At 40.8% G+C, this 123,706-nt stretch overlaps 20 protein-coding genes across 23 annotated transcripts; 9 read left to right on the top strand and 11 right to left on the bottom strand.

Annotated features, from left to right (window-relative positions):
- Positions 1-5,702: 5,702 nt before the first annotated feature.
- On the bottom strand, positions 5,703-6,036 carry LOC108110632. Its single transcript, XM_017219731.2, is given in 2 exon segments — positions 5,703-5,887; positions 5,890-6,036. Coding segments are annotated over 2 exon segments (258 nt in total). The 5' UTR covers positions 5,963-6,036.
- Positions 6,037-15,782: 9,746 nt separating this feature from the next.
- LOC108110644 (kunitz-type serine protease inhibitor homolog beta-bungarotoxin BF B2 chain) lies at positions 15,783-16,080 on the top strand. The gene is made up of 2 exons (XM_017219745.1): positions 15,783-15,849; positions 15,911-16,080. The coding sequence occupies exons 1-2, from the start codon at positions 15,783-15,785 to the stop codon at positions 16,078-16,080; spliced, it is 237 nt and encodes a 78-aa protein (XP_017075234.1).
- Positions 16,081-16,254: 174 nt separating this feature from the next.
- Positions 16,255-16,622, top strand: LOC108110640. Its single transcript, XM_017219739.2, has 2 exons — positions 16,255-16,342; positions 16,403-16,622. Exons 1-2 carry the CDS (start codon positions 16,276-16,278, stop codon positions 16,570-16,572), a joined length of 237 nt encoding a protein of 78 aa, XP_017075228.1. The 5' UTR covers positions 16,255-16,275; the 3' UTR covers positions 16,573-16,622.
- A 10,117-nt stretch (positions 16,623-26,739) lies between these two features.
- Positions 26,740-28,391, bottom strand: LOC108110724 (serine/threonine-protein phosphatase 2A activator). 2 transcript variants are annotated; one of them, XM_017219909.2, is made up of 4 exons: positions 28,203-28,391; positions 27,524-28,147; positions 27,261-27,469; positions 26,740-27,190 (listed from the first exon to the last, which is right to left on the bottom strand). In XM_017219909.2, the coding sequence occupies exons 1-4, from the start codon at positions 28,228-28,230 to the stop codon at positions 26,831-26,833; spliced, it is 1,221 nt and encodes a 406-aa protein (XP_017075398.2). In that variant the 5' UTR covers positions 28,231-28,391; the 3' UTR covers positions 26,740-26,830. The 2 variants fall into 2 exon arrangements, with proteins under 2 accessions (XP_017075398.2, XP_017075397.2); XM_017219908.2 differs by having other exon boundaries at positions 26,740-27,202; positions 28,203-28,381.
- Positions 28,392-28,608: 217 nt separating this feature from the next.
- LOC108110726 (putative oligosaccharyltransferase complex subunit CG9662) lies at positions 28,609-29,580 on the top strand. Its single transcript, XM_017219912.2, has 2 exons — positions 28,609-28,842; positions 28,904-29,580. The coding sequence occupies exons 1-2, from the start codon at positions 28,704-28,706 to the stop codon at positions 29,212-29,214; spliced, it is 450 nt and encodes a 149-aa protein (XP_017075401.1). The 5' UTR covers positions 28,609-28,703; the 3' UTR covers positions 29,215-29,580.
- Positions 29,581-29,668: 88 nt separating this feature from the next.
- LOC108110722 lies at positions 29,669-31,908 on the top strand. 2 transcript variants are annotated; one of them, XM_017219907.2, is made up of 5 exons: positions 29,669-30,365; positions 30,421-31,328; positions 31,387-31,468; positions 31,533-31,649; positions 31,782-31,908. In XM_017219907.2, exons 1-5 carry the CDS (start codon positions 30,042-30,044, stop codon positions 31,791-31,793), a joined length of 1,443 nt encoding a protein of 480 aa, XP_017075396.2. In that variant the 5' UTR covers positions 29,669-30,041; the 3' UTR covers positions 31,794-31,908. The 2 variants fall into 2 exon arrangements, with proteins under 2 accessions (XP_017075396.2, XP_017075395.2); XM_017219906.2 differs by having other exon boundaries at positions 31,533-31,679.
- Positions 31,909-31,982: 74 nt separating this feature from the next.
- LOC108110721 (protein Aster-B) lies at positions 31,983-47,532 on the top strand. Its single transcript, XM_041818135.1, is given in 12 exon segments — positions 31,983-32,823; positions 37,848-38,138; positions 38,322-38,805; positions 40,444-40,693; positions 41,069-42,039; positions 42,041-42,183; positions 42,242-42,494; positions 42,570-42,700; positions 42,843-43,039; positions 44,756-45,203; positions 45,265-46,118; positions 46,288-47,532. Coding segments are annotated over 11 exon segments (3,654 nt in total). The 5' UTR covers positions 31,983-32,548; the 3' UTR covers positions 45,476-46,118; positions 46,288-47,532.
- LOC121529972 (uncharacterized histidine-rich protein DDB_G0274557-like) lies at positions 43,146-43,931 on the top strand. Its single transcript, XM_041818136.1, has one exon. It carries the CDS (start codon positions 43,312-43,314, stop codon positions 43,630-43,632), a length of 321 nt encoding a protein of 106 aa, XP_041674070.1. The 5' UTR covers positions 43,146-43,311; the 3' UTR covers positions 43,633-43,931.
- A 53-nt stretch (positions 47,533-47,585) lies between the features above and the next one.
- Positions 47,586-48,466, bottom strand: LOC108110725. Its single transcript, XM_017219910.2, has 2 exons — positions 47,776-48,466; positions 47,586-47,715 (listed from the first exon to the last, which is right to left on the bottom strand). The coding sequence occupies exon 1, from the start codon at positions 48,406-48,408 to the stop codon at positions 47,785-47,787; it is 624 nt and encodes a 207-aa protein (XP_017075399.2). The 5' UTR covers positions 48,409-48,466; the 3' UTR covers positions 47,586-47,715; positions 47,776-47,784.
- Positions 48,467-51,047: 2,581 nt separating this feature from the next.
- On the top strand, positions 51,048-71,800 carry LOC108110818 (ABC transporter G family member 21). 2 transcript variants are annotated; one of them, XM_017220050.2, is made up of 9 exons: positions 51,048-51,394; positions 52,289-53,482; positions 68,249-68,455; positions 68,833-69,244; positions 69,301-69,556; positions 69,616-70,254; positions 70,317-70,473; positions 70,536-70,802; positions 70,861-71,800. In XM_017220050.2, the coding sequence occupies exons 2-9, from the start codon at positions 52,605-52,607 to the stop codon at positions 71,054-71,056; spliced, it is 3,012 nt and encodes a 1,003-aa protein (XP_017075539.1). In that variant the 5' UTR covers positions 51,048-51,394; positions 52,289-52,604; the 3' UTR covers positions 71,057-71,800. The 2 variants fall into 2 exon arrangements, with proteins under 2 accessions (XP_017075539.1, XP_017075540.1); XM_017220051.2 differs by lacking the exon at positions 51,048-51,394 and having other exon boundaries at positions 52,414-52,536; positions 52,620-53,482.
- Positions 71,801-71,911: 111 nt separating this feature from the next.
- Positions 71,912-73,798, bottom strand: LOC121529961 (facilitated trehalose transporter Tret1). Its single transcript, XM_041818112.1, is given in 7 exon segments — positions 71,912-72,156; positions 72,218-72,561; positions 72,564-72,629; positions 72,685-73,031; positions 73,214-73,344; positions 73,400-73,629; positions 73,684-73,798. Coding segments are annotated over 7 exon segments (1,398 nt in total). The 5' UTR covers positions 73,763-73,798; the 3' UTR covers positions 71,912-71,955.
- On the bottom strand, positions 73,791-75,757 carry LOC108110439 (facilitated trehalose transporter Tret1). Its single transcript, XM_041818111.1, has 6 exons — positions 75,600-75,757; positions 75,311-75,540; positions 75,114-75,244; positions 74,714-75,045; positions 74,243-74,655; positions 73,791-74,188 (listed from the first exon to the last, which is right to left on the bottom strand). Exons 1-6 carry the CDS (start codon positions 75,727-75,729, stop codon positions 73,988-73,990), a joined length of 1,437 nt encoding a protein of 478 aa, XP_041674045.1. The 5' UTR covers positions 75,730-75,757; the 3' UTR covers positions 73,791-73,987.
- A 792-nt stretch (positions 75,758-76,549) lies between these two features.
- LOC108110819 (facilitated trehalose transporter Tret1-like) lies at positions 76,550-78,286 on the bottom strand. The gene is made up of 6 exons (XM_017220054.2): positions 78,193-78,286; positions 77,905-78,134; positions 77,716-77,846; positions 77,321-77,658; positions 76,852-77,264; positions 76,550-76,798 (listed from the first exon to the last, which is right to left on the bottom strand). Exons 1-6 carry the CDS (start codon positions 78,260-78,262, stop codon positions 76,598-76,600), a joined length of 1,383 nt encoding a protein of 460 aa, XP_017075543.2. The 5' UTR covers positions 78,263-78,286; the 3' UTR covers positions 76,550-76,597.
- Positions 78,287-78,888: 602 nt separating this feature from the next.
- Positions 78,889-80,652, bottom strand: LOC108110530 (facilitated trehalose transporter Tret1-like). The gene is made up of 6 exons (XM_017219612.2): positions 80,568-80,652; positions 80,278-80,507; positions 80,095-80,225; positions 79,724-80,043; positions 79,255-79,667; positions 78,889-79,201 (listed from the first exon to the last, which is right to left on the bottom strand). Exons 1-6 carry the CDS (start codon positions 80,635-80,637, stop codon positions 79,001-79,003), a joined length of 1,365 nt encoding a protein of 454 aa, XP_017075101.1. The 5' UTR covers positions 80,638-80,652; the 3' UTR covers positions 78,889-79,000.
- Positions 80,653-81,376: 724 nt separating this feature from the next.
- On the bottom strand, positions 81,377-83,814 carry LOC108110490 (facilitated trehalose transporter Tret1). The gene is given in 7 exon segments (XM_017219568.2): positions 81,377-81,575; positions 81,631-81,732; positions 81,734-82,113; positions 82,517-82,878; positions 82,935-83,065; positions 83,124-83,356; positions 83,631-83,814. Coding segments are annotated over 7 exon segments (1,404 nt in total). The 5' UTR covers positions 83,680-83,814; the 3' UTR covers positions 81,377-81,428.
- Positions 83,815-85,108: 1,294 nt separating this feature from the next.
- On the bottom strand, positions 85,109-87,773 carry LOC108110486 (facilitated trehalose transporter Tret1). Its single transcript, XM_017219563.2, has 6 exons — positions 87,540-87,773; positions 87,162-87,394; positions 86,272-86,946; positions 85,802-86,005; positions 85,498-85,563; positions 85,109-85,438 (listed from the first exon to the last, which is right to left on the bottom strand). The coding sequence occupies exons 1-6, from the start codon at positions 87,595-87,597 to the stop codon at positions 85,217-85,219; spliced, it is 1,458 nt and encodes a 485-aa protein (XP_017075052.1). The 5' UTR covers positions 87,598-87,773; the 3' UTR covers positions 85,109-85,216.
- A 791-nt stretch (positions 87,774-88,564) lies between these two features.
- On the top strand, positions 88,565-90,908 carry LOC108111036 (fidgetin-like protein 1). Its single transcript, XM_017220363.2, has 7 exons — positions 88,565-88,778; positions 88,839-89,277; positions 89,388-89,530; positions 89,599-89,690; positions 89,762-90,051; positions 90,104-90,523; positions 90,717-90,908. The coding sequence occupies exons 1-7, from the start codon at positions 88,651-88,653 to the stop codon at positions 90,834-90,836; spliced, it is 1,632 nt and encodes a 543-aa protein (XP_017075852.2). The 5' UTR covers positions 88,565-88,650; the 3' UTR covers positions 90,837-90,908.
- Positions 90,909-91,028: 120 nt separating this feature from the next.
- On the bottom strand, positions 91,029-104,782 carry LOC108111035 (macrophage colony-stimulating factor 1 receptor 1). The gene is given in 14 exon segments (XM_041818109.1): positions 91,029-91,677; positions 91,762-91,867; positions 91,925-92,051; positions 92,111-92,560; positions 92,617-92,782; positions 92,848-92,887; positions 92,954-93,108; positions 93,173-93,213; positions 93,278-93,510; positions 93,862-94,045; positions 94,162-94,404; positions 94,462-94,564; positions 94,737-95,007; positions 104,043-104,782. Coding segments are annotated over 13 exon segments (2,442 nt in total). The 5' UTR covers positions 94,971-95,007; positions 104,043-104,782; the 3' UTR covers positions 91,029-91,317.
- Positions 96,997-99,425, bottom strand: LOC108111037 (facilitated trehalose transporter Tret1). Its single transcript, XM_017220366.2, is given in 6 exon segments — positions 96,997-97,648; positions 97,705-97,933; positions 97,936-98,059; positions 98,377-98,507; positions 98,574-98,806; positions 99,107-99,425. Coding segments are annotated over 6 exon segments (1,410 nt in total). The 5' UTR covers positions 99,180-99,425; the 3' UTR covers positions 96,997-97,028.
- A 2,536-nt stretch (positions 104,783-107,318) lies between the features above and the next one.
- Positions 107,319-118,271, top strand: LOC108111077 (ABC transporter G family member 41). Its single transcript, XM_017220408.2, has 13 exons — positions 107,319-107,969; positions 111,760-111,877; positions 111,944-112,279; positions 112,338-112,576; positions 112,640-112,786; positions 112,851-113,360; positions 113,417-114,016; positions 115,931-116,174; positions 116,247-116,436; positions 116,491-116,875; positions 116,932-117,048; positions 117,206-117,333; positions 117,396-118,271. Exons 1-13 carry the CDS (start codon positions 107,462-107,464, stop codon positions 118,173-118,175), a joined length of 4,302 nt encoding a protein of 1,433 aa, XP_017075897.2. The 5' UTR covers positions 107,319-107,461; the 3' UTR covers positions 118,176-118,271.
- The last annotated feature ends 5,435 nt before the right edge of the window (positions 118,272-123,706 follow it).

Below are 123,706 nucleotides of genomic sequence, written 5' to 3'. Positions count from 1 at the left end.
AGTCAGTTTTTTGATGTACTTTTTACTTCCTACTGAGTTCATGCATTAATCATTTTCGGGTCTTATGCTGTTTACCTCCTGCACGTGGTCCGGCCTAAGTAATGAGGCTGTCGCTTCCAGATTGTCGCCGGCAACATAATTAAGAACACTTTAGTGAGTGGAGTGCATAAAGACTACAAGTGTTATTGTCGTTACTGGGAAGCGGCAGCAGCATAAAAGTTTAAAAACAGTTTAAGTTTTTCAAGTTAAAGCTGTTACTCTGCCTAGTTAGGACTTAACACAGAAGAAATATAGCACATGACATAGCTGGTTATACCTTTTCCTATTTCCTTATCAATCAATTACTGCCTTTAGTCATCGCCCCAAACTTCCCTTTATTCTCGAACTTAAACAGGACTTTTCCTAATCTCGCCTTTTCATCCTGGGAACAAATGCAAATGACTTATTTATTATTGTTGGCTGTTGTCGGCGCGACTGATTATTCAATGTTCGCACCAAATTTGCACACATAAGCGGATTACCAAGTCAGCTTTCTTGACATCGGGACATTGTAAGAATTTCCGTAAGAAAAATGAGCCCGATATACGAACACGAAATGCTCTCTAGAAAGGTTGAGGCATATGAAGTATGAGCCCTCTTAAAGCCAGACAGTCATTTAATTTAATTAAAAAATCTATGATCTTGTTTTTGGTCTTCTTGGCTGTATTATATTCATTATTTACATCCAGTTTATACAACTTTTTTCATCTTTTAAATCGAAAAAGGAAAACAAGATATAAATCAGCTTAAAATTAAAATTCGCACAAAAAGTTGGCAAACTGACGCGACAAAATTTGTTTCTCGCTCTGGCCCAGCTTCCCTCTCACTTGTTTTGTCTGTAAGTATGTGTGTATGTGTGCGTAATCGATATCTAAATCCGCTTAGCTTAATTTGGTTCTTTTATTTGCTTATTGTGGGCGGCCAATAAGAAGTCAAATTACAATAAGATGGTTTTACTCTTCTCTTCATGATTGATTGAACTTTTATTTGGCTGATGAAAATGTTATTGCCAAAAAAGAAAAACAGTTCTTACATTTGTTCGAGTACTTAATTTCTAAGTACATCATTTACTTTTCACTCTGCCCTGTTCAACATCAGCGAATCCCCAAGGACAGGAACTCATCAGCCGAAAAATCGCACCCCTCTTAACCGAATTGATTAACATTTAATGACCGTTAAATGAGTGCGTAGGCTGCAAAAATATTATTTTTCAAATAATTAAGTTAAGTGAGAGGCTGGCACATATGTTTACGGAAGATAATTGGAAGTGAACTTATGAAGGGACATTATTTATTGGTGTCCCAAGACTAAAAGACACTGATCAAGGCCATGGCTTAACAGAAATATGAAATATTTACTCCGACGAAGACAGCCTTGCTGGCTTATTAGGAAACCAATTTTCCGATCGCTCGTACTTATGATTTGGTTCCGAGAGCTGCATTAATTTACGGTCAGTGTTATAGGCTAAGTTTGGGTGGCTTTCAGTCATTCTTGGCCATGATTAACAATCTCTTACATAAGCTGCTTAATTATGTGCGTATGTGGCATCAATGCCCTGCGATACAAGCTGCCATTCAATCGATTTCCATTTCGCATTCGCAATCTCCGCAAAGTTAACTACTCGGATAGCGCCCGAAAGCAGGCAATGTTTTGCTCATTCGCCACGCTTGATGGCCGCCCAAGTAAAGTTGTTTTGACAGGCAACAAATAGCAAAGGACAACAAACAAACCCAAAGCCAAAACTACAGGCAAGTCAACGGCATTGTCCCGAGATGCGAGGGGAAACTTTACTTTCGCCTGGCTTTCCACCTTTGTTCCAGCTTTTGTTTTATCTCCCGACTTAATTGGAAAGCATGAAGACGCAAACACAGCGCGACGTGTTGGCATTAACACACGCACGAGCAGGAATAACAAGCCACTACCAAAAATGTTTGTCCTTGGTCCGGACCACAGCTGCCACAGCACTCTGCCACGACCACCCGCTACCCACCGTCCAAAGAACACCACCCACTTAACGCCACACCAAGGCCAACGGCGTGTATACATAATTTGCGAATGTTGCTTCAAGTGGCTCGACAGCTATTTATAGTTGGAGCTGGGCAAATTTATAGTGGCATTTAATATTTTATTTTATATCCCCATACTCCATCTTCTGCCGACAGTCGAGTGCCGACTGCCATATGCATAAATAATGACGACAATAAAACGAATTCCCGATTTGGGGTCATGACTGGAGCAACAATTGGCTTAAGGTAAACGAATAAAATTATGGCACTTGCGATGTCCAATTACTATAGAAAATGCTTCTTCTACTTTAATTCATAGAAAATAAGCTCACTTTTAATTTAATTTATCCATAAAGTCAGTTAATCAAGATGATTTGAAACCGGTAATGGTTTTCCCTTAACAATAAGGATTGAAAATATAATAGCTTGGCTACTTTTAGCATTAATACCTGAAATAGCTTAATTACAAACCAATTTATTGATTGAAAAGCTCTTCGAGAAGCATAAACCATAAGCCTTGGACCAATAAATCCCCCTTGGCCACGCTTCCGCAGTCAAACGATGCAAAATTTGCTCAACTAATTAGCTACTTGGAGAGCAAACACTCGGGCAAACCCTTCAGTTCAGCAGCACAAGCAGAATCGAAGTGCATGATTGTATGCAAATAAATCGTTAGCCGCAATTGCCAGTAAATACCGGAGTCGAGTTCAGGGATCAACAATGAAAAGGCGGCAACGGAACGACACCTGATGCCAATTACAAGACTAATTAATGGAAACGAAAGGGGCGAGAACGACAAACACGCTCCGAAGCCATCAATCCAGTCCAATCAAAGTGGAAACTCAACGGCTCCGATCCACCAGTCAAATCAATGTCCAGCCCAGACGCATCCCAAAGTTATGGCTTGCATAAAAGTCAGCGTCAATGATAAATGAAGCCCGGCCAGCATTTGCATCGCTTTGCATATATAATGGCCAAGACGCCATTGGGGCCAAGTGGATATGGCCGAGTGCTCCGAAGGAAGCAAATAGAAGGAGCTTCTTTTGGCTTTTCGGAGCTGCTGAGATTCTGAGATTCCAAAGAAGAGAGAAAGAAAATACGTATTCCATTTGCGAAGCGACGGGTATAAGCCACCGAGCGAAAGGATAACAATGTCGGTGACACATGAGCTACGAAACTGGAAAGGAAATTTAAGGAAACTGACTATGGCGGCATATTAAAGGGAAATAAAACTACTGAATGAAGGAAGAATGTTTTTGGGCACTGCAACGTACAGCTCTTTGATTTATGTAAACTTTTAACAGGCCATGTGTTATTATTAACATAATATTCCTAATTCCAGGAAGTAATTTATAAGACTGCCGAAAAGTATGCAATACAAGAAGTAGGTTTCAAAGATATTTTGTGCCCTATTTCCCGCCTCTTCGCAATATTACAGAATATATGACACTCCAAAAAAGATAAGAATATATTTATTGAAATCAATCCACATACCCAGAACTTGCCAGTACTAACTGAACTTCAGTAAACAACTGAAGCCCCAGTTTCTGAATATCCTTTATCCTGTTATATCTTGTTGAGTTCGTATTTAAATTCCCCGTCGAACTGTGTACCACACTTAAAAAGTCCATTTTTTCAGATATTTCGAAAAAATTTATGATGTTACCCCTTTCTAAACATGCGAAAATCGCTCTGTCCCGATTTGAGTCTCAAAATATCAGTATTTTCCTCATTACAAAGCCAAAGATGATCGTATCATGGAATGTTATATCTTGTTGAGTTCGTATTTAAATTCCCCGTCGAACTGTGTACCACACTTAAAAAGTCAATTTTTTCAGATTTTTCGAAAAATTTTATGATTTTACCCCTTTCCAAAAATGCGAAAATCGCTCTGTCCCGATTTGAGTCTCAAAATATCAGTATTTTCCTCATTACAAAGCCAAAGATGATCGTATCATGGAATGTTATATCTTGTTGAGTTCGTATTTAAATTCCCCGTCGAACTGTGTACCACACTTAAAAAGTCCATTTTTTCAGATTTTTCGTAAAATTTTATGATGTTACCCCTTTCCAAAAATGCGAAAATCGCTCTGTCCCGATTTGAGTCTCAAAATATCAGTATTTTCCTCATTACAAAGCCAAAGATGATCGTATCATGGAATGTTATATCTTGTTGAGTTCGTATTTAAATTCCCCGTCGAACTGTGTACCACACTTAAAAAGTCAATATTTTCAGATTTTTCGTAAAATTTTATGATGTTACCCCTTTCTAAACATGCGAAAATCGGTCTGTCCCGATTTGAGTCTCAAAATATCAGTATTTTCCTCATTACAAAGCCAAAGATGATCGTATCATGGAATGTTATATCTTGTTGAGTTCGTATTTAAATTCCCCGTCAAACTGTGTACCACACTTAAAAAGTCCATTTTTTCAGATTTTTCGAAAAATTTTATGACATGCGAAAATCGCTCTGTCCCGATTTGAGTCTCAAAATATCAGTATTTTCCTCATTACAAAGCCAAAGATGATCGTATCATGGAATGTTATATCTTGTTGAGTTCGTATTTAAATTCCCCGTCGAACTGTGTACCACACTTAAAAAGTCCATTTTTTCATATTTTTCGTAAAATTTTATGATGTTACCCCTTTCTAAACATGCGAAAATCGCTCTGTCCCGATTTGAGTCTCAAAATATCAGTATTTTCCTCATTACAAAGCCAAATATGATCGTATCATGGAATGTTATATCTTGTTGAGTTCGTATTTAAATTACCCGTCGAACTGTGTACCACACTTAAAAAGTCAATTTATATTGATATATTTATATTTATATTTATTGAAATCAATACTGGCAAGTTCTGGGAATATGGAACTTGCCAGTACTAACTGAACTTCAGTAAACAACTGAAGCCCCAGTTTCTGAATATCCTTTTCCCGCTTTTGCATTTTCCAACGGAAATTGGCAAAGAAAAATGTTTATGACTGAGTAGCCGCAAGCAAATAGCTGAACAAATGCAAAAGAAAAATGCAAATGGGAAATCGAAAAATAAGAAAAATGCGCTACACATGCAATAACTGGTAGGACACGTTGTTCTGCCTGAATTTTCCTTGTCAAAATGGAAAAGGAGTTGGGAAAAACGGGTCTAATTCAGTAATTTCCTATTGTCTAACAATTTGCGTTCTCCTTGGCTTGGCAAATGATTTAATGAAATCAATTACAAGCTCTCCTCCCCTTTCAGGCGCCTTGGAAAGTGGGTGGCAAATGAAATTAGTGAGCTCCATAGAGCCAAAGGACTCGGAAAAGCGGGCAGAGCGGCAAAATAAAGATGAAGAAAGAAAATTCTTTTGGAGAGAAAACGTTAACTTGTACAAATTGTTTGTAGTCTGCTGCTCTGCCATATTTTTCTATATACGTATTTTATTGCCTTTTATTGAGTTTTTATTGCCGCATCTTCATGTTCTTGCCATTTTCTTATGGGGAAAATTCAATTTGAAAATATTTGCGGTTGACTTTGATTTGATATGGTCCATAGATGGATTCATGTTTGTATGTATGAGCCGAGTGTAATTGAATTTTATTAAGCCAAGTCTTGGATCTCATAATTAAATTTAATATATTTTAAAGAGAATGTTAAATATTTTTATAAAAACATTTATTAATTTTTCTTAGTTTTTTTAGAATCTTTCTTCTCGGACTTATCCTTCTTTTCCTTCTTGGGGGCTTCCTTGCACGGAGGAACACATTTGCTCTCCTTGGCTTCTTTTTTGGTCACCTTGCCGCACTCTTCGTTGACAGGTCGAGGCTCCTGATACCCTGTATCTGGCGAGCAAGTTGGGCATCGCATTCGGGCTTAAGATCCGTACAGCAACTCGGAGGCGTGGGTCCAATGTAAAACGGATTGAAGCGACACACCATAGCGAAGGTAGGAAAAGGAACTTCCTTGATTTGGAACTTAAAATTTAGATGATCAGATTTATAATTTATAAAAAGTTTCAATAAAAAGTGACATTTTTGTGACAAAAGAAGCTTAGGTAAGGCAGATCTTAAATCTACTTTAATGTCTCCTACAAAACAGCCACAAAAATGAGACAAAATAATTGCAAATGAAGTTAGCATAAAACTAATACAAATTTGCAAATGTAAATTGACACCTTTAATTAAGATAATCATTTTGGTATTTGCAGACCAGCATGGATGTGCTTTGCACAGGTGTCGCAGCCAAACTAAAATTAAACAATTCCTAGGGCAATTGTAATTATTTACGAGACTGAAACACCAAATTAGCATTAAATCGAGAGCGGTCGAGACCGAACAAACAAGCCGAGCTTGCTGGCAAATATTTGCTGGCGTGTGCCAGCCCATAAAGCTGCAGGCATAGAGAGCTTAAAGCTGATTATATGAGTTTGCACAACAAATGCGGAAAGTATACAACGGAATCCAAAGACAGCGAGGGAAAACCGCTGAAAAATAAACATTTAATGGCGGGGCAGACATAAAAAAAGCCTGGCTAAAATGACGGGCGGGAAAGTGTACCAAAACAAGGAGAAGGCAATAAAGCAAAACACATAAGCCGCAACGCCACAAAAAGGACATGGAGACTGGGGGTGATGGTAGGGGGCGGGTGGCAAGGAGATAAAGGACACGCTCACATGCTTTGAAAGTTTTCAATTTTTACGACTTCATTAGAAACGCTTGATGAGCAATAATGATAAGGGCGAGCAGCAAGCAGCAAGCAGCAGAAGTAAGAAGCGGAAGCGGAAGTCGGAGAAGGGTGCCAGGGAAGCGGAAACGCAAAGGCTGTCCGCAGATGTTGCTGGAAATTACTCAACACCACTACAACTACTACTGCAGTAGATGCCACAAGAATCCGGCAAATTTCACACAAGACGGTGAAAAAAAAGCTGCTTAAAAGTGCTGATATTTTAGATACTCTTCTACGCGGCTTAATGATTTTTTAATATTTTTTAAATTCTGAAAGTATTTTATATTGCAAACTGACACACATTCTTTATGACCTACCCTACCTATCCGCTTTTCCTTCACATCCCCTAGAAAAACTACATACTCCTTCAGTAGAGTACAATAAGTTTTCGAAAGTATGAAAAGGAGAGCAACCGAAAACCCTGGAGGAAGGCGAGCTCAAGGATGTGAAGCAGCTGGAAAATTACCCCACTCGCACTCCCATGGAGAGCGACGCATTTATGAATGAGTGTCGCCCAAGAGGCCAAATGTGTGGGGCCGAAATGTGTTGACTGTAATGAAAGTTTAAATTGTTTTTCCCACTGAATGCCTAAGCAAATGTGACGGGGCAGAAAAAAGTTGTGGCTTTCGTAAGGTCATGCTCCTCCTCTCCGGTATTTAGCAAATAAATTGCATTTTCATTCATATAATACCATGGACTACAGGACTCCAGCAATAAAGTTTATCATAACATTTAGGGCTTTCTTTTCCTATATGGCTGCTTTTTGTGTCTGTGAATGGAATTCGTAAACAGGAGATAAGTTATGGTTATGCTTATGGGACGATAATATGAGGGGCGATTTGTTCTGTGGAGTGGGAGAAGGATATTTTTAAAAAATATAACAAATGGATTGAGGATCTACTATTCATTCTTTCCTGCAAACATGACCAATTACACTTTACATTGTCTCAATGCCGAATATTGTGCCCCAAATCTATGAAATCCCTTGGCCCATTCCCGTCAGAAGCACTCTCTCTTAATTACAAGTTTATTCAATTTAAAATCAATACCAATCGAGAGCGTTTTAATCACATAATTACAGGGGATCCCCCAGGAGCTGGTTGAATGCCACGATCGATGGCAATCTTCTCACTTTGCCGTATAAATATGAATGGAAATGAGTTCGTTTCGAGTGGCCAGCCAGGATACATGTGTAATTACGCACACGCACGCTCACCAGTACGAATATGCAAGACACACACACACACACGCACATACATGCAGCATTTCGGAAGGACACGAGCTTTGTCCTGGTCACGTTGGCTCATTTTCGCTTAATGTTTTATGCACAACTAAATACAAATGCGCTTTAATGAGCAAAACTCGAACCGGCCATGCGGTTAATTTATTATGCACAACTCGGCTTCACAGGGGGCGTGGCAGTGGGCTAGAGGTGGGGAGAGTGGGGTGGCAGGGATAACTAATAATATGGCATTGTCGTGGCATTAAATTGCCAATGTATATGGGCTGAGAGGGGGGCTGGACTGCAGATAAACCGCAGCAAGTCAACTTGAATGCATGTAACAATTACTCTATGCCGTTCTCGCTCGCACACACACTACGTGTCTCTTGCACACACACACTCGCACAGTGCAGAGCCATAAAATGCAGGCAGCAAAAAAGCGTAAAAAGTGATATTTTGCAGCGGCAACAACGTGGCATACTTTTCGGGGCATGTGGCATAGGGACTTAACCGCAAAACAAGGCCAAGCCGGAACTTATGAAACTGCGGGCATTCGAGTGCGATTTGGGGAACTAGTTCAATTGCTGATGAGCAATTCAAACTCAGGCAGCATCACCGAATTTCCAACGGGAATTCAAGTGGCGGGAAAAGGAATTAATTCTTGTGAAGCGTTTGCCAATTTTGGTAAATCTGCAAACAAACTGGCACTTTAATGTGACCCAAATCATTAAATAACATATTTAAATTAAAGTTAAATTCTAGTTTTTGGTAAATAATAAAGGTATTTAGACTCTTTTAGGTGTTTATGGGAATATTAAAGGCTTAATTTGCCACTTTTTATGCAACGAAATTCAAAATTACCCAACTTTCCAGGGAAAACCTGATGCAGAACAGGGGGAAACCTCAAGGGCTTGACCACTGCCACTCCCACTCCCACAAGGTATTTGGCTGTCCGAACATTTATCATGAGGGACATAGCGGCTTTTTGATTAACACCTTCTGGGAAGGCTTGGCCAGACCGAAATAAAATTGCGCAGAATAATTTAAAACTAAAGCCCTAGTCAGACCAAATAGTTGCTGGCCCTGTTTCACCGCTGTTGTTTGCGCATTTCATTTCGGTGTCATTTTGCATGCCTCGTTGAATGTAGTCCTGGTACGATTTCCCCGACTGCCTGATGTGTGCGAGTTTTGCGTGTAAGCGCTGACTAAGCTCATGCAAGTTGGCTTTCTCTTCGGAGTATAAGTGGGCCATTTGAGGACTTAAAGAGGAAGTATGGCAGCCATGTTCAGCTGCAACATCTAGTGTGGCAAGCGTGTTAAACGTAAAAGGGTTATAAAAGTGCAGGAGGAGATGAACAGCTAGATGTCCACGCAATGAGCTGTTTAATGCCAATCAAGCAGCTGATTAAACCGACTCTGCTGTTCGTTATAAAAGAGAATATGGGCAGTAAGTATTTCCCATGTAAACAGCGTTATAAAGATCTGAACATGTAACTAGCATATAAGCTTCTAGTTTTATAAATTATTTTTAAAGGGCTTACCATAAAATTACCTTAAATTTAGCCCCATTCAAACATATTTCGTAATCTTAACTTGTCTTTGGGAAATCATGAAAGCCAACCTTCTATTTAAAATTCCGCAAGCTCAACAGATTGTTATCGCTTGGCTTAAATTCATTATGAAATCGCATGCCGTCAGGACAACGCCATGAAAATGTCCCCCTCGCCCTGGAACCCACACACCACACTCGTGTCATCACCTCATTAATGACTAACCGAAATCCAGGAGTTCAGAGCTGATAAGGGCGAGCGTGGAAAGTCAGGATCCTCGCAGAAAGCCACGTGGAACTTAATCCCTTATCTCCAGTTGGCTAACAGAGTGGAAACAAAGGCCGTCATGACGACGGGCCAAATCCTTTCAACTATTCGATGAAAGGCGAATGGAAAACCACACCCAAAAACCAGCATTCAGCACTCACCGCCCCCTCTACCTCATTACCATCTTCAGACCGCAACTTTAATGGCAAACACTTTATGGCTCATTATTTCCAATGCAAGTCGCTGCTCATTTGCAGGTCGTGTAACTTTTCATTAAACAAAAAATGAATTCAGAATGAATATTTAAACCTGTGCATAATGCACATGGACAGCCATTAACGCTAATGACGTCATGAAACTGAATGCACACCGCCGGGCAGCAGGTTCACCGCCGCCCACTAATGGCCAAAAAGGGGGTGTGGCCACAGAATGAGGTACAAACATAATGTCGGGGGCCTCCACTTACTTGCCCTCGACCCTCGCCAGGATGAACATGAGCACATTTGTGCGGAATTTACCCCACCTCCTCCTTCTCCGACGACCAACAGATATTGGAAAGTTTCTAACAAAGCCCATCCATTACAATAAACGCTACTTTAGCTGGCTCAGTAAGTGGGGTTGATTGGGATTTCGAAGTGGTGTAAGCCTAAAAGGGAAAGTGTATTTATAGGTGCCTCTTCCTGGTCAGATACTACTTTGTTGTACGGAAAACAGATCAGAAATAATATTAGTAATCAGAGTATCAACTGATATTGACCAATCTCAGAAAGAAATTTCCCTATTTTAAAGGGTATCTTTCAGCCTAACTCGTCCCAAACTTAACCTTCTTATCCTGCCAAGAGTGTGCGTGATTGTTTCCATTTCTTTTCTGGTTAGCTGTCAAGCCAACATTATCTGATTCCCAGCAATTTGCCAGTTTTTGACCAGGGCAGCATATGATTTTAATGACCCAGGCCACATGCTCTCGACGGCAGCTCCCAATTGAAACATCCTCAAAGGGCTGGCAGCCAAGAAATGGGAAAAATGGAAAACAAAACAGGGAAACAACTTTGCAACATGAATTGGTAAAGGGATTCCATTTTGTTGTGCCATTATTGGGTCACAACTAAAGCCAGTTCCGAGCGAGGAAATTTTTTTTCCCGTTTTCTGGTCCACGTACGCTGCTCTCAGACAAAGCGACTGACGGGAAAATAAGGGCGAAAAGCGGAGAGTCAGATTTTGACCTCGCTTGGCACGATTTCCATGCCACATACTGTTAGTGTGCCAAATGGTTATATTTTATTTACAGCTCGAACTTTTTTCTGAGACACAGTCCAAGCATTCCACCAGCCTCGTGTTTTTTTATTTTTGGCAAATAGTTTTACGAGCCAGGAATACAGAATTGAATCAATTATTTGGAAGGGATTCTGGATATGATATATGGGAAAGTCCATGTCAAAATTGTAAGACAATCTTTTGGGTAAACTTACAGAATTACAGCATTTAATAGAGGCCTTTCTTAGCTCCTCCCTGCACTTAGCTCAAGAAATTAAATTGGCCTGCGAAAGTATCCAAATAAAATTGAGTTGTGCTGCCGAGGTCAGAGGCTATAATTCCTTAGTATACCCCTCCGCGAACCCATTTTCTTGGCCACTTTTTGGGGCAATTCTCGCCTTTGCGCCCCCCTCGAAACTGCAATTACCAGTTAAACCAACTAAGGCACACCGACAAGCCGAGAAGGAAGTTACTCCAGCATCCTGCTGCTTTGGCACGGCCCAAGTCCTTTTCGCCGGGCTACTTACAAAGTTTGCCCCGAGTTTGTGTGCAGTTTGTGTGAATATTTTTGTGGTACTATTTCGGATAATACCTCGTTGACTGCACATTGCGTATTTCAATTTTCGCTCGCTTAATTGTATTCCCCAGCCTTCCAGATAAGTTTACAAAATGCGAGAAGAGAGAAAAACACTTTTGAGTAATATTTTACAAGGCCAAACTGAAAACAAGTCAGCTAAATACCCATGTGATCTCAGCCAGAACTCATAAAACCCTTTGTTTCTATTCTAGGAATCTCTTTCCCTCACAACTTTGTTTACTTTTGTTTCGACAACAATCATAGGATGCTCCATTATAGCCCTTCACCACACCGATGGGCTTATCCTTTCGATGATTTTCCATTTAATTCATAAATATTTGATAGCACCGACAATCGAGTCCCTGCATCATTCATTACCCATCAAAGCGAATTGGCGTTGAAATGGCAGACAGAATGGAAGCCAGAGCTCCCCAATGAACGGAAGCCAAAAACAATTGGCAACATCATCATCGTCATAGTCGTCCTCCTGGCATGCAAGCAAAATAAATTTTAAATTATAATCAATAATGTATGTTGGACTTTCGGTAGCAGAAATCACAAGTGAAAAAATCCCAAAGTCTATCGAATGCTGCATTGCTGTGGATGAACTCAAATGCCACTGATGAATTGGACCATTTTCATGTGGATTAATTTATAGTATGCATATGGGTCAGGCATTCTCTGCTGCGTAGACATCTGCAGTGGGAATTTTTGTGGCTGAGTTTGTGGTAGGCAATCGGACATAAATCAAATTATTGGAAGCACATGTTTTCGCAAATGAAATATGTTCTTTTTCCATCACAAATAAGGCAAATTCCTTAAAATTTAGCATTTTTGTGTAGTCAAATGCTGCATCTTTAAGCTGCAAGTATTTTCAGGCTGCAGCACGGGGAACCGGACCCGTGTGGACCAGGCGACGACGTGTTGGTCCTTAAATCGAGCCACTCGGAAGTTATGGGACAAAAACACAATGCAGAAATGCGCAAAAATAAAAAGGAAAACCCACAACAGAAAATGGGCCCAGCACAGTTGCCTTGTTTCATTTTTACACTTTTCCTGCACTCTGTGGATTTTTTTTTTAATTAAACCAAGCGACAATTTGACATCAATATCGAAATTAAGATCTTGCAGAGTCCATACAACACTTCGCCGGAGCGAAAAGAATTAAAAAAAAGCGAAATACGGGCTCAAAAATGAAAGGGAAGTTATCAGTGCGCCACCTCCACTCTCTTGATGGGTGTGAGAGAGGGACAACAACTTCCGTCAGATGCTGAAAAACCGGATATCCGTTACAGCAAGTTTTTGTTTTACTCGCTTCGAACTTCAGTTAAGGGGCATACAGGGATTTTAGGGTATATAAGACTATTTCTAATTTCTAGTGATCTAACTTTTAATTAAATAAGGAAAAGGATTAATGATAATTCCTCAGTCCTTAGCACTTATTAAAAATTATAAGAAATCCTTTTCAATGATTTTTTGAGTAATTTCCTCTTTCCAAAAACACCAAACTCCCAAAGCTAGCCTAAGCCTAATCTTAAATGTTGTTTCAAATTGGAAAAAAGATAGAAAATCTTATCAAATATTCCCCTCAATTCCAGCAGAACATGACAATACCTACATTTCGGCACAGCATCCTCGTATTTTCACAGCGTTTCAGTTTTGTTTTGTCGTTTTCAATTTGCCTTCGTCCTTGGCCCTTCGTTCGCTTATTGCTTCTGTTTATGTGTAAATCGTGGAAAGGGGCGGAATGTGTGTGTGTGGGTGGGCGTTGCCGTGCCGTGCCGGATATTGATGTGTTATATGCGATGTTGTGACTGCAATATATTTGCCAAATGACTGTTGATGCCTCGTCCTCAGCCGAACAGCACCCCTCTCTGCCGGAACAACGAGGAGATAAAGGGCCGCACACGGGGCTGCGGATGCAGGAGCAATAAAATGTTCGGTTCGCAGGACTCGAGATGGGGAAATAATTGCGGCCCCTGAAAGTGTTGCCATAAAAATGCAAATGCCAAATGCCGCAAAGTTGCGAATGAGCGAGCGGGTCCTGGGAGCGGGTCCTGTGAAATGGGTTTGGGAAACAAATAATAATGAAACCCCTGACAGGGGCAACATAAATCCGTTCTGGCAAACATATAACAAATGACAAAATGAAGAGTTGAGGGGGTAATAAATCGAACAACGGGATAACACACTTTCCCAACCCATTTCCCTGTCGGGACTTTAAAGCATTCACGAGTGGAAATGCGAGGCTGGCAATTATTTCTGACGTTATTATTATTTATCACTTCGAGGCTATCAAATCGCCATAAAAATCACCCAGAGAAATACAATTTTAATCTATGATTCAGTGGGAGGTCAGTTGGCAGCAGCTTGTCGGGCCAATCGACAATAAAAATCAAAAATATTCCGATTTAACTTTACGAGACTGTAATAACTCTAACTATATCTATGGAATTAAACATTACAAAGCCGATTAAAAAATAACAAATGGTATTTAAACTTGTCAATAAACACAAATCCCTTTAGTCAGGTCTTTATTCAAAGTGGTCATAACTCTAAGCAAGGTTTGAAATATTGTGGAATAATAATTATTATTAACCAACACAACCCACTCATAAGTTCTTTTCTAGCTCAGCAACTTTGATAAGCCTGTGTATCTTCATCATCATAATCAACTGCTTTTCCATCTTTTCATTTAAAGTTGGACTGAGTTTGTTTATGTAAAGTTTCTAATTAAGTTAGGTTACCAGAAACAGAGAGGATATGTTCTTTTCTATGACTACAAGTTTTCACAGTGCACATCGAGGCAAAGTTTTCTGTTATCAGTTTAACAAAATATCTTAAAATGAGAATGATATTCCCTAAAAATGAAACTTATTTAGATATTTCGTTAAACAATTCCTAGTATTACTTAATCCAATGCACTTCTAAGCTTGCCATTTAAATAACTTTCAGTTTTAGTGTAGCCATTGGAATAGTTTTTCCAAATCTGGGCCAGATGCTATAGAAATTGGCGAGGGGCGGCGTATGGATTGCAGTTTTGCAGCCTTCAGCTGCGTTTTGTTACATAATAGCTAAAACTTTGCCAAAGGGAAGTTTTTGTATCTCAGCTGCGTTCGTGTATCTGTATCTGTACATATTGCATTTGTATCTGGTTCTCAGTGCAATCAGTGAGCGTGTGTTTGTGTTTTCTCTCATCTAATTGCAGTTGGAAATTGTTAGGAGGCTTTTGAAGTTTTTAATTGAATTTCGCTTATGGCCCGGACTTGGCCTTAATAGAAAACATTCATGGCAACGCAGCGTTTGGCATTCTAAGCCTTCTTTTTGGCAGTGCAGTGTAGCCAGTGCAAATGTGCCGAAAGCGAAATAATACGACTTTTCGCTCTTTGTGTGTATCAAATAACAATTACTGGGGCGAAAGGCAAAAAACGTAGGTATAAAAAGCAAATAGGAATGTATTTTCTTCTCGAATTTTCCCCCTTTAGCATATTTATATTTGCTTTATGCTGTTTGCCTTCTTCGTCTTGAGCTGGGTTGTCCTCGAGGAGAGCTTACCGAGGAAATATGAGAAAATTTGCACAAAGCTTTTCGCAATAATGCCCCGGGACTCGAAAAAGACAATCACCTGGTTGTCGAGGGTTGAATGGGGTAGCAGGTGGGCAGGCTGTAGGGGGGTTAAGTGTTGTTATCATCTGCTTATTGAAATTGCGTATCAAATGCTCGCTTTCAATCGAAAAGTCAGGGGAAATCCACATGGAATTGTTTTCGATCCCCATCAAAAAGAAGTAAACAGAAAAGGAAATTGGCAACATAAAAAATATATTTAATATACAAGGAATATTAGTAGATCTTGAAAAGTGTACTGAAAGGGTATAAAGGGGGTGTGTACAGGGGAATGTAATATTAAATTATTTTATATATAAAAAACAATTAAAATTGCCAGAGATGGAGTTTAAACAAGTGTTTTGTTTCTGTTGCAAGATGAATTGGCAGGAAAACAATGGGCCGTTGAACTCCATGAATAGCGGGTATAATTAGCAGACTTTTGCTAGTAATGGCCACAAAGCAATTCTTCAGTGGAAGATACCTAAAAAATACTCACATTTAGTCTTCTTCTGTCAGTCAAAAGAAAAGGTTTAACTCCTGCCCCAAGAACACCAAAAATGAGACTCTTTTCCATTCTTTGCTTAATATTTTTCCTATTCAGTTGCGTTTTGTCCCTAAAACACCGTAAGCATAGTCGAAGTATAATATTTAGCAAGTATTAATACTTCTTTTTCATTTCATTTAGCAAGCTGCGGTGTTAAGTATCGAGGCGTCGGCCTGTGCAAAATGTTGATTACAAAAATCGTTTACATACCCAGTGAAAACGTCTGCAAGACAGTGCACATTAGTGGATGTTCAGCCGAAGGGACCTTCTTTAAGAGTATAAAAGCCTGCGAAGCAAAGTGCAAGGAGTAATGTTATATAACTTACTTAAAAACTTACTTACAATAAAAAGGTTCTATGAAAAGGTGATTCTGTCTTTTAATAAGCATGAAAATTCCTAATTTAAAGTATATTTGTAACGGATATCAATATTAATAATGAAAAAGAGTTTCTTAAGTGGTTTTGTTTTTAGTCGTTGCCTGAAAGTCAAAAATAAAAGGTCTTAAAATGCAACTATTTTCCATTGTCTGCCTAATGTTTTCCCTATGTGGGTTGGTAATGGCCTTAAAGGACCGTGAGTATAACCAGAGGAAATTTTTTTTATTTATTAAACTTTATTTTTCATTTAATTTAGCAAGCTGCGGTGTTAAGTATCGAGGCGTCGGCCTGTGCAAAATGTGGATAACAAAAATCGTTTACACGCCCAGTAAAAACTTCTGCAGGACAGAGGGCGTTGCTGGATGTTACGCCGAAGGGACCTTCTTCGATAGTATTGAAGCCTGCGAAGCTAAGTGCAAGGAGTAAAGCTGAAAGATTTAAACAAAAGGGTTAATAAAGAAGCCTTATTACGTCTCTATCTACGTCTTTTAATGCTTCGAAAAATTTAATTAGCCGTGGCTAATATTATATATTAACAAACGAAAACTAATTTGGTATTCCAGCTTTTAAGTCGTTCCCTGCCAGTCAAGCTGAAAAGATCTTAGGATGCGTCTAACCTCAATGGCCTTCTTACTTTGTTCCTTACTTGGGTCTGTTTGGGCTGTGAAAGATCGTAAGTAACTTTAACTTTATTAGTGGGACACTTTAAACCAATGAATGTATTTTGAAATGTTAGCCATTTGCGATAACGTGTTATATGCCGTCGGGGTATGTAACTCCATAGTAAAGAAAATTGGATACAGACCTTGGAGCAACGAGTGTTCAGTAAGGACCTTCATTGCATGTGATACCGATGGAGCTGCCTTCGATAGCATTCAGGAGTGCGAAAATAAATGCAAGGAATGATATTACGAGGCAAAAATGGGGTCGATTATGATAACTTTCTTAAAAATAAATAACTAAAAAAGTGTTTTAATTAAAGGGACAAACTTCAGCAAGTTCAAATTATGTGATGCCCTTTTCAAAGATTTAATTTCAATGCATTATATGTTAGGGCATGGTGGATCTTTAAGAGTGAAGAAAGTAAAAGAATTTCATTGGTTGCTTAAGGGTCTGTAATTATTTTCAAATCCTTGTTTTCAGTTTAGAATCCAAAGCGATTTGTTGTTTTTATTTCCCATTTTAGCAATAGAGGAAAACAGATTTAAAGAGTTGTCCAAAACTTTTCCTATTTGCCAGAAAGTCGTTAAGACATCAGCAGCTTCGCTCCAGTTGACTCCTTTCCACCACCTAGCACCCCCCAAACACCCTTTGGCCATTTTTGTATTCATATTTCTTATTTTTTTAGAAAACTTATGGCCAGGGCAAAACTAAAGCCATGAAAGCATAATGACAACCCCGACGACAAGTGCGCGTAATGGCTGGGTAAGAACAAAGTTAAAGAGTGCAAGAAATGAAGGAAGGACGAAGGACGAAGGGCGAAACAGGAGGAACAAAACTGGCTAGACAATTAGCAATGGGGCGCAAATGTGCATTTTTAGGATTCCACGTCACATTTTCTGCTTCGCAATACAGAGTAAAAAAGGGTTAAAAAGGGATAAATATAATTAATCAAATTATAAACCAAAATGTATAATTGAGAAGGAATATAAAAAGGAATGAAAACTTGTTTTTCAAAATTTTTTATTTGATATTTTTATATACAATTTTTAATAAAATGAAATTCATTCCAGTGTATTCTGATGCCTCCATCGCGACAACATTAATTAGATTAAAATGCCTACAAATCATTTTGGAACGGCTCCCGAGTGGCAGCCTCCGGATTTCGGAGCCAGTAAGCTGGGTAAGCTCACACATTATTCACACGCTCCGGAGCGCCCAATTTCCCGCCGTTTCGCAAAATGCAAATTGCGCAGAAACAGAAAAACACGGAAAAATACAGAATAAAAATCGGTGCTAGCCCCCAGCAATTTAAAGCAGTGCCGAGAGTAGGGATAACGCAATCGAAATCACTCCAAAAATAGCAGAGAAAGGCGGCGGGGGTCCGTCCCGAAACAATTACAAAACTATAAGCCTCCAAAGGATTCGCGCCGCAAATAAACAAAAAATGCAAATCGCCCAAGAGTTGATGTGATTGTGGCCGGGGGAATCCCCCAGAGATGCCCTCACAAATTGTACGCTATCAGCTTTGGGATCGACTTCGGTGTTGCCCTGCAATAAGCGCCTCTTAATTGGGTTCTCACACCCAGGCAACGATATGGCTTGATGTTACATGGAGTGATTTTCGACTGGATTGAGCAAGTGGAGGAAAGTCTCTGGCCAGCATAATTAAAGAGTACCATGAGTAATGGCCCCTGGCGAAGATGTGAGCCCACAAAGCTCATGTTAATTACAAATAAAGTCCTTATGTCGGCCTGGAACAATGAGTGGATTTACTGGGGCTCAACTAAGACGTGTGGCAAATCCCTAAAACTGGAATTACTTTAATTTGTACTTTACAGAATTTTTAGTTAGATTAAGTCTGCAGAAGTAAGTTCTCTGAGAATTTTCTAGATTTTTAATTTTATGAAATTTTTTTATTTTATGATATACCTAAAAGTAGGCAACAATATCTTTCACGTTAATACAGGGCCTCTTTTCTGACCCACTTCTGTGCTTATTGCTTTTAAACTGACTTTAAATTTCGATCGATCAAGAGAATACGACGAGTGAAAAAAAAGTGACAAAGACATTTTATTTTCCCTACGTTTCCACAGCTCACAATTAAACCGAACAATTACTCACAGCGTGCTGGATAGCAGAGCACTTTCAGTAACTGACAGAGTGAAAGGAGTAGTCCCTCCCTGCGAGTAGTCTCCCTCTGCTTAACACATTCAATAAATAAAAAGGGGAATTTCACTTTCAGCTCAACACTTTACCCAGAAACACTTGCACTCACCCCCTTTCCAGAAGGACGAGATGCTGAGGCTTCCACGCTTTCCAGCCGTTGTTTCTAGCACTTTTGTTGTTAGGGCGCCGCAAAATGCCTTAATCATGGCTCGTAAATCTTTGATGTTTCATTTGTGCCAGAACGCTAAGCGATTTTTAAAATGGCTGTGGGCTGGTTAAGCCCATAAATTATGGGATCAGAATGCGGCAATTTCTTCTGTTACATTACATTAGCGCGCCGCAGCAGCAGCAGCATCTGAGTTAAAGTTGGGAAAAACCTATCTGATACTAGCTCTGCAGCTCCCCAATCGAATCCGATTCAATTTGGTACTAAACAAAAATGAAATGCACAAGTTTTGAGCTTGATTCCATCTCCCTTTTGGCAAAGGCGAAGGCCAAAAAAGCGCAAGCCAAGCCAAAGGAAAGCAAATCGAAGTGGAAAATGCTGCATAGAGCAGCAAATATCTAGAATAAATTGAATATAAATACGAAATCAAATGGAATTTGATTCCAGTTCCAGGACTCTCTGACGCTCTGATTCTCTGATTTGCCGTAGTTGATTGAAAAGGATTATGGCAAGTGGTTTTCCCTCCTCTTCCTTAACCAACTTCATCTTTTCGCTGGCCAAGTTGCCAACTGCTGGGGGATTGTGGTAATTCCGATCTTTGGTAATTGGCCCTGTGGGTGGTGAAAAGGAAATAAAATCGTCAGCCAATTCGCCGGCGAGTGCTTGAAATTTTTTGCAGCAGTCTCTGTTCCAACTGCAGGAGCACTTCAAGTGCATTCCAATTAAGTGCGCAGGGCAACAGTAAAAGCTTCGTATCCCCACTAATTTTCCCGCTTTTCTCGCACTTTTCGCCTGCTTCTCACCGATTCCCTCGCCAAATGGCCCACCCGCAAGTGTCGTTGACGCTTCTGTGGTTTTTGGCTAGGCGCACCGATGGCAGTGTGGTCAGCTTAATTACGAGTGCCTAAATCGGTTCACTAAAGGCAACCGCTATTCCTAATAGGATAACAATTTAAGGACCTTCTCTTGCTAGTCAATTGGAAAAGAAAGTGGTTGTGTGGTTTATAGGACCACTTTTGAAACTTCTAGCGCGATTTACAAAGGAAATTAAATTTATTTAACATATTTGTATTTTGATGTCCTTAAGCTTAAAACTATTCATGATATTGTAACACTAGTTTGATAGTTGGTCCTTCAAAGACATATTCTACAGCATGACGCTGACCTCTCTGAAAGTGGAAAGACCCCTTTTTCCGCTTTATCCAGGACAAATGTGAAAATTGTTTGAGGCCTCTGCCTTTCAGCCCTCGAACGACTGTCAAACGCACTTGGAAGTCGAGTTGGAAAGCCGCCAGTTGTTGGGTTTTTTAACAGCCCCCCAAAGTTACGCAATCGGAGGAAACTCCGGGCTCAAAGTTACAATTGCAGGCGGGGACTATGTGGGTGCAGTGGACCGAAGTTGGTCCAACTCTTTGACTGATTAGATGTCCGCCGGGGGGACAGTTTAAACTTTAAAGTTGTCCCGATAGCAAAAACAATGAAAAATTCATTCAAGTGCACTTTGATTTGTTGCTCTTCGGAGCGATCCACATTTTTTCTAGAAAAAAGTTGAGAGCAAAAATGTGGTTAGTGGTTGGGTTCACTTTTTACCTGTGGACAGCTGTGAGCGAAATTAAAATTTCACATGGTCGCAGCTATTTGAAATTTAGATGAACCCAACAGCAACGTTTTTCGATAAAAGAGTCAAAATTCAATTTAGGTGACGTGTTTTTATCAAAAGTTTTTAGGATTTTTCAAGCTCTAGAACTTTATTTTTACTTTTTACCAATTAATTAAAAGGGCAGAGTTTCGTGTGAGTTTTATGGAACTTCTAACTACAGTGTTGTCATCCAAAAGTAATGCTCAACTTAGTAAGCATCTAAAAAATGGGAAGAACAACAATGCCAACAACATTTATGCCCCAAACATAAAAATATCAGTAAAAAGTAAGGCCCAAACAACAACAACAAGAACAAGAACAACGGCTGTAAAAGCCAGTCAGTAGTAAAAAGTAGTTTATTTAAGTAGCAAAGCGCGAAAAATGTGTTTTTTTAAGAGGAGAGGAGGTCGTAAAGGAACCCTCCTTCATGTACGGTGTATTTGCATATGTGGGAGTGTGTCAGCTTCTCTCTGAGTGTGTGTGAGTGAGAGTGTGTGTAAGCTTTTCGCTTCTGTTTGCTTATTTAAGTCGTTTGCAATTTCTGCACTTTTCTTTGCACAGTCAACGCATAAAAAATAACACACCAATGCAGCTCAGGCACTGCAAAAAAATGATGGAAATATAAATATTTACATGAAGTATTCAAATAGAGCAAATGTTTAAAAACTATCCAAATTTATTTATGTTTTTTAAGTATTTATTTGAACAAAAGGAAGACTACATCGCCCTCAACCTCATTTACCCTCAGTGTAGAAGTGTGTGCGTTCATATGAATTCCCTTTATAACTGACAAACTTCGCTGGCAACTTTCGCAATTACCAAACTCACACACACGCATTCAGTCAGACACATGGTAAATTGTAGTATTTAATTTGGTTAGAGCAAGATGGCTGGCGAGCCTTTAACGGCTGACAGCTCAGATCAAGATGGCTGCCACTGCACCCTTTCTCCACTTCCGGTGCATGTGTATTGTCAATCCAGAAAGGGGACGGATGAAGCGGAAGAGAAAAGAGCGTGGGCAGGTTGGCCCCTGGCGAATTGTGCCCACTAAAATGCTATTTTTCACTCTATTCGAGCGGAAGTTGAGCGACAGCATCACGCCCAAAAAGCAGCGAAAGCAGGAGCATCAAGGAGCAGCTCAGCAGAAAGCAGAACCGAGAAGGAGAAGGAGAAAGTGCCCACTGCGGAACCAAAGGCAACCGGATGTTTAGTATGCACTGGGATAAAAACTTTTATCTGAATTTTCAATCTCTGTCAAAAAATATCACGCATTCGCAGTGTGGGCTTGCATGAATAATGTATTTATTTAACAGTCTAATTGATTTTCTGATGAGCAGTAGTTCTAACTTTATAAAATAATAACAATAGACATATTTCTCTGAGTATAACAACGCCCACCCTCCGACAACATCGCCGAAAACAAGGACAACAAAGTGCACACACAAGCTGTTGAGGCGAAAGGATCAGGGAAATGGGGAACCAGGACGAGAAGGAAGTCCAAACGCCGTCGAGGCGACAACAATTGTGCATTTGAATGCCGTTCGGGGCCTTCGTGCAAGAGAGCATATTTCGCTGTGGGCTTCTGCCTGGCATCCGAAAAAGTTCGAAAACAAAACTATGCGAAAACAAAGCAAAAAATCTAAGAAAACTCAGGCACACATAAAAATGTCAACACACTCAGATCCGCTGAAGGGACTGCTGTGGTTTCTGAATTTTCAAAGTTCGTTGCTGCCAAAAATGGTGGAAAATGTGACCTTAAATGGAGAATATTTCACGGTAACTGCAGATTTTGTTGCAGAATCTGTCAGCAAGAATGCATTTTACTACAAGGTATAACAATGTCTAAAACTTCTGCAAAGAGGCTACACTGAACTTTTAAACTGTATTTGGGTGAATAAGATAGCTCTTATATATCTTCGTAAATACCAAATTAAAATGTACATTAAATGCATTACAAATATATTCCGGATAAACCCAATTTCCGGCACTTTATTCTCTGTTTTATTCATGCTTATTCAAATGGCTGCGGCTTTCAAGTGTTGCCATTTCGAAATAACCCCAGACAACATTGTTGGGACTCATTTCGGGACATTTTGTGGCCTAATTAATAAGGCAGGCACCTGACCAGGTCCTGAACACGGTACCCTAAGGACACGCACGTAAAGCACATAAAGAAAATGGCAAAAGTTATTAAAAACAAACACTCGGAGGTAGAGCAAAGGAAAAAACTACGCACACGCGCACTTTTTATGGCCAGCCATTCGCAGGAAGAATAAAACGAAGGACCCAGGACTTAGGAGCTTTTGCCCACATTTTGGCCAGCGGCCAAACACACACATCAATGGGATGTAATCTCTTGGAGCCACGGCAGAACCTAGAGGATTGACAAGGGTTAAGAACTTTGGTGGAATTAAGGGGCGTAAGTGGGTTTTAGACAAGGAAAGGGGTTAAGAAATTGAAATAACATTATAAATTTCCATTAAATATTTAAATCAAGGCTATAATAATATTGTTTTTCAATGCGACGCAATATTGAAATGAAAATACAGGAAACTGTCAAAAATGATTCACCTCCTTCGGCGTGTAGGAACTATCCGTAGAGCAAACACAAGTATTGGGACAGATTTATAATGGGGGAATTTAACCCGACTCTGGGTGGATTGCATAGCAGCTGTCTATTCCCAAACAGGAAGCAGCCAGAAAAGCATCTGAAATAAAAAGCCCCAAGGTGGAAGAAGAAGCTGCAATTTGCAGCGCACATTTCAGATGCGTTCGCATCCGCCGCTCTTGAATTTCCCACAGCTACCACCCACTTCTCCCACTTGGCTCACCACCCCCCTCTAATGCCTGAAGCCTGCCAAGTCATGTTTGCATGACGAAGTTTTCCTCAAACCATTTGGGCTAATATTTTAAGTTGGGCGAAGCTGGCAGTGATTTGTAACCTTTGATGACTTGGCGGGTTAAGCGAACAGCGGGGAATGCCAGGGGTTAAGGGGCCAGAGAGCCGCAGTTGGTAGTCGGAAATTAGCGCTAATCTTCGTAATTCCAACAGTATTAAGGATGGCTCTCAAGTGGTTAGAAATAGGGGAGAGACTTGGAATAATTGTTAAAGTGGCTGAGCTGCCAGTCTCAGTCGTTTAAAGCTCACTCAATCCCTGTTTGACCTTAACTAACGTTTTATGTCCAATCAATTTAAAACTACTGAAGACAGATTTCCGATTAAAAAAATGTTCATAGCCAGTATCGATGAGTGACTTAAGGTCATGCTTAACAATGCTTACAGTTTTCGATTTCGTTATAATGATTTATTTCTCAGAATTCTAGCTTAACGAAACATCAGCAGCCAAATCATAATTCACAGTTATGGTTTCCAATCGCTTTTTGTTCCTGTTCCTCGATGAAAAACTGGAAAAGGCATATGCCGCACTGCCATCCCATTTTCTATTTTCCTGCCTAGCAGATGGGGCCACACGGCAGGCTACTAACTTTGGATTCCAGTCCCATCTCCTTCTGGTCACTTCTGCAGCAACAATGCGTTCAGCTCAGGGACGTTTAACTCTTTGGTTGTCCTTTTTAACACCAAGGGTATATGATTACCGTGGGGTATGATAGACTCTAGAAGGATAATGTTTCCAATTTTCCTAATAAAAGAGATTTTAGTAGAACAATGCACTATTGATTACTTAAAAAACTATTATATTGTTATAAATAATGTAAATATATTAAGAAAATCCTCTTAATTTGATTAATACAGATTTAAAGGATATCAACCATTCTGTAAATCTAAAGTCGGGCCAAAAACTTGTTGGTATTCATTATTTTGGCTTGTTTTCGTTTTGGGGGATGAGTCCTTGTCGGGTATAAAGGAATCCAAAGAGAGCTGAGTGGGTGTTTTCTGGCGTCAGCTGGTTAAACACACAAATGGTGAATGGAGTCACAAAACAGAAGGAAAACATTGTGCAACCCGAACCGAACCAGACTCTGGAAACAGAGAGCCCCAAAAGCCACTCGCATATTTTGGCTCCAGTTAATTTGGGAGTGGGCAAATCTTGGTCCTGGAGGACGTGATGGAAAACGTACAAGTGGTGTAGACTCTGGTCAATGTCGCACACAAAGTTGCAAACTTGAACCTAGCCTCCGACCGGTCGACTTCTGGCCAAGAAAACACGAAACTTGATCAAGAACTAAGTTTACCTCATTGAGGTAGTGCAACAAAGAATTCTTTCCGCCCATTTTAGTGCACTGGAAAAAATAAAGATACATTTAAATATAAATTTCCTTTATTATATAAGTAGAAATATAACAAATAACGTAACTAAAATGTTTGTTTCGAAATTAAACTTAACTTAAAATAAAACCTAATTTTGTTTTGATAAATATATAAAAATATTTTCAAAGTGTTTTCGGGACTTTTTGCTATAGACAATAACTAATTTTCACCCGCCACACGTCAAAGTTGCTCCATCCTAGATTTTAGTTTCCGTTCGAAAAACTCCAAGTTTCAGGGACAACTTTGTGCCAGTTATGTGTATTGGCTGCAGTTTGAGAGCCACTTCCGCTTAGTCCTGCGAAGCTTCGACTGCCTTTTCTCGACTTACTGGGCAAATCTTAAACTTTGCAAAATTCTTTGCAAGAAGTCAAGATGGGTATGAGCTTTATACGTAATTAGTTGCAGGAAGTTGGCCAAACAAAACTGGGCGCATGACCACAAGGTCATTAGCGGGATATCAAGATATTACCTTTGCAGATCGAAAAGTTTCAAAAAATTCAAACTCTTATTAAATTCTTTCTAAGAATAAAATCTGAAATATCCCAAGGCACACTTTTGTCAGTACGAAGCATTCTTATATCTTCCAGTCCATTAACTGTGTAACAATAAATCCGTATTTAATTTCAAATTTATCCCCGATTTCCCGGAATTCCGAAGTTTAATGGTCAAGGTAACAAAGGTCACAGACACCGAAATCTCGGTTTGAACCTTGTCAGTCCCCTGCCAGCCACATTTTACAGCCGACCAAGTTGAGAGGTCCACCCCAAAACCCTCTCCATCACAGCACCGGCCTTCAATCATGTTCTGGACCTTGTTCGAACGCCTGCTGACAGCTCTCCCGCAAATTTCATTCAATTTGCAAAAACACAAAACCGACTTCGACACCGAAACTGAAACTGAAACTGAAACTGAACCCCAGAACCAGAGCGGTCTCATTTCAGAAAACAGGAGTGCGGGCCGGGTCAAATTGATGAACATGACCGAAGTTGGTCGCTCTTTGCTACTTTTTGCACCGAAACAAAGGAGGAAAAGCAAACATTTTCATGTTTTTCCAAGTCTTCAATCAAAATGCGTCGGCAAAGTTTTAATGCATGCGCTGCCTACCCACTTTTCTCTAAAAATAAGAAAAATAAAAAAACTATACCGGAGGAAGTTTTTAAGTGACGAAATGAGGAGGCGTGGCAAGCTGGCTTCTGCCGCACAGTTTGATAAATGATGTGTCGAAAATAAATGATTATGCTTTCAGGAGGACTCCCCACAAAAGTTTTTTTGTTTTACATTTTCCCACTCTTCCCCTCCCTCTACTTTTTGTTATAATTTCCTCCTATTTTAAGCTGTTCTCTCCGCATAAGTTGATGTACTATAAGTTCATCTATTTGCATGCCTCATTTGCCATATTGATTTTGTTTTCTTTTTTCTTTTCCTTCCGTCCCAGATTTGTTTTTTCTGCCTGTATCCGGTACATTTGGTGGTACATTTGTTACCATCAAAGTCGGCTTAAGATTTACATTTTTGTTTTGGTAATTTGGGGATGAAAAATTAGGATTAAATGGAGTGAATTTACTCGCCAGAAGATATTTTAAAGCTCAGACTACTTTGTTAGTAGCAAATACAAGATTTATAGTTCGGAATTAAATAGTTATATATGTACCTCGTAGATCCCGCCTTAGAACCAGGGAAGCAAAGTAATTTTTACTCGTGTAAACAATTTTTACTGGACCAAGGGTCAACACTATTAATAAGAAATTTGTAACGCAGGTTAGATCAATGCCCTTCTCCACTACTCTGCAGCTTCTTTCTTGGTGGCTTCGCCCTCGGCCGGAATGCTGGGCTTATCCCCTGAACCTTCAGCAGCCGCCACTAGAGAGACCGACGATGTCGATGGACGTAGTACAACACTGCTGTCGCTGCTCTCACTACTTGAATCGCCAACATTAAGATCGCTGCTCAGAGATTCGACGGGCGGGGGTTGAGCCACGGATACTGGAACCGGGGGCACCAAATTCGAAGTTCCAATGCAGATGCGTTTGGAGGGCGGCGGGGCCACATGACCAAGGCGGGCGTTGGAGAGCGTTGTGCCGGGGGACACCGCCTCGAAAGCCATCAGTTCCCCGAAGTAGACGTGCTGAATCACCGGAAACTTGGAAAGTATCTGTGTGTTGATAAGAAAGAGTGAAACTAGAAGTGTAAACCAAATATATAAACCTCACCTCCTTCTGGTACATTTTAACTAGACCGGCGTTGATCTTAACCCATGAGGGTACATCCGTGATGCTCCACAGCTGATTGGAGTGCTCGCCAAAGTGTCCAGTTTTGACTTTGCAGATGTAGTCGATGCAGCTGATGAACATAAACTGATCCTTGAAGTCGTTGATAATCTGCTCGTCCACGAATTTTGAAGGATCAAAGGGACTTTTGACTAAAAGGAACACATTTAGGAGGTTATATTAGGTAATAGTATTATAAAACTCACCTGCTAGCTGTGCGCTGCCCCAAATGAAGGGCACGAATTGAAAGTCGTCTAGGGACCAGACTCCTTGACTCCCAGCCGGTTCCATATTGTACGTGCGCTGGAGCTGCCTAACGAACTCCAAGTAACGATTAAAGAGCCTCAGGGCGGCACTGACGATGTCCTGTTCCTGCAGGATCTCCGCCTTGAAGAGGGAGCATAGGAAGAACAGGAAGGACAGTTCGTGTCCGGTTCCGTAGTCGATCCTAGTGGCATTGCCGAAGGCCTCCATTAGGTACTGTTCCAGTTCGCTCTGGTACCTTTTTTTGGCTGCGGGCAACAGCTGCTCTAAGAGTTCCGGCAACTGTTCCCGCATTTCCTGAGCCCAGTCTCTGTAAGCTTTGTTCCCAAACCGCTGAGGTTGCTCCAACGGTGGATGTTGCTCTACCAACTTCTCGAGGAAATCGAATAGACGCAATAGATTTTTTATCATTTCCGACTCGAACATCTCGTCAGTGGTTTTAATCCCCTGAATCGCCGAACTGGTGCCGTTTATATAGCCTATCAAATCGTGGTAGGCGCGAGATCTTTGCCAAATTCCCATGTCCCCTAAGTTTTGCACCCTCTTCGTTATTACCGGCAGTTTACCTGTTATAAAATTGATTAAATTCGTTTGATAAGCTTCGGGATTTATTAAGCGCACCTGCTCCTTGGATATTGGCATCTGCCATCCTCGTAAAAATGTTGTTTCAATGCAATTTAAAGTTATTTTGTTCGGGAGTTACGTTTTGTTTGTTATTTAGGGGACATCTTCTTCTTCCCTTATGCAGTTGGAAGAAGATGACTACAATCGTGACATCACTAAGTATGACCGTTTACGTATGCCGTCAAGGTATTGCCGGTCTTACAGCGTTTACAATGTGCAATATTGATACTTCAAGAACATTAGGATAAATAATAAGTTATAATTTACATAAAGATCTGTCTGGGCATGTGAATGACAAGACAGATGTAACGCGATAGAAAATGTCTGGTGGAAATGAACTATTTAAAAACGATTCATCGTATAATTGGCCAACTGTCCACCGCTATCCGATAGATAACAACAATCTCCGCCTACGCCGGCAAACTTTTGCGACATCGCCACGAAAATCACGAAAAAGAAATCTTTCAATATAAATAGGAATTAAAACATTTAAAAATCATGATTGAGGCACTCTATAACCTACCCTTTCACATCCTGGTGCCGCCAAACATCAAAGTACGAAGATTTAGCATTCCAATGCCTTCGCCAATGGCTGTCTTCAGTGTTATTTTGTTTTCCTATTTTCTGGTGACTGGCGGTGAGTTTATATTTTTAATTAATTTAAAAGATAAACTTATTATTTTACTGTTTATTCACAGGCATTATATACGACGTTATCGTGGAGCCGCCAAGTGTGGGAGCCACTGTGGATGAGCACGGACATTCTCGTCCTGTGGCCTTCATGCCTTACCGTGTCAATGGCCAATACATCATGGAAGGTCTAGCCAGCAGCTTCCTGTTCACCATCGGTGGTCTGGGATTTATTATCATGGACCAAACCCACTCGCCGGGAAAGACGAACCTCAATCGCCTGCTGCTGACCGCCATGGGATTCATTTTCATTCTGGTCTCCTTCTTTACTACATGGCTCTTTATGCGCATGAAGCTGCCCAGTTACTTGCAGCCCTAGAATCTCTACTAAGAACGGATCAATGCTCTCTTAGTGTTATCTTAAAGTCGAAAATCTCTAAAATCAATCATTATCCGAAGAATTTCCAGTTTGATTTTCAAGCTTCTAAAAAACGATCAAATTCATTCCTGAATCGGATTTCGATATTGATTTAAAATATTGCTTAACTTATAATAACGCTTAGACCATATATACATAAGATTATGTGGCTGGCTTAATAGCAAAAAATATGAACTATTATCAGTTTTATGAAACTATATCATTTTCTGTTTTTCATTGAGGTCAAAAAGTAATAGACTTGTGCAAGTTAGGGCCTAATGTCCCAGGTTATATGGAAAATAAACTCTTTAATTTTATAATTTCTAATACCATAGTAAATTTAATTGTTATTATAGTATTTTTAGAGAGCAACGGTTCATTTTGAAAACCCTCAAACCTGTCGCAGCTGTGAGCATATCAAAGTGAGGGAAACAATGTTTTTGGCGTCCCATGGCTCTCAGTTCACTTCGCGCTTTTGGCTCGTTTGGTTCGTTCGTTGACCGCGACGTGCAAAAACGATTTCCATCGCATATATAATTTTAGAATCTATTTCTGTTTATAAATATAAAATAGTCGCATATACACATCAGCACCTAAAGCTGAAATTTCAAACAAGTTACCAAGAAACGTTGGGAAAACTGCAATAGTTAACCGAGAAATAGACAATATTTTACTATTCTCCAAGTGATGTAACCACGAGGAACTTAAATCCTACTCTCCTATTCTCTTCTCCGAGCGGTATCTGCGTCGCACTTTGTTTACTTATTAGCAAAAACCAAAACAGAGACATGTCGAAAAAGTGCAGTGTGCGATCTCTGAGCGACAGTGCTTTGGCGGAACTGGCCAACCTGCTAGTTTCTACCATTAGCTATGTGCAATACGCTCCGGATGTCCATCTGGACATCAACATCGTTATGGTGGAGCTAAACGAGTACCTGGCCCAGTTGGGTGCCACCCCGAATATATACCAGGACCTGCTCAGGGTGATCCTGAGCTCGGATTACCTGGATGCTAACATGCGCTTCACCTGCCTGCAGATGCTGCTAAACTGCGGGGTCACTTTTCTGATGACCGAAGTATTTCCCTTTAGCTACTACGAGAAAATTCTACAGGTAATTAAGGTGTGTTAAGGTTTTTGGAGGTTTTCTGATGGATTCCACATTCTAGGTGATTGCAGCTCAAGGAGCAGGACTACGGGTTCTGAATATAAAGGGCATCTGGGTGAAGGAGGAGCACATGCACTATATGTACGACATAGTCAGGAAGTGCAATCAGCTGGTTAAGTTATACGTTCCCTATATTGCCAATGATAGGTTGCTGGAGGAGATCGGAAAGTGCTGCACACGCCTGCAGATCCTGGACATCTCCGGCGAAACAGACATTACAGAAATCGGGATAGATTTCCTGGCTAAAGGAGTTTGTTCACAATCGCTGACCGTTGTCGATGTGGGAATGCCGGGAGAGGAGAATATATGCTACTCGGACATTGCCTTGATCCTAGAACACTGTCCCCAAGTGGAGACCCTCTCGACTTACTCCTTCGTCGGAGCTTCCCTAAAGTTCATCTACGATAATATCGACGATCGATTTAAGTGCCGCCTGAAATACATCCACGACACGGGCACGGATGAAGCCACCTTGCAGGTGATCATGCAAATGTGTCCAAAGCTGGAGACCCTTTACTTGGACTCGCCCAAGACAGGAAGCTTGAGAGCTCTTCACACTCGGAATTTACGGAAACTGAAGATCTATAAATTCGTGGTGGCCGAGTTACTTCCCTTACTGGAGAGACCAATTGGCAGAAACCTGCGACATCTTACGATGATAAAGGGTTTGGGAAACCTGGAACTAGGAAAGTTAGCTCGTCTCTGCCCCTCGCTAATCGATCTCGACTGCTATATGATTGATAGTCTGTCATATGGGCAAGGACACGCCAAGTTCCAGCAGCTGGAGGGTCTGGAGATCCTAAGTAGCACTATTATGACCAGTTCTTTGAAGGCCTTCCTCTGCAATTCCACGGATCTCAAGAGATTGGCTGTGGACACGGTGGATTTTACAGATGAGGACATAATGAGGTAGAAGAATGTGAATTTCACCTGCATAGTATTCCTTTTAAAAACGTATTTTCTTCAGCATGTTTATGCAGCATGACTTTAAAGTTCTGGAAGACGTGTGGTTTACTTTGGCGCCAGAGCTTACAGTTCAGTCCGTGGAGGTATATATCTAGAAAATATACTTTCTTTTTGTATAATAATTAATCTTTGTGAATATGTTTCTAGTTACTAATGGACAGTTGCCCGGAATTGCAGTCCGTGGGTCAACTAACTGGCTGGTCCCTAACGCCCGATGATTTAGCGCTGATCCGGGGACTTCTGAAGAGCGGCAATTCAAGCATTGTACTGACACCAAACGGTTTTCTACCTTGAGTATTATTAAGAATATAATTTTTAGAAACTTTAGTTTATATTTAGAGCATGTTAAAATTTTTTTCTTTATTTCTTATTAACAATATTTTGTTATCATTCCAGCGCCTTCAATAGCCCTTATGCTGTCTCTCTCCCGCCAAGAGGAGCAAACTTTGTTGTGAACAAATCAAGTGTTTTGTATTCTAATTTGCTTGTGATATTATATGAAATAAAGTTGTTTAAATTTAAATTTGAATTTCAGTGTGACCAAAACAGATGTTTCAGTGTGCTGAGTTGGCAGTTCCAAACAGCTGTTGGCTGGGATGTCAAGCCTATCGGATATCGGTAGTTTTCGGGTTGCCATGGTGCCGGCCATTACGCATAATTTATATACACATTTTATTCACTGAAAAGAAGAAAGGGGAATTTAATAAACTAAAGGATCCAATAAGTAAGAAATATATCTGTATTTAGATAGCCAAGCGGGCTAAAATCACCTGGGTTTCTAGAGCGGCGTCTGGCTTTTGGCACACCTAGCAACCCTGGTCGCGACATATATACTTTTTATGCGCAAAAAAGTGGAGAATTCGCTCGCTAAGCAGACGAAACGCCTGAATTTACACATGAATCTCATTCTCAAGTAAACAAAAAACAGCATTTAACAGTGCATAAACTTAAAACCCGTGGAAAACGCAACGTGGCAGTGATATTTGTTAGTTATTTGAGCCTGAAACCCGTATAAAAAGCAACTTCCGCAGACGTCAGCAAGTGCCACATAAAAGAAATAGATGGAATAAACAAATAAATGGGAGTGATTCGATAAATAAAACTCAGGAATATCAAACGGTACAGGGCAAGGAAATAGAAGCGGCCGAGTGTGCCGTGTTGTCATGCATTTTGTCACACAGCAGCGGGCACAACAGCAGCACCACAAGTCCTCCACCTCCTCGTCGAGTTCCTCGCTGGCCTCCAGTTCCTCGTGTTCCGGATCTGGATCTGGATCAGGATCGGGACTAGGATCTTCCTCCCGCTTTGTGGCCCTGCGCAAGTCATCCAGCCAGGGTGCTCTTCCCAAGTCCTTGGCCACCGCCCACAGCTTCTTCCATCGTCCTTCGGCCTCGCAGAGCAAACACAAACGCACCGCCAGCCTAAATGCGACGCCTATGTGAGTTGCCACGCCCCCGTAGGCCCACTATCCAATATACTAACCCAACATATAACGTTTTATGCTTTTACACGGAAAGAAATTAGCTGACGAAGTCTACCAGAAGTGATTCATTTTAGGTTTAAATTTAACATTTTGTTTATAGATGTATATATCAACATTTTTCAAATATAAGTGAAAGTAAAGCTTTTATGTTCAAGTTCAGATTGCATTCCAAGAAACTTTTGAAGCATTCCGACCCATCTTTGATCTCGTTTCTTTCCGTGTAAAAGAAACCTAAGAGCTAAGAGTGTTAATGCGTGGTGTAGGATTGCCCGTTGGTTTGCATGTTTAACCCGTTGCTAGTCATATTGCATGTCTTTTATAAGCCCTCTTTCTACCTTTCAGTTTGGCTTATCTACCCGTTAACCCCTTCCCAAATCTGTGATAATGCGGGTTGCCCCATTCTAATTCCCCCACACCTCTTGCTTGTCGCATTTTGATAGCATTTGCGTTTATTGCGCAACAGTTGCCTCACAGCAAGGAACAGAACATTGCGTTTCGTTGCTGTAAGGCGCTGTAGGATATCGATTTTGTGGCAGTCTAGCACAGATTGGCCTACAGTAAGTCAGTTTATCTTCGAACTGTGCTGGTTATCAGTTAATTTAGAGAATGAACTCAAAATATGGAAAATATAGGAGAATAAATTAAAAGATAACAAAATAAACAATAACAATATTTAAAAAGCAAGTGGAAGTTTTTGGCATTCTTAAAGTTTATCGACTTCACAGAATAATATGTTAGGAAGAAAATAAAAAGAAATATACCGATACCCTAAAGCAATTGTAGAGGGCAATAAATTTAGTTTAGTTCCGTATGCAACTAACAAAAAGTCATTACTAACCAAATTCATTCACAATTTTGTTTACTAGCGCTTGGGCAAAGTTCGCATACTTAGGCAAATTTCTGGCGTACTAGTGCAGCTACAACAGAAAATAGGATTTTAACTAGTTTTCATTTAGTGGTCTCTTTTATATCTCATTTATAACTCCCTTTGAATCAGTAATTGACCAATTCTCAAGGATTTCCACGCTTTAAAACTCTTGGAAACGCTTTATTTTCTCGCCCACCTACTGTATTTATACATACCGACCAATATACACAATTTGTGTTTTGTGCACTCAAGCGTTTTCCACGTAACCCAAAAAAAAGCATTTTCGATTAGCCTTGGCTGGTATTTGTAGTTGGAATTCCCCGGAGGAGGTTATCCACTCTAAATATGCATTTGCATAGGAAGTTTGTTTGGCTTTTAGGGAGCTATATGGTGTGCAAATAGACCCGTAAATAATACGGCTAGCGTATGCAAAGGTCTCCTATCTGTGGGCCCGATTTTCCAACCCCGAGCAAAAACAAAACCAAAAGCAGGGGGATTGCCATTATTCTCTCGGCGGTTGCTCTCGAGTGCAAATCGGAACGTCGAGCTGGGATGACGTGCCCGGCACGAGCTCCCACTTTTCGATACTCAGTTCTCTATTCTCGCTTCTAGAATTCCTATATCTCGCCATCGCGTGCCTTAAACAACAAACAAACAAACAAATGACAATCAACAAAGAGAAAAACAACAAACAGAATAACAAAACGGCGACACTGAACACGGAAAATTAATTAAATAATTAACGGCAAAACTGTGTGGGATAGTTCATAAATTAATGACATTTTGCCGAGCAGTGCTAAAAATACGAATAATTTTTGCTGTGTTTACGTTTCGTCATCACTTTTTCGCGCTGGCAAAGACCAGACTTGGCCACTGTTGGCCACTTTTTTCGGCTGTTTTTCAACGATGACATAGATTTCGGTTGGACAATACCAACAATACAAACAGCTAACCAATGCCGAAGGAGGAAATAAAGAAGCCGCCGAGGAAAACACTGAATGTGGAACCGAAGAAAGCCAAGCGAAAGAAAATGTAATACTTTTTCGCTCTTCACTATTGATTTTTCTTCGGGTTTAAGTGGCTCAGAAGTCTCGATTGTTGGTAATATAGCAATTACGAACTCTAGGTGAAGTAGTTTTCTTGGCCTAAGCTAATACGCCAAGTAGTTTAATGGCCAGTGGCCTTTCATGTCGGAAATGCATTCGAAGTCCGGCTTCCATGACTAATGGAGAGCCCCGAGGTGACCCCGAAGGCCAAAGTTCAAGGGGGAGAAATATCTATTATTCAAGCTCCCAGCCGGTGCAATTTCCTTTCGTAATGATAACTTGCAGTCTGTACAAATAATTGGCACACAGTATATCAGTAATTGCTTAGAATTCAGAATGATATTTCCCATTGATAAATCCGCATGCAATGAGCCTTTCATAAAATTATAATCACATTCTCGTATTCGTTGAAACAAAGGAGAGGTAAAAGTTATACTCACACAATTTTGAAAACAACGACATTTAGTCACCAAAAATTCCTGGAAATCATTGTTTTTAATTCAAGAATTTATTGTCTGTTTTGCTTCAACTATAAATAAACCTATTTTTGTTTTCCAACCAGAACGGTCCGCCCCTAAAACCTTCCTAGTAAATTATCTATCTTAATGGGATAAAATGACGTTTGTTGAAACTATAAATAGCCTTGTACCACGAGTATTTTATCTCGCATGTTTCCCAATTTCGCAGACATTTCCCAGGAAACAAGTACCGCGTCAATTACGATGCTATGTTGTTACAAATTGTTTCCGGGGCTTACCAAAATTTCATTTTGAACTGGAATTCTGGAATTTTGCAATGTATTTGAGTAATGAGTAATCTTGCTATCGTAGTTTTGATAACATTTTAATTTGAAATTTCATTATTAAAATATGAAAAGCACGGGGTAAACAAAGTGCTTTGTGGTTTGGTTGATTCACATACCCGAACTCCCGTTAATCACATGATATAAACTCTATATATGCACATTATAATCCATTACATTATCTCTGATCTTTCACACATTCAAGCTGACTCTTGGCAATTATGAATACGTACTCGTTTAATGAGGGCGAATCGTCGTTAAATGGTGTCCGCTGCACTCATATTTGTTTACCCGATTCAGAGATCCGAGTGCTCTCCATCCCAGCGAATGTGAGTGTTGCCATGAACTTGAACTGAACTTTGTGATAAGAGTGGTCTAGTGGAGTCCCTCGAGGGTCGTTCTCTATATAAACTATGAGTGAGAGCAGCGGAAACACGAGCTTATATTTATTGAGACTTCTGTTACTAGTAAATATATATTTACCAGGCACAAAGACCTTATTGTCCTTGATGTAAGACGTTTTGATAAGACCGATTATCTTTATTACTAGTGTACAGTTGCATTACGACTTCATTCCGAGTACTTGGGAACTTAAAGAGCTTTAAAAATCATTAAAGCTGATTGTGTCATGGCTCGATTTGCATATGCAACACTTACTAAGTGCAGTAGCTCTTTAATAAGCAGATGTTTCGGTAAAAATAGTGCAGGAATTAGCGGAATTCACAGGGTGAACTGCTTTGTGGCTCAACAAAGATTGTAGGAACTGGGTTAAATCGTTTTAGCCTTTATTGTTTGAACAAATACACACAAGCAGTGCCTTACCCTGACCATTAATCGCTCTGCCAAAGCTCAAAGCTAGGAGTATCTTATCGTTCTTATCAGTGCTAAACAGTATACGCATATGAAGCTATATATATATGTATATGTATTAAGGAAAGAATAACAATTGTGTGGCACAGCAGAACACATACACGCCCACACCGCGTAGAAGAGTAGTGCACAATAGAATTGATTACAATCGTTTAATGGCAATTGGTACACCATTCCGTCGCAGCCCACTGAGGCGAGAGCACGTCTAATTGAAAATAATATATATATAGAAGTAAAAACGCGTCAAAAATGTTGCGGCGAACGTTGCGAAAAAGTCGGAAGCACAAGGTTCTCTGGTATGGACAGATCCCAGCACTCCCCAAAGGCGATCTATTTGTGTGCTATCAACGGGCCAAGCAATTAAATTAGTTTCGAGGGAAATTACTTAAGCCACCGATCAGTTAAGGCCACAATGTCTTCTTAACAACCCAATTGACAGTTGTTGATAGGACCTCCCATTCGGCCATTCGGGGCTCCCTTATCGAGGGCGGTGACTAATCGAATAGATTGTGCTGCGGAAACATTAATGGTTCTTTGTTAATTGCCAGAAGCACTGGCCGGATTAGTCGTTAAACTCTTCAAAATGCTTTATAATTGCAGCAGTATATAAACATTTGATATCCCATCGAGTTCTTAATGAGCTGTTTGTTAAATTGAAAAGTTACTGTGATGATTCTCAGTGGATTAGTGATTATGTGACGGTTTTCTTGGATTGTTATTCTTTTACAAGGAAATATATTTGAGTCCCAGAAAAGTTATTAAGTGGTAATTTTTATGTTTTAACTTTCTTCATTATTCTTTTCAATATTCATGCACCATTTCTTGGTACTTTTGTTACTTTTAAACCAAAAATTAACCTTTATCAACTTAAAATAATTAATTATGTGGTCGCCTATAAAAGGTGCTCAACTGAAGTGGATCCACCTGTTGTCGTTTCTTTATCTGATTTACTCGGAACTAATTTCTTTAATAAATTGCAATGTGGTAGCAATGATTTAAGCATTTAAAGAGGTTTAATGGTCTTAGAACGGGTTTATCTTTATATATCTTATACATGTACACTTCCCTTATTAGACTTAATTCCACAACAATAACAATTCATATTCCGATAAAGTGTAAATTGGTGCTCTGGAATAGTTTTGGGTTTCATCGTCCTCAATTGCTGTGGGAAACTTTTAAATTGATCAGGCCTCCGTTGTTGATCCAATTTGATATGGTGACTTAGTAGATCAGTAGACTTGTATTTCCAGAAGTATCCTTCCCAACTTTCCTGTTCCCTGGTTTTTTGATGTATCAGACTTATTTAGTTGCTCCTGTCGTGGCATCGTCTTGGGCATGCGTTTTGATTTGACATTTGTTTTTTTGATTTGTTTATATATGCATTTTATTGTAGGATTAAAGATAGTGAAATAAACAACCCAACAACATCAAGTGTAAACATAACCGCTTCGACTGCCGAAAGTTCGAGCAGTAGTAAGCCCCCTGCCAATGCCAACATGATTCCCGAGACCACCCAGCCCGATCAGCTCCAGTCACAGTCACAGACACAGTCCCAGTTCCAGTCACAATCGCCGTCACAGTGCCAGCAGGCACAGGATAGCCCCGAGCATCCCAATCCCCAGCAGCAAACGCAGCCGGAGGAGGAGAAGCAGGCGGATGCGGCTGGTAGCAATGGTGGCGACAGGTAGGTGGGATCCATGCTCCGGAAACTCTCCAGCCAGGCGTTGGTCCAATTCCGTAAGAGAATTAATCATACCCAATTCCAAATTTGCATGCCTAGTTCAAGAGTTTTTCCATTTAATCGAAGTAGCTGTAGACTGATTATCCACTTGAATCCCAGCTTATTTTCCTCCCCTTTCCTTTACAGGCGCGATTCGATCACCGAGGAGATCACGATAACGAGCACCACCAACAGCAGCTTGAGCACCAAACTCCTGACCATTCAGGAAGCTGCAGGCAGCTTAGAGCACAGCAGCGTCTCCATATCGACGTCCTCCAAACAGAACGCTTCCACAGCAGCCGGCGGATCGCCACCAGCTGGTGCAGCTCCAGGTGCCAATGACTCCACCGGCAGCAACCTCAGCTTAACCCAGGCCGCCACTTCCACTAGTCCTGGTTGCAGTTCGAGTTCTGGCAATACATCCGTGCCAGGAGCCACGCCCAGCATAAATATTGTGTCTAGTGAGCCGTCGAGTCGAGATCAGACACAGCAGTCGCAGAGCATCGATTCCAACGGATTCACTGCTCCGGGCTGCTCCACGGACAGTCCCAGCAGCCGAAAGAGCTCTACAAGCTCCAAGGGCAAGGCCAGCCAAGCGAAGCTATCCACATCCAGCAGCGGTCGGGATGAGGTGAGTCGCTAATGCCAGCAGAGGGGATCAGGCTGGAGACCAGGGAATTACTTACAAGAAGACCTTATAAATCGTATATAAACTTAGAATGGGAATCAGGCTATAGCAAATAATACTTCTAAATATGTCGTAATATTTCCAGAACATATTGCTAGAAACCAAAAACGGGTTTTCTGCTGACGAAATTACGTTTTGTTAGCCGTGAGCATGATAATCCAAAATATGTGTAGCCAATGTCGTTTCCAATTAGGTTCTCTATTTGCTAGATTTTAGGCTTATTTTGTAATTTTATATTTAAATAATTATGTCACTTAAGGTAATTAAATGGCCTCGTACTAACCCCTTTTTATGGGTTCAGAAACGAAGTGGTTTGGGCTAGGCCTCACAAAGAAGGTTCGGACGAAGCAGGGAGTGACTTCTGAATATATATTTACAGATTGACAACTGATAAGACTATTTTTAAAAGCTTCCATACAATGTGTACAACATTTAGAAGCCCGATTAGCACTAGTTTTTATTTAAATGTGAGGGTTTCTTGAGAAGGAATAAACACTAAAGAAGTTCATGCTTTCGAATTGATAACCTCAGAAGTACCCATTGATTGCTTGTTTTTACGATTAACTAATTGTTCATCGTCGACACCAGCAACATGCTCTTAAAATGTTTCTTCAACCGAATATTTTCAAGTTCAAATTAATGAATTCGAAACCCGTTTTTATATCTGTGGAAATAGGAAGGGCTAGCCGTGAAACACAAACTATTTCCGTTACTATTTCAGTTGTGAGGCAAAGCTTGGCAAGCTTTCAAAACTCACAATTTGTTGATGTTAACCATTAGGCACAACACACACCCCGAAAAAGGTGTGAAATTGGCGCAGCTAAGTGCTCAAATCAAATTAAATACACTCAAGCGGGCGATCAATCGATCAGCCGATTGACAGATAGAAAGCTGGATAGATAGCTAGTTGGGCCGACAGATAGACATGGGCCATTCGGATTAATAGCCACATATTGGCCATCTAACAGCTCAATCTAATCTCTGGCTGATAAGAAGCATATGTGATATTTATAATTGTTGTTACCCTCTCGCCAGGGGCAGTCGATTAGAATCACCCTTCGATGAGAAAGCTCGCGACATAAATATTTTGGGCCCAAGCTTTTTCCGGCAACCGAGCCAAGATAACGTTTCGTGTGGGACAGAGCTCCTCCATTGACGTTCGCCCGGCTGGCAATAGCAATGGCAAATTAGAGTTCAATAAGCGACGAAGCGTCTCAGCAACCAAATGGGAATAACAAAAAAAAAGTGAAAAAAACTCAAACTAATAACGAGCATTGCAGCGAACTTTGTGTAAATAATTGGGGGTCGTAAACGAACGACAAGCGTGTGGGGTGATAAGAAGTAAACCCAAACACCTGGCCGAAGAGACTTTCCTACGAACGGGCGTGAATCACCCGAAAAAAGAGTTAACAAACAGAGTGTGTTGGCTCGAACAGGTGGCCAAAAAGCCAAAGGCAACCGATATCAAAGTGCCTGGTGAGACCCATTTAGAGCTAAAATGTTTTCACACGCCACCGCAGACCGTAATAAATGGAAATCCTCATGGTATTTGATCAGCTCTCCCTCTCACTTGTCTCCCAGCAGGACATCTCGCACCACCGGCTGAGCGATCTCACCCAGCACGAGCTCAGCTTGCTGCGCGTTGACCGGGAGCCACAGGTGACCAGTAGCAGCTCCACGTCCAACGAGAAGGCTGCCAAGCCATCGCGGCTCTCGGAGCGGGCCAAAAAGAAGTCCTGGTACAACGTCATCTATCCGAACTACAAGTCGCGGGCCGAGGACTTCAAGAAGCTCTTCAAGGACGTGCCCAACGATGAGCGCCTGATTGTGGGTGAGTCTCAATAATCTGATAAATATAATTTGTTAATGGGTATCCAATAAAAAACTTCTTAATTCGTATGATTCACGAATATGTCTGCTCATTACTTCCTGGATAGTGCAGCGAAACCATTCGGGAAATAATGAGCAATTAAATATGACTGTTTGTGATATGAATTTTATTCATTTTTGATATGATGCAGGCTACATAATGTTATGTTTTGGTTATTCTGATAATGATCCATTGATTAGCTAATTGTACATCATAAAAGAGTGAAATCAACAATCCCAGATAAATGAATTAAGAAGTTTAGTCATGAATGAATTCCGTTTAATGAAATAAAGCCTAATTGGAGCAATTAACTCAAGCGATTATCTTCTTCCGCAGACTACTCGTGTGCCCTGCAACGCGACATTCTGGTCCAGGGCCGTCTGTATGTGTCACAGAACTACGTCTGCTTCCACGCGAACATCTTCAGCTGGGAGACATACTTGAGCATCAAGTGGAAGGATGTGACGGCCATAACCAAGGAGAAAACAGCCCTGGTCATACCCAATGCCATTTCGATATCCAGCGGCAAGGACAAGTACTTCTTTGCCACGTTCACCTCCCGCGACAAGAGCTTTTTGATGCTCTTCCGCGTCTGGCAGAACACGCTGATGAACAAGCAGTTTTCGCCTCAGGAGATTTGGAAGCATGTGCATACCTGCTACGGTGAAGAGCTGGGCCTGACCACCGACGACGAGGACTACATTGATCCCACGCTGGACAACGACAACGAGACGGACTTTGACTTCCAGACGGCCATCGATGACGATAGCCAATCGCAGCGTCAGTCGCAACAGTCGAATCAATCCAACCAGTCAAATCCCCAGCTTCCACAGAGCGGAAACAGTAGCGCCAGCAGCGGTGGCGGCGTCCGAGCCTCTGCCCCACGCAAGTCCAAGACGAAATACTTCTTCAACTCCTCCAAATCCTCGGCCAACGCCTCGGCCAGCGGCTCGGATAACAACAAGACCAGAGAGAGCACTCGCAAACTAAACAAGAAGATGAAGCAGAATGCCAAGGAGTTGACCCTTAGCTCTGTAAAGCCGACAGAGCTTTCGGTGAGCGTCACTATGAACGCTCCTAGTGCCAGTAGTAGCAGCACCGCTGGCTCCACCACAGCCTCCTCCTCCACCATCGCCAATCACACGGGCTCTGGTTCCGGATCAGGTTCCGTATCGGGTTCAAACACGGCTGCACCGAGTGGCAGCGGCAGCGACAAGAAGTCTGCGGAAAAGAAGGTCAGTACGGCTTCAAACTCTGCCGCCACAGCAGCAGCAGCAGCCGCTTCATCTCTGGCCAGTGCCCCTTCTGGGCCAACCAACAATAGAGTCCAAGCTAGAAATCAAGCGCAAGCTCGGAAAAATTCATCGCCAACGCGAAGAGGGCAAAAATGCTGCCGAGAGTGTGCCCACAGATGTCTCCGACTCGTCGGATTCCGAAGAGAACAACTTGCCGTAAGTCGTAGAAATCCAAGAGATAGATTTTGTGTGATTATAACTATTATCTTCTCAGATTTGTGCCCACCACAGAGTGCACCTCGACGCATGAGGGCCGCCAGATCGTCCACACCATTCTGCCCATTAACGTGGACACCTTGTTCAATCTTCTGTTCAGCAAGTCCAAATTCATAACCGACTTCCATGCCATGCGCAAGTCAACGGACCTTGTGTTGGGCGAATGGACCAAGAACGAGGAGGGTTTGCAAGTGCGCACTGTGAACGTCACCGTTCAATTGGCCGCCTCAGTGGGACCCAAGACCTCAAAGGTGAGTGTGCATCGCCCTCGGAATAGCAAAGAGAAAATAAACTAACTGGCAAATGAATATATTGATTCCCCTTAGGTAACCGAGTACCAGACGCAGCGGGAGTGTAGCAAGCCGGGCGAACTGTATTCCATAGACGTAAATAGTGTTAATGCAGGCATTCCATATGCGGACAGTTTCAGTGTGCTCATACACTTCTGCCTGGCCAGGTGAGTCATCCATCATGTACTTGCTGGCAACGACAACGAGCTCCTTGATTAATGGTGCATAGGTGTCGCTTTGTCATCTCTGCCTGCACTCGCCTTTGCTCCAAGTGAACTTTCCTAATTGGCCATTTCTTCCGTTTTCCAGAACTGTCGATGATCACACTATGCTCTCGATTCACACTCAGATCAAGTACAAAAAGTCGATCTGGGGCGTTGTTAAGGGCTTCATCGAGAAGAACACGTGGGCGGGACTAGAGGACTTCTTCGGCGCCCAGTTGCATGCGCTCCAAAGCGAAACGTGCATTCCGCCTGCCAAGGGAAAGGGACGCAGGCCGAGGAGAGGTAAGCATTGCGAACTAAATCACTATAACCAATTAACTACAATGCAACAACCACAACAACAAGAACAACAAATACAGCAACAAAGCAAAGCAATTTCTCTCTAATCTCTAATATTGTAATGAAAATACTCGATCAGAACTCAAATTCGATAACTGCCAATGCCAATTGCCATTGCTTCTTCTAACCACACAAAAACGCACGCATGTCCACCACTAAACAACATGTTAAGAACCAAAAGCAACAACCAGCTACAACCAACATAAATCTCAGGCATGAATCAGCAATCCGCCACCTCCACATCGACCACCACGACCAACACCACAGGTGCTACCCATCACACAGCGACCAGTACGGACAATGACAGCATCCAAGAGTCGCGTCATCCTCATCAGCAGCCACATCACCAGAACGAGCATCATCAGCACCAGCATCTGCACATGCATCATCATCACCACCATCACCACGGTAGCCAGCATCATCACCACGATCCCAGGCACTCCCACCACCATCAGCCTCAGCATTCCCATCATTACCAGCATCCTCATTGGCATCATCGTAAGGCTATACTTCATTCCAGCAGAGGTACAGCTTGAGTATTTGAATCCCTTTAGACTAGCAATTGCCACAGAGGAACAGGGAATTGTTTATAAATTTAAAATGAAGATTATAGCTGTAGTTATTTTCATATTATCAGGATTGCACTTGTAAACTGCCAGTGTTCTTTATATTAGTCTCACTTTATTTTTGTCTTGATTTATCTGAGTCTCACACTTCAACTGGAGTTATAAATGTTGTCAGCTTATCAGTTAAAGACATTAGCCAGTAGATTATTTCGGGTCTTATCTGTCAAGCAAATGCAGACAAGAATAATGGCAGATTTAGGAAAAGCAACAAAGTTGTTATTTCAGAAGCTGTATCGCTGAGAAACTTAGGCTTATATCGGAGGACCTCTACGAGTAGGGTATTTTTCGTTATGAAACCTAAACGTAAAGATTATTATGACTATTTTAACATAGAAAGTCCTTGTAATTTGAGTTAGTTCAATATACTACTTGCATAGCTAGTTCTAGGTTCGATAAGCGGTATTGCCGAAGATTTATGAGCACAAGTTCATATAGCCAAGTTGCCGATCATAAACCAATTTCACGAATTTTACCCTTTCTTTGGAATGCTTCCTTTTATTAATCTAATTATTTTTCCTACTTGTAATGATTACTATTAATTGCTTTATCAAGCTACGATAAGGTTTTGTTCTCTTTAAACTCTTGCTAACTAATATTCCATCAAGAGTATCCCATAATCATTTCATAAATGAAATTCGACGGGGGTGCTTCAGCTTCAGTTGGTTTTCAATTTAAGAATTTATAAAAATGTCAATTGTTAAATTTTTAATCACAATATTTTCACCTCGAAAGTTTTCTCGTTCTTATAAAAGTTTATCTACTGGTAATGCTATTTTTCGGCTTATGAAGCTTCAAACGATTTTTCTGGCCTATGTGGCAATTGCTAGCCCTTGATAATCATAACCTACTTGCTTTTTTATTGCAGTTTGATTTATTTACTAGTTATCTATATTTTGTTGTAATCTTAATGTTGTGATTCTGTTGCCAGCACCAACTCTTGCTTATGTTTAGTTCGGTTTTTTCGTTCAAATGGTTTGATTTCTAACCGTGCCATATGCCATTCCTCTCGACGCTCGTCCCCGTTTCTCCGCAGGTACGGCCACCATAATTCGCCCTCTGGAGGAGGCAGTCGGTCAGGCACCAGCCGGTGATCCCCTGGAGGCGCAGTTGCTGTCCACGGGCGGCATTCCTGGGGCGACAGTCGGCGCCGCCACGGGTCATCCGCTGCTGCTCGAGGGCGGCAAGCAGCAGCAGCTACACCACCATCAGCAGACGCACCACCATCACCTGCAGCCGCACAAGCAGCACCACCAGCAGCAGCAGATGCACCTGGGTGGCGGCGACGGCCAGCCCCTGGCCACTGGTCACGGGACACAGGGTCACAGACTCAGACACAAAGGCTTGTGGTTGTTGGTTATACTGTTGCTGTTCTTGATGCTGGCATTAAATGTGATATTATTACTTAAGCTCTGGAAGCTGGAGGAACGCATTGACGTGGATCTCAATCGGCGGGCCCGCCTGCCCAGTTTGGCGGCCTTAAGGTGAGTCTATATTGGATATCTATATTCTTAGCCAAATCTAATATAATCGTCTCCATTTCAGTGAGCTACCGAGCACGAATCAGGAATGGCTAGAATTGCTACGCGACCAGGAGATGGCACACGAGAACGAGCTGCAAAAGTGGCAGCAGGTGCTCAAAACTGCCATCGAGCTGCTGAAAAAGGTGAGCATAGTCTGCGAAAAGATCTACAACGACGGCCACCTACGTCAGAGCATTGAGTCGATGTCGATGGCGGTGCACACAGAATTCTAAGCATCTCATTAGAGGGTGATTAACAGCAGCGAACAGTGACTTCGGCAAACAGCAAAAGCGTCAACTAATTGTAACTTTAACACTCACAACCACATATGTATACTTGCAGTGCGTTTCATAGGTGAACGACAGTTAGAGGAGAGTAAGGAAGACCCTTTTGGTCGGAACACATTTAAACTTCAGTTTTACCATTTGTATTTTGTGTTTTAGTTTAAATTTCCGTCGTTTTCTTTAAATTCGTTTGATTGATTAATACAACTGTCTAAACATTTTGAAACGCACTGTACTAGCGGGCATTTGTTACTGATCTCTTAGTTAGCAATACACAAAACCCCAAAATGTTGCATGTTATTTTGCCTCGGTTTAGGAAGCGGTTTCTCTGGCACTCGCTGAGGAGGAAAATGTCACAAATCAGTGTATCTAAATCCAAGCTTTAACTTGTGTTTTCAAGCATCTATCTCAACCAGAGTTGGCAATTCTTTAGAGATAAGTTTTGTATTCCGTAGAGCGAGCTCAAAGATTGTATTGAAAATCATTTCGGTCTATCTGCAAACAAAATTTAAATGCTTAGAGAGAGGATTATCGAATCAGATTCCTGAGGCATCACACAAACTCAAACTCACTGTCAAAACCTTGTATTTTTGTAAGTAACTCTTATTTTTATTTACAATTACAGTTTAACAGTAGTAGAAAGTACTCATTCACTCTTAACTAACACCTTTTATGTTTGACTAATGTGTAGAACGCTTTTCATGTGGAGAACATTGTGTTGGCCAGCAACCCGTTTTACTCAAATATCTTTTGTTTTTCAGACTGAAAGAACTTTGGCTGAAATCATTGTACGCTAGCAGTAAATTAAATTAAACAAAATGTTGTGCAAGTTAAATTAATCCAATCCAATTGTCTTCGACAAGCTAGCAAAGTACCCAAACCCAGTGTGTTTGGGCCAAGAGCAGAGCCACCAAAAAATCTGAAATTGAATTTAAAATTCAGCATAAGTTTAGTCACAAACCGATCGAACACAGACATAAGAGAAAGGAGGACACAAACCAATTTGTCATTTATACATATATTTATGATTATGTTTTAATCGTAAGAGAAGCGCAGTGTAATCTATGTCGTAAGTAGCTGCATTTTAGTTAGATTAGAGCAATTGTTTTGTTTTTACCACGGCATTTATGTGTAGCACCTGTTTGCTTGGCTTTGCTTTAGACAAATGTATCTACAATTCCTCAAGTATTTCATATCTCACAACATACCAAAAACTAAAAACAGAAACTTGAAAACCGAAAGAAGTCAAGAGAGAGCGCCCTGAATTTTTGTTTTAGAAAATTCATTTACATGTCGAGCAAGCGCAAAACTGGCAAACTGACAAACCGGAGAGTGTATAATTATAATTATAACTAAAATATAATTGCCAGTCTATGGCTAGAAGAATTTGATAAAAACGATTATACAAAATACTTATTGTGTACGATATTTTTGTAAAACCAATCGTTCTTTTGTATAACTTCTCCTAACTCTTTACCCTTACCCGTTTTTTGGCGCCCGTTTACATATGATACCGATACCGATACCGATACCAATACCAATACAAGAATCAGAAACCAGATACTTTAAACTATTCAATATAAAATGCCAGGCAGGATTAAACCGATAATTGCATACTCTATATACACTATATATATGTAACATATATATGGCCAAGTATTGTTAGTCTGTAGTAGTTGCATTTTAAATTAACAAAACGCAGATTAAACAAAAGCTTAAGAAAGCAACAACTTGTGCGAATTGAATGTGAGGAGGTGAAGCAGAAATTAACACAATATTTAAGCAAATACATTTAGGTCTAAGCTACAAAAATTGAATAGTTGGGTAATCCCACACTAAAAACTAATTCTTGTCAAATTAATTTGGGCCCTAGCAAAATTGGCTTAAAATTTGTGTCACAAGTTAGACTTAAAAACAACATACGAGAATAAGAAACCGAATGTTAAGCTGCAGTAATGAAAATTCTAATTTATTATAAAACCAAATAAATAAAAATACAAAAAATGCCTAATGTTTATTAACTGGTTAAGTATAATTTCAAGGTTCCAAAGAATACAAAAGTTTTTAATAATTTGAATTCTGTTTATATAAACTAAAGGAAACCATATTGATGTACATTTTTAATTTTGATCGCCTTCGTGTGGAAATTGATAGCTTCATCACATGGGGATCACTATGAATTAATCTCTCTACTTGATGGCAATTTACGTATTAGAAAAGGAATAGGAACAGCGAACCATACTGATCACCTATAGCTTCTAAAAACGCCAACGCTTGAGGCGGAGAACCTCAGCATCGATGGATAGATTTGATGTGGAAATCTTGGTGTTCTTTTTTGTCGATTTGGGCGGCAGGGTTACTTGCCTCTGTCCAGGCTGCACCCTTACGGGGGAAAGTGGCAAGCGCTTAATTCGAGTGCAGCTGGACTTCTGCTTGCTTCGGAACGATGTTTGGCCACCTGTCCTCTTCTTCCGATGGGGGCTCAGTACCATCTTGGAGGACTTGGCACTGGTCTTCTTGCTTGACTTGGGCTCTTTGTGGGCCACCGGATTAGACCTGCCAGGACCCTTGGAAATCTTCTCGACCAGTTTTTTGATCTCCTCTTTTTTCGACGGCGGTAACACCTTCAGGAAAGTCTGCTTCTTGGTTAAATGGGAGGCGGTAATCGCGTTTGCAGGACAAGGAGATTCATTTCTCGGCGTGTGTTGCGAGATGGGTTTGGATTTAATGTTTGGTTTCTTTACCTCGCCAACTATTCGCTCTTCTCTGGTTCGGCGCGAAATGGTAGCTTCTTTTAAAGCCGACTCTCGGCGTAGCTTCAGGTGACGCTCCACCATCATGTCGAAAATGGAGACTATCGGCGTACCCAGCCCGGAGCTCATCTTGTTTTTGATGCTAAATAAAAGATGGGAAAATATTCAACTCCTTGAAATGTTTTGTGATAAATGTGTATTTACTGAATAAGAAAGTGATTCAAGTACTAACAGCTGAGAAATTATTTTTCAGTGAGTATCTGATCAAATAAACAGGGAAAGTAAATCGAATTGCTTTTTAACTCACCTTAAGAGTTAAGAATAATTGCATACTTTTAGGCTGGAGACTTACAACCTTGTTTGACCAATTAGAATTGTACGTCACGTAAATAGTGGTAATGTAAACTTTTGGTAAAATAAGGTTAGTCTCATAAAGGACTCAAGTGTAGGAAGGATATTGCATATTTTATGTTAAGTCTCAATATAGTTTTTGAGAGAGTTTTGTAATTGTGATAAGCCAAAAACATACGCAATCTAGCAGGAAGTTAGTAATAAAAGGCCTCGACCCAATTCCAATTGGCCTGTTTTATTTTCCAACTCGAGCAAGTTCAAAGGCCTAAAAGAAATTCACAAGACGCCAAATGAGTAAGATCAGCGACTTTTTTTGTGTGGCTTCTTTTGTTGCATTACAGCTCTCTCCTGGGCCATATCAACCTGACTGACTGATAACAGTTCAAGTTCATTAAACCTCATAAAAATCAGGAACAAAATGTGAAATTCAGAATGGCTTGGTAAGTGCAGTGGAAACTTTTTTATACAAATACTATATCTTCTCTTACTCGTGAATGTAAAAAATATTTATAATTTTGACCTTAGTTTTAATAAAAATTTGTAGATATATATCAATATTTGCTGAGAAACTAAATTAATAGAAATATTAGCAAAAAACAAGAATAAACGAAAATTGGAATAGCAACAAATTATTCACATCCCCGGCAATTTGCTTTATAAAATTCGTCTAGAAATTCAATATTTGTTGTACTCTCACCCATACACTCACAGAAAAGGCCAATAGCACGCACTTACGCATTCAGAAAAAGAGTAAGCTGAGAGAAGAAAGAAGAAAGAAAATAAGAATCTTATCAGCGGAAGAACAAAAACAAATTTCGGTTAAATGCCGAAACAAAAACAAAAAGAAAGCTGTCAGAAACCAACAAAGAACAACAAAAATTGCCAGAGTTATTTTTCAAGGTTAAGAGCAAGTGCGTGTGCGTGAGCTGAAGCCGGTGTGTGTGGGTCTCGCACATTTTGCACATTGTGCGTATAAATAAAAAATAACAACAATAAAACCACCAACACAGCAACAGGAAAAAATAATTTTTTATAGAGAGCCGAGAGCTACGCACCGAAGAAAAAACCAAAAAAAGAGCACAGACTGCAACAACAAAGCGTCAAGTTGGCGACTTTTTCGCTTCAAGTTTATGGCAACATAATAAACTTAATAATTTCGCTACAAACTGAAAAATCATCATTATTTAGGCCTAATATGCAATTGTGCGTTATTTTCCATCTGATTTGGTCAACGACCCAGCAGCTGACACATTCTAGTTTTATTATTTTATTATCGTTCCAAGTTCTAAGTGTAATCTCCTCTCTCTCCTACTCTTTTCCTCTTCCTTTCCCACCCACACAGCTATACTCGAGAATTGCACACATACTCGGTTTGTATACGCATTCAAATTGCGTATACGCAGCGTTTACCATAGGAGAGTTTAATGACTGATAAGATTGGAAAGCTGGCATTTGCCTAACAGAATCAAAAAGAAATTATAAACTGTGTGGGCTAAAGCGAATTTTCTAGAGACTTAGTACTCGGGTTCCTTGAATATCAAGTGCTTTGAACTAAAATTTCATGGTAAAGTAATCTAATTTCAAAATAAATGTTTTTCTTTTTAGTATCTTAAAAACGTCTTTTAATATTTCAATAGTTTATCAGACCATTTCTCTAGGACAGCAGAATAGCAAATTAACATTATCCACTCACAAATGAGTCAAACGCTTAGGTTTCAAGACACATTAAATCGCCGCAAAGCCGTCCGCTACTCCAAAAACGTCTCGAAACTTGTTGAATGACTTCTGGGTTGCCAATCAAGACCTTAAATTTCTATCGTCAAGTCGAAATTCAAGATCAGCCGAACCAACTCACCAACTTTTATTGATTTGTGTTATTTATCAACGGGTTAGTTATCAGGGTTCTGCAAGAACTGTAAGACGATAACATGTATTTTACAGGGCTTGATAGGTAACAGCAGGTGAAATGATCTGGCTGTAATCTCATAACATCTGTAACACAATGTAAGCACTGTAACTTAACATTCTTGTAATGAAAAGAGAGTGATAGAGCGCCTGCAAAGAGAGAGAGTACACTTTAAAAATATTTCTGATTTTGTAAACAAAATAAAACAATCCCTTAAGTAATTGAATGCACATTGTTTATAAGTTTAGTATACTCCTAATGTATTTATTTAAAATATTTGTTCTATCCATAAGTCGAAGTAAGTAGATTTACATAGAGAGTTGATAGATTCTGTTCTCCCTGTGCAAGCGCCATACGCACGTGCGGATCGTAGGCGGTGAGAACGGGAGAGCGAGAGAGAACGAGTGTCATTCATGGGAGCAGCGACGTCGGCAGAGACAACGAGGTTTGGAGCGGGAGCGCGAGCGTTTAGCTTTAACGGTCCCCTCAGCGATCAGTCTTGATTCGAAATCGGGCGCCGTTGGATGTTTTCTTCAATGCTCAAGCGCGCCGAACTCGCGTTGTGTGGAAAAGCGGAATAGCTCTCTGTTGTTCGTCGTGTGGTTACAACTTTACGTTTCTACGTTCTCCCATTATTCGTTCGATCTTTCCGTATTTTCGTTTCGGCTTGACAAATCCCAAAATTCCCCCCACCCCAAAAATAACTCGCGTGTTATCAAAAATGTTTACAAGAAACGTACATATGTTTAATGAATAAAACAAGAAAAAGCATTTAAATTGCAAAAAAAGTGCTGACGATTTTTAATATCACATTCGAAAAAGAAGAAAGGCATTTTATTACGTTCCGTCGCTTTCTGGGTGCGTTGTTTTTGTTACTTTATATTTTATTCAAACACACGAAATTGCACAAAATGAAAACTGACGTTTTGCTCTGGCGCTTTGTTTCGCGCGGGCTAATTGGCAAATATAACAAAATTCGCCAGGCGTCCCCGCTTCTCGCCGATTCTCCTCGGTTCTGTTTCATTATCTTCTCTCTGTTTCGGCGGCAGTGCATATAGGAAATCGTCGGAAAAGTTGTCAAACCAAAATCCATTTCTAAGGCGACGCCGCGAAGTCTAGGCAAACATTTTCTGAAGTTTAAATAGAATTGGAATATTTGAAGTGCTGAATAGATTTACGAATCGAAAGAAGATTGCACTGAAGTGAATCATTTTGCTTGCAATGATCAAGAACATATGATTACAGTGGTAAACGTTTGTAGTAGGCAGACTTGCTAGTTACACAGACTTTATTGTGATTTTTTCTAAAAGCATTTAATAACTTGAAATGTGAATAACAGTAGTTGGGAATTGTATAAATTAATTTAATTTTTCTTCAAATGGCTTCACAAAGTTTAATTTGTTTTTCTTTAGTTAAGAATAGGAAAGTTTTGTTGGCGTTTTGCATATAACAAAGTTTTAACTTTGTTGGACAAAAGTGTAAAATAAAAACATTTCAAGCCGTCTAACTTTTCACTAACTTTCTGACAACCTTCCAATAGAAAGTTTTGCCTTAAAAGTTTTGAAAAGTGTTGTTTTAATAGAACACCCAAATAATAAGTGAATTTCATTTGTATTAAGATTAAAGTATGAGTTTAATACAGTTTTACTGTCTTTTTGCAATTATATCACATCTTATTTAACTCGTAAGACATGACAAACTGACAATCGTATTAATTATCCCTCAACCTTCTCTGCTTTTACTATATTACAGTCTGCCAAAAAAGCGAAAAAATCGAAAATAAAAGAAAAAGGAGCCAGACAGAGCCAGGGAATTATGAAATTTTAAAGAAATCCCCAAAAACCCAAGACCAAACAGCCACGAAATATGTTTAATGCATTAAAATAAAGGAAACGTGTTTAAGGCGAGTGCAGGCAAGAGGCGAGCAGAAAGCTATATACAAACGCGTATATACATATATATATAAACAAGATTTACATTCAAAATCCCCCAATACACACGTACGTATATTTAAACTGTGGCGGCAACACCAGCAACTGCGAGCTAAAGCGTTCACAAAAAGGTGATAATGATTATTTCCAAGGATCTTTTCATATTTGGCGAACAAATTTTTGCAACAATCATACCAGAAGGTGGAGCCGCAGCGCTAGCAACCCAGCAGCAGCAACAACAACAACAGCAGCAGCATCAACAACAGCAGCAGCAACAACAGCCGGCAATTATAAATTCAACAGCAAAAGCAACAACGACGACAGCAGCAGCCTCGTTGGTAATAAACTCGACAGCAGGAGCAGCTGAACAAGTTGTAGAGGAGTCATTAAAAGTAGCAGCGGCAGCAACAACAGCAACAACACCAGCACCAGCAACACTACCAGCTAAACAGGAAACAGTTGCAGTTGCCGCCGCTTGTGTTGCTCCTCGCAAGTTGGCAAAAATTCAAAAAATTCCAAAGGAACCCGAGGAACTGAAAGCCTCGAAAAAGGCAAAGTGTGAAGCGGCAGCAGCGGCAGTGGCAGCAACTCATTACGAAAAAATGCCAATGAATTTGATGATCGTGGAAAGTGTTGAGACAGTCGATATGGGATCATCGGACAATGACAACGAGGCAACGGAGCAGGTACCGTTGGTGAGTGCTAGCCGTCGCAATCTGGCCAAAATAGTGTCCGATTGTCGCCTCCAAATCGAAGTAGAGCCGGCAACATCAACAGTGCCATCTACCACTGCCCCGCCAGCAACATCGGATGCGGCACCAGCAGCAACATCAGTGGCAACCAGCGACTCCTCTGCATCATCATCATCATCGTCGTCGTCGTCGTCGTCATCTTCCAGCTCAACATCCTCAGAATTTACGCACACATCACAGACAACGATACCAAGTACGGATAATCTAACGTCATCCAATGGCCTGGCCAATATGGGCAAAAGCATTTTAGTTGATGCCAAAAGGTGAGTGTTCAATCAACGGTGACCCAATTTCTGAGCAGAACTAGTACCTACATAAATCCAACTTTGTTTCTTTGCTGCACTGATTGCATGCAGAGTTCGTCTTAATAAGGAGGGGAAAGTGGAGGCCAGCCAAGGGAAGATCTGGCTTCTTCTAACTCATGTTTCTCTGAGAAGGTTTTCCAACCGGTTAATAAAGAGTTGGCCTGGAATAAATAATCCACTTTAGACTGCTTGTTGCAAATTAAATGAAATATAAATGCATATACGTTTACTCTCAGTGCAGTGTAAGCTTCAACATTTTAGCCATTTTAATTGATGGCCTATAGGCTTGAAAACTTGTTCTAAAACTGAAACTTCCTGGGATTAACTAGGGTATCACTCGGCTTGTTAGGGGATATCCCCTTCGATGAATCTGGCAGTCTGCAGTATCTGGTTAATTAAATCTCACTTCAGCGGAAGGATAGCAACCCCTTCTTTAAGCCAAGACCAACAAAAAAACAAAAAACGGGTCAGAACTGCAGTTTCGCCATAAAAATTGGGTTACGTCTGGCACGAAAACATAAAAAAGTTGCACACTGGCAGGGAAAAATGACCAAAAAAGTTCGAATAACAGAAAAATGCATGCACTTTCGCAGTGCGAAGAAAACAACTACAAAAAGAACCGAGTTCTCCGCAAGGATCAGGTTTTCGTTGGGACAGCTCGTTATTGCAGTTTTGTTGCTACTTCCCTGGACTTTGTTGCACTTAAGGGGATTACGTACACCAGCTTACAGCGCTCGCTGTGCTGGTGTTGGTGCATCCTGCATTTTTTATTGTGACTTACAAGTTTTTCAGCTCAGACAGCAGCTGTTGAGTTAATTTTACTAAATATTATCGCTTTAGGAAAAGAAAAAGATTATGGATTTGTAATGTTATTTTGGCCATAACCAAAAATTTTAAACATTCTGTGGAGTGAAATTAAGTGGTTTTCAAGATTTTCCGGAACATCAAATGTTTACAATAACAATTCGTTTCCCTTTTGGTTTTCAGAGGGTAAACTGCAATTAACCTAAAATCCGTTGGCCAATTGTTTTCCGCCTGCCCTTTGGATTTGGCCAAATTAAAGTTTGGCCATAATGCAAATACGCTGTGAAAATCAACATAATTATTGCTATTTTCCAAAGCTGTTGCAATTCTCGAAAAAAGCCAAGAGGGTGGTGTTTTACTTCTGGGCTCGGACTAGAGGTTAGCTGTCCAGGGGGGATCCAATTATTTATTTTAATTCGTTTGTCACTCCGGCTGACTGACAGACTTTGGGTTAATGCCGAGATCGAGTTCGCACAAGTCTCAATTATGTGTTGGCAAATTAAGTAAATTAAATTACAATGAGAACATTGTTGGGTCGCTCGATGGCTGTCGAGTGCAGGCTTCATTATGTGCATTTAACATAAATTTTTCAATTATTATGCGATTCAGAGTGCACTCAAAGTGGAAGTATTCTGTTTTTCCATTTCTGCCCTCGCTGCTCGAGAATGTAAATCCAAGATCTGGCTTCATTTTCCTTATTCGCCGTTTGCTTCTTTTAGCCAAAGACCAATTTAAATGCATTTTATTTTCTGCATCTTTTCGCGCTGGCTGCCTTTATCTGGTGGCACGTTTTATTTTCGCCGTGGCTCTTGTGATTATTACAGTGTGTTTTCTGCTTTGCTGCTGTTGCTGTTGCTGTGGTTGCTGATGCTGATGTTGATGTTGCTGTTGTCGCAATTTTGCCTGAAATTGGTTCACAGTTGACCCAGTTTTTGTTGCGGCAGCAGCACCAGCAGCGGCAACAAAAACCAGAGGATGGTATCGATGCTCGGTTTGGCAGAAACGAAAAATACAAATAAAAATAAAAACATAAATAAGAGCATCCACGGCAACAGCAACATGTTGCACGTTCAACGTTTTGAAACTGGCTTTTCGATAAACTGATTCGATTGACTTATTCAAATTTACAAAATATTATTCTTAAACCTATAAAAACTGTTTCATTTATCTTTAATGAAATATCTGTTTGGTAAACTGAAAGAAGTCGTCACTTTGTTTGGAACATTTCCAGGAAAACTCTTTCTTTAGCTTCTTGGATTCCGAAAAGCCAAACCAATTGATGTGGCTCACATTTCATGCGCTTAATGTTCGATTACGGTTTGTTGAACTTTGTCGTAAACAAACAATTGAGTTTGTTCCCAAATATGTTTCCAAACTATGTATTTATTTTGCTTATGCTACAGTTTTATTGGAAATGTTTTTGGAAGTGGAGTAGAGCAAGCCATAAGGAGGCCGAACTTCATAACACAAACAAATCGGAGTTAAAGTGCTTTTGGCCCTTGGATTTACACCAACGGGGAAACAAGGGTCATGGGGTCATGTTCTAAGCATGGCATCAAGTTCAATTGAGTAATATAAGATGCTTACATCAAGCGGTAATGATTTTAAAGAGGAATCTTTTAAGCCTGAACCTCTCCATACTCACTTCAAGACCATTACCAAATTTCTCTTTTGGCGAACTAGAATTTTGTCAGGATCAAATTTTTTGCAAAGCTGGTAAACTTTTTGGCGATCCAGCAAGATTTTTATTAGTTGGATAAACCGGTTATTGAACCCGTATGTAGGTCAAGTTTTAATATGATAACACACACATAAATACTATACGGAGAGAAATCTTAAGGCGCGTCATATGCAGGCAAACTCCAAATGGCGCAGCTCCTAAATTTGGGTTGGGTTTGATTTCTTTTGACAGAACGTTAGACCCCAACCTAAATCTCAGAGCTCAGGCTTTCTAGGTAGCCAAAAAGGATTGAGGGCCAGATCGGAATAGAGTTTTGGGACAGGTAAAATGGGTTGCAGCTGGTTATTGGGCTTCACAAGAGCTTCTTCCCTTTGCTTCCTGCTCCTTTGCCTATTTCTTATTCTATTGTTAGAAACCTTTTCTATTTTACCTATTTGCATGTGAAAGGGTATTGTTCTCATGCCTTTTGTTATAGATATTTTATAAAATGTGAAATACTGGATTTGAATATACATTTTGAATTAGAAACTAGAAACTACATTAAGTATTTTAGGGCTTTGAGGAAGAACGGGTTTTATGTTGGAAGATATATGTAGATATAACTGCTATTTAAATCTAAAACCAAATTGGCTGCATAGGAAAAAGTAAGGTGGAAACATTCCTATTTATCTGCTGTTACTTTATGAGATTTTTGCAAATTTCCCTAAGGAAATGTTAGCATACAACGTGCACTAATGTGGGCGTCTAGATGCATCTGGTTCCGAGTTGTGATCCAGAAAATCTCCCAACGAGACATGACAAAACAAATTGCCAGACGACCGAAACAGGAAAAGCGCATTGCGCAATGCAGGGCAAAAAAATCAGACGAAAAAATATAAAAGAACCGAGTAAATAAGGCAGAAAAATTGCAATTTATTATAATTTAATCTAGAATAGAAAATTAAATAGAGTCGCAGCTGGGTGCCTCCGTTTTCCCCGTCTAAGTTCAGTTCTGCTCCATACGGCTGCATACATTGTGGGCTGTTTGCCCTGTTTGGGTTTTATCTACCGTTAGGCGTGCAGTGTCAATAACACGGCCCACAAAAGAGATGGATATAGTCCGCTAGAAAGAGATGGAGCGTTGGCGGGGGCGGCAGGCGTTGATGAGTGACTGGCGGGGGTCTGTGGAATCAGGAATGGCAATGGTAATCGGAGTGGGTGGGAGAAAGGGGAGCAGCCCTGGGGGGTGAGCAGAAAGAGAGCGGGGATAGATGGATGGATCGTCAGAAGGAGAGGGGCAAGTAGGGGTGCAGCCGCTGCAATGGAGGCCAACGTCGCTCTTTGACAACTGTCACTGTCACAGTCACAGTCACTGAAACCGAAGACCAACGGCGGCGACAGCTCTGCACAGTGGTTCTAAGTCGCTTGGAAAGTTCTAATAAAGTTATACTTAAGGAAGATCAGGATCAGATCAGACTTTCCTAATCTTGATCATAAGTATTTGTGAACTGTTTATTGGCAGTTTTATGAGTTAACTTGAGTGTATGGCTTAGTTTGTGGTTCTTGCGGAGGCATGAACTTTACGATTGAAAAATTGTTTATCACTTGTTAATAGCATTTCAAGACACTGTGCAATGTACAATGTCTGTGGTTGGAAGTTGCATATGTTGTGTCTTTTATTGTTGTTGCTGTCGCCGCTGCTGTTCCTTAGCAAACGAATAAAAATTAATTCAAAAATAAATTATTGTCATTGCCATTGTGCCCGATGGTTGTTGTTGTTGCAAATTAGTTTAAATTGCGGTTGCAGCGCTCTTTTTATCTGGCGTTATTTTATTATTGCCGGCTTTCAAGAGCTCAAATTATAGTTGTCGTCGAGTGCATTCACTTCTATGGCAAAGATTTGATGACCTTTTCAAGTTCATGCCGAATGAACGTTCTTGAACCTACAGCTCCATGATTACTGCACATTTCGTTAGTTTATTTATTTGTTTGCCTGCCTCTGCGGGAGCCCCACCTGGCGTATGAGTATTTTTTGGGTCATTTTCCGAGCCGTGTGTGAAAAACTTTAACAGCTTATATGAAAATACGAGTGTAAAGTCTTGTTTAAATGTGCTCTTGGTTATATGAAATTCAATCATGCGTTTTTTATTATGTTTACAACAGCTTAATTAAAAGGTTGTTTTCATTCATTTTTAAGCTCTTCATATATTGGTAAAATAATAACATTGCTTTTGCACATATACGTTGTGAAATAAAATATATGCGTAAAGCACTCAGTTACCTTTTAATTCAGAAAGTTTAAATGACAAACTTTATCCAAAAAACCAGCCATTCAAACGTTTTCAAAGTTGTGCTCATAGAAGTTGCCGTTTCAGCCATTTAATAATTGCTGCAAACTGTTGCAAACTGTTGCATAACACGCACATAAAACATTTCGTCTAACTATCCTTTTGGCCCGGCTGACCAGCATTAAATCATAAAAAAATCTCAAATAAAAATCAGCCATAGCAATAAAATGCCAAATGCATTTTGCCAGACGCCGAGCCATAAAACAAATTGCTATGGTTCACTTTTTTCGCTGGCTCACTTTGAATTCGTTTTGTGTAATGACATTAGGCCAGAATAAATAGCAGAAATAACAAAACAAAACAAAAGGAAACTGTGGCAAGAGAATTGCTTTTAAGGCGCTTCAACATCAAATCTCCAAGTTTATGAGTTGCATTTTTGCTTTTGCTTATTTAACCAAATGGAAGGCGTTTGTTTTCGCACAAATACCAAAGCTGCGGGTATTCGTAAAAACTAAAACATTTGAAATTTATGTTTTATTTGTTTGCTTATCTCTGCTTCGCTTGTAACTTGGCCAAATTCCCAGAACACATTCCAAAACTGTGGCTCAAAAACAAAATTCTTTTCTCAAGTCTTATATTACATCTAAGACTTAGGCTTAGAATAATTTATATTTAAGTTTAAAGAAGGTGTACTACACTGTAAGCTATTACTTGTATGCTCTTAGCAATTTCACCCAAGAGGCATTGCGTGCCCGTCCAGTTAAGAACTTTTGGCCAAATAATGTAAGGAAAGCCAGAAACCACTCCAACCCTCTCTTTTTTCGTTCTCTTCCCGTTCTGAGCCGAGCTGCCATCTGTGATCTGTTGCCAAGGGGCCCTGGTGCCCCATAGAGGATTTCGTGAAACCCATAGACCTACATTTTAAACAAATTGCCCCCCCATCGCCCCATTGCTTGTCTCTTTCGCTCGCCCGTTGCGTGTGCGCGATGCGATCAAGAATTTCAGTATTTAAGAATTTCTCGGGTTCTTTTTCGCTTTTCAGCCGTTTGTGTGAGTCTTTCTTTTATTTTCGGTGGTCGTGTTGACTTCCAAGAAGCGCCTGCATTATAGCCGGCCCAATGATAATCAACTTAATGATGATGAAGCAGAAGATGCCCAGATCCCAGAGTCAGTCAGTCACTCAGTTAGTCAGTTAGTCAGTCAGTGTGCCTCTTTCTCGCCGCTGCCCCTCTACCACTCGAATTCTTCTAAAGCATCGTCTTGCGGCATCAGCATGCTTCTGCTTCCATTGCCAGCCACTTCTTCTAATCGCATCTTCTGGTTTCTGCAGCATCATCACATATTGTTTGACTACCCTTACTGAGGGTATCTTAGTTTGTTTTCTAGAAATCATTAAAAAAATATAATACATCAATTCATAATAACCTGTTAGGACTATTTGAAACATTAAAATATGTGTAAGGAAATCTAATATGTACATTAGTTTGTAGGGTATACGAGCAGTCATTATTACTCTTCGGACTTCGTTTCTTTTATTGTTATTTTTGTTGCTATCTGACGACTGCGTCATCTCAGCAGCAACGCTACCAAACAACAACAACGAACCACTGGAGATCGTGAATGTCTATCTCGCTCTCGCTCCGTATCTGTCTCGCTTCCGCTTGCGGCAGTGGGTCTTCACTTTCGCCAATTCTGAGCTCCATTTGCAGGTTCAATGGCCTCTGTCTCTGTCTCGGTCTCAGTCAACGTCGACGTTGGGCGCCATTCGCACGTTTTATTTGTGCTGCTTCTTCCTTTACGATTTTGTTGTTGTTTCGCGCTTCTCGCCTCTTCTCTTCTTTCCCTTGGCCCCTCTTATCATCATCTTTTGTATGTTTGCCTGTTTGTTTGTTTGTTTTTCGCCTTCGCTTTGCCCTGCAATTTGTGGTTTTGTGTTTACGTTGTTGCATTTCATTTCGCCTCGTTTATTCTATTTCATTATTCCTCTTCGCCTCTCCTTTATTACACTGCCTTTTATCATCGCTCTGTTCCTTTACTTGTTCTTGTTCTTCTTGGCCGGGCTATTTGCAATTATTCAGGGAATTTTATTGACATCAGACAAAGATCGAAGGTTTTATATATAATGCAAGCAGGATTTCTGATGGCTTCTCACATATTGATTAGTCACTGTATGTATTTTATCTTATTAATTTAATTCAAGTCAGTTCTTCCTTGCTCGCAGCTTAAATTTTGCAACTATCGAATTACTAAAATTACCAACCAAGCTCGCTAAAACAAGTGAGCCAATTTTCACGTGCATCAACGGGGCTAATTTAATCACACATTTCCGCCTAGCGTTATATACGCATACTAAACTTTCTCATAACTGGGTGAAGTCATTATGTCGGCCTGTACTGTATAATTTTAACAACTACGCCCAAAAATTACGAGAAATGTGGGCGGAGGAGGGGCGTACTAGATTGTACTGTAATTAGGCTATTTACCGTAAATGGGCGAACGAAACAAGCTCAACGACTGTAATAACAGGCATTAAAATCATATTTGGAACGTAATAAAAACACGCCACGCCTTTCCAAAATGTGAACCTATATTTATGTGTTTTAGGTTACTTAAATTATAAAAATGAATGTATGAAAATTCATCAAGTTGATTTGTATCTTATTTTCGGTGCTTAGATAGAATGTTTTCAGCTGTTGACAAATCAATATTTCCTTATTGAAAGCTAGTTTTCAAATATGGGTTAACGAAGCTAAACTAGTTGAAATTTAGTGTATAGCAACATACCATAAACGAGCGAATGAAAGTTAGACAAGCCAATTTTGGGCCAACAAAGTTCAATGATCACTTAATTGTCTTGTCTGGCAACCGAAAATTGGCTCAAATTGGATTGCGATGCTCGGCTGTCAGATGCAGATACTATAGATACCGACTGTGAGATACATTTTTGACAGCTGCAAGGCCACGAAAAATACAGAAATGACTTATGGGGTAACCAGCTGAATTTACACATGGTGTGTACATCGTACAAAGTTGCAGATACTTTAGACTTTTCTCCGCCTTTCGCCGGGTGTATTGTTTACGACATTTCGCTGCCTCATTTTCCGCAGTCAAAGACATTTTTGTGTCGACTTTTTCCCCAGTTTCACTCGGTTTTCTTTTCTCGAATTGTCTTTGGTGTGGGTTGTGTCGCCAGGTGATTATCACCTCCCATATGTGTGTGTTCTGCAGCACCTCATAATCCCTCTTTGCAGATTTTCTCATTAAATCGCATTTCTGATAATTTGTACTCTACTTGCTGTTGATGGAAGGGGAAAGATATTTAATCCGCTGCTGGGATTTATGGATCATTTGCTGATACAAACTTTCTTAAATCTGTAAACATATTTTTCATGATTTTTATTTAATGTAATTATTTTTTCAGCATTTCATTTTTCAACATATAGGTGGATGATTATGAATTACATGTTAAATAAACTTCTGTCAGAACGTTAATGTTATAGCAACATTGATAATAGCAAAAATATTTAAAGTTTAAGGACCTTTTAAGGACCACTTTCAGTTCATTAGTTGTTCTATGCTATTTTAATAATTAATGATATAGACTCATTAATAAGCTAAACCTAAAATGGGTAACTTCTGTCTATTTCCTTTTCGGCGCAGGCAACAAAAATCGCACTCGACTGTATGTTCAGTATTAGCCCAACTAATTCACACTTTTCGCTATTGTGTTTTGTTTTGTCTACGTTTATATATTGGCCTTTTAACTGTTAAATGAGGTGATGCAATTGCAGCTCAGAGTCGGCTGCACGGACAGGTGTGGATTGGAATTCTCAGGTGATTGCGCTGACCCAATTGCAGTGACACTTTCAGCTAATAAATTGCATTTAGTATTTTCTTTCACTTTGCGGCTGCTTTCTTGTGACATTTTTTCGCCATGCAATTTCAACAGCATTTTTATAATTTTTACATAGTTCATAAAGTTTCTTGAAGCATCGAGAGAAAGTGCGTGAGCCAGAGTTGCAGAAAATGGCAAAGAAAGAAACACTAGAAACTGTGTCAATTAATATGCTAAATTATACACATCCCCAGATCTTAGCTTGGATCGCTGATCGGAGACTGGGTGAGAGGAGGTGCCGGTGGCGGTGGTGGAGGTGCTGGCGGAGAGACGCCCCAGATGGATGCCAATCAATTGCCAACTAGGAAGCATAATTCCCAGCTCAGCTAATTACCACACAATGACGTGAAAGTTCGTGAAACCGCAGTGGATGAGATGGGGCTACGGAGGCTACAGAGGCTACGGAGGCAGCCCAAGCCCAAACCGAAAGAAGAAAGCGCTTTCTTGTTTCATTTGCCATATATCTCGCTTGAAAAGTCACGACACAGCCACCATTTCATCTGCGTTTTGAATCTTTATTGCAACTTGAACCAGCAACTGGCTGCGACGCTCGAAAACACTCATTCGCTTACTAGCTTGCTGGCTGACTGCCTGCCCGGCAGCATGGCAAACAAAAAGCGAACACATGTCGTATGCGCGATATTTGCTTCCTGCCCCCAAGTGGCATCAGATAAACAGCGCCGCACCACACCTACCACCCCCTCTCGAAGTCGAGTGGCGCGCAACAAATGCCACTTGACTCGACTTGGCTTCGACTGAGCCCCCTTTGACGTGAACCCCCTCCTTTTGGAATGGTTTTGACCCCACATTTCAATTACGGCGCCTGGAAAGTTACGTAACTTCGCGACCGGGTCGTTGGGTGGGCCATTTAAGGTTAACTTAGTGGGTGTTTGTGTACGTCACCTAACTTTTTCTCTGTCTTTCGCCGGTTCATATATTTGGGCGAAAAATATGTGGCAGTTGCCAGCTGAATTGGAAAGCAAAAAAGGATTCGGTAACCGTTTTAAGGTTTTTAAAAATATTATACAATAATGTACAAAATTACAGAAATTTCTTGAAAATAGTAATCGCCTTAGGCTATGTTTGATTTAAACAGGGATTTAACTGAGGAGAAAAAACGGATACCAAAGGCTAAAATTTATGACGGTTATAGAGTGTGGATTATAGGTTTCTACAAAATTCACTTTTAGAATATATAAATAAATTGCAAAATATAACTAAATATAGCATACTTCTTTGAGTACTTTTCCATTTTCCTTAAATATATAGGATATGTCTAAAGTCCAAATTTTTCAAGTTGGCCCATGCAAAGTTGGTCAACTCTGAAAGTAGTTTTGGTTCAGCTGGGGTTCTGCTTTCTATTGCAATCTTCATATCGCCTCCCTCTCTAGCCGCCTTTCCAATTCAATTAAACGAGAAGAAAAATAAATAAATAAGCAAGAAACCGATACACCCACACACAGCACACAGCACTGCGGAAAAAGAAAGACAGAGAACTTTGGGAAACTGGTATTCGCGCGGATACTCGATATCAATATGCATGATATGCATGCATAAATTACGTATACGACATGTTGTTCTGCCCGCCGACGCCGATCTCGCCACTCTCTTTCGCCTGACCTGCATTTCCCCGATTCTCCGACTCTCAATCACCGATTCCCGTCTTAGAAACCCGAAAAGCCTTGGCACATTTGTCAAAACTGCAAAACAAGCGCTTAACAAATTTGAATAGTTCCCCGTCCAAAGTGGAAGGCCACAAATTAAGCCAGCAATAAATAACAAATCAAAAAGAAATGACCAAGGAAAAAATCAAATGAAATTCAGCCGAAGAAGAAAAAAACACTGCCAAAAGAATTGGGTCAGTAACACGCAAAAAAAAAGAAAATAAAACAAGTCGAAGAAGAGGAAGGAGCTGGCACACAAAGAAAAAGCAGATCCAAAAGCATAGCACGCAAATACAAAGTCAATTGAGCGTGGTCATAGCTTACAAAAAAGCAAAACTCTTATGTATAAAGTGAGCCAGAAAAAACAATGAAAATGACGCGACAATCAGGAATTTCTGTCAAATGTTTTAGGAAGTTCAATGAAAGCAGAGCGTCGCAAAAAAAATACGAAAACATTTAATTAAAAGAAGAACATCAAATAAATTGCACAAATTCGGTGACCCAATTTTTTAAATCACTTTGTTTTCTATTCATCTATTTATATTGAAATTATGAATTCCGAAAAAACAAAAAAAATGAAAAGGCAAAACAAAGGCAAAGTCAATGAACTCTTTAAGCCCTTGCACAGCTGGGATCGAAATTATAGGACTATACTACTGGGAATATTAATTTATTTATATTAATCAACGTTTAATATTTTAAACAAATATTTTAAAAGAATATTGTTAGTTCCTCAAATATATTTGTTTCCATATCTTTAGTTTTTATTACCGTTGTTATATTTATGAACTCATCTGTACGATTTACGAGTTATACACAAACGAACGATACCGACGATCATCTGTTTTATTTGGCAACTTGTTTAATATCGGTCAATGTATTCACAAATACAATGGGCAGCAAAACCCATATTAAATACGGCAAAAAACGAGATAAGAATTTCAAAAATGTTTTCTTTTGATTGCGTGCTACACACACACCCTCGCACGCACTCACACACATACACACACGCTTATAGTGAGATCTGTATGCAATGCCAAACTTTCACGTAATTTCTGCGCTGTCTCCGTCCTGTTCTCTCTCCACCTTTCTCCCTCTTTCTCTGCATGTGTGTGAATTATATTATTTTGTTGTTGTTGCCGTTACCGCTGCCGTAGTTGTTGTTGCTTTATTTTGGCGTCTGTTTTGCTTGTTGTAAAAGTCAATAACCTTTTCGCGTATTCAAGAAGCCAGTTCCAGTTCCTCGAGGAGAGTTCCCCAAGAAAGCGACGCCAAAAAACCAAGATTTAGTTTTTTTGGGCGTTGTGGCTGGCCTTAATCAAGAGCCAAAAAAAGAAGAAATAAGAAATGGCATCATAGCCGTGGGTTAGGTAAATTGTTACCCGGTTACTTGGTCAGTAAGTTGGCTTTCTTGGCCTCGCTGAGGAGGTCACAGCGGGCTAATTACGTAAATTATTGAGTCTGGGGGAAACTTTGAGGAAGTTTCCGCCGGGCTAATGGCACCGCCAGACTCTTTTTTTTGGGAGTGTGCTTTCGGAAACAAATAGTTTTTTGATTATTAGTGTAAGTGCGCCTAAATGTGCATTAGGGAGTTCAGTAAACCCTAGAGAAATTAAGCTGGAAATAAGCATTAGGAAGTAACTAAACCAATAAATTGGAAAAAGATATTAGACTTTAGTCATATTTTTAGTATTAATTGCTTAATCATAGTTTTAAAAATAAGCTCTATGTAAGTGAAACAATATTTCCAATAAAAGTAATGGTCTTTGACCTTCTTAACACGAATGAGATAAGTTTACAGCCTTTGTCTGTAGATTTGCCAATCTAAAAGTTTATTTTAGAATAACAAAATGCCACTAAGCTCTGTTTAACTTTTTAGAAGTCCATAGCTTCGACAGTTGGTCTACGTGATCTTTGGCACACTACTCAACTCCCCAACTCGGCTCAGATGTCGTTTACAAATTGAAAGAAAGTTAAGCCGATAGTTGGGAAAGGGGGAGCATAAGAGGCCAGCAAACTTAAAATACTTTTCCCAGACAAGCCAACAGTTTCTCCCCCGCAAAGACAACAACAAAGTTGTAAGCTTTTGGCTCGTGTGAAATGACCCCGACTCTGAGGTCACGTGTTTCGCCAGCTGAGCCGCAAAAACGTTGTTCTGTGCATAATTCGCATTTTGGTGGAAATTGTGTCATGCGAAAACGGCACCGGAAATGGGTTAGTAGTTCGACAAAGCTTGTACTAAGACCGCTTTAGCGGGAAATTAACGTACTCGAAGACTCTTCTCCTGGCAACATCTTAGTTTGGAAAGTTGGTTTGGTAGTTTCGTTAACGGGCGAAAGTATTTAGTTTCCCAGAAACAAAGCAAATTTTAACTCAAAACCAAAATAAAATACTTAGCGGGTTAGTTTGGGGTAATTATTTAGATGCTGCCAGAGCTATACAAATCAAAAGAAAATCTGTATTTTTTATGTTTTCTGTCCCAAAAATTTACAACTAGGCTTTTCTTTAAACTTAAGTTGATGTGGCTTGAAAAAGAAATGGAATATAACCGTCTAGCTTTAGTGCCAGACCACTTACAGTTATCGGATTTATTCTATTATTATTTTAAAATACAATTTCCTTTTTATTTCCTTTTCGTTTTTGATTGAAAAACAAACTCACATCAATATCTTTATTCCCCTCCGAAATATACTTTATCAACTTATTGATTTTCAGTTTTGAATTTGATTTGGATTGAGGATGACTATCCACCCGGACATTGGCTATTGTAGTTAACCAAAGAACAGGGATAGAGAGACGGGGAGAGGGGGAACTGGGGTCTACTGATGGCAGAAAAAGGCAGAAAAGGCACATAAAAATAAAATGTATTCATCAGATACTTTGCATGCAGCCTGTGCGAGTGCGTGTGCTGGTGTGATGTTGTGTGTGGGTATCTGTGAGTGCTGGCTTTGTTTGTCGTTGTTGTCTGCTGACTGCATTGACCCCCACTCGGGCCCCCCTATCGCTGTCCCTTTCCCGCCCCCGTCACTATGCCGCCACCGTACCGCCTCGCCCATCCCGCTCGCACCTACACTCACGCAGCGAGTGCGGTTCAATGCACTCGACCGGACTCTCTATTTACTTTCGGCGCCTACCGGAGTCGATCGGCGGAAATTTACATTTCTGTATAATTTGTAAATTAAATTCGCTGCTCTTGGTCGAATAACACGATGCTGCCACAGGGATGGCTGCCGCTGCCCCAAAAAAAGATGTTATAACTATAACGGCGTTATCTACGGTCTATTCATAAGGCTAGGGCCGGCCCATCTGCCTATCTGCCGTCCGAGTGAAATATTTAAATAAATTTGATAGGTACACAAGAACAGAACGGAGCTGAGTAGAATCCACCATGCAAGAGGCTATTGACTCCGCCTTGGTATCTGTGTGAGCATTTCTGTGTGTTAGTCTTGTGTATCTGTGTGCGTAGTGGGAGTAAAGTCGAAGCATTGACCGAGAGTCGGGAGACAGAAGAAAGCAAGTGAGAAGGCCGCCGGCGGCTTTTCCGACTCCAAGATACCCGTCATTACGGGAAAACCACTCAAGGGCTATTTGTTTGGGTCATTCAAATTACAAGCTGGGAAATACAAAGAGAAAAAATAGTAGAGAAAGAAAGCTAGGCTTGTGGTTTACTTCTTTGATATCTTTAAATATTATTCCATCTTGAATCTTAAAACCAAATTTGAATTAATATTATAAATCAAATAAATTAATGGGCGAATAAAAGTTTTGAGATAAGTTTTCATATTAATTAAGCTATGTAAAAAACGTATATGCCCGCTCTCTTTCCAGAATACTGGGTATCCGCAGAGAATTACGAGCACGCACAGCTCCAGAATTCCCAGTTCCATTTCCATGCCGAACATCTCGCTCTCTTAAGAGCTGTGCGCGCGTGTGTGTGTGTGAGTGAGTGATAATGCGACCGCCACACATGTGATATCGCCGATAACAGTTGACAGTGGGAACAGGCTGGGGCTCTGAGTAACTGTATTGTGCGGCCATATCCCCCGACTTTGTCGCCGTCACACTGATTTTACTTTTGCCTGCCCCATGGGGACATTGACTTTTGTTTTGTTTTGTTTTGCACGAACATCAACAAAAGGTTTGTGCCGTTCCGTTATATGATTATAAAAAAAATTGAACTTTTCATGATAAGGATAAGGAAACGCTGAGGTCTGTGGGGAAATTTCCAATTTCTTTTATGCCATTTTAAAGTTTCTAAAGTTTGTTTATTTGTCAAATAAGGGAGCTTCGTATTGTGGCTTTCATTACATATTTTTTACCTTTAGTTTTGTTTTATTTTCCGAGTGCCTGAAAGTGAGCACTCCCTTTGATGTGTCTATAACCTTATCTGTTATTTTCCTTTGCCTTTTGCAGTAACTCACCGGCTTCTTTATCATATCACTTTGAGAAGTCTCCAGTAAACCCGCAGAAGCAGCATCACAACATTAACATATGCAATAGCCACCACCCACATCACCACCCCCAGATTCAGCCTCAGCACAGCCTGCAGCTGACCTTTCAGAACGTGAATGTCTTGCACAACGAACGCCAAATACTTTCCGATGTGAGTGGATTTGTCAGGTAACAAGATCAACGGAACAAGAGCACTTGAAAGCACAGAAACAAATGGATGCTGAGCTGCCAACATAGCTTGCTCGCTTTAAGCCGATGCAAACCATGTACTTATTTTATAGCTTACAAATTGCTTGAAGTACTTTCGTCGAGTATAGACACTACAAGAACTTCAAGTACTTCAAACAGAATTGTATTTAAGTTATTCCTGATTGCAATCGAAGTTCGAATGAGAATAGCAATTACTTTAAGCCCTCCTGTTAAAGGCTCTTAAAATATATCCAATTTTTTAAGCAAATAAGCTAATGTTGGCAGCATGGGCATTATCCTGTATCCCGTAAGCAATAATCCAGACCTTCTGCATTTTCACACCCTCTCTGATGCAGTCCCTGCGAGGTCCTGGCCATCATGGGTCCTTCGGGCAGTGGGAAGACCACTCTGCTGGACTGCCTCAGTGGACAGAGGCATATTGACAGCGGCAGTGTCTTTCTCAACCGCGAACCCCTGTCCAAGAAGTGGCGACGAAGGATCGGCTATGTCCTGCAGGAGGAGATCTTCTTCCCGCAGCTGACGCTCCGCGAAACGGTGGTCTATACGGCGCTTCTGCGTTTGCCGGAATCGATGCCGCGGGCGGAGAAGATGCGCCAAGTGGACCACATCCTTGAGGCCCTGGAATTGGGCTGCTGCCAGCAAACCAAGTTCGGGGACTATCTCAACAGGGGACTCTCCGGCGGCGAGAAGAAACGTGCAAACATCGCCTGTGAACTGCTCACCAATCCGCTGCTCATGCTTCTGGATGTAAGTGATGGATTGGCTCCTAGAGTACAGATTTCATGATACACTTATTTTTGCAGGAACCCACTTCTGGACTGGACAGCCATTCGGCCATCTCGCTAATGAAGGTCCTCAAGCGGTACGCACAACTGGAGCAGAAGACCATCGTGATCAGCGTCCACCAGCCTTCGTCCCAGATGTTCCATATGTTCGACAAGCTACTCCTGCTCCACCAAGGACGCACCGCCTACTTTGGGGATGTGCACAATATCTACCGCCATTTCGAAGACATCGGGGTCACCATCAAGCCGCACTACAATCCTGCCGATTTCGTGTGTAAGTTTTGATAATAATAAAAGAAGTTTTCAAGAATACATATTCCTTTATTTTTCCAGTGGAACAACTGAAATCCCATCCGGACATCCGCGAGAAGCTCTTTATAGCCGCCAAGGAGTCGCACGGAAACTATCTGAACCGGAACTGCATCACCAGCAGCCAGCACCACCAGGCCAGCGATACGGAGGCGAAGGGCAAGAAACAGCCGGACAGCATTCTGATCGATGATATTATAAATAATTACTATAACCACCGATCCAACCGGCACCACCACCAGTACGAGAACCTTCACCACACGAGCAATGGCTGCCAGGTGGAGGAGGATGAGGAAGCGGCCCAGCATTTGGTGTGGTGTGGTGCCGACTCGCAGTCCAACTTCAGCTCCTGCGCCTCCAGCGACTGTCATTCGTACAGTGCGGGCAGTGGAGCGGGACATTCAGGAGATGACGACTGGCTATCCTATCCCACCAGCTTCCACACCCAGTTCTGCGTCCTCTCTAGCCGCAATTTCAGGGAGGCTAAGCCGCGAATGCTCTCCAAGCTCAACTGGTTTCAGACCATCGGACTGGCTCTGATGGCAGGAGCCATTTGGTTCCAGCTGCCGAGAACCGAGGAGTTCCTGCATGACCTCCAGGGATGGATGTTCTTCTCGCAAACCTACTGGATGCTCTTTGCCCTCTTTGGGGCCCTCAATTCATGTGAGTTTTGATGAAATAGTTACTAGAGAGCCTCCTCTTCAACGTATTCCCTATATTTACAGTCCCCTCGGAGCGAGAGGTGGTGAGCAAGGAACGCCGCTCCGGGGCTTACAGGCTATCCGCCTATTACCTGGCTAAAATGTGTGCCGAGCTGCCCTTGGTGATCACCCTGCCCACGGTCTACCTCATGATCAGCTATCCCATGCTAGGGTGCACTAGGTGAGAGCAGTATTTTGCATAGATAGTGATTTATAAATTACATCTTCAATACTCATTTCCAGCCTAAAGCTTTTCTTCCTGATGCTCATCTTCCTGTTGATCAACACGATCGTGGCCCAGAGCGTGGGCTTCTTCATCGGAGCCTGCTGCATGGACATGAACGTGAGCATCACCCTTAGCGCCTTGTACACGCTGGCCACCCAGCTTTTCGGCGGATACCTGTCTTCCCGCATTCCGGAGGGGCTCAGCTGGATACGGTACACCTCCATGATCCACTACGCCTATCAGAACATGCAGATTCTCGAGTTCCGCGAGGGTGCGGCTATAGGGTGAGTTTATCTAACAAAGAAATCTAATTATCATTGATATTGGTTGGTTTTATGACAGATGTGGATCGCCCAGCAGCTACGAGATTTGCAAAGAGCAGTCAACCGAATTCATTCCATACGAGGAAATACTCAAAGCCCAAAACTCGACATCACCGCTCTGGCTGAATACGCTGATCCTGATGATGTTCTTCCTGGTATTCCGGTGCCTGGGATACGCGGTGCTGCGCTACCTGCGATGCCCCAAAAAGACGTGATATCTATATCTATCTATATATCTATCTGAGCAGACATCGAACCAGTGATACGTAATTAGTTAATGCTAACCATTGCTACCCCGCTACAACAGAACAAACTTGCTAAATTGCGCCAATTTTGTGATTCAATTTACTACCAAGCCACACCATTTAGTTTAGTAACTACAACTACGATTATCCTTACACCTACTCTAGATGTGGTTTGCTATGGGGCAGTGCGAGAGAGCTGTTTCGTGAGCACTTACCTTTGTTTTGTTTTATGCATTTTAATTGTTAGCCGTTTATGTTATTACTCGCTAGTTTGCCGCTGAAGCACAGGAGAGGGAGAGAGAGGGGAATGCCCTACTATTTGTTTTAATGTACGTTTTAAAGTTCCCAAGAAATAATTACAGCTGTCTGCCCTATTTCCACACAACCCACACCACCCACATCCCCACGCACATATGCATATATATTGTATGTTTAATATGAAATGCTAGTAATTTTGTAGAATATTGCAAATTTTTTTCGCTTGGGAAAAAACACTGTGATTTAGTATGCTAGTTTTTTAATTAGTTTTAAATGGTCAGCGCCGGTGAAAGGTGCTCGTCCGGAGAAATGTAAAGCCAATTATGTAATTAATAATGAAAGAGATCGGCATCAGAATGCATGAGCTTAGGGCGTAAATTGTATTTTGTTTATATTATCTAATTATATGTAATTAATCTTATTTAAATATACATGAAAATGTAAACTGAGCTCCTGTCTCTTATTTTTCTTCCAATTATGCCACTTTCCCGTTAACTTTTCAGTTCATTCGGTAAACTAATTTGAAATGAGACCACTTAAGATTCCATCATTGATTAAAGGCAGAAGTTTGAGCTAGAAACTTTATTGGAAATTTATTAACACATTCCTCTTCAGTCATCCAGCATGGACTTGCCCTTGGTCTCCTTCATGAAGTACGTGAAGTACACGAAGCTAAATGCGGTTACGCCTGCACACGACCACATGGTTGCGGATATGCCCCACTGTTTCATGCAAATTGGGAAAATGTTCAGCATGACGAAGACGAAGCTGCTGCAGACCACAATTGCCATTGAAGCCGCTTTGGCACGTATCTATAAATAACAATTGTTAAGAATTATAACGAAATTTAGTCTACACGTTACGGGAAACTACCTTGGCAGGAAATATTTCCACGAGGCTGACAAAGAAGCACCCAACCAGGCCAATGTTTCCCAGGAAAATGTCCATCGACATGAGAAAGAGGGGTATCCAGCTGTATTCACTGACATCATGACTTTCAGCATACTTTGTGAAGACTCCAAAGGCTGTCAGGCTAATGGCCACGCCGCTAGTGGAAACCAACATGAGGAGTTTGCGTCCGCAGATGTCGCACAGCAAAGTGGTCACATAAGTGCCCAGGATTTGGACGGCTCCAATGATGATGGTGCAGGTGTCGGGATCCATTGTGCTACCAGAGTTAGCGAATATATCGGACATGTAGTTGACCATGGTAAAAGGCCACTGAACTGATTGGCAATCAGCAGGACCAGAGCGGGACCATAGGCCCTGAGAGCAGGTCGTGAGCCTTTCAGAATATTAGTAATATTATTATTGGAAAACAAGGACATTTATGAACTTACAAAAGTCCTTGAAAGTAATGGCATCCTCTAACGGATCCCCTTTGGTTAGGGCAATTTTCATGATCTCGAATTCCTCCATGGCTCTATTCTGATCGTGAATGTTATCACTGTCCTTGATGTTCTTGTAGTACCGGAATGATCTTTCGGCGGCTGAGTACTTGCCAATTCTTATCAGATGCATTGGTGATTCCTTGATGAACAGTAATACAAAAAGTAGGTAGCACAGGGGCAATATAAGCACAATCCAGGGAATGGAGTAGTACGACAAGTGGGTGCCCATTATGTAGCCCAGAAGTACGCCCACGTTGACCGATAGCATGACCATGGCAGAGAAGGTACCTCGGATGCTGTAGGTTAAATAAACCAATGTGATTTACTACCTTATAATCTAGCCTAGCCTATTTCAATAAACGTTAGAACTCAATGGAAATCCATTTTAAAAGGCTTTTATCGTGACGTTGAGCCTTATCTTTTACAGACCAGCAAACATGACAATTCCATTGCGAGAAGTCATAAATTATCCACTTACTTGGCATCTGCTATTTCACTGAGGAAAATGGGATGAACAATGTACATGCCGCCGCCACAGATGCCAGCCAGGAGTCTTCCCACGTACAGGAACTCCACACTCTGGGCAAAGTAGACCAGGATCCACAGGCACTAAGAGCAGCCATAATGTAAGTACAATTCCCATTGTTCGATTTTGACAAATTACCGAATGCGGAATGGCAATGAAAAGCAGACACCTTTTGCTGCCTAGGCGCCCGAGGAGGCATCCTATCAGAATATTGCCAGTCACCGAACCCATTCCCAACATGGAGCCCACCCATGAGATCTCGAACTCGGACTTCACCTCAAAGCCCACAGGGGAGTCCGATTGCAGTTTCCTCAGAGTGGGAGATAGCCAGCCAATGCCAATGCCATGTGATACGGATATAATATTAACTGAACTATGTCATTAGATATATTTTCAATAGGCATACAATTTGGGTTACTTACTCAACAGCGTGGTCAGCAGTTGATATCGATTCCTGCGATTAAGCAAGCAATTCGGCCTTTGAAATAATTGCATCAGCATTTTGTTCCCAAGAAATAAAGTAATCTTCTAAGCAATAATACGAACACCGCGCTCTTTATTCAGTCTTGCATTGGCCAAGTATCTCTGATCACTGAAAGGGCTTTCCGCTGAGGAAGGGGCTTAAGTATCCGTCCGGTATCCTCTGGCCGTAAAGATAGCAACGGGCTTAGGCTAATCGCCCAGGTGCGACAAATTTGATAAACCATTATCTTCCCAGTAAACAAACTAAGCCTCCAGTAGCGATTTGCCTTTGGTCTCTTCCAGAAAGAAGCAAAAGTAGAGAAAGCAGAAGAACGTGCTGCCACTACAGCACCACATGGTAACCGAGATGCCCCAGATGGCCATGCAAATGGGGAAAATTTTCAGAGTGAGGAATACAGTGCTGCTCAAAATGACCACAAACGTGGATACACCCACAGATCGTATCTGAAATATAATAATTGTTAATAAAGCTCTCAGCAGTTACCGAATAGAACCCACCTTAGCCGGAAAGATCTCCACGAGGACCACAAAGAGACATCCCACCATGCCGATGTTGCAGAGAAAGACGAAGAAGGACAATATTACGAGTGGCAGCCAACCAACTACCGAGAGATCATAACTCTTGGCGAAGTAAGTAAAGGTACCAAAGGCAAGAAGGCAAATAGAAGCCCCGGAAGATGAGGTCAGCATGAGAATCCTGCGTCCGTACTTATCGCACAGCAGGGTGGTCACATAGTTGCCGACGATCTGAAGCACTCCAATGATAATGGTGCACATGCCCAAGTTCAGGGTGGTGTAAGATGCCGCGAAGACATCCGACAAATAGGTGGTCACACAAAAGCTGGCACTGAATTGGTTGCAAATGAGCAGGACACCGGCAGAGGCATAGGCCTTAAAGGCAGGCTTGGTAACTAAAAGCGAAACCCGTATTTTTATGGGTAACTAATCAAATTGCAAATGAAAACTCACTGAAATCCTTGTAGTCAAAAGACTTGTCCTTCTCTGTCTGATCCTTAAGTACGAGATACTTCAGGTCCTCGAACTCACTCTCCGCCTTGATGTCTTCCCTCCTGATGTTTTTGTAGAACATGAACGACCTTTTAGCGGCATCTACTTTGCCCTTGCGGATAAGATGATGCGGTGTTTCCGGGATGAAGAAATTACAGATGAAGTAAGAAACTGGCAGCACGATAATGAACGGGGGAGATGTATAGTAATCCGAACTCGTGGACACAATATAGCCCGCCAGAACACCCATGTTCACCGACAATAAGATAATAGAGCCCAGCCGACCGCGCACCCTGTGAAGATTTATGGTCAAGTAGTTAACTAGTAGCTAATCACTACGCGCCACGTTTATATTACTCACTTGGTGTCGGCTATCTCGCTTATGAAGGTCGGCAGGACGACGTAACAGGCGCCACCCGTCATGCCGGCCATCAGTCGTCCGATGTAAAGGAACTCCACACTCTGGGCGAAGTAAACCAGGAACCAGAAGATCTAGACGAATCATAGATAACACAAGCATGGTGAAATAGTTACGTTATAAATGCGAACTCATCTTACCGTATACGGTATGGCAATGAAGAACAAGATCAGCTTGCGACCAATGCGATCCTGAAGAAATCCGGCCAGTAGATTGCCCAACACACTGCCAATGCCCACGAGTGATCCTATCCAGGACACCTGGCTAACCAAAACGGGAAAGTTCAGGGGCGACTCATCGGTCTGCAGATCCCTCATCACCGGCGACATCCATCCGACGCCCAGGCCATGCGAGAAGGTGGCAATGTTTACTGGGGAGTACACCGTTCTAGAGAGGTCTCATCTTTTTGGAGGTTATTCGGTGTCTTACCCAGCAAGGTAACCAGGAACTGATGCCGGTTCCTGCGACCCAGCAGGCAGTTCGGATTATCGAAGACCGAGGCTAAGGGCAACTTGATTGTCATGGTCGAGATGCTTTCTCCAGACTGAATGAGATTCATCTGCGCTCTGGACTTCGTCTTAAATATTTCACGACCGGTTTATCTAAGCCAGATAAGACAAAATCTCTTTTGTCGCCTATCTTTCGTGGATACACTTGAAAAGACTTTCTATAAGAAACCACAAAAGATTTTTCATTTTTGTTTATTTTTGTTTTGTTTTTGTAAAACAGTAATGTTTGGTTTTAAACTTTTGGATTTTTAAAGCATCTTCATGTTTCAGTGAGAGTTTGCTGAGTCAGTCGGTTTATCTCGAACTCTGGAACTGGTTCGGCAGCTTGAAAGCTTCCATTTCCATTTGTTATCAAATTATGAAATCAGACAAATTTGAATATGCCTATTTTTACAATTTAAAACTTATTTCTAACTTTATGATAAGGACGAAGATGCAATATTTCAGGTTTATTTTGATGTTGCAAATGTTGAAGGAAAAACCCTTATTGGCGATCTTTTTTACTAAGATAAGTCATGCGTCCTCGAAAATCTGCGGTTAAACTTATTTGTGACAAGCATCTAGAAGGGTATAAAATCCTATGACGAAATGGCTTAGGAATGTTTACTAACCAACATAAAGTTTTGAAAAGGGGCTTAAAATCATATAAAATAGATAGGCGGAAATTACCGAACAATCCACTTTTTTTCGTGAAAATTAACATCTTGACTGCACTCGTAAGTGCTATAAAATTAAGTAGTTAATGCGATAAAAGCTCGGGAATCGTTTACAAGGCGCTTAAGAGGATGAAATTTATTGTGTTTACAATGAAGGCACTTATGTACGGTTTCTCAAAAATCTGTTATTTAATAATTAAATAATTATAATTATTTTAAAAAGGTAACCTTTTATGTGCCAAAAATGAATTTCTCCTGCTTGTTAATCTTCAATCATAGACTTTCCTTTGGTTTCTTGCAGAAACAGCCAGAAGTAGAAGAAAGTGAGCAAAGCGGAGGCGGCCGAGAACCACATGGTGAATGATATGCCCCAATAGTGCAGCATTAGGGGAAACAACTTCAAAGTGCCAAAGACCAGGAGACTCAAGAATATCACAGATATCGAAGTGGCGAGGGAGCGAATCTGCAAAGAACGAAAATTAGCCACCAACACAAAACTCCCTGTGACCCACATACCTTCACTGGAAACAGTTCCACCAGCACAAGGAAAAAGATCCCAATCAGTCCGATATTTGCCACGTAACAAATGAAAATCATCAGCAACAAAGGCAGCCAATTGAAATCACTGAGGTCGTAGGACTCTGCAAAGAAGGTGAAACAACCGAAGGCTATGCATCCGACTCCCACGCCCATTGTGGAGATCAACATCAGAACTCGTCTTCCCACAATGTCCACCAATATGGTCGAGGTGTAAACCCCAACTATTTGGACTATTCCTATGATAATGGTGGCCGTGTTGACATCCACAATCGAGCCAGAGGCCTTGAATATGTCGGACATATAGTTAATGAAGCTGAAGACACCGCTGAATTGGTAGCCCAAACTGAGGACAGTGGAGGCTGCGAATCCTTTAAGAGCTGGCTTTGTTACTGTAATAAATGAAATTCTGAAGGGACTGCGTTTTCCATCGTAATCCCCTACTCACGGAGGTCCTTGTAGCTCAGTGGGGTTGCATTCTTTGTCTGCTGGGAAAGAACTGCTGTGCGGAGTTCCTCAAAGTCGGCCTTGGATGCATGTTCACTAATTGCACTCCGCTGGTTTCTATAATACCTAAACGAGGTCTCCGCTGCAGTCAGCTGGCTTTTCCTAAGGAGATATGGAGCCGTTTCGGGTAACATTATATTGGCAATAAAGTAGGCCACGGGCAAGATAATGGCTAAGAAGGGTACAACGTGATAGGCCAGATAAGTGCTCAGAATATAGCCAGCCAGAATACCCAAATCAACGGATAACATCACCATTGAAGTCAGAGCACCTCGGATGCTAGAAATCAGAGGATTTTTAAATCTTAATTTTGGTTTCAACCACACACAAACCCACTTGCTGTCGGCGATTTCGCTGATGAAAATGGGAACCACCACGTATCCCGCTCCTCCGGTAAAGCCACAGAGGAACCTGGCTGCATATAGGAAGTACACATTGGATGCACAGTAAATCAAAATCCATATACACTAAAAATTTAAATCTTTCCGTTAGATGTTCGTGGCCAATTAAAATGGAATTACCTACCGCATATGGTCCTGCCATCAGATATATGCAGAATTTCCTGCCAGCTCTTTCAATTAAAAGGGCTATTGTTAGGTTTCCACACAGGCTACCCAGACCCAGCATCGAACCCAGCCAGGATATTTCGGCGAGACTTACCTCAAATTTTAGCGGAGAGTCGGTCGTTTGGATTTTGGTAAGTGTGGGTGACAGCCAGCCCACACCAACGCCATGGGCAAAGGTTATGATGTTTACTGCAGAAAACAGCTATTATACACTTCAAACTTCATTGGCAACACAAGGAAAACCCACCAATTACCGTGGCCAACAATTGGTAACGAGTTTGATGCTTCAGCAATGAGTTCTCGAAAATCCTAACCATTTTAGCCGTTTGAATGTCGGTTACTCTCCAGGTCTTAGCCACAAATGCGATAGGTTGTAGTTTTAAAAGCCAAACGAAAGGCAAAAGCTCTGAGCTTAGTCCCTTCATAAACTTTATATCCGCAATACCAGAGATCATCGTCTATATCTTTGTGTTTTTTCGAATCGGCAAACCCACCCCAACGACAAACAAATTACTTTGTAAAGATAAGAGGCAAAGCCGTTCACACCTGTTATTCTTCGGCAAATAGATTAAGTTGGACATTTCACAAGGAAAACAATGAATTTCTACTTTTACCATCCCGGAGATGAGACCACAGAAAAAGGGGCTTGTCTGCCTCGACTGGTATTAAGCTGTAACTTTTATGATGTTGGCCCAGACTCAACTGGCCGTCTGGTAGATAAGGCCAAAGGCGGAAAACTTCTGGTAGAAAAGTTTGGCACATAAAAGAACGAATATAACAAAAGGAAATAGAGAGAGAGAGAGAGAGCAGAGAAGCTAACATTTAAATAATCATTAAAAGTTGAAAAACAAATGCGTAAAAGTATGCTATTATATTCAATATTAGGCTGTGCCCGAAGTTACCAAAACATTTGAGTTTTCTTTAGAAGGCTTATTTCGTAAACGAAACTTTCTTTTTCTTTATTTCACTTTATTTTAACATTGATTGGCATAAAATTAGATTACATTGGCTATTTGTCTTATCAAATTCCAACAAAATGCAGTTACATAGCATTTTTAATCTTCGACCATCGACTTTCCCTTGGTTTCTGGCAAGAAAAATAGGAAGTAGATAAAGGTGAGCAAGCTGGATGTCGCCGAGAACCACATGGTCAAGGATATGCCCCAGAAGTGCAGCATGAGAGGGAATATCTTCAGCGTACAGAACACCAGGATGCTCATCCAGATTATGGAAACCGAGGTACCAAATGATCGTATCTGAAATGGATCAGGATTAGATTTAAATATTTAAACATATTAAATTTACTCACCTTGGCTGGATAGACCTCGACTATTACCAGAAAGAATAGCCCAACCAGTCCCACGTTGGCGAGGTATAAAATAAACATCATTATAACCAAGGACAGCCAGTTAAATTTTTCCAGATCATAGAACTGTGCGAAGTACGTGAAGCAGCCAAAGGCAATGCATCCGACTCCCACGCCCAGAGATGATATCAACATCAGGAGGCGTCGCCCCACGATGTCCACAAAGATGGTTGAGGTGTAAACACCAATAATTTGCACCAAACCTATGATAATCGTACAGGTGTTGGGATCCAGGACTGATCCTGATTTGGCGAATATATCTGATGTATAGTTGATAAAACAGAAAATCCCACTGAATTGGAATCCTGTGCAGAGAACAGTAGCTGCAGCGAAGCCCTTTAAGGCGGGTTTGGTGACTAAAAAAATCATTTTAAGTGTAGTTATTCGTTTTTATGTATATGCATGTTCTTACGTAAGTCTCTATAACTGAAATCGGAACCCAACTGCTGAGACAGAATAGAGGTCCGAAGCTCATCAAAGGCAACTTTCGATGATTCTCCATTTTCGTTTTTGTAATATCTAAAGGACTTTTCAGCCGCTCCAAGTTGGCTTCTCTTTAGGAGATATGGAGCTGTTTCAGGCAACATAAGACTGGCTATAAAGTAGGCCACTGGCACTATGAAGCCCAAGAAGGGCACCACATGATACGGTAGATAGGTACTGAGTATAAAGCCAGACAATACTCCAAAATCAACTGACAGCATTACCATTGAACTCAGGGCTCCTCGGATGCTACGGATGAATAATGTTAATGAAACATTTCTATAAAAAACATAAACTAACCTGGAATCTGCCACTTCACAGATAAAAATAGGCAACACCACATAGGCTGCACCTCCTGTGAAACCACACAGGAATCGTGATGCATACAGGAAATAAATATTCGATGCACAGTATATAAAAATCCAAAGGCACTAAAAGAAAAAACTTTTAATACAATATTTACTTTTTCGATACCCAACTCACTGCATATGGTACTGCCAGTAGATAAATGCAGAATTTCCTACCAGCTCGCTCCAGCAAAGAGGCCACAACCAGATTACCACAAACGCTGCCCAATCCCAGCATGGAGCCCATCCAGGAAATTTCATCTATGTTTACCTCAAATCCCAATGGGGACTCCGGTGTTTGGATTTTAGTCAAAGTCGGTGAGAGCCAACCCACACCAAATCCATGGCCAAAGGTGATAATGTTGACTGAATATGTAATTTTGGTTTGAGCTGCTATGAATGCATTTTACCGAAAATTCGACTCACCAATTACAGTGGCCAAAAGCTGATAACGTGTGTGAGGCTGAAGCAAGGAGTTCTTAAAAAATTTTGCCATTTCCCGCAAATATCGTGTATCTCAGAGGGTAGTTCTTCGAATGTAAACCCATTTTACTAACGGAATCAGGAAAAGTGCAAAAGCTCGCCAGGTAATTGTAAACTTTATTGCGTGTTGCTTGCTAACTGTTTGTATATAAAGATTAGTCTTGAGCTGGCAAACTCTTTTTTAAGCAGGTAGATTAGAATTGTCTGGTTTATTTTGTGGCACTCCGATTGACTAGAAGTGGGCTTAAGCCATTTCGCTTTTCAAGTCCAGCCTAGAAGTAGACTACATTTATTGCATAATAGTCAGATCACCCACCTCTCTGGGCTTTTATTTTTCTGTTTCTTTTTATTATTTTAATATTTTTCACAACTAATTTCAAGAATAAAAAATCGATTAACAGTTAATCTTAAATTATTTATTTAAAAAACTCTTTGGAATATCATAGCGAAATGTTAGAAGTCTCACATTTAAAGATTTAAATTCTGGAAAACAATATTTAATATAATATGTTGAATAGGTTTTAATATTTTTACTCTAGTTTCACATCCATTTTCGTTAACATTATTCATGAGTAAACCTTATCTCAATAGAACTTATCTAATCAAAGATTTTGCCTAGCTGAAAAGATCTTTTGTATGGCAACAGATGTTGGAAGATCAAGGTAGCAGGATAGACAACCGATTGTTCTGTGGGATGTTTTAGTATAACAATCATGCCACTGTATTTACTTTTAGAATGAAGGCTAGTTAAGTGGATTTTGATTTCGATTTTATTGAAAACAATAACAAAATTAACTATTAATACTAAAGGCTGGCCAAGATGGCTTCAACTGACTTGCCCTTGGTTTCGGGCACAAACACGGCGATGAACACAGCTGCTGAGAAGGATAAACTGGCGAACATGAAGACGGTCCCATGCATGCCAAGCGACTCAATGAAGGCGGGAATAAGCTGTTAGAAAAATAAATAAGGTTGAAGAACTCCTATGAACTTGAATAAATCTCACCTTGATGGCGCAGGTCGAAATCAACCAAAGCACCGACATGAGCAGCATTATCGCAGTGCTCCTAATCTTCTGCGGCATTATCTCCGATATCACCAGGAAAGGGCAAGGACAGCAGACCCACTGCGGCCAGGAACAACATGAACGAAAATCCGGCAATGGGCACCCAACTAAATGTCGACACATGCCATCCTAATACCTGGAAGTAGCTATAAATGCCCATGGCACTCTGGCCCAGTCCGATTCCCACTGCCGAAACCAGAAGCAATAGCTTCCGGCCCAATCGCTCCACTAACACAGTGGATGTATAGGTTCCAAGTAATTGGATGAAACCCACTATGATGGCAGCCATCGTAGGCTCAATGCTAGATCCCGCCTGCTTGAAAATCTCAGCTGTGTAATTCAGCATCGCGAAGCATCCGCAGAGCTGATTGAAGCTTATTAGTCCGAATCCGATCAGGAAAGCCTTCCGGGTCTTGCCCTCAGCTGGTTAGAAGAGATAAGAAAGATATTACCAAGTGGATTAGAAATCTCTAAAGAAATAAAAACAATCTGTAAAAGAAACTACTAATGTATCTTATCTACAATAATATTACGCATACGCACCGTTTACTATTAAAAAGTATTACATAAATTTGTTTGTATAAATTCAGTTAATCTGTTATCAAATGCTTTTGCGATTATTCATTCATGCTTTGTCATAATCTTTCCGAATCACGTATACGCACCGTATGCCAATGGCCTTAGATGACCCCATTTCAATTACCAATTCCAACCATAAGTGACAAGTAATTAATCAAAGATTAAGCATCATTGTTACTTTTAAAACTCATTTTTAAGGCATCCCCACCCTTTAGGGACGTATTTAGTCAAAAGACTAAAGACTCACCGAAGTCTGCCCATGTCACACCGGTAGCTTCATTATCGTCCCCATCAGCATCTGCATCGGATTTCTCAGTAGTCCTTAGTTTCTGCAGTTCCAGTTGCAGCTCCTCACTCAGTTCCTTGGCAGGATTCGTTTTAATATTTCGATAGTAGCGCAGAGAGCGCTCTGCCTCCTCGATCTTGTTTATTTTGGCCAGGTGCTGCGGAGTCTCCGGCATGAACCAGAAGCAGCCCACAAACACGAAGGATAACGAGGAGACAATCCAGGACACTTGGGCATAGTTGAAGTAGTAGCCAAGGACGAAGGCCAAAACCACCCCAGCATTGCAAGTTAGCACTAGAAAGACGCCCAAAGTGCCGCGAATGCTAAAACAAGGAAATTCATTAAATCCCCCATTAAGAAGCTGTAAGTAAGATCATACTTGTCAGATGCCAATTCAGCTATATAGATAGGAATCACTGTGAAACAGCCCCCACCAGCTGCTCCTCCAATAAACCGGGCGATGATTAAGTGCATCGGGTTGCGGGCAAAAGGTATGATTACCCAACCTAGCTATAAAATTACGTTATTCCAATTGCATCCTTTGAATTTGAATTCATTGACTAATTACCAGGTTTGGCAATGCCATCCACATTAGGCACCATTTCCTGCCAATTTTATCTGCCAGCCATGTAAACAGAAGGGTTCCAAACAGCCCTCCCAGGCAAATGTTCGACGCCACCCATCCCTGATCCCTACTTGTCAGAGGGCCTGTATCCAGAGGACTATCCTCTGCTGTCAGTTCCAAAAAGCTGGATGATGGCCAACCGCAAAATGCTCCATACGATATTGAAATTATATTTACTGTGCGAAAAATGATTTAAATTACATAATTTAGATAAATGCACAATTTAATTTTATTTTAAGAGACTCCAGTTGGACACTACAGTCTACTCTTTTTAGAAAGGATTTTACAACAAAATCGAAATTAATAATTCAACTTCGTTGAATACGAGTCTTGAGTAAAACAAACTTTCTGTGTAATCTGTATTTCGAGTCGTTAAATGAGTTTTGTCTGCCATTTGTGATTTGTGGTTGGTTTTTCACCTTTATTTATTTTTGTGAACTCTTTACTAACCACTTAAGGCAGCTAAGTACTGGTATTTGGAACCGCCGGCGGAACTCATTTTGTAAAAACGTTTTAGAGAAAACACTATTTCCCGTTTTTCATAGCCCGACGAGTCCTCTGCTTTAGTTCAGTATTTCGTTCTGGACCCGGACGTCAAGGGTCCGTAAGTGTTCGCGTTTAACTAAGCGAAACCAGTGGCTGGATGATAATGTTTATATATTGCATTAGATCGTAAACGAGCTTAGTTGAACTAGGGAGCGGAATGCGAGTTGCGTAGATTATAGACCGTTATCACTGCTCCATTATGCTCTGTGGGGAAATCGAGAGCAAAAGCGAATTCATTGTGTCAGAAAATAGTTAATTACAGCCCGGGGTGTTAATGTAAATTTGTTGTTGCTAACCCTCCGTCGATTACAATTATTTCTACGGCATTTGTTTGTTTTTTCCTGATTTGATATGCGTCGAATGAGAGAAGTCTCTCTCTCTTTGCTTTGCGGGTGCACTCCGTACTCCCATTTGGCCACCGAATTGAGAGGGACCATTGTAAATTACTCCCACCTCCTAATCGCGACAAATATTTGCCCAGTCAAGATACTCAGAGCAAACAATAGTCGCGCATTTAGCGTTTTTGGCAATCCCCCTAGGCCAACTCACCCATAAACGTGTAAATTTTGATTAGTCCGTTCCAACGGATTGCTTACCATGCTAAAATGTTGCGTGCTTCAGTGATCTTATACGTGCGAAGATAGGTGCATTTCGTGGCTACAAGGTACTATTTACCACCCTAAAATGATATTCAGAAAAATGAATTCATTTAAAAACAATTGTGAAATGAAATAAAAAACTAGTAAGGCGATTTTCCTTTGTTGATTCTTGTATTTGCCTTAAGAATACATTTACTTCTTAGAGTTCTTTCCTAAAGTTAATGCCCTTAATTGTTCGAATTAAATTTTATCTGATAAGATTATAAAATATATAACAAAATCTTAAGTGGTGGCGTGCTCTTGTCATATCAAATGACTAGATAGAAGTTTCCTGTCTGCAGATTTCAGTTGCTCTTTTAAAACTAACACGTTTACCAAATGCGTACAACATTTCATCGCAATATCTTTCAGAGACTTCTGTTCAGTATGGCAGGAGAAGAGCACTTACCGTAAGTTTTATCGCAAGTTATTCTCAGTTGGGGTAAAGTTGTATACGGAAAGGTTATTAGCAGACCGTAAACGAGATAAGACCCGTGGCCAAATATCAAGATTCGGGGTAAAAGATAAGGCTGTGAACCCAAAATTTGAGTGACGTTGGCGACATATTACTCTTTTGGATTCCGGATCTTGCCGTTGCCAGCCGGATAAGTAATAACTATTTTTCATGTTGACATTGCATACTTTTGTGAGCAAATTGGTTGTAACGAAAGGTAAATAGTGCTACATTCATCATGGATCTACTTTCATCCCTATTAAAAACTATACTTTTAATCTCATTGTTTGTTTGTTTTCATTTCATTTAATACTTTGGTAAGCGCTTTAGGGCACATTAAAACTAAATAAAAATATTAATATCGTAGTAAAGCTAACAGGAGTAAGCACTCGAGCATCTCAGATGTGGGTGGCGATGTGTCCGTTGGTCACCGCCGTTCCCTTGGCCACTCCGCCATCGTCCACATAGCCCAGTTCACGTTGCACCGCCGAAGGACGACGGTTGCGCGTTTCCGGCAAAAGTGGTAGTGAAATCAGACCCACGAATATTGAGGCGCCGGCAAAGACCCACAGGTAAAGTACCAGACCCGGAGCAATTGTGGCCTTTATTGCATTAAATGCCTGTAAGTAAATCGGCTTTTGAAATTCTGCATATAAGGTATTGTTGAATTTACACCCACCTCTATCATGCCGAAGAGCAGCAGCCAGGAAACAGCAGATGCCAATGAATACAGCAAATCATGAAGCTGGAAAATAATGTAATTAATTTTTTCATATACTCGTATACGTGGGTTGCGAAACCACATTTCTCGAGTATGCTTAATTTCGTTGAAAATTCACGCAGCTATGCAATTCTTCAGAACATGAATGAACTCAGATAACAGCATTTACGCATAACATTTTAAATAAAATGTAATACTTGTAATCCTAATAAGAATCAGAGAAACTAATATCTTAATGGATTTTCTGAATGAATTCACTCACCTTAGTGGGCAATACTTCGCTGCTAACAACAGCAGCCAAAGGATAAAGACCGAAGCTGACAAAGGCGAGCTGAAAAGCCAGGAGGATGATTGGCAAATACTGATCCGCCCAGGTGCCCAGCAGCCAAAGCTTTCCGTAAACCTTGAACACTGCCAATGCCACTACTGCCGCTGCAGAAAAAAGAGAGGAGAAGCAAAGCAGGAGCTGCAATGGTAGAAATTAACTCAGGATTAATTCTGGGAAATGACGGGTATCTACAGTGGAATACTAATTTTTATATAATTATATACATTATTTCGAAATGTGATATAATTAAAGGAAACATTAATTAATATAAGATTTTGAAATACAATAATAAATGTTAATTAGTTATTCATTATCCTTTGAAAATGTGAAAAGACAAACTAATATGAAAGATGTATTCTTCAGTGGATATGATAGACCAAGCTTGGTATATAAAAAGCACTAACCTTTCGCGGCAACCGTGGACCAACGAGGCGGGCAAGGAGTGCTCCGAAGCACTGGGCGCTGGCCAATACCACGTAATTAGTTTCTGTGGAATACCCTGTTCGTCCAAGGAAATCCGCAGCATAGTTTAGCTCCACAAACACACCACTCAGCTTGGCACAGACGGTCAGTAAAAAGCTGACGAAAGTCAACCGGATGATATATCCATGTGACATGGGTGTCGAGCCCACATTCTTGGCCTTGCTGTTCAGTTCAGCCTGAAACTCAGCCAATTCGCTAAGGTATTCGGGCTTCTTGCGATCATCAATATCCCTGATGCCACGATACCATCGCAGTGACTTCTCCAAGCTGGCTACATTATTCCTCCGTAGATAGTAATGCGGACTCTCCTGTACGAAGGGGAACGACATGGTGAACACAAAGGACACGGCACATCCCACGATATTGACCAGGTCGTAAGGCAAGTAGAAACCCAGTCCGAATCCAATCAGGATGCCCAGCGTCCTCCACAGCTCGATGGTGAATGTAAGCCTGGCGGCTTTTTCCCTGGACTCCGCGATTTCGTTAATGAAAATTGGAAGCACGACAAAACCAGCTCCAGATGCCACGCCCGCAAACATACGAGAGGCGTAGATGTGCACTATATCGTAGCCAAAATGAATGCAAGCCCAGCCGGACTGGAAAAGAAGGAAAATGTTTTGATGTTAAATTTTATGCAGCTTTTTTCTATTTCTAAGAATTTCGTTATTTTGACTCCAACGAACATGAATAATTTCCAAAGAATATTATCATGACTTTCAAGTTCAAGAGAAATACTATTTTGCTAGGTAAAAAAAATGTAAATAAATTTTCGTTAGCATTCCGAAGAATGTTCAACATCGATTTGACTTACGATTTGAAGTAGTCCAGAGCAGAGCAACACGGACTTGGGTCCAATTCTTAAAGCCAGTACTCCAGAGATAAGGGCTCCAACGGCGGCACTGAGGAAAAGGTATCCCGTCAGCCACGCAGTTCCCGCCGGATCGGTGGCCTCATTTAAAGGGGTCCGTTCCTCCGACTCATAGAGAGCCATATGCGCCGGTGTGATGCCAAACATAAGGCCAAAGTTAAAACAGATAATATTGCCTGCAATGAAATATATATACTTATAAAAAATGTCATTAAAATCCTTATATTTATCAATTAATTTAATTATTTTCAAGGCCCATAGGCTTTCTTAATTAATCACTATGAAGACTAACTTTGCTTAAGGTCAATTTAACAATCTTACCTAAAGCTGTGGCAATACTCTGTATTGCAGGGCCACCCACTCTTTCCGGCAGACACATGCTGATGGGATCCGAAGTAAATAGCTCCTGAATTTAATATCCACTGGCGACGGTCCTTAAGAAGGTGAGGCTTAAGGGAAAACACCTGCCATTCGCTGCACTAGCTACTTAACTGAGAAGCAGTTAATTGATGCTGTGGGGTTTTATGGCCGTGGAATCGGCGGCTCTATCTCGCCCTCGCCTGCAGATAACGACCCTATTATGCGCCACCAGCTGAACTCCAATCTGTGGACTACAAACGACCGGAGACTGTGTCCGGACGTGTTTTCGTATAGTTGGCAGGTAAGATGGGCGGGATGAGCAATATGCAGGTATATATTTGCCCAACGTGAGTATACAGACTGATTTGGCGATAAGATCTGAGTACGTCTGCCTTGGCTTCTAGTTTTGTTTATAGTGAAATCTAAGGGTGGCTCACAATGCAAGCGATTGAAATGATGTTAATTAAAACCAAACGAACCAATTAGAAGCAATTGACAATTAATTGAAAGGAAAATAAATATTAAATTAATGCTGTAGACTTAAAAGTAGGCTTTTGTTAAATAGCAAAAATAGTTCTCCGAATAACGCAAAATTAACTGTTGTTATTTCGCGAAAGCTTTTTTATTAAATATATCAAAATGAATTTTATATAATTTCAAATTCGATATATGACTTTTTATCGATAGCGATAGTGATATCGAAACCGAATCTATACTGCTCTCTAACATCAGTCTACTGTCAATTTCTGTCTGATATTTAACTTGTTTTATTGTGTTTGTAATTAAAGGATTACTATATACATATAACAAAAGTAGTAATATATGCTTATACTCTCTTATTTTTCGCCTTATAAAAATTTCCAACCTGATAAGTTTTACCCATTTATTTGAATTTTCCGCTCGGCAAAGGGATAAGACTATACCGATAACGATAGGTGCGATCACCGCTGTCCAAATTCTGAAGTCTATAAAACGCAGCCAACAACAGCTGATTTGTACTTTACCGCGAGTTTTTGTCTTTGATTTAGTTTTGGCATTAATTTAGGATTTTAAATCTATTATTTGGTACACAATGGACAAGGAGCTGTTTATTAAGCAATTCGCTTCCTGTGAAGCCACACTCCAAACAAAAGGAGCCTCAAATATCGATAAGCAAAATGCGTGGCGCACACAAATGCTGTTGCTCTGTCAGCAAACCAGGTTAAAATGTTTTAAATTCCCAGTTTTAAATACAAAGACCTAACGTCTATTAATGTCCAGGCATAGCACCAACTCCACCCACTTTGCAGTCTTACAAGAACACATCGACAAACATCAAAAGCACGAAAGCACAGAGCAAATAATGACAGAACGCCTAAAGCGATGCCGGGGGACAATAAGAACGAGTCGCAGGACGAATTCGGAGATTATATGTGCAGATTACATGTTCCAAGTTCCCCAGGACACTTCGTTTGAGCCGAACTGCAGAACTTCGTATGAGAGCTGCCAAAAAGAAGAAATCACCTCAAGTGACCTGCATGCTCTGACCAGTGAAAATCCAAAAATGCCAGTAAAACAGAGTCCAGTAGTGCACTTTTCGACACCAAAAACCAATTCAGAAAAGTCGGGTAATAAACAGCTAGAGCGACTAGATGATTCAACACAAAATGGATTTGGCTTTCGCACTGCACGAGAGCAACTAATCCTTGACGATTTGAAGGTAGGTCCTTACTTCCAGGAGTCACAGCTGACTTAGTTTTTGAAAAAATTAGACTTCAAGTCAATACTACTACAACGACTATTGCCTGTTACTGGTTTTTCAATTACCAGAAAAACAAACAACAGTCAGTGAGCAACTTGAATGCATCTCCATCAGACATGATGAACTTTGGCAGAAAAACACTGGGAGGAAAACGAACTGTTAGCTCAAACTTTGTATCGCCAGTGGGCCGTAATGAGAGCTCTGCTATCTCGTGAGTGAATTTCATGCTAGCCCTGTCCTTTCCACTTTAATTTTATTGAATACACTCGTGTGCAGAAGTTCCAGCAAATTACCTCCAGCCCTGGGCCACCTGGATCCCAAGATGGTGGACCAAATTCTCGGCGAAAGCATGCACGATTTCAAACCTGTCGGTAAAGTATTTGATATTAAGCTTTAAATATATATCCAATGCATTTCAAATGCACATGTGTGTCCATTTCAGCATGGGAAGATATTGCCGGGTTGGAATCTGCCAAATCAACATTCCTAGAAGCCATTATAATGCCACTACGGCGCCCAGATTTATTCACTGGTGTGCGGTGTCCACCTCGAGGCGTTCTCTTATTTGGACCACCTGGTACTGGCAAGACCCTTATAGCTAAGAGTATTGCTTCCCAAGCCAAGGCCAAATTCTTTAGCATCAATCCATCTACTCTGACCTCCAAGTGGGTGGGGGATGCCGAGAAGCTAGTAAAGACATTGTTTGCAGTTGCCGCTGCCCATCAACCAGCCGTAAGTGATGCCTGATTGTACTTTGAGTTACTATTGTGCATATGATTTTCAGATTATATTCATCGACGAGGTTGATTCCCTGCTATCGAAGCGTTCGGGGAACGAGAACGAGAGCACTCTGCGCCTAAAGAACGAGTTTCTCATCCACTTGGATGGCGCCGCTAGCAATGAGGAGATTCGAGTATTGGTAATTGGAGCCACTAACCGACCGCAAGAATTGGACGAGGCAGTACGAAGGCGATTCGTACGACGGCTTTATGTGCCGCTACCTACAAAAGAGGCGCGAAAGAAAATCATAGAAAAGATTATCCGGCAGGTGAAGCACAGCCTCGATGTAATGGAAATTAACGAACTGTCGGAGTTAACTGATGGATATTCGGGAGCGGATGTAGATACGCTCTGCCGCTATGCATCAATGGCTCCTCTTCGCTCGTTGACACCTGATCAAATGGAGGTCATAAAAACACATCAGGTAAGCACTGCACCATTTGAATACATGAAAATTTTCCAACTACGAGTGTACAAATTCCTATAAATCGTGTTGAAGCATGACAGCCCTAATATGTCTGATTATTTTTAGATTTAGAAAGTTTGTCTTTTCTATTACTTTTAATTAGTTTCTGCAATTAACTTCTGCCATTAATTATCGTTGATTCCACTCCCAGCTGCCCGCCGTAACCATGGATGACTTTAGGCAGGCTCTGAGGGTAATATCGAAGAGTGTTTCTGCAGAGGACTGTAAACAATTTGAGGCATGGAATGATGTATATGGCGTACGACATTAAAGTTGCACTAAAATTCTTTTTTGATTTTTATTAATACTTTGAAGTAACGAATAAATGCTATGTAAAGACTAATAGTAAAATGTGAAATACAATTAATTTCACAATATTTCCAACGTTGAAACTCACAGCACATCAAAATTACATTCGTATACAACAGACTGTGAAGTCTGCTTAATAAAATATCTTAAAAACTAGAGAGTCAAGGAATATTAATGGATGTATTTGATTTTAAATGAACATAAACTTTGTTCAAAACTAATCCGACAATCTACAACTTAATCAATACTAACTAAAGTTTTACTTATTGAAAAACTTTGTTCCACACTTTAAACTCAGCTGTAAGCACACAGAGACGGAGATGTTTGTACATTAAGGATAGTCGAGTACCAAGATACACTTATAACAATTATCGAATAAGGACGCTAAAGACAACATTACAAGCCAAACGATTATCAATTAAGGACATCTACTTATACTTAGTTTATTCTCTATTCTCACTAATCGGCGGAAAGACGTAATCATCACTCAGACTGTTGATGTCCACGTAGGTGGTCTTTGGACTGAGGACTCTGTACAGGGCGTCGAAGGTGGGCCGTTCCTCGGGCTCCTCCAGCCAGCATTGCAGCATAATGGTGTACACCTGCGGTGTGCAAATCTCCGGTCGCTCCAGACGGTTTCCAGCCATCAGAAATGGGATGAGCTCGCTGTTGCTGATCGTCGGGTAAGGCGAGGCCCCCAATGTACCAATCTCCCATAGCACTACCCCGTAAGCCCAGATATCGCTCTTGCTGGAGTAGACATTGTCGCGAATTGCCTCTATAGACAACCAGCGAAGTGGAAGCTTTATCATAAAAGGGGAAAATACCATAAAATGTGTATTTAAATTATCAGCTATAAACAAGATATAAACCAATCTTAATATTACCTTTCTCGTCCTTGTATTCGTGTATATTCCATGTCTGGAAAGCCCGAAGTCTGATATTTTCAGGGTCTTGTTGCTGTCAATCAATACGTTGCGGGCAGCCAAGTCGCTGTAAAGGAAAACTCAAAGTAAAACCTTTTCGCAGAATATCTACTGGTAGCCATACCGGTGCGTTATTTCCTGCTCTTCTAGAAACCGCATGCCATTGGCAATTTGCAGAGCGAAATTGTGAAGCTCTTTGTTGTCCAGTATATACTCAAAGACATCGTCGTCCTCCACAGTAGTGTAGGTGGCTGTATTATAAAAAAATTTTTCATTATTTCGTTTCAATTAGGAATTCAGAAAAGCTTACTCTCGGCAAAGGAGGGATTTGGTTGCCGGGGACCATTTGAGATTACACTGGAATCTTCCAGTGGCAATTCAACGGTCTGGCTTGATGCCTTCAATTCGATGTAGTTCACGCTGTGCGACTTTGGCGAAGAAGTACCATTAGTCCTGGTCGAAAGAGGTCTACAGGACGTGTAGTTGGCATTTCTGTTCTTCAGTTTGCTGGCCTCCTGGCGAACCGTTCGCAAATAGTTCAGCTGAAGCCAAATCGATTGAAATTGAGATTGTTACTTCAGCAAAATGTGTTTTTGTTAATTACCAAGTTGCCCTTTGCCCACGTACTCCATGATCATCAGGTAAGGTGGCTTGATGGTGCAGCAGCCCAGGAAACAGACGACGTTATGGTGCGTTCCCACGCCCTTGAGCATCTCTATCTCGGCCAAGAACTCTGCCACCTCATCCGCCTTCGGATTGGCTAAAAGGAAAGGTTTAACCTTCTACCTCTTAATCTTACGAGGGTCCTTAACTCACGTTTAAGCTGCTTCACTGCCACAATGGTAGTGCCCCTCATCCGGCGCAAGTTAATAGCATTGGCCTCGTGCACTTGACCAAAGGCTCCTTCGCCCAAAATCCTCCCAATTTGAATGGCCGAATGGGGAACCTCGAATATGTCTGCTAGCCCGAGGACCTGCGATTTCTGGAATGGCATTCGGGGAAATATTAGGATTACTGAGCATGGAAAAGCTGACGTCAATCACCAACCTCAACGTACTTGTCCACATAGTTAACATTATCCTCCATCCTGGAAGAAAAAAAGACACCTAGGGATTAGCAAAAATACGAAATTGCAACTCCATCCAAAACTCACTCAATGGCAGAAGCGGCAAAGGTTTGTATGTAGATCTGCTCCTGTTTTCGCAGCTTGGAAGTTGCCCTGGCCCTTCGCCGACGGACTAGCAGCATAATCAAGCCAGCCAGGATTATGGCAATCAGCATGCCGCTCATGACAATTATGGAGTTGCTCTGCTCGGAAAACCATTTGGAAAATTCAGACCGTATACTTTATAATATATTTATCCTGGCTTACCACACTGTCACCTTCGGTTAGCAGGACTGGATTGGCGGGCACTTTTTGAATAAAGAATTCAAATGTTAAATTAATGGGATTACCTTGATGAATGGACTAACTAACCTGGCACTTTGGTAACACTACGTAGCCCCTCGCAGCCCGAAGGATCGATAATGACGGCCTGCAAACTGATGGAGGCCTTCTCCTTGAGCTGCGTTCCCAATCCCAGCTTCACGGTGCCCTCAAATCCCTTGGGAGTTGGCCTGAAGTTGAGTTCGCTGAGTGTATAAACGCGGGTCATCAGGTGCTTCAATACCCCGCCCCAGGGAAGCGAGGGGTTTGTTTCCTCATTGATTCTAAAATTCAAATGTTTTTACTCATTAGTGCTCATTATACTCTGCTTAATTAATAATTTATCGGAAACCACAACATGAAATTCCTATTCATTTCCTTTGAAAAATATCAGAGTTCGGAAACAATGTTAAACAGACTGGAATTTTGCCTACCACATGAATTTTCAGGACAGTTTGCAAGTTGAGTTCAACATGATGATTAACAATGCTTGGTGGACTTAATGAAATTATCTGTTATTATAATCTGTATAATATGCAATAAGTTTTAATTGCTAGTATTAATAACACAATTCTGATTCAATTTGCAAGACTTCAAGACACTTTTGAGTTCCAATTCCTGCTGCAACTACTCACTTTAATTGCATTTTGTAAGATTTTAATGTTTCGTGCAGGTGGGAGCCCTGCTCCTTACGCAACAGCTCGCTGGCTAGGATCGATATGTTGATGCTGATTGTGTCGTTACTGAGCATTTTGGCCATTGCCAGGACCTTTGGTGGTGATGGCGCTAATTGGCAGGAGCACTTGCCCTCGAGGCACTCTGTTTCAAGAAACAAAAATTAATAACTATGTAAGATTCCAAAAGCAAATCTTTTTTATTATTTGGGAATTCTATTTGCTTTTAGAAACAATTTCAAGTGATTCCAAGAAACTCACGTGGAATATAGACGCGGGCAGATCGCCTCACCATCGCATTGGACGTCTCCACAATGACCTGGTACTGGCAGCCGAACATGTAGTTGCAGTCCACAGACTCCACGTTCAGGTTGGGATTTACGGGCAGGTAAATGAAGTGCGGCCCGGGACTGACCTTTTTCTGTTTGATCCCGTACTCGCTGCACGGCGCATCCGGGCAACGGCTGTTGTTCACGGCGCTAACAAGGACGTTGTAGGAAGTACCTGTAATCGAGTGAAACCATTTTTCATTTTTTTTTATTTGGAGAGAAAAGCACTTACCTTCCGGCAGATTATCCTGCCACCGCACTTGCAGGCGTGGAATTTTCTCCATGTAGAGCGTAACATTGGTGCTTAGCTCTGTGATTTCCCCATCAGGTGTGGGCTGTAAAATTTAAAGTAATCGGCGGGACCCCCAAAGAGTTATACATAAAATCAGAAATGGTTTTAGCTTTTAAATTTGACTTAAATGCTAGTGCATTAGTTAATACTTATAATGATTTCAGAACTTTGTAAGTAATTGCTTAATTAGCAATTTATATCTCAAATTTACTCACATGTAGACGCATCCTCGTTACAGGTTCCTGCATTTTTGTGCCTGGCAAACTGGTCACGTACCGATGCACTTCCATCGGAGCAGTTTGTAGTTCCTGAATTTGGACCAGTGATACCATTGTCGGATTGCTGGGTGTTGTGTTGTTTTCCCAAGAATCTTGGCCCACGGCCCTAGATGCTACCACCAGCAGGACGAACAACACAATCCTATTTCGAATAAGGTTCCAGTGATGCATTCTGATGGGTGCGTTTCCACATTATTGACTGCGATCACTGCAAGAAAGATGAGGAAAAATATGACAAATTATTAAACACTATATGCCAGTAAATTTCAGTTATAAAGTTTGTAACTGAGTTCACTAGAAAAAATAACAATCAAGTAAGAAATACGAGTATTTCAGACAATTTACATCAAAACAAAATCGTCTGATGTCGCTCTCATGGTATTTAATTAATCGATTTCGGACGCCACATTAAAAGTGAAAAGTAAAGTCACGCAGGAAAAACCGTTTGTCATTCGCGTTCGCACCCCGGGGTTTCACTCCCAGGTCGGAACGTCAATTCCAAAATGCGCACACAAATTATGTCACTTAATACGACTGTAAACAAGGATGGAAACTACGCAGGTGTGGAAATGGTACAAATTCAAACAGGACACTTAATTAATGATTGCCGTAGCTTTGGCGTTTTACGACCCCAGAAGCTAAATGAAGTGTGTCCTGCACTACCCAAATTCCTTCCCAATTTGAGCCACAATGCGAAGCCAAACTAATTATTCAGGGCTTCGAGCAAGTTGAACAAATATTTGTGCAGGAAACTGCCCTTTGTTGCTGATTGAAGTTGAGAAATAGAAGCTCTAAAAGTAAGAATAAACCTTAAAGTAGTCAACTGCACTCAAATAAGTTGTTTTTCCGAACAGTGAACACAAAGCGACACCTTTTCAGGTGATTGCACATTAGCCTAGCAGGTGTCCCCATCCTCTTATCAATAAGTGTGCCTTTATCACCATAAACATCGACACTTAAAAGTGTGTTCGGTTAACAAGTCAATTTCGTTAAACGACCGGTCAAGTGGAAAGCTCAAATGTGTTTCGGTCGTCCACACCCTTTAAAAGTGATTCAAATTAAAGAAGTTTTATGGGATTGCGTAAGAGAATTCTTTTTAAATCTTTCATTAATAGAAATCAACTACAAGTTAAGGAAAATATTACGAGTGGGAGGAAGTTAAACGTTCATTTTTGGTTAGTTCTTAAAATAATCAATGTAATCAAAGCAGAACGGTCAACGGAATAACTTATCGGTAATAATCCAAATGCCGCTGATAGAGCTTAATCGATTGCCTACAGATGTGTATAAGTAGAGTATTTAACGACTGCGTTCATAAATTTTAGCAAAAATAGGTGTCTGTATTGATTAATAATAGAATAAATGGAAAAAATGGGTTCCATCCTGGCGTAAAAGGGTGATCAACTCTCAGTTTTCGGGAGTCATAAATAACAGTCCACGCCTATCAGTGATCCTATCGGTATCGCAATCATAATGATTCAGCAAGTTGCCCCTTATTTATGCCTCGTCTCGATATTTCCAACGACCTATTCCAAGAACACTCGACATTTCCTTGACTTTAAACCAACTTCTGAAAAACTAATTTGGCAATAAAATGGTTTTACTTCTGGAATGAAAAGTACGTACCAAATTATGAACAGCACCAGCAAACGAATTAAGTTGTTTGGAAACATTCGAAACATTGAACATTAATACAAGGATATCTTAAAGTTTTCAGAAAGTACTTAATTAAATAAGTTTGCAATTTTAATGCACATCATTAGCTTACATGACAAGGCTTCTTATCCGTTTGAAGAATAAGTTTGCCATGATTTTCAATTAGTATCAACAGATTGGAGGTAATCTCTCAAAAGCGAGCTTTTGCAAGGGATTATATAAACTTTAATTAATTAAGGGCAATGACATATGCTATTAAACTTATTTTGTACTCAATTTCCCCAAAATTAAGGGTCTTCCTTCCCCTAGCATAGCACCTGCACATGTCTAACACATCCGCCGCTGGTGGGGATTAATGCGAGTGCTGATGAATAAAAATGCCAACAAAACTAATTGTTTGCACGACATTAGATGATGACCGGTAGCTGGTAGCCGGGTCATAAATTAAGCCCTGTCTGCTCCGCTTTTTTATTGTTCCCAGCCCGTGCTTTGTTTTGGTTTAATGCCCCCCCCCGACAAAGGAAAACCACAACATGGGAACTTCTAACCATCTGAACTTTATTTTTCAAAAGATTAGTCATACATAGAACGCCCCTTGGTCTCCTCCAGGCAGACTACCACGTAGAAGAGGCAAATGGCACTGACGGCGCCACAGAACCACATGGTGGCCGCCAGGCCCAAATGGAACATCATCAGCGGGAAGGTCTTCAGCGAGGTGAAGGCGAAGAAACTGAGGCAGCCCAGGCAAAAACTGGTGGCCACCGCCCTGATCCTTTGCGGTAGAATCTCTACCAAGACCACCATCGTCACCGAAATGACACCCACATTAGCTATGAAGATGATGAAGGCCATTAAGGTCACGGGCAGCCAAGCGGAAAATGCCGCAAGTTCTTCTTCCTGCTCCTCCGCAAAAAAGGCGTACAATCCAAAGGCGGAGGTGCCAATTCCACTACCGGCACAGGATATGATCAGCAGGATCCTGCGGCCATGACGATCCACCAAATATATGCTGGCCAAAGTGCCCAGGATCTGCACAGCTCCAATGATAATGGTGCTCGTATTGGGATCCAGCTGGGTGTGCACCGCATCAAATATGTTGGACATGTAGTTGATGAAGGCGAAGGTGCCTGTGAAGATGTTGGCTATCATCAAGACCAGACCCGTGGCCAGGGCCTTTAGGGAGCGCTTGGTGACTGCAGGGATATTAAGTTATATAAGTTAAGTTCAATAGTTCTCGAAAACCACTTACGGAAATCGGAAAGGGCAAGACTGTTGTCATCGGTGTCCTTGTGTTGCTGTTGAATCGCAACTCGCATCTCATCGAACTGTTTCTGATAGGCCCGCTCCTCCTCCTTGGGAACATTGGGACCGTCACACCGACGATAGAACCTCAGGGAACGCTCGGCTTCCTCCTCTCGCTGCCACCTAATCAACTGTTGCGGTGGCTCCGGATAACGAGTGGCCAAAATCACATATAGGAGACAGGCAGACCGACCACGGCACAAGGAATCACGTGGTAAGCAATGTGCGAGGACACCACAAAGCCAACCATTATTCCCGTATTCATCGTGAGGGTGAAAAAGGAGCACAGACGACCTCGAATGCTAAGGAACGGTGGTGGTAAAAGTCCATTATCGAAAAAGTAAATTACGAAATTCGACCGCAATTTTCGACATTTGTTCGTATCGAATGCCAAATGTGGTTATATTAGAGATTACATAATGTTATTTAAGAATTTTCCAAATTGTATAAAAAACAACACCAATAGCACGCATACGCCATGTTAGACTGCAACACTGGGCAATATAGCAGTTCTATGGCTTGCTAAAAGAACTCTATTGTAAATTTCGATTGACTTGATTGGAAACAGATGGCTTACAAAAAAGTTCAATAAAATTGTTCACGTGTTCCATTTCCTTACCTGTTGTCGGCGATTTCCCCGATGAAAATTGGTAGCACGACGAACATTCCACCGCCAGTTAGACCAGCACACACCCGCGCCACATAAAGCCACTCGATGCTCTGGGCGAAGTAGAACAGGAACCAAATGCACTAGGTTCATGAGGAATATCATCAACATGACATTTTAAGTCCCATCAACATTGCACTAAAACTCACCGTGTGGGGAACTGCCAGAGCGTAAATCGACACTTTCCGGCCAAAACGGTTCATTATGTAGGAAAAGGAGAAGTTCCCGGAAATTCCACCGATGCTGATGACAGCTCCTAGCCAGGAGGCCTCGGCCACGTCAATCCAGAAGGGCAGAGGCGTCTCTTCGCTGGACATCAGCTTTGGCAGCATGGGCGACAGCCAACCAAGGGCGATGCCATGGCAGAAGGTTATCAGCGTGGCTACAAGAATATTTAGATCAACACATGACATCATCTCTGAAGAGCGAATCAACAGCTCAAGTGGCTCATTTGCATAGGCACACGCGTGAAATTGGAAATTGAAATTTCACCCGTCAACTTTGTGTCAACTTTTTGGGCGTGTGATGAGAAGCCTTTAAGTGGGCGGCGATTCATGGCTTCCACAAATCTGCTTTAAGCCTTCCAAGTTCTTTGTCCGCAACATGACATGGATTCGCAAAAGACCCAAAACTTTCCACTACCCAGTTGAGCTGTAAATCCGTCTTATCATCATGAACATACCACTCAAAGAGACCAACAGTTGGCGGCGGAACTGCGGCTGAAAGATGCCCGATTGGAATATGTTGAGCAGCATCCTTCCGCTTGATCCTTGTGAGAATCCTTTGGTTTTAAATAACTAAGTTTACTTATAACTTATAACTTCTACGGGTTGATCCTTGGATCTTGTATATCACAGTTTGAGGGCTTCGGTGGAGAGCAGATCCTAGGTTGCCTTAAAGGTCTTGGGAGAAAACTTTAAGCTCCGGTATTCTTTTTCCATGCTCTGTGCCCTTGAGGGTTGCTTGAAGGTAACTTGAACGGAGTAACTGTCGTCCAAAAATGGCTTGTGAAATAGGCGCCGCAGCCCCATTTATACCAAATTCGTATCTAAATCTGTGGGTAAACAGCTACTATTTCATCTAAGAAACAGCCAACGATTACGCAGTTTGCGAGTATGGAGGCAGCGCCAGATTACGGGATCCATCACAGCGCTTGTCTGGGTGGGCGGTGGCCCACCGGAGCTGTTGCTCCGTAATGCTCGGCACACATCAGTAAATCTTCCAAGCAGGCGTCGCGTCATGTCTTGGCTCCTCCAATTATGGACCAAGTTCACGACTTGTTGGCAAACGGAAACGAGTAAATAAAATTCCGCTTCAGCTGTGACATCTTCGCTCGGCTGGAGTTATGTTCCGCGGGTTCGGTTATGCAGTGGATTCCCTGACCTACGCGCACTTGTTTGCACTCCAAACAGCATTTGCGTAGTACAAATAATAAAACATGCGCGCTTTAAAGGCGTCACTTAATGTGTTTTAGAGGCACACTATTACGTTGTACTAACACTTGGGGTGACACTGTTATTAGATTCGAACGCGCACGTGGTGATACTTTTCTAGGCCAAAAACGAATGTTTGGGAGGAAGTGTTTGCTTTAAAATCATTGAATTACCCTCTGATGATTCAGAGGTAATTCACATAAATTTCTTTACAATTTTCTTTTCTTATGATTCCTAGTTACCAAGTTACCTGACCTAGGCTAATTTATTGGCACCATTTACGTAGTAAGAAAAGTAAAATGAGGCACAAGGACTTAGACTGTTGAGATATAAATAAAACGAAGTTACCTTGGCAATATATTTAATAATATTATTATTTAAAAAGAGAACCGTTCTTAGACTTATAAGGAGTTTTAGAAGTTCTTCCTTTTGTCACTCGGCCAATTAATCGGTATTGCTGGGTCCAAAGTTAACAGAACGCTTGTATTTTCCCACAGTATAGTAAACTTTATAGAGGGGCACTAAGATAAACATGTTTTTTGTTTATAGATAACAATCAAAATATTTGGTTGGATGAACTAATTTACCGCACTCCGATGTGTCGCTTCACAGCTAATTGCAGCGAACAACATATAACAAATTTCAAAAACATACAACTATGGTTTTCCAATGTTTTTGGAACAACATACGTAGTCGTACTCTGTATATGTATCATTTAGGAAAGATAAGAATCAAGCAAATGGCTTCGTTTTTACTGCCCTGATATAATGATGATGATTTAGTATGGACTTTGATTTGTCAACAACTCCTGATTATGGTTTATGATTTCTGCCAATGGTGTGGACCTACGAACCTTACGTCAAAGAGGTCCTTTTTCTCTAGTCATGAGTGAGTCATTTTAAAAATTTAAAATGATTCGTTTTAGGCTATAGCTCAACGGCTTACTTAACGCCATACTCACTTTAGCAAAGTGACCAGCACATTCTGTACATAAGCAGTTTGAGATTCAATACCTCCCACATTTGAGATTCAATATCTCCCACATCTCCCACATGACGCATTTTAACCATTTTGGGGAGGGAAACACACACTGTAGATAACAGATTGTAAGAGAAATGGAAGCCTGTCAAGAGTTTTTGTGTGAAATCGCGTGATAAGTGCAAAGAACATGGCAATCAATAAGAGAAACTTAGCTAGTCGCAGAACATACATAAAATTTCCAGATATTATGTGCTCTAAATAAAGCCCATTAATAGCCTTGTCACCCTCTTAACGTGAGGTAGGTGCCTTGACTCCGATTCTGTCTAACCACCTGACATCTAAAGCTCTGCAAAGACCAGACCAAGACGAGGAGTACTCATAAATTAAATGCCCTGTATTTTAATCAATTGATAAGTTTCTGGCACTGGTAACTAAGGGCCGGCGAGCAAACAAAAAATGAGTTCAGTTATGAAAACCAAAGTGTAGTTAAAACAAAAAAATAGAAAGTGTGTAGCGGCTTTTTAACAATTTCTGGTCATACCTGAGCTATATATTCTGATGACAACTTAAAATGCCGGGATAACCCAGCTGGGATCAGGAATTCAATCTTTTTTTGCCATCGATAGTTATAAAATGGAAAATATATACCTGTCAAGAGCAACGACTTTAAGCCCTTATCTGAACTGCTGTTTTTACCTGGGACCTGAGACTGGGGGCCCACATTTGATAGGAGAATGTGTAGAAATTCAGTGCTCTTGAGTTTTTGGGCTCGATTCGAATTTCGGTCGCGTCATCGTACGGGCTTTTTTCTAATCGTTATCGCCCACTCGATTTATTGATAAGTTCAATTTGTTTTCCATTTCACGGCAACTTGAACAATTTGTTTTGGTTTGCCGATTCTGTTGGGAAAAAGTACACACAGCTTTCAACAGCCGCTAGCAAAGACCTAATACCTTGCGTGTTGCTGAGGCCCAAATGTGAAGAGCCCATGCGAAAATGATAAAATAGGCGTTTATGGTAATTTAAAAATATATTGCCAAGGAGTTCATAAAATAATGTATAACTAATTTCGGTTATTTCGGCTATTTCGGTGCAGACTTTGAATGATAAGCCACCAACAAACCAAACAACTTAAGTGCCCGAAAATGGACTTTACACTGGAGATGAATGTGCGCAAGCCATCGAACTGGTTGAGTCCAGATATAGGTATATATGTCCATATAATATATTTTGGAAATTCCCACTAATTGTCGAGGTATATCAGCAATATAACCAAACCAATTAATTTCGGTCTCACAATTTTGCAGTGGTCAATGGTCAGTGACGAGGTCGAATTCAAGGTAAAAACTAATAAAGTGGGTTCATTTTAAGGACTGTCAAATACATTTATATGCAGAGAAACAGATACTAAGAACTAATCGATAACATCATAAATTATCGAATTTCCATTTTGGAAAAAGCATGGCAAAAATAAACGAAAGACCCTTGAAGTTGGTGTGAGTTTCATCGACCCTGGACTTGTTTGCCATATGCGGCAGCCTTTTAAAGCTTTGAATGTCTGGGTCCAATGGCAACTACTCGTAAAATAATTGATGAGATACTACGACGACCGCCATTATATACAAACATTTAAGTGTGTTCGTGAGATAGTACAGAAAACACACTGAAGAGAAAACAATTTGACAATAACAAAAAACCAGGGAGAGAAATAAGTTATGACGTCTAGCAAACATCTGCGCGAATTCGTGATTTATCAGGACTGAAATGTTTTTGGAAACAGCATTAACTTATTTCTACATATGGTTTTTGCATTGCAAATTGAAAAACTTGTGCTTCACAACTTATAATTTGATAAATTTTGAAGAGAAAGTAAATTCCTACCAAAAAATAATTTACTGCTGAGAAGAAACAGTTTAAAAATCCATACAGCCAAATAGGTTTGTTGTTTATTTGCAAAGTTTAAGTTTTCATAAATGTAAACTGCTTCTGTAGGATCATACCAAAAATTTAGTAATGTATAAGGAATTTTCCTTTTATGTAAAAAGCCATGAAAAACTAATATTCTGAATCTGCAAAATTTGTTTGTTTACTTCTTCGCGCTCTGCATTTAAACAAACTGTTTCATTTTAGCCTTTTAAGTTACACCCCTTTGATTTTCGTTATATAAAATTCGCACTTTAATGGAAGTTTTTGGCATTTTATTTACATTGCCATTTGAAATTCCCGTTCTGTTTGTGCGGTTTGTCAAAATATAAGACCCGAAAGGATACTGGAAAATATTTATCTTTGAAAGGCAAGAACTCCTTGCGTCGATTTTCAAATTCAAATAGCCAAAACCTGGAATGAGGAAGTTGTGGAATTTAAATAATTTAACCAAGCTAATTGTTGAGTTCGAGGCAATGCCCATAGAAGTTGGGGTGTTTGGCTCTTTGGCTGCCATTATTTATCAATTGCGGCGCGTGTTTAAGTAGATTAAATGAGGCTACTTAATCATGTGCAGGGTATATATATTGATACCGTATTTGTGTTGTTTTTCCCCCTTAGTTGACCATGCTCTCAATAATAAATAACATGCTTTTAAGCTGTAATAAAAAGCGGGGTGAGAGAACCCCAGGCCAGGTGTGGGCATGCTAAAACAGTGTGATAATTTTTAGTTCAATAATTAGTGGAGTAACTAAACTGACAGAGTGTATATATAGCTCTAAATACGACGCACAATCACCAACACTGGGTAAAAATGGCGACACTTTGCTTATCACTTAAAGTGGCCGCTACCGCCCCAAAAAAAAAGAGAAAAAAGAATACAAAATTAGTGGCCGAAAATCGAAAAATAACCGTAGCACAATCTAATAGAAATTAAAATGCTCCCGCCTGTGGGTCGAAAGGGGGTAAATGCCATTTATGTACCCTGCCATCCATTTACCAAAATGGGGCGTGAGCCCTGGCAATTACCTGGGTGAGAAATCGTCGCCCCATCTAGATTGATCGGAGTCAACTGAAATATCAATTGCGCAGTGCGTGCCGCAATTGAAGCGATCATCAATAACGAACGATAAAAATAATGCACCGAACACGAGAAATTACTAGGGAATTCCGAGAAATTCCTCAGGCTTGTGTACCCCCGAAAAAGAATGCTATCTAATCAAGAACAGTTCGGAGGCTCAAGCCCAGAAACTCTAATGATTCAAATACTTTTGGACTCACCATTTGGGGTTTACTCCTCCGTAGAGTCTCTATGGGATTGTTGACTTTTCAGCTGATGGCTTCGGACGCAATCATTTCAAGTTTTTGTTTACGTTCAACACTTTTTCGGCTATTTGTTTTCACCTCAACCCCCGAAAATAAACATTCACTCGTCGAATTTGTATTATTTTGAGGAATAAAAGAAACAAACACTGGGGCTAGTTGTGGGGGCAGGGAAGTGGATATCCCAGCGCACAGCACTTATGCGGGATATTTGCAAAATAATTAAATTTCCGTTTGTCCGTTTACACATTCATTCATATAAATTTCAAATAGAATTTCCACTTTTTGTTTACAGATAGATATTTATTTTTGAACTTGTTGGATTTGCATTAAATATGATTTCCTTGATTTTTTCCACATTTTACGAAGCACTCTCTCTCAATGTGCATATTTAATGGATATGCTTATTTTGCTTATCCGTTTCCGCTTTCACTAACAAAAGACACGTCTCACTTTGTTTGCACCTTACTTGAACTGAGATATTTACATTTTTTTATTTATTTTCTTCTTTTTATTTTTAATTATTTTTTGATCGAGGCATAAATTAATCCCAATTTCAATTTAAAGCCGTTACGGTTTTCGCTTTGAAACGCGCGCCAATAGTTGGTAAAAAGATGACCGAACGATGTAACAAATCAACCGGTATTGCCGAAAAATCACGTAACCGGCGCGGAGTCCGAACACGTTGAAGCAACAAGCGTTGGTGGCGGAATGATAACAATTACCAACGGCCAAGTGTTGCTCCTGCACTCACCGAGAGCTTTTACGCAAAAGTTTCACGCTATGCGTTTTTTTTTTTGGGTGTCGAAAGCGTTTTTTGAGCGTGTGAATGGGACAGTCAGTATCAGATAAAAGGGAATTTGTATAATTTATATACATAAGTGTGATATTATATATAAATGATGATCCTCCTATCTCCTATCATTCCATCTTAGGTAGTACCCAAATTTTATGATTTAAATTTAAATATTATTAAACTCTTTGGTAAATAGTTAGATAATGAACAGAACATAAAACATTCTTCCTATTTTACAATATTCAAATTTTACCGCCAATGCGCATAACAAAATAATGGATATGGCAACGCTAATAAGTAGTGGTGAGTTTAAGCAGCTGTTTAGGTGGGTAGGGAAATGTCCTAACGCTTTTTTAAATATTGTACATAGGTTGCCAGATTGCACATTACGAAAATGTTTGAAATTAAAATTAAAAGAGAGTTTGGAATCCTGTTGTTTTATGATATAAAACAAATCAAACGTTGTTTTTTAAGTGTTTAGTAGATAAACTCAATAGATACATCAGTTTTTATTGACTGCCAGTAACAAGGTGTGCAATAATCATCACCGAAACTGGTTTGACTAGTTTATTCGCCTGTTCTTTGTTTGACTGCGAAATGCAACTAAGAAGCGGGAAAACAAAGGAGTTGGGAGGAAAACCTCCCTCGTGGAACGTACCCAAAAAGAGCAGCAACAGTATAAATGAAAATAAAAGCACCCCCGCCTAAGAGAGAAGCCAACGATTTATAAACAAACCCATTAGAACGAGGGCGTAGTTTGGTGGGGGCTATACAAAGACAGCTGATTGTGAGCTCTCACTCGCCTGCTCTCCCTTATTATCTCTCTCTCGCTCCCTGGGAGAGTACTAATCAGCTCGGTTCATATTTTTCAACTTTTCTGAATTCAATTCATTTCCATTTTTCGTTTCGATGCCAACGGCGGCAATAGATCGCGCTCCTCTTCGGTTGCCCAAAAGATATAGACATCTATATAATTACGCGCGGTAATACTCAACCCAGTAATTGTGTGTGCGTATGTACGCTTGTGCGTGTGCGAGTTGCACTCGGCTTATCAGTTGCATTGACACAGTGATAATCGGTCTGGATTCAGCAATCGAACAGAATATTTTGTGGTTTAGTGGGCTTAGCCTTTGGCCTGCCCGCCCCCATCGAACCCACACCCCTGCCCCTGATAAGCCGCAAAAAAAAAGCCTCAGAACTTGATATACTTTTTAGTGAGAACTACATACTAAACACTTAGTTGGACAGCCTAAAGCAAAAACAATGCCGTAGTGCCAATCGCGAAAGGTGTGGGAATGGCAGAGGGCCCAATAAGTCGACGGCTAGGCCAACACACATACACTCAAAGATATATCAGCTGCTTTTTAGAGAATACCGCAAGAAATTAGTACTCTTATTAGGCAAGAAACCTAGAGCGATTAAAAGTGCGTCTCAATTGTGCAAAACAAAGGCTAAAGAGAGCGACGTGCTAAATATACGTAAATAAACACGATTTGCATCGTAAAGAAGAAGCTTTAAGTGCATTTTGCAAGCGCTACACAACAAAATCAAAACATAGGGCATATCAGTTTACAGAAAACGCTTGAAAAAATTTCAAATAAAATTATAATTATATACACTAAATTTTAATCACGTGTTGTGTTCCATAAGAAAATATTTGTGAATGAGTTCTTTTAATTGAAATTCCTATTGAAATGCTACTATTTAGTAATCGGTAATCTATTATTTCTAGAAATATTTAAATAGATTCACGCAGTCGAACTGATTAATATTTTTAAACAGAAGTAGTTTATTACTTAAAAATAAATTAGGAGATATAATGCCTCGTAGAATATTTATAGGCTGAATTGTATTTACTGTAGCGCAATAATCTGGTGTCCCCTTTGCTCCCCCGCATCGTACGTTCTTTGTGATCTGGGAGCTCTTTTGCCTCGTTCTCGCTCTACGTGTGGCAATAACAACAAACATTGTTTATGCCAGAGGCGGATTAAAGAGGGATTTCGGAATACCAGAGGTATGACCTCCTAATTAGTCATTTTCTATTATTTATAACTTTCGTAATAGCCCGGAATATATGTCAATCCCCTTAGATAGTTATTTAGGCCTGCCCTTGGTTAATACTCTCTCGCTTTACATGTGCTGCCATGGGTTTGTGCGCTATTCGTGTTTTCGGGGCATGGTCTGATTAGCAACAGGCTACTGTTCCCACCCGTTCGACATTTTATGAAATGGGTTGTCTGCTGGTCTCATAGAACTTCTCCCCGTCCAAACCCCCTTCCCCAACGCCCTTGGGAACAGCTAGAAAGCGAATGAACTTACACACGACACGAAGAGCGAAATTAAAATTCAAATGAGCAAAAGGCACACACACACTTAAGCAGCCGCGAAATACGAAATATTATTTATTCTAATTGTTTGACGCGCCTCAAATTTAACAGGCCTACGACGGACGAAAGGAAAGAGCAATTAAATGGAGAACGCGAGCTAAAGACAGCGAATGATAAAAGTGAAACCGAAAAAGGTTAAGGTTATACGAAAGGCAAGAGATAGTAGAATATAGAAAACATATAGAAACCACGACATGTCCAGTTGGAGTTTGGCCAGTGCGGTCTCGCCAAATGTCACCAGTGGCGATGTCATTCGGTTAACGAACTTAAAGTCCAGTTCGGAGACCAACCTGCCAACACGAGGGTCAGGTGGATCCGGAGGACATGGCGGATCTGGAGGACTACCACGCCCCACGACACCCGTGCCTGCCAAGAAATTGGCCTCCAAGAGACCACCGCACTTGACCTTGAATGTTAAGTCGAAATCCCATGATGCTCCGCTGGCAGAAACGGAAAACATGGTGCTCTCCACAAGTGAATCCATCTACGGAACTCCGATGGGCGCCACTCCCATTTCCTCACCTGCCAACCAAAGTCAACGGAGTCAAAAGAGCCAGAATAGTGTCGAGAGCCGCTACAGCACTAGTACTGCAACTAGCGGAGGATCCATTTTCCCCCACGAGCAGTACAAAACCATCAAGAAAATCAACATAGGATTCGAGAACATACGCTACACCACCAAATTCGGAATCTTCCAGAGGGGTAAGTTGTTATAAACAAACCGTTTTTGGGAAAGATCACAATTTGGTATTCCATTTGTGTGTTTCGCTGTAATATAGTAAGAAAAGTATCTTTAAATGATATCATTTGAAATCGTCTGCATGTGTGGTTTTGATAGCTTTTCGATTCTAATGTGGATACGTTATTTAATTTCAATGTAAACATCATATCAAAACCATTTGGAAAAAAATTTGACATTGGAATAGGAGTCCACACACTTTTTGGGATGCAACCTAGAGGGTTTTTGATTTCTTTTGTTTTGGTTTCCATTTGATATCAGAAAGAATTATCAAAAGTGAAACATAAAACAAAAAGTGATCTTGAAAAGGATCAGCATTTTTAAGAAAAAATTAACAACATTATGCATCTTTGAATTTACTTATAAAAAAAAATTCAACTAAATTGTTTGATGGAAAAACGAAGAGATTGAGTTTATTTTAACACTTTGAGTAGGCGGCGCTTTGTTTATAAAAATTCTGTAGACAAAGCTTTGAGTCCTACTTGAATAAATGCTGACATCTAAAGAGCATTCCCCCAGGGTCATCAAATTGCTTTTGCTCCCGGTCACGCATTGTTGGCAATTATAATTAAGGGTTGCCTATATACTATATACTATACTATATACATATGTACGTACATACGGGAGTGGTAATGTCCAGTAAACCCAATTAAAATTAACCAGTTCACTGCCACTTGAATGACTCTTTTATATGAATTGCCAAAAATGGGATTTTAATGATAAAACCATCAGCATGCGAATAGTGCAACAATTATTTAAGCTATCAGCTCAGAAAGTCGTGATACCTGATATGGTTTCGGTTCATCAATCTCCAGATAAAGCCATTAAAAATGCTTTCATAAAAGTTTCCTGTATGTCGCACTTCGCTGGTTAAGCTAACATATGTATATTTCGCGATTAGGACACTTGGCTACTATCAACTGCTTGACATTTTCGTGTCTAAGATTTAAATATAAGGCAAAGTCCACTCTGCAGGAAAGAAAATATCAGAGAGAAATCATTTGCCTTTATTGGATATACATACTCGAACATATGTTACTAGAGGGGCACTTTCAATTCACTATATTGACATGCTGATTGAGCGAATCACGAGGTTCAAAGGCCCTTTTAAATTAAATTGAAATCAGGGCTAATAAGGAGGTCAATGGTATCTATCTAAATGTAGTTAAGTAAACTATTTGCATATCGTGGAGCGTGGGAGCCCTTCTAAGTTTATATTTTTTGTTTACCATTGCCAATCCCACTGTAACAATGCTGATAAGAACGAACGCTTACAACATGAAAACATGAAATAAGCTGTTCTCTTGTAAACTAACGCTTATCGTAGATATTTGAAGAGACTTACAAAATGTGAGTCACTCTAGTGCACTTCTGATAGATAGCCATTCCCCAAAACAGATATTTTGGTGAGCAGGTGCCCAATCATAGTATCCCAGGTGACTCACGGACTGAGTCATTTAAGTATCTGATTATGATCCTGGTGGAAATTATGACACGTGCCTCTTGCTGATTATAAGCACGATAAATCATTCACAAACATTATGGGGGTGCTTTCTAGGAATTCGTGTTTTGTTAGCCATGGTTAAATGCTACGATCTGAAACTAATTGGGGTTGTTAGGGTTAAGTACTATACATCTAATCTATCTTACATGAAAAAACTGTGACCAAGGCTGGTTATACTGCCTGGAACATAACCACAACATTCGTGTTCCATATCTACAAACTACCTTTATCGCGTGGCCGAGTAGAACCAGCATTTGATAATAAGAAGTAAAAATGTACATGCATGAATTCCTCGCCATTAATGTCTTTCAGATTATTGAAAATCGGAAGAGAGTGAAAGCAAATCGATAAATATGAATATGAAGTATATGAGTAAGGTAATGACTCTGATTACGACACAAGTCGGACATGTGATAAAAATTATCAATGTTTTGGGGAGAACTGAAAATAAAATAACTCACGATAGATACCCCACTTAGATAGACATATTAGAACAGAAAGCAGTGGGCAAATGAACAAAATGTTAGTGCCGATTTTTCTCTTTATGAGAAAGGCGCAAGCGTTTTAATTGATGGCACTTAAATTTCATTAAATGAAATATCTCTTCTTTGTTTCCTCGGATTTTCCGTTGCTCTTCGCGTGTCTTCATTGTCGCAACGTTTAAGTGAATTTTCTCGGTTTTCCTTTTTAAAAGTTTCAGACCATTAAAAACGTTCACAAAGAGCCCGACTTTAAAATCAACTTCTGAGATGAGTCAGATGATTTGAGGTTTTCTATTAAGAGATTAGCACGCTCTAGATGTAATTGTTGGGGACAGTTTCCGGTACGACTTAATATGGACATTTTAAAATGACCGGAGATCTCCGTCGGCATGTGCGTGTTTATACTTTCGTTTTCCTTCTGAATAACTTTTATTACTTACTGACTTTGTTTATAATTACTATTTTAAACTCGAAATATAAAAAATGTAAAACTTTTTCGTCACAGTGAAATTGTAACATAAAGATAAGACTTGTTGCATTCTCGAAATTGTTTTTAATTACCAGCGCAATTACCAATCGATTTGATAAGGAAATCGTTTCAATAATTCTACCTTTGGGTTACCTTCTTCAGTTTCAAGGCTTGAAATGGTAAAATGGGTAAGCCCAATGTAATATGTTGTGTAAAGTATTGTAGGTGGTCAGATGCAGGTGTTCGATATGTGTTACTCATAATCCTCCTTTCCCAAATGCAGTACCAAGTACAAGGCCATCGCGAAACCTTGATAAGGAGGCCAACTCCACCGCAGCGACGGGAATGCAATAAAAATGGCTCATTGTACACCTGTTGGGCCGGCTATGGTCTAGTTCAACATCTGTCCCAGGGGCATTAGAAAAAGACGTAAAGGCACTTTAACAACGATTTTGGTCATAGAACTCGCAGCGATAAGATTCGACGGCTGAGTGATTGATAAGCGGACGAGCAGACCCCTGAAATCTAAATTGGCCAGTAGCCAGGGCTAATCGGCAGATTAACCGGACCCATTCGACATCCAGAATTGGGCGACGACATTGTAGTTGGCCAAAGGAAACGAAACCCTCACCAAAGACGATCGGCTGGTATATTGAACTTAAGGCTTTTTATAGCACTATCATCCATCGACTTGGGAGCCCAGAAAGCGTGCAAGCTGTGATTAGACAGCATTGGACGACAGTAATCGGGGAAGTGGGATTCGCTTATCGCCGGGGATGTATGAGCTTATTTATTGTGAGAATGTGGGACACCCTATAATTAACAATTGTGGGGCAAGGAAATAAACAAAATACAAAGTCAACGAGGCTTCTGTTACAATTCATAAAAGAAGAAAAAGATACTCTATGATCTCATACATTAATATCATATTTCTCAACTTATAAAGCAGCCATTGGGTTTTTATATAGATATATCTTGAACTTGTTGGCTTTTATAATTTCTGAAAACTACCATATAAGGCAGCCTACAAACTAATCTTATAATTCAAAAACCTTTTGCATGATTTCTAGTTTGATTTAAGGCACTTAGGGAGTAATCAAATTAAGTTGAATTTCTTGAAAACTGAGGTCTGTCATTGATTAAATAACTTTATGGAACTGCCCCACTAATCAGTTATAAATCCCATCAATAAATGTAGTGTGACTTCTTGATACTATATTGCTAGCTTTCTAAGCAAACTACTTTTGAATTCATTCTCAACATTATTCATTTTATTTAAAAATATCCCATTCTTACAGAGACCAAAGATGTGCTCAAGGGATTAACAGGTTACTTCAAGTCGGGAGAGCTAAGTGCCGTGGTGGGACCTTCAGGAGCAGGAAAGAGCACATTGCTTAATATCCTGTCTGGATACACGTAATGTAACCTCCAACTTTAAATATCTTCTCATAAAAACTAACAATTTTTTGTATTTTAATTCAGAATACATGGCTATACGGGTGATTTTCGAGTCAATGGTAATAGGCGGGATTTGAAGGCCTTCAAGCCTAATGTGGCCTTCATCCGCCAGGATACGAGTCTGCAGGCCTTTCTCTCCGTCAAGGAAGCTATGCATTTTGCGGCCAACTTAAAGATCGGTACCCACATGACCCTTAATGAGAAAAAAGAGCGGGTGAAGAGCATTCTCGAGGCCATTGGGATGTATGAGAACCGGCATACGAGGACTGGCAATCTCAGTGGAGGTCAGAGAAAGCGTCTTGCCATTGCCCTGGAACTGGTGAACAATCCACCAGTTCTGATCTTGGACGAACCCACAAGGTAAGTTAATTCATATATTTTCATGATCGAAAACTAATATAAAATTTATATTTCGCAGTGGCTTGGATAGTTCAACCTCCAATCAGTTGATTAATCTACTCAAGAAACTCGCCCTCGAGGGACGAACTGTTATTTGCACAATCCATCAGCCAAGTGCCTTGACCTTTGCCATGTTCGATCACCTGTACGCCATTGGCGAGGGCCAGTGCATCTACGCCGGTGGATCCCAAAACCTTCTGCCCTTTTTGGGAGCCCTCAATTTGCACTGCCCGGAGTCCTACAACCCAGCCGATTACTGTAAGTTCAAACTGTAAAACTCTTTAAGAGAAAGAAAATAATTTACACTTGTCCAATTAATAGTAATGGAAATAGCCACTCACGACTATGACACGGAGGAGGATAACCAGCTGGAGAAGCTGGTGGCCCTGATGGACAATGGACGCAACGAGGATTACAGACAGAGCAAGTCTGCCCGAGTAGCGCAACTGGCAGCCTTGAAGAAAGTTGGTAAGGCAATCAGATTGCAACTTAAAGTGTGCACAAAATCACTAATAAAGTTTCTACTTTTTAGACCAACTAATGGCAGCGGGATTAATCACACCCGTGACAGCCCCCGTAATGTCTTCATCAGTTTCAGTGCCTTTCCCACAGAGCAGTACCTTTAAGCCATTAACTCCCATCAATGAGCTCTCTTCCCGGGTGTGGGACAGCCAAACGGCTGGAATCGGAAGCGGTGATGTTGGCGGACCGTCCGCTGGAAGCTGCTGTAAGCCCAAGAAGAAGAAACCCAAGCCAGCCATAGAGTTGGATCCATCCCACCTGTGTAAGAGGCAGAACATCTACGCCACTCCATTCTACCGCCAGCTAAGCATTCTTCTCGTGAGAACTTTCTTGTTGATTTGGCGGGACAGCTCGCTGACCACGATGCGGTTCGCCATTCACCTGATCACGGGACTTCTAATAGGAATCCTCTACTTTGGTATCGGCAACGATGCCGCCAACACGCTTAACATCATTCGATACCTCTTCTACACGATCATGTTCATCATGTACTGTGCCTTCTCGGGAATTCTAGTGAAATGTAAGTGTGACGAAAATGTTTTTCAAAAATATGTATTTTATTTATTTCCTTTACAGTTCCTCTGGAGTTTCCTATTGTGTCACGGGAGCATTTTAATCGCTGGTACTCCTTGAGAGCGTATTATGTGGCCATTACCCTGGCCGACCTGCCCATCCAGATTATCTGCAGTGCTCTTTTCATAGTGCCCACTTATCTGATGACCCAACAGCCTTTGGAACTCTGGCGGTTCGGTCTCTTCTTCCTGATTGTGTTCGTCACGGCACTGGTCTCGCAGAGCATTGGATTAGCAGTGGGAGCGGCACTTAGCCTTAAATTGGGATCCATTTTGGGACCCCTATTCATATGCCCGTTCCTTCAGTTCAGTGGATTCTTTCTGATGGAGAAGGACGCTCCGGCCTGTTTGCGTTGGATGTTCGACATATCCTTCCTCAAGTACAGTCTGGAGGGATCCATGATGGCCATTTTTGGATACGGTCGCGAACGGTTAGAGTGCGAGGAGATGTACTGCCATCTGAGGATGCCCAACCAAATACTCAAGACTATGGACATGGCCAATGCCAACTATACACTCGCCCTCGTCTTTCTGCTCAGCATTTTGGTCTTTCTGCGCATCTTAGCGTTCTACATCATGTCCTTCCGCCTTAGATTGTTCAGATGAGAAAAGAGGTCTGACGGACCTAAGGAAACCTGCCACATTCCGCCGACAATTAGAGTTTATACTTTTAGATTTGTGGTTTCTTTTAAAGCATTTATTCGAGAGAAACTTATGTGCCAAAGATTGGAGAAGCCTGTAGAGCGTAAGACAATCGTGATATATATCTGAAAGAAAGGATCATAGAGCCCTCACACACATATACACAGACATACAAACATACACACACGGCGGATACCGAGATCAATAACTGTAAATAGATATCATTTTTATAGCGTAGCATATAAACAAATGTATTTTTGTATTGTATTAATGAACCATTTATTGACTAGTTGTAAACACTAGCCTGATTTTCAGGCTTCGGCTGCGAGTATGACTTTGAAAATATTATTAAAAATATTTTTCCATGGAACTAAGATTCTTAAGCTTTTATTTGTGCTCTGCAGTGACTGTCTGACTTATAATTGTAAGAGATTTGAATAATTTCCCACAAAGCTGTCAGGCATTTAATTGTTTTTGCTCACCGAGTTTATCTCATTCAAGGTTTTATTGCTAAATATTGACCATGAAAACTATGATAAAATATTCAATTATATACATATTTATCTTATGGTTTCAAGATATAATTTATCTCCAGCTTAGAAGTAGGCTACATTTTTAAGCCAAACCTTATTACAGCTTAGGTGCTCTTCAAACTTGTTGCCAGATGAGTATGACGATTAATAGCAGTTGCCGGCATTCGACTATCGAGCAATTGAAATCAGTCTCGTTTTGAATATCAACAGAAAGTGGTCGCCTACTGGGGATCGCTGTTGCTCCTCGCCCTCCGTCACTCGGTTAATGTGATCACGACTTGAAATCTTAATTGACGCGAGCCAATCGGAATAAAAATAAACACAAAGTCGCTGTCAAATGTGATAAAAAATCAATTCATGACTATAAAAAACACTTTGAATGTAAATAAACATTAAAAAATGCAAACTTGAAGTTATTGAATGGGATTCAAACCCGATTTGCAGTCATTCCTGGGGGCCTATTGAAACCTGTTTTCCAAGAAAAGTGCCCGTGTGAATTAGTTAATTATAATTAGATCGGACTTTTCAGCTGCATTAACTACAGGTGCATTAGCAAAATTTCCGGGTAGACTGAAATTTGTGATAAGCACCAGCTGCTCCACATCTAAAATTAACAAAGGCAATTATATATTCTAACATCTATCGTATTACGCAGCTTGGACTGTACATATGCAATGTAAATGGGCGTGCATTATCAGCGGTCATTGTTTCGCGCTGAATACTCTGTATCAATTACCCAGTGCCGTCGGCCAATTGTTAATTTCACTCTCTAAAGAAGGTCATCGAAGATGGAGAAAATGCTGCTGCCTTTTAGGCGTAGTTGAAAAAAAGTTCACAACTCTGACGCTTAAAATCAACCAATGAGTTAACCATTTTTAAATTGTATTCATATAGGGTCTGACTTATATTTTAATAACCGGATTAACTATCTCTCTAGAAATATACAACTTCTATCGCTGAACGATTTTTAACCTACTTGCCTGACCTCGGACAAGATCCCATCAGTGCGAAGTAGGTGCGTCTGCATTGATTTGGAGACGCAGTCAGTCGAGCCCATGCAAGTCGCTGTCCAACAAGTTCGGTTGCGTTGGACGACCTTGATCCAATCCACCTAACCCTAAGCGATAAGATTATCCGCGATCCTCCAAAGCGTTTTTTCGAATGATAAGTGAAAGCTTCGATATGAACCAGTGATTAGCAATAAATTTATTTTGCATTTATTACGAATTTGGCAGTCGGCAGTTCGGTTCGATGGTTTGTTGACCGGCTTAATGTTCATTCCCCCACATAAACAAAAATCAAATAAAAACAACTCGCCTCACGGGTATCTCCATCATAAACAGCAATCTGCCGCCGTCCAATGGACGATAACGCAGTGCAAATTCAGGCTAACGGCCTGGCCCAAAAGCAAAAGGCAGTAGAGCTGCATTTTAGCCAAGTAAGCTACAGTTTGAAGGGAGCCACCAAGGGATCCAGTCCCATTCTGAACGAGGCATGTGGTGTCTTCAAGTCAGGACGTCTAACAGCTATTCTGGGTCCCTCGGGAGCCGGGAAGTCCACATTGCTCAATGCTCTAGCAGGATTCAAGTAACTATAAATAATTATATATATATAAATCTATAGTTTATTTCATCTCTTTTACTTTTCTTTTAACAACAGACTCCAAGGAGTTTCAGGACAGTTCCTGTTGAATGGTCGCCCCAGGGATATGATGACCTTTCGGAAAATGTCCGCTTATATTGCTCAAGACTTTGTGATGCTGAATCTCCTGAGCGTCGAAGAGACCTTGCGAGTTTCCGTTGACCTGAAGATGCCCAGTTCAACAGTTCCTCAGGAAAAACAGAAAATTGTTAGTGCTAAAAATACCATATAAGGGGGTTCAAACTAATTCCACAATTCCCAGATAGATGACATAATCGACGTACTGCAGCTGCAATCCTGTCGCAGGACTCTGGTTAAAAATCTATCCGGTGGGGAGCACAAGCGCCTGTCCATTGGCATTGAGCTGGTCACCAATCCGCCCATTATGTTCTTCGATGAACCCACCAGTGGACTGGATTGCGTGGCCAGCTACCAGGTGATCTGTCATTTGCAGAGACTGGCCCACGATGGCAGGATAGTGGTGTGTGTGGTGCATCAGCCGGGATCGCGGCTCTTTCAGCTTTTCGATGACGTCCTGGTGTTGGCTCACGGGGAGGTTCTCTATGCCGGCGAACAGCGAGAAATGTTGGGAACCTTTGCTCAATCCGGTCACATCTGCCCACAGTACTACAATCCTGCGGATTTCGGTTAGTTATATCTTTATATATTATATAGTACCTAATATTTCTTTTTATTTCTAAAGCCCTGGAAGTGTGCAGCCAATCCTCCACCACGGAGCGCTGTGACTCTCTCATCACTCAGAACAAGAATTTTCATTGCAACTCCAGCAACGTTGTCAAGCTCCAAGTGGATGAGGAGAGTAAGTGATGATGATCAGATGGATTCTCAGGATGGTTTATCTCATACAATACCTCTTACACGCGCTCCTGCACTCGTGTCTTGCTTTTCTTTTACTGCACTTTTCCCTTCTATGCTCTATCTTTCGCTTTTCTCTGTCTGTCCTAATTTTATTCCAGCAGCGCTGATTGATGTCCATAAGGATGCCCAGGACTTGTCACATTTGCGTGGTAAGGAGCAGGTGGGCTTCTGGATTCAGTTAAGTGTCCTGCTTCGACGCCACCTGCGATCCATGTGGAGGGATTTGGTGGGTTGTGGCTTACGGAACTTTTTTTTAGAGATCTTTTAAGTTATATTTCCCTCTTTCAGGTTGCAGTTCAGATGCGAGTGGTGATGCATGTGGTGGTGGCCCTGCTCTTGGGCGTGGTCTACTGGCAGATAGGTAGCGATGCAGGCAAAATCGTGTCCAATGTATCCTGCCTGTTCTTTGTGATCCTGTTCGTGTTCGCCGGCAATGCGATGCCCTCGATCCTGCTGTGTATGCAGGATTCGGCTGTCTTCATCCGAGAGTACTACAATGGATGGTACTCCCTAGGAGCTTACTACCTCTCTAAGGTTTTGGCTGATCTTCCCATGCAGCTCACCTGTCCCACACTGTTCATCAGCATCGGGTATTTTATGACGGGTCAGCCCCCGGAGCAACACCGATTTGCCATGTGTTGGGGGATTTGTGTGATGACCGCGTTCATTGGCCACTTTATCGGGGTGATTGCGGGATCCATGTTCCCCATGCAGTTGGCCATATTCCTGGTGCCGAGTGCCACGATTCCATTCCTCCTATTCTCTGGCTTCTTCATCAGACTGAACGAGCTCTCCTGGTTCCTGCGTCCCATCTGCAATGTGTCCTTCTTTAGATACATCTTCGAGGGTCTCATGAGGGCCATCTATGGATACGATCGCGGGGAACTAGAGTGCCATGCCGCTATGAATTTCTGTTACTACAGGACGGCGGACCAGTTCCTCAAGGACTTCGATATGCAGGGCGATGAGTTTGGCTGGGACATTGCTGTTCTGGGGTTTTTCGTGATCCTTCTGCTCCTCGCCTTCTTTGTGACCCTTACCACGGTCATACGACGAGCTCTTCGGTGATACAATTACTTAGTTCAGAATGTAAAAAATTATAAAGGGTGGCTTAAAGTTATTGAAAATAAAGTGTTAATATATTTAAGGGGTTTTTAAAAACAATATTTTGTAATATATTCTAAATACACATTCTACACAATTTTGACACATACCTTACATTGTTCTCTACACTTCTACACGTAGTCAAGTCACAAACCACAAAACTCAAAGTATGAAGAATGTTGTTAATGAAATTTTCGTTGGCTCCCTATATTTTACCTGCTATCTTTGGTATAAAGTAAATCTATAAGTGAATTACAAATTTTCATTACTTTTTCTACCATACGTCAACAAATTAATTTACTAATGTATCCATTTTATTTCCAAGAACACAAACAACAAAATTTCAAATTTTAGTTCGATGTTAAAGGTTTAAAAAATCAATTTAAGTTATTTATCTTTATATATTAACAATATAATTAGGAAACAAGTGGAATGTATCATGATAATTACTGAATATCCATCATTTTATTATGACATTTTAAATGCCGATATGGATTTGCTTTCTCAATCTTTTAAAAAATTTAACACTTTAAACCTTTTCTAATTTTTGCATCATAACCGCTCGCTTTAATCACTTTGAGGTTGTTTCCAGCGCCGACAGACAGATTTTCTGGCAAAGACATAATTCAAGTCTCGAAAGCGCCGTTACTTGCAGCCAAAACACACAAACGCACACACTTACAGAGTTATACAGTTACCCACACAAACACACATACCCATCTCCTATAGAGACAAGGACATCTTGGAATGTTGGCTGACTTACTGCCGCTATAGTCTGAAGTCCCGTGGCCTTTCTGCATCTTCGACACTTTTGGGCTTTGCTCGGAAATGCATTTTGCCAAGCTTTTTGTGCAGTCTACGAAATATCTGGCGGGGCAAGGATGGGGAAATTCCATTATTTTACCCGCAGTCATGTTGCAAATAGATAGCAAATTCGTTTAGTAACATTTCCCTCTGAGCCTTGCAGTCGGGAATCTGTGTGTGTTTCGGCTGTGAGCGAAACCAATTAGCGTTCTTTGGCTCGGCAAAGGTCTTCAATTTAATTATATGTAATGAGTAGCCACCTTTCATCCACATTTTGAGACTTCAGGCAAATATATATCCACATTAATAGGAAGTCACTGGCCTTTTGCTTTAATCAATTTAAAATACAAACAATCCCGGCAGACGGCAAAACATTGGCAGAAGCAGGCAAAATTTTAAAGTGGATCGGAAATATCTGCAAAATTTAAGCTGCCAATTGAAAAGTTCGGGCCTTCTCTTTTTGCTGGCAAAAGCATATGGAAAGTTTTTGGACCCAGTAAATCCCCAATGACCCAAATAGAAATGCTGGCGAGCTAAAACTTTTTTGGTGTGAATGGGAAAAATACAGACACCTATTCAGATTCACAACGTACGTGGAAGTGTGTTAAGTATTTTTTGACGGAGGCAGAAGTTTCGATATCGAAACAAGAGTATTCAATGTATTCCGAATAATATTTGATTGATGTGTAACAGGAGAAATAACTTAATAAAAATCATTAAAATGTTGTAAAAATGTGCTTCAGTTTGATTAATCAAACGAATTGGCAACATTGCGACTACTTTATGTTATTTAATGTCTCAATGTATAAAATGTGTACTTTTTAACCCAAAAACATAACACCTGCGTACCTGAAAACAAACCCAGAGCTGTAAATAAATGCTTTGCCACAGACAAACAAATTGCTTTATGCAACTTTATAAATGGTATCACAAACTTGCCATGTTTTCGTATAAATCAAATCCAGGATATCTGCGAAAAGTGCACAGAACTTTACGGGCAAAACACTTTTGCTTTTATTTTATTTATTTTGTGGCCGCCTCAAGACATCGCATGGCACGCCCCCATTCGCAGGCAACCTTGGAAATTTATGTGCAACACTTGTTACACATACGACATGTTGGACGTGTGCAGCGGCCAAGACAAATCGATTGCTGTTGCCAATGCAGCAGCCACTTCTTTTGTGGCACAAGCAATGGCAAGGGCATAATTTATTGAACACTTTGTTGCACTTGCCGCCGCCGAGCGATTCTCGGACTTAACCTCGGATGCGGGTCAGCACAAACCTGTTTTCTATCATTTCATGAAGATTTATATTTGCTTTCGGTTCCGGTTCCGTTTCCGGGAAATCTGAAAGAAAGTACTCCTCTAATTAATGTGTTTTGAGCAATTAAAATTCGCTTTTGAAAAAATAGTTTCTTTGATTTGAATTGCCCTTAAAATGCAAATCGCTCAAAGAGTTGACTTTCAGTATTTACGTACGAAAATGTTGATGCATTTTAATCAAAGATTTTGCTTTGCCTGCTAAAAAGTTAAATGCCAAACAGAGACTGTGAACACTTTTTGTCGAGTCGAAATGCTCTTTTAAAATGCAAATGATTTCCCATGAAAGACCAACCATTTTGGTTTGTCAATATCCTTTTGGTATCCTTTGGAAGCTTCGCCATGACAAACGCTTATTTGCCGCCATACGATTATTAATGGACTATGCGCATTTTGTGCACTTCATAATTTATTTCCCGCCATTAATGAAATTTTAATTTGTGCAGCCAACGCAAACAAAATGTCGTAAATTTTATTGACACTATATGCGAAAATGAAATTATAATGAAGTTTTCGCGCTGAATTACCAAAACATTTATTAAGTTTATGGACTTTGTCATGGCAGCACTTGTGACTGGGGGCAGCATAAAATGATTTGCCACCGAGTTTAATTGGACCGTTTGGAAATGTCTGAAATTTAAGTTGAACAAACAAAGCCGGAAACAAAGGAAAACCAAAGAAAGTAAGACAATAAAACTGAAATTGTTCTACAATTGCATTCTAGTTGCCTGGCTTGTAGTTCCATTTGCTTTCATTTTCAATTCAATGGCATTTGGCCCCGATGAAATGTAAACTATTTTTCAGGGGAAGATATAATGAGTAGTTTTCGCAATGGATTTCTAAACTGCAAAATTTGTAATCAGTACGGATTCAAGGGTCAAAGTTTATCGGGAGATAAATATAAGTTATTTTCCCAGCATTCAAGTCCTAATATTGATACCACAATTGCTAATCGATATATCAGAATGCCATTATTGACTTTCTCGTTTAACAATGAGTGCTCCGCATTCCGGAAGTGAACTATCCTTTGATTCACTTCCGGTGCCGCTGGATTACCGCACCCAAACAACGCGTTTCCGCTTATGAATGGCCGCCCTGGTTTTCAGTTCGATTGTCTGCGGCTGTCGTGAAACGTTCGCTGTTGTATGTCTGGCTGCTGTTCGACCGAAAGTCCGTGACATGAAATTGCATCCTGTTTGCTGGCCAGCCAAAAACTTTTATTATTTAAGTCCACAATATGCAACAGATTTTAGTTGGTCTCACAGTTTGCGACCAGAAGTGTTGGATACTTAACTTCCAGCTGGACATCAGGAACATTTCACCGGCTTCTAATTCTATTTTTCCCCAGTTTATTTTTAGCTCTTCACCGGCTTCCCACACAGAATGTGTCCTGAGTAAATATGGAAATCCTCAATCACAACCCAGCCATATTTCACCCGTCTCCACTTGTTTACTCTCGGGCATTGTGGTTGCCAAAAAATTCTATTTTGGGTAGTCTTGCGGTTTCCCCAGTTGCCACATAAATATGCATAACAGCGGGATGCGGCAAATGTATTTGCATAATGGACATTTAATTGATTTGGGTCTGCTTCGATGAATTGACACGAGCCATTTGTCGAACCGAAAATAATCAAGGATTTATGTTCAATAACAATACTGCCTATTGTTGTGCCCACAAAGGGGGAGTTTTCTATTAAATGGTTCTAAAACAAGAGTTTACTTTCTGTCATCTATTATTTATAGTTCTCAAACAAGGCATCTTAAACTAAAGACTACCGATGAAATTACTTTCTTGGGAATAGTTTATGGCTTATGTATTTTAGTTCTTTTGCTGAGCCCCAAAAATAACTCAACTCTGCTATAAGTCTCAGTACTCAGTGCTTAATTTGGATTACATTCTCTAAAAAGGGCAAAGGGGTAATAAAATCTGTTTATGCTCCTTTTATGCTGGCCCAAGCTGCGAAATATCACACAGCTGGAACCATGGGACTGCCAGCTGGTCCCCCAGAATTTCTGGCACTTTTATTGTGCGAGTGGCTCAAGGTCCTGCTGGTGGTGGTGGGTTCGAAGTGGGTGGGGCGGGTGGAAAACAGTTTTGTCTAAATGGCTGCAGTCAAAGGGAAATGTTTTGGGGAACTTTTGGCCCAAAACTAAAGATGCATAAGAGAGTGGTAATCCCGGCAAATGGCGTCTAAATGCCCAAGTTCGCCCAGAGGCACTCGAAGTGCTCTAAATGTCTACCCGCCACTTATAAATGGGCGGGGCACTCGTATTTATATTTTTCATTTCGTTGTTTCTATCGCAACCAGAAAACAGCCAGCCAATTTTCCAAGCCGGAGAGCAGCTGCTCCCAGTGCACTTGCCACCGCAGAAGCCATCATTTAAATTACGGAATTCCAACTGCTCCGGCATCAATCAACAGCGGCCAGTGAAAGTATTAGTTTTGGCCGAGGAAAGTTTTATAATTAGCTGTTGTGAGGAAAATGGCGAGTGCAAGGTAATCTAATTAAACTCGAGAAAGCCATTGGCCCGAGAACGTCCTCTAATCAAGCAAATAAATTGGGTCTCAGACCAAGCTTTGTATCACTTTCAATAAACTTTCCAGACGCGCCGAACTTTTGCAGTGGAAGAACCCAGAAGAGACTAACAATTAGCCTTCCCAGACTAATCAGGCCTTTGAAGTGGCTTCCTAAATGCATGCAGTCATTAGACCTGCCTCCTCACATATGCCTCATGCATATTGAAATTGGATCAAATTGAGTCCTGGCATATGTGATTAGTAATTCAGTTCGATTGATCCGATGCTGGTTGTATATCCTTTCAGGCCACCGGAAACCGGAAGCTGCTCCGCAGAGACACAGAGCCAACTCTCGTCGCAATTAATTTAGAGTTTTTGCAATACAATTTGTAAGCCAGTCAGGAAATTGACATATGCCACTGTCCTGGTTAGTTGCAGTGGCTCCCCAGAGAGTTCTACTTATTTCTGACTCACTCAAGACGCCAGGACAGACATTTGCAAATGTAAGTAATATAATTAATTGCTTTAAATTAAAACTTGAATTGAAAATGCTATTTATATTCCCACAAAGCCGGATATTAAATTTTTTACCAGCTGAAATGAAATTGCGCCAGCAATCCCCAACTTGTCACAACATATTGGCAGTGCGAAATGTTCATTGCTGTGCGGAAAATGAAAATGAAAATGTAAATCCCACAGTTCGCCTGCGGCGATGCAAAATTTGTGTTACATTTTGAAAAGCATGCTAAAAGCAAAACAACTGCAGTCCCTGCAAATATGAAAATCAGTATGTGGGCCAAGCTGACTGCGTTCGCCGCTGAATTATGATTTCGGCCCACCATAATTTGATTG

The sequence above is a fragment of the Drosophila eugracilis genome, unplaced genomic scaffold (genome assembly GCF_018153835.1).
Source record: "Drosophila eugracilis isolate 14026-0451.02 unplaced genomic scaffold, ASM1815383v1 contig_2152, whole genome shotgun sequence".
Taxonomy (NCBI): Eukaryota; Metazoa; Arthropoda; class Insecta; order Diptera; family Drosophilidae; genus Drosophila; species Drosophila eugracilis.
The sequence above is the reverse complement of the archived record's forward strand: the minus strand, read 5'-3'. Positions and strand labels throughout refer to the sequence as shown.

Coding starts and splice junctions, on each gene's coding strand:
- LOC108110819 (XM_017220054.2), bottom strand. CDS start 78,262: ATGGTTAGGATTTTCGAGAACTCATTGCTGAAGCATCAAACTCGTTAC. Junction 77,847..77,904: donor TGATGGCAGGACCATATGCG/GTAGGTAATTCC, acceptor TTAAATTTTTAG/TGTATATGGATTTTGATTTA. Junction 77,265..77,320: donor ACTGAGCTACAAGGACCTCC/GTGAGTAGGGGA, acceptor CATTTATTACAG/TAACAAAGCCAGCTCTTAAA.
- LOC108110722 (XM_017219906.2), top strand. CDS start 30,042: ATGTCGAAAAAGTGCAGTGTGCGATCTCTGAGCGACAGTGCTTTGGCG. Junction 31,329..31,386: donor ACAGATGAGGACATAATGAG/GTAGAAGAATGT, acceptor TATTTTCTTCAG/CATGTTTATGCAGCATGACT. Junction 31,469..31,532: donor TTACAGTTCAGTCCGTGGAG/GTATATATCTAG, acceptor ATATGTTTCTAG/TTACTAATGGACAGTTGCCC.
- LOC108110640 (XM_017219739.2), top strand. CDS start 16,276: ATGCAACTATTTTCCATTGTCTGCCTAATGTTTTCCCTATGTGGGTTG. Junction 16,343..16,402: donor GGTAATGGCCTTAAAGGACC/GTGAGTATAACC, acceptor CATTTAATTTAG/CAAGCTGCGGTGTTAAGTAT.
- LOC108110644 (XM_017219745.1), top strand. CDS start 15,783: ATGAGACTCTTTTCCATTCTTTGCTTAATATTTTTCCTATTCAGTTGC. Junction 15,850..15,910: donor CGTTTTGTCCCTAAAACACC/GTAAGCATAGTC, acceptor CATTTCATTTAG/CAAGCTGCGGTGTTAAGTAT.
- LOC108110725 (XM_017219910.2), bottom strand. CDS start 48,408: ATGAGCTCCGGGCTGGGTACGCCGATAGTCTCCATTTTCGACATGATG.
- LOC108110818 (XM_017220050.2), top strand. CDS start 52,605: ATGATTATTTCCAAGGATCTTTTCATATTTGGCGAACAAATTTTTGCA. Junction 70,255..70,316: donor CTTTGGGGCCCTCAATTCAT/GTGAGTTTTGAT, acceptor CTATATTTACAG/TCCCCTCGGAGCGAGAGGTG. Junction 70,474..70,535: donor CCCATGCTAGGGTGCACTAG/GTGAGAGCAGTA, acceptor ACTCATTTCCAG/CCTAAAGCTTTTCTTCCTGA.
- LOC108110486 (XM_017219563.2), bottom strand. CDS start 87,597: ATGTGTCTGCCGGAAAGAGTGGGTGGCCCTGCAATACAGAGTATTGCC. Junction 86,947..87,161: donor GCTCTGGACTACTTCAAATC/GTAAGTCAAATC, acceptor CTTCTTTTCCAG/TCCGGCTGGGCTTGCATTCA. Junction 85,564..85,801: donor GCGAAGTATTGCCCACTAAG/GTGAGTGAATTC, acceptor ATTATTTTCCAG/CTTCATGATTTGCTGTATTC.
- LOC108110724 (XM_017219908.2), bottom strand. CDS start 28,230: ATGGCAGATGCCAATATCCAAGGAGCAG. Junction 27,470..27,523: donor GGGCAGCGCACAGCTAGCAG/GTGAGTTTTATA, acceptor TGTTCCTTTTAG/TCAAAAGTCCCTTTGATCCT. Junction 27,203..27,260: donor TTAAAATGTACCAGAAGGAG/GTGAGGTTTATA, acceptor ATCAACACACAG/ATACTTTCCAAGTTTCCGGT.
- LOC108110439 (XM_041818111.1), bottom strand. CDS start 75,729: ATGAATCTCATTCAGTCTGGAGAAAGCATCTCGACCATGACAATCAAG. Junction 75,046..75,113: donor AGCGAGATAGCCGACACCAA/GTGAGTAATATA, acceptor AAATCTTCACAG/GGTGCGCGGTCGGCTGGGCT. Junction 74,656..74,713: donor TTTTGACTACAAGGATTTCA/GTGAGTTTTCAT, acceptor TTTCGCTTTTAG/TTACCAAGCCTGCCTTTAAG.
- LOC108111036 (XM_017220363.2), top strand. CDS start 88,651: ATGGACAAGGAGCTGTTTATTAAGCAATTCGCTTCCTGTGAAGCCACA. Junction 89,691..89,761: donor GCACGATTTCAAACCTGTCG/GTAAAGTATTTG, acceptor TGTCCATTTCAG/CATGGGAAGATATTGCCGGG. Junction 90,052..90,103: donor CCGCTGCCCATCAACCAGCC/GTAAGTGATGCC, acceptor TATGATTTTCAG/ATTATATTCATCGACGAGGT.
- LOC121529972 (XM_041818136.1), top strand. CDS start 43,312: ATGAATCAGCAATCCGCCACCTCCACATCGACCACCACGACCAACACC.
- LOC108110530 (XM_017219612.2), bottom strand. CDS start 80,637: ATGGCAAAATTTTTTAAGAACTCCTTGCTTCAGCCTCACACACGTTAT. Junction 80,226..80,277: donor TACTGGCAGTACCATATGCA/GTGAGTTGGGTA, acceptor TTTTTCTTTTAG/TGCCTTTGGATTTTTATATA. Junction 79,202..79,254: donor TCGAGGTCTATCCAGCCAAG/GTGAGTAAATTT, acceptor GATCCATTTCAG/ATACGATCATTTGGTACCTC.
- LOC108110726 (XM_017219912.2), top strand. CDS start 28,704: ATGATTGAGGCACTCTATAACCTACCCTTTCACATCCTGGTGCCGCCA. Junction 28,843..28,903: donor CTATTTTCTGGTGACTGGCG/GTGAGTTTATAT, acceptor GTTTATTCACAG/GCATTATATACGACGTTATC.
- LOC108111077 (XM_017220408.2), top strand. CDS start 107,462: ATGTCCAGTTGGAGTTTGGCCAGTGCGGTCTCGCCAAATGTCACCAGT. Junction 112,280..112,337: donor ATCTTGGACGAACCCACAAG/GTAAGTTAATTC, acceptor TATATTTCGCAG/TGGCTTGGATAGTTCAACCT. Junction 116,175..116,246: donor AATGCTCTAGCAGGATTCAA/GTAACTATAAAT, acceptor TTTTAACAACAG/ACTCCAAGGAGTTTCAGGAC.